The sequence below is a fragment of the Panicum virgatum genome, chromosome 2N, assembly GCF_016808335.1.
Source record: "Panicum virgatum strain AP13 chromosome 2N, P.virgatum_v5, whole genome shotgun sequence".
NCBI classification, from domain to species: Eukaryota; Viridiplantae; Streptophyta; class Magnoliopsida; order Poales; family Poaceae; genus Panicum; species Panicum virgatum.
The window spans coordinates 8,090,389-8,220,529 of NC_053146.1; the positions used below are offsets into that span (position 1 = coordinate 8,090,389).

Genomic DNA, 130,141 nt, shown 5'->3' on the forward strand with positions numbered 1-130,141 from the left:
AATTCATGATTCTATCAGATAGAGCATGAAATTACGAAGCTAATGCAACTGGTTTTACCTTTTTAGCATTTTTCTAGAATTTCTACGAATTTATGAAATATCAGCCGAAATAACAATTTCTAGAAATAAATAAAAAAACAAAATAACAAAAAGAAGGGGGTTGACAGCCGAGCCCCACATGTAAGTGGGAGCCCAACTCCCAGTCACACCTTCCCCTGCTCTGCCCCGCGCGACGGCCGGCGCACGGCCAGGCCGACCCGCGGCGGCGCTGCTGGGGGTGCAGGGCCGGCCGGTGGCTCGCGGGGAGGCGCCGGGGGAAGCTCGTGCAGCGGCTCGCGGCAGCGCAAGCCGGAGCTCGCGGCCGCGCAAGGCGGAGCTCGCGGCAGCTCGCGGTGTTCCGGCCCGGCCGTGGCCGACCGGCGGCGGAGGCGGGATGCGTCGCGGCCAGGGGGCCCAGGCGGACCTGGGGCGCGCGGCGGCGCTCCGCGAGCGCGCATAGGGTGGCTCCGCGGCATGCGCGCGGCGGTGGCGCGCGCGGCCATGGCGGCGCGGAGGCGCTCCGGCGGCTACGGCGCCGGATTCGGGCGGGAGAGAGGTCGGGAAGGAAGACGGGGTCGCATGGAAGCTCACCGAGGGCTCGATTCAGGCAGAGGAGGGCCGGGAGAGGGGGCTCGACGGAGAGGGGCGGGGCTCCGGTGGCGGCAATGGCGGACGCGGCGGCGCAAGCCGATTCGGCCGGGGAGCGGCTCAATCGGGCACGGGATGGGGCGGAGAAGGTGGAGAGCAAGGCAAGGGAGCTCGGGGCGCGAAGGATTCAAGCGGGGCGGCGAGGAACGGCCGGAGGGCGAGCGACGGCGCTGCTCGGGCTGCTCTGCTCGCTTGCTCGGTGTGAGCTCGAGGGAGAAGACGAAGGGGAGGGGACGAGAAGCCTCTAGGGCACGCGAATGGATAAGCCACATGCACAGAGGGCGAGGATCGTCGGCGTGTGCGACGCATGGAGTCGCCGGCGATCGGTCGCGGCGAGCACAGTAGAGGTATAGGGAGGAACAGTGAGCTCATTTGACTAAAATTGATTCGAGTTTGACCAGTTGAAACTCCAAATTTCATATAACAACTTGAAATTTGGTCAAAATAGCAATTATAGAGGAAAAGAAGATCTACAACTTTTGTTTTGGGCGAAAGTTGATTTGAGATTCGGATCATCCAGAAAAACAGTGTCAAACACGGCCAAAACAAGGTTTACTATGCGAACACGATTAACGCTAATGACGCGTTCAAGCCATGATTAGCGGTTAAACACGTGATTGGCAAACACGATTAACACAGGGGTGTTACAACCCTTCCCCCTTAAAAGAATCTCGTCCCGAGATTCAGGCACGAAAGAATATAAAAAGGCGAGAAGGTTCGAAGATGAAGTACCTGGATGAGTGTTTAAAAAGTCCGGATACTTGGATCTCAGAAATTCCTCTTTCTCCCAAGTAGCTTCTTCTTCAGAGTGATTGCTCCATTGAACTTTGTAGAATCGGTTGGTGGTGCGACGAGTAACTCGATCCTTGCGATCAATAATCTTGATAGGATGCTCAGGATAAGTGAGATCAGACTCTAATTGAATCGAGTCACTTTCAATAACTTCAGTCGGAACTCTAAGGCACTTTCTGAGTTGTGATACATGGAAAATGTTATGAACTGCAGAAAGATTTGCTGGAAGATTCAATCGGTAAGCCACAGGACCGCATTTTTCCACAATTGGATATGGACCAATGTAGTGGGGAGCTAACTTTCCTTTTATTCCAAACCTTTGCACGCCATTCCATGGTGATACTTTTAAATAGACATGGTCACTGACTTCAAAGGAGAGTGGACTACTCCTTTTATCCGCGTAGCTCTTATGTCGAGACTGGGCGATCTTCAAGTTCTCTTGGATAAGACGGACTTGTTCTTCGGCTTCTTGAACTATGTCGGGTCCAAAGACAGTTCTTTCACCCGCTTTAGACCAATTCAGAGGTGTTCGACATCGACGACCATATAGTGCTTCAAATGGTGCCATTTTAATGCTTTCTTGATAGCTATTGTTATAAGAGAATTCAGCTAATGACAAGCATTCATCCCATTTCTGCGGGTAAGCTAAGACACATGCACAGAGCATATCTTCTACAATCTAATTTACTCTCTCCATTTGGCCATCTGTTTGAGGATGATAGGCTGAACTGCGAATAAGATGGGTCCCCAAACAAGCATGCAGTTGCTCCCAAAAGCGAGCAACAAACTGGGTCCCTCGATCTGATATGATGGTCTTTGGCACACCATGTAAACACAGTATGCGATCCATGTATAACTCAGCATACTTCTTTGCTCGATAGATAGTTTTAGTTGGAAGAAAATGTGCTGATTTGGTAAGGCGATCTACAATGACCCAGATCGAATCATAACCCTTTTGAGTTCGAGGTAAACCGACTATGAAATCCATGCTGATATCTTCCCATTTCCATTCAGGTATACTTAAAGGCTGTAGAGTTCCAGCCGGCCTGAGATGACTAGCTTTGACTCTCCGGCATATGTCGCATTCTGATACATATTTGGCTATTTCCCTTTTCATCCGGGTCCACCAAAATTGTTGTTTCAGGTCTTGATACATTTTGTTGCTACCAGGATGGATGGATAGTCGTGAGGTATGAGCTTCATCAAGAATATGCTTTCTGAGCTCAAAATCTTTAGGCACCACTAATCGGCTATTAAACCATAGTACATTCTCACTATCTTGGTGGAAACAATTTACTTTCGGATCTCCTTCTGAGATCCTTCTCTGAATTTCCTTTACTCCTTTATCTTTCTTTTGTGCCGCGATGATGAGATCACGAAGAGTAGGAGTAAGCTCTAGATGAGCCAATGTGCCATGGGGTACAATACTCAAGTTCAACTTTTCCATTTCAAAGCAGAGAGACTCACTTAATGGTATAGCCGAAAGACAATGACAGTGAGCCTTGCGACTTAGTGCATCCGCAACTACATTTGCCTTGCCAGGATGATAATGTACTTCGAGCTCATAATCTTTAATCAACTCGAGCCATCGTCTTTGACGCATGTTCAGATCTGCTTGAGTGAAAAGATATTTGAGGCTCTTGTGATCTGTATAGATATTGCAGAGTGTACCGATAAGATAATGTCGCCAGATCTTCAGAGCATGGACTACAGCTGCTAATTCAAGATCATGTGTAGGATAATTTTTTTCATGACACTTGAGTGATCTAGAAGCATAAGCAATCACCCGATTTTCATGCATCAGAACACAACCAAGTCCTGTGCCTGAGGCATCACAGTAGACATCAAATGGCTTTGCAGTATCAGGTTGGGCCAAGATTGGAGCCGAAGTGAGAAGTGTTTTCAATTTCTGGAAAGCTTCCTCACATTGATTACTCCAATTGAACTTGACACCCTTTTTCAGAAGCTATGTCATAGGTTTAGCTATTCTGGAGAATTCCGGAATAAACCGACGATAATAACCAGCTAAACCCAGGAAACTGCGGATTTGAGGAACTGAAGTTGGAGCTTCCCAATCCAGTACATCTTGTACTTTGCTGGGATCAACAGAAATACCTTCAGCAGATATGACATGACCTAGAAATGGAACTTCTTTCAGCCAAAAGTCACACTTGCTGAATTTGGCATATAGCTGATGCTCTCTGAGACGCTGAAGTACAATATGAAGGTGTTGAGCATGTTCTTCCTCATTCTTGGAGTAGATTAAGATATCATCAATGAAGACCACGACGAACTTATCTAACTCCGGCATGAATACTGAATTCATAAGGTACATGAAGTAAGCGGGAGCATTGGTTAATCCGAAAGACATCACCAAATACTCGTAGAGACCATAACGAGTAGAGAAAGCTGTTTTTGGTATATCAGCCGGTCTGATTTTGATTTGATGATAGCCAGACTAGAGATCTATTTTTTGAGAATACTTTAGCTCCGGCTAACTGATCAAAAAAAAGGTCAATACGAGGGAGTGGGTATTTGTTCTTGATGGTGACCGCATTCAGGGGTCGATAATCTACACATAACCTTAACCCTTGGTCTTTCTTCGTGACGAATAGAGCTGGGCATCCCCAAGGTGACGTACTCGGTCGAATGAAACCTTTATCTAATAAATCTTGTAACTGAAGCTTTAATTCAGCTAACTCACTCGGAGTCATTCTGTAGGGCCTTCGAGATATTGGTGCTGTACCAGGTTGTAATTCAATAACGAACTCAACATCTCGATCTGGAGGCATGCCTGGCAATTCCTCCGGAAACACATCGGAGTATTCACAAATCACAGGAATTTCTTTTAACAGTTTCCCTTCCAATTGATAGACTGTACTTTCTGGGATCTCGTGACGAGAAAGATGAACATCCATAGGACCATATGTAGAAGAGTTTAACTGAATGACGCGAGAAGTGGTATTAATAATAGCACCGTGCTTTTTCATCCAACTCATTCCAAGTATGACATCTATCCCTTGACTTGGAAGGACAATGGGAGTGATCGGGAAATTTTTCCCACCCAAGTTAAGAGTCACATTCCGAACTACCCTGCCGGTAGTTAACCGTGTGCCCGGCGTCTGAATAATGTAGGGTCTTTCTAAGTATGTTACTCATAATTGATGTCGAGCAACACATGCTTCACTGATAAAGGTATGGGATGCTCCAGAATCAAATAACACAGTAGCAGGGTAGTGATCAATGGAAAACATACCAGCCATCACTTGAGTACCCTCAAGAACATCCTCCAGTGTGGTATAGTTCACACGTCCGGTTTTAGCAGATACGATCTTTTTCTTCTGATCTTGCTGACTGGAACCTTGACCCAATGCGGGAGTCTTGTAGTTATTATGCCTAGGTGGCATAGGGCAGTCACGTGTGAAGTGCTCCAGAATACCACAGTTGTAACAGCGATAGTTGTTGGGGCGTGTAACTTGTGGCACTAGAGGCCGCTACCCCAGCTGCGGCGGTAGAAGACGTGGTGCCCACTGCTGCTGTTGCTGTGGTGGCCTAACGACCCAATGACCTTGCTGCGGAGGGCGGTTTGGAGCCTGCTGAATCCCTGTCGGAACCAGCTTGTACCTCTGGGGTGCATTGCTAGAGAACCCCACAGGTGTCTTTCTTTTCTTGTCAGCCTTGTGTGCTAGCGTGGCATCTTCCTGAATGATGGCCTTATTAACTAGCTCAGTAAAATTGTCACAAGTAGTGAGAGCTAGCTTATCCTGAAACTTTGTATTGAGTCCCCTCCTGAAGCAATCTTGCTTCTTTTCATCAGTATCCACATGATAACCACCATATTAAGCTAACTGATTGAAAGTTTGGGCGTATTGAAGAACAGTTTGACTTCCCTGCTTCAGTGCTAGGAATTCTGCCATCTTTCTTCTCACCAAGCTAGTAAGGATATGGTGGGCTTTAAAAGCTGCCACGAACTCATTCCGGGTGAAACGCGTACCAGCGGGAAGTAGAGCTTGGTGATTAACCCACCATATTTTCGCTGGACCTCTCAGTTGTTGCGCTGCAAAGGCGGCCTTGTCTACTTCTGTGCAATTGAGAATACTGAACTTGTCCTCAATGGTACGAATCCAGGCATCGGCTTCAAGGGGATCATCTGCCTTATGGAATAGAGGTGGTTGGGTGGCTAGAAAACCGACGTAGTCAGTTTCTGCTAGTGGTGCTTGTCGGCCTCTGTTAGCATTGCTTTGCACCAGTCGCCTCAACAATTCGGTCTGCTCATTGCGATCGGTGATAAGGGCCGCAATAGCCTGAGCCAAGGAGGGAGGTGGCGGTGGCTGTGCTCCTTGACACCCATTTCCACGGTTAGCGGCGTTGTTATTGCCCATCTGCAAAAGCACCATCTCTTGGTTAGCCATTCCGCTATCGGGACTAATCCATGCAAATAAAGAATGTGCATAATTAATATGAACACACAGCATGAATCTTTCCCTTCGCGATATGGTTCACCAAGAGAACAAAATGGTTGGCTTCAGTTGGAAACCGTATCTATTCAGATTTGAATAGCAGGTTGGTAACGCGGCTAGCCACAAAGTTATAGTCCTAAGGTTGCACAAACATTAACTACGAAGCGACCAACCAACCCGAATATGTAAGATGCATGCACGTTCTATCGTTCCTCACCCAAACAAGTACCAAAATATGGTATACGAGGACAACCGGTGGCACAATTACGTACTCTCCCTATACAAATACTAGTCATTCTTACGATCAAGGATTTCATAACGCGCTTGATGTGGTTAGTTTACCTGCAGCAGAACACAAAAGACAGATATAAAACCACTTCTGGACCCTTCGTGCCAGCACTCACGAACGGCCCCCATATGTCCTACACCACACGGGTAACACATATGCAGTTTCCCACATATTCACACATACATTACCATCCACTATAGAGATGGCACCCAAACGTTCGGCGCTGAATGGGCAGCGCTTCATACGTCATAACAACGTATTCACTTCCCGTACACTTGCCTTACGGGACATCCAAGGGTAGACGTGTCCCAAGGGTCACGGTCATGGACAACCGTATGACAGGTTTACATCTTGTAACATTGCCTTACGGGATGGCCGTGATCACAATCACACGGTAGGAAATCCGCACTACATATCAGGCGGCAGATAGCGACAGGCTCGTTTGAATTGAGTCTTATCACCTCTTCGTATGCTCATCATACGGGACCCGCGCACGTATGAAACACGTGGGCTATTCTAAGGACTACCAGAATGCTTACCTTGCTTACCTCAGCGTAGGTGCGTCGTTACAGAATAGTAATTGTGCACAAAAGTAAGGTTTAACGGAAAGTAAATGCTGGAAGTGCTGGAATAAAATATATACTTAGATGCCACCTAACTTATAACATATAATTAGGGCATACGAACTATCTATCCTCTTCCTTAGCGCATCTAGCGTCAACTTTTCGAAAAACCCGAAAGTTTTGCAAAACAAGAGTTGCTTAACTTAATTAAGCACGCAAGTAATCACCCCTAGTGCAATTTAGCTTTGATGCCAGCTGTAGCAGCACCGCCCAAATTAAACCGGCTTAAGTGCACTAACCATCATCTTAACACTTAATCAAGTTACAAGACAAAATAGACCATATCCAAGACAAGCACCAACGCACATGTGGATCCGAGAGCTCTTGTCATTTTTGAGGATGCATCAAAGCTTGTTGGCTTGGAAGGGCCAAAACAAGAGTTAATTGAGCTTTTGACAAAGACGGATGGTTCATCAGTTTCATTGCTCTCTATTGTTGGATCTGGAGGTTTGGGGAAGACCACTTTGGCAAAACAAGTATATGAAGAGCTCAAGGGGGAATTCAAGTCGCATGCCTTCGTGTCAGTTTCACGAAATCCTGACATGCTTAATGTTCTGCGGAATATTCTATGCCGTGTAAGCAATGAAGTTCATCCTAACATGCAAGAATGGGACATACAACTACTTATCAGCAGAATCCATGACTCTCTCTGGGATAAAAGGTATGTATATCCTCCTTACATTGTTTCAGCTCTCAGTATGTTTTATTTTTCATTTGTATTGCCTCTGTGACATCGTTCTCACATGAATTGTGCATGCTCATGTCACTTTGTGATTTATGGTGTTATTGCAATATATAGGTAATTTTGCTAGTTCATGCTTCATACATAAAACAAACTGCTTCTCTGTCCAGAGGAACAAGGTTATAGAACATAGAACTAGTCATCAATTGACCTTTCCAGCTTGTATTCATTTCTAAACATATAATTTTGAAGCCAGAAAGAAATCAAAATCGTCGGAACTAGTCCGTGCTTCATGAGACATTCTAAGATGCATTGTCACAAGGGTTAATTGTATCAAGCTTTGCCTTTTTCCAGAATCAGATAACTCACAGCTAGAAAAACTCATACTAGTACCGGTCGGCCAGAGACTTTAGTACCGGTTGTGGCGCCTGGTACTAAATGCACTAGCACTTAGAAAAAAATGCGTCCGGATAAATGCGCACGCTGTAGGGTTCTAACCCGTGACCTGTGACCTCGCATGTAGTCTTCTCTACCATCCCACCCACACAGTATATGTGAATACATATGAGATGCTATCCTTTTGAAGTAACCGAGACGGACCATTTAGTACCGGGCCATGACCATTTAATACCGGGTCATGACACCACCCAGTACTAAATGCCACCATTTAGTACCGGGTGGTGTTATGACCCCCAGTACTAAATGGCCCCCAGCTGTTTAGTACCGGGTCATAACACCAGCCGATACTAAATGGTGGCATTTAGTACCGAGTGATGTTAAAAACCTGTATTAAATGGTTCCAGGGGTACTATGCTATAGAACCGGTACTAAATTGGCATTAGTACCGGGTTTAAAGCAACCGGTACTAACCGGAGGTGGACGAATGCCTCTTTTTCTAGTAGTGACTCGAATCCATTCTTCTCACCTGTCCATTCTCTTTTCCACTTCTTTTTCTCATTCTGATTGAAGCTGCTCAGCCGAAGTGTCTGTAACTACAAAGGGAAATCTTTCACATGTTTATATAATAGAAAATGAATTCCGGCTTCTTGCATACATCAAGAGTACATTATTCATGACTTCCAGTATTTCAAATAAAAAAAGAGCGCATTATTATTTACATGTGCAGTAACAACAGGAGTGCCCATATCTATGGAAGAAAGAGGGTGGAGGCTGCAGAATTCTGCTAATTAGTGTATATCTTTGAAGATTCAGTAGCAAATATATTTCAAAACTATGTTACATTTATGAAAAAGTATGAAACATGACTTAGCTTACAATTATTTGTAACAATACGATATGGTCCATATTCCATTTGTTTTTATATTTAGAAGTCATCCATTCAAGTACACACTCTCACAATAAAATTAAAATTATAGCATTCAAACATTTCAGATAATAATAATTACTATGTCTTTGCAAATTGTTGGGTATGGTCCGGAAACTAGTACACTTTAATAAATGTCAAATGGTCTAGCTAGTCCCAAAACAAGGGACATTCAGAACATAAAGGCCATGCATATCAACATTTTGACAGAATAAAATAAACTAAGATACTTTGCTCAGGCGTTTACCTAATGGTATGAAAAGATTTTGACTAAAAGGTGGAAATATGGTACACCCCTTTCCCTAATTGTGAATTTCCACTACATAAGGTAACTTGGAATAGTTGTTGGTAATTAGGGACGAAAATGAAAATGGTAGTATTCGATTTTCCAAGATCGTTTTCGAGATTTTATCAACTTCTAAGGCTAAACGAAAATGAAAACAATTATCAAGAAAACAAAATGAAAATGGTAAAAAATATGAAAGTGAAAACGGAAACGATTTGAGTGTCTTCCAATAGTTTTTGAGAAATATCGTATTTTTGAGGTATTCTACCATATTTTACCGATTGCACTGTTCGCCTAAATGGCTGGTTTACACGGCGTGTAAATTGTACTTGATGGGTAGCTGTGTAGGCTGATTAGCCGTATAAAGCTATGCAAAACCGTTTCAAATGTTTAAAAGACCGTTTAAATGGCCGTGTATACAGACTTTTTACTAAACGATGGGTGACCGACCGTTCCCACCATGCTATCTATATTTTTAGAATGTCATATCTATATTTTTAGAGAGTCATGACTCATTTATCCTAATCCTAAATTACAACCTAGCAATATGAATTCATGGGTTTAATGGATGGAGAGATTAATATCTAAATTTTTAGGACTATGAAATGACGTACATGTCATGGATGAATGGATACTTAGATTAATATCTTACCCAACAGTACTTGTGTATGAAATATGTCAAGTCATATGATTAGTGTTGTGCTCTATGGTTTTGACATATTTATTATTTTTAAAATATCGTTTCGATGGATTTCAATCATTATCGATGTGCTCTCGATAGTATATTTTCGTTTCCAAAATTACCGTAATACTGATGCTGTTTTCATTTCCGATAATATTAGATCATTTTCGTTTTCGATGAAAAAAATGTGAAAGTGAAAGTGATGGAGCATTTCGCCGATCGTTTCTGACGGTTTTCATCCCTATCAGTAATCATAGATGGTTCCGGAAAAATTATAGATGGTAATCATGGGCTGTAAGTTCATAATGGTCTCTCATAGTTTGAACGAATAAAGAAGAACCGCCTAGTTGGATAAAACGGCACCAAATCATGCCATGCATTGTCATTGCATTTGTCTTCAAATTCTTTCTCCTATATTTAAATTTTAGCGACCCTTGTTGATATGAAGTTAGGATAATCCTCAGTTAGGTTCCTCTGCCTCCTAATTTCAAGTGACAGTTAATGCTTTTGTATGATACTTGTTAATTCTTATTACAGGTACCTTATTGTCATTGATGATATATGGAGCAAAGATGCATGGAAAACAGTTAACTGTGCATTGTGCAAGAATAATAAAGACGGTAAAATAATCACTACAACACGTAAGCATGATGTAGCTAAAACATGCTGCTCTTCAGATGCTGATTTTGTTTACAGAATGAAGCCACTTAGTTTTGCGGACTCAAAAAAGTTGTTCTTCCAAAGATTATATGGCTCAATTGATAAGTGCCCTGATTACCTCAAAGACATTTCTTATAAGATCTTGGAAAAATGTGACGGTTTACCTTTGGCTATCGTTTCCATATCTGGCTTACTTGCCAATAAACCACAGACAGAGGATGAATGGGATCGAGTGCAGAACTCTATTGGTCGTGGGTTAGGAAAAGATGTTGAAAGCATGATGCAAATATTATCACTTAGTTACTTTGATCTTCCTCATTATCTGAAAACTTGTTTATTGTATTTAAGTGTATTTCCAGAGGATTTTGTTATTGATAAGAAGCTTTTGGTAAGGAGATGGATTGCAGAGGGATTCATCCAAAAAGAACAAGGTGAAACCAGTTTCAAATTAGGGGAGTGGTGTTTCAATGAGCTCATCAATAGAAGCCTGATCCAAGCACGGAAGATAAATATGTACGGAGATGTGACAGCTTGCCAGGTCCATGACACAATTCTTGATTTTATTGTATCAAAATCTGAAGAAGAGAATTTCATTACTGTATTCGGTGATGGTTATCAAATACATGGTCAACATAGCAAGTTCCGTCGACTATCTATCAATGCTAGCAGTAAAGAGAAAGTTTCAACACTGACACAGCTGGATTTGTCTCATGTCCGGTCAGTTGCAGTGTTTCATTATTCAGAGGAACTACCTATGTGGTCAAAATTCAGTTTCTTGCGTGTTTTGGACTTGCGTGGCTGCAGGCAGGTGGAAGGTGATCATCTTACAGGTATCGGGAATTTATTTCAGCTAAAGTACCTGAGCCTCCGTGGAACTGGAGTTCGTGAACTCCCAGAACAGATTAGCAAACTAACATGTCTGGAGACACTGGATCTAAAGATGTCAAAGGTGACAAAATTACACGCCGGTACTGCTAAGCTCCAAGGATTAATCTACTTGGCTGTTGACAAGGGGGTTCAGCTTCCTGATGGAACAAAAAGAATGACAGCATTAGAGGATTTAGATTGTGTGGATATCTTCAAGCAGTCAATTAACTTCCACAAGAGTTTGGGCAGCTGAAGAATCTTAGGAATGTCCAGTTATTTGTGAGCTCTGATAATTGCCGTGATGCTGCAGAAGCAAGTCACTACAAGAAGTATATGGACGATATAGTCTCTTCACTCTGTAAACTTGGCCACCTTCATTCTTTGTCTATTGACGGTAAAGCTAAAAGTAAATTAGACTTCTCCATGGATTCAGGTGGTGATGCTCCAACTGGCCTCCAGAAATTCGAAATCACGAACCATTTCATCTCCAAGGTTCCAAACTGGGTGCGCTCCCTTTTCAATCTCCAATTTTTAACCCTCCGTGTTAAGGAATTCGAGGTGGACGACTTCATGGCGCTTGGGCGCCTGCCAGCTCTGGTGTTTCTCAGGCTGGAAGCACACAAATGTTTCCACGGAAGAAGGATATCAATTAGTGGCGCTGATGGGTTTCAGAGCCTGCGTCATTTTGATTATTGCTGTGCCATACCGGTCACATTTAAGGCTGGAGCGATGCCAAAGATTAATAAGCTTACCCTCATGTTCAGTATATTCAAAACATCCCAGCTAGCAACAAATGAAGAGTTCCGTTTTCCTTTTGGTGTCCAACACCTGACCTGTCTTCACAGCGTTTGCTATCTGCTTTATGACCACAACTTTAAAAAAGAATTTGACGAATGGATTACTGAGAAGAGGACCCAAATAATGGCCCATATGAGCTGTGAGCAGCTCATGTCGACTATTTGTGAGATGGAGGCCATGGATCAAATGTATATGGGAGAACATCGTATGGAAGCAGCAGCTCGCACCCATCTCAAGTCACCCAAACTTACAGTCAGAAGAACAAAAGAATGGGGCATATCGATCTCCAGGACAAGAGGGCCTATACAAGGATTCATAAAATATTTAAGCTTAAATCGTGAACTAACTGCAGTGAAATTGAAGTTAAAGCGCATCACTGAGGGAGTTATTACAGAGCTCTCAAGGAATAATTGCCCACTCAAGGTATTTGCAGCGTGTTGTGACATTTACCATTATTATTTCATAAGTCTTGTGTGACTTCCCATCTCTCCCTCTTTCCCGTGTATGTAAACACTACTATTTTCTCCTTGCAGGGTCAAGGTAATTGCCAATGTCAAGGCCTTCTTGAGGCAAAGGCGCGATTGAACACCTTGTCATTCAACAATGCTACAAGTACTTCTCAGTAGGAGACACGGGCTCCAGGTGGCTCCGGCTCCCTCTCACGCAAAACAGTAGTAGCTTTATTGTAGCACGAATTCTTTTTACAGACAGAGACATGATTAAACTAGGAGATCAATTGGGGAAGCCGGTGAAGCTGGAAATTTTTTTCTTCACCGGCCCTGGTTTCTCGGATGCTACAGTAGCACAACAGTGGTGGTAGAGACGGAGCCGGCCAAGGCTGTGTCAACGGCGACCTAACTCTAGATGCAGGGAGGCGCCCTCGATGTGTCCATGATAATTGTGCGATTGTTTATGTATCAAGTGAGGTTGAAATTCTAGGAAAAGTTATTTTCCCTTGAATTCATCAAGGTTATTTTGAATGAAAATATAAGATGACTTCTATTTTTGGGAACATATCTAGTGCAAACCAAGGACCTCGTGCAAATCCGTGCAAACCTACTAAACAAAGTTTCAAAAAATTCTGAAAAAAATCATGAATGTTCTTCTCAGATTACATCATCTATATATAAAATTTCATGGTCAAATTCGTCTTACTCTAGAAGTTACAAAAAAGACAAATTTGAGATGCATTTGAACCATTATTGTTGTCAGAAAATTTGTCTTTTTTGTAACTTCTAGAGTAAGACGAATTTGACCATGAAATTTTATATATAGATGAGGTAAGCTGAGAAGCACATTCATGATTTTTTTCAGAATTTTTTGAAACTTTGTTTAGTAGGTTTGCACGGGTTTGCACGAGACCTTTGGTTTGCACTAGATACGTTGCCTCTATTTTTAGGCCTGTTTGGCATGGATCCAGCTCTAAGATCCATGCTAGAGCTGAAGTTTGTAAAACTAATTAAAATATTTTATATTTTAACTCTGAAATAAAAGTGTAATGACTCAATAAAAGACCCTTGATATATTTACACCTTTGGCTCCAAGAATTTCTAGAGCTGGCTATGTCCAAGAACTCCACGAATTTTCTGGAGTTGGTCCCAATACAAACTCGTACAAGCAAAGATCATATCCACGCTTGCAGAGATCATGTGTGTTTTGCGCCATCTATCGTAGAACACAGGCCTTAGCTGTGTTTCCTGAGTTCTGAAATCCTCAATGCGCTTGCAGAGGAAATCCACGTGATAATGGCAGCATGACGCTCGCGGGAACATAACATCGGTGCACTCTTCAGGAGATAACAGAGATAGCAGGGTTGAAAGTTTCAAGAGAAAACATAACATCGGTGCGCCATGATTTTTGAGTCGTTTCACAGTCCAATTGTCAGCTATGGAACCATGGTTGCACTCTTCAGCAGCAGGGTTGGAACCGTGGGCCTGATAACGAACCGAGAATTAGTAATCATGGATTTTTATTTTTATTTCCCCACAAAAAGAAAATATCTAGATTTTCTCTCTCTTTTTTTTCATTTTAGGATTTTGGACTAAGCAAGAGCAGCGGTAGCAGTTGGTGACACATCGGCATCGCAATCCCAGTCTCACTGCATCACTGGCCCCACCTGGCAGCGTCTCATCCGTCTCTCTCCCATTCCCAGTCTCGCTTCTTTTCAGTTTCCCCCGACCAAACCCTCGCTCCCGCCGCGCGCCACCGGCTGAATCCGACCAATCGCCATGGCTGAGGCGGCGCGGGCCCCTGCTCTGATGGAAGAGCTCGTCGAGGAGATCCTTCTCCGCCTCCCGCCGACCGAGCCCGCCAGCCTCGTCCGCGCCGCCCTCGTCTGCAAGCCCTGGTGCCGCCTCATCTCCGGGCCCCGCTTCCGCCGCCGGTTCCGCGAGCTCCACCGCACGCCCCCCCATGCTTGGCTTCTTTTGCAATCACATCTGCGTGGCCCGCTTCGTCCCCACCTGCGCCTACCGCCCTCCCAACGACGACCACCGCGGCTGGAGCGCGCTCGACGCTCGCCATGGCCGCGTCCTCTTCCGCAGCACGGGCTTGGGGTCTCGTAGCCTCCTCATCTGGAACCCTGAAACGGGCGAGCGGCTCCAGCTGCCCATGGTGGGGTCTCTGCTTGCGCGCGACTGGAACGCGACTGTGCTCTGTGCGGCCGGCGGCGCGTGCGACCACCTCGACTGCCACCATGGACCCTTCCTCGTCGTCTTCGTGGCCACAGGCGACGACCACATTACTCTCCGGGTCTACTCATCGGAAGCTGTCGCCTGGAGTGAGCCGACCTATGTCGCGGAGTTCCCCAATTACAAAGTCGATATGCTGCCCTCTGCCATTGTTGGGAATGCGCTTCACTTCGTGGTTGACTCAAGCAGGAGAATTCTCAAATACGATTTGGCCACGCGGGAAACCTATGTGTTTCTCCAGCCTCTTGTGTCCTATGGGTACTATACCACAATCATGACAATGGAGGATGGTGGGCTGGGAGTCGCAAGAATGGATGATGAGCTCAGTCTCTCCCTGTGGTCATGGGTGCCAAAATCCGATGGAGGCATGGGATGGGCAAAAATCAGAGCCATTGACCTCGTGAAGCTCCTCTCTGTCGATGCCCACTCCATTGGTTCTGATTTTGTTGTCTTTGCATCTGGTGTCAGAATCTTTTTTGTGGGCACAGATGTTGGGCTATTCAGTTTTGATTTAAATTCTGACCAGGTGAGGAAGATATGTGAGGTGGAATTCCATTACGATGGCATCCGTGGTCTTGTTCCCTATATGAGCTTCTACACTCCAGGTAAAGCTTAGCTTACTTTATATTTTCTCAAGTTTTAGGACTTCTACTTTTCCTGTTGGTAAATGGTAACATGAATTTTAACGGTATTGTGATTATATATGTGTTCAGCTAGATTTTTATATTTCTCGAGTTTTGAGTGTATCCCCTCTTAATGATTTTTTGCAAGTGCCTGTTAACTGGTGTGCATGGGGATAATAAGTTACTGTGTTTAGTTATCTATTAGCAACATGTTGGCGCTTGTGTTTAGTGAGTAACAAATTTTTGATGGGGGCCAAGCAATTCCTTGATAAAAAATGCTATCTTGAATGTTTAAATTTATGAAAGTGGAATGTCACTGTTACATGTACAACCGTGGTACTCCTTTGCGACAAGCTTTGTTATGAACCATTCATGAAATTGGTTAGATATGTGTACCGGTGTAGGACCTTTCTTTTTCCATCTTCTGCACCAGCCTTGAAGATCTAAATTTTGCTGTGCCTGGAAGGTACCAAGCAGGTAAAAACTAAAAAAGCCCATTAACACTATGTATACTTTGGGCATGATCTGTAAATGTCACTTAACAGACATTTATATGATTGAATTGAATCAGTGTTCAACAAACATAGTTTTTTTCCCCTCGAGTTATGAATCAAATGCTTGTATGATTAGCCAGCAACTCAGTTTGTTTTGTGGCAAATGTTAATTGAGGTCCAATTGGTTATCAGTGAGCTCATGTTATTTCCAAACACTCCGTTCGGATGGGCTGAAAGCCAGCCGGTTGGCTGTTTCGGGCTGGGCTCATCGGCAGCAGCCGTTCGGCTGGTGGGCAGCAGCCGTTCGGATGGTACGAATCTGGCGTTGGCCTTCCTTCTTTACTCCCCTCGTTCGTTCCGTTGCCCGGCTGCAATCAGCAGCAGAGCTGCTGCACTGCTGCCTCTGGCTGGAAGAGCTCCAGCCGAGACCAGCCGAGAGCAGACTAAAATGTACCAGCCGAACGGAGCCAAAATCTGTTTACTTCTGCAGCATTGGAAGCATAGCCTACAAGCAAGGGAGCAAGAATTGGTGCTTTAGGTGCATTTAAAAACTTAAAATGCAGATCCACTCATCCACAGGCTTCTCAGACGTGTGGAGATAGGTCATGGTAATTGTTGATGGTAGAAGCTTTATGATGGGCCAGCTTTATAGCATAAGTGATGTTAGTCATGGCCTTAGTTTGTTAACCTTTAAGGGTTCTGTTTTTTGTTTTAGGGACAGTATCTCCCAATTTTTTTGTTTGTTCATTGGCCTTGTCTGTAAACTGGTTACCCTACTCAGCATCAGCCTACTCCATGTATATTCCAAGGCTTTAGGTTGCACCAAGCCTGAAATGGATTTGCTTATGAGAATGAGAATTTGCAATTTAAACAGTGCATCTGTGGAAGACTAAGTCATACTGATATCTTGAGTAACAACCTGGTGACATGTGGTGGGCTAGAGCAAATGATGGTGGTCAGGTCTGAAAAGGCTTCAACTTTATCACCATTTTAAGTGCATGTTCGATATGGAATCACCGTAATCTCTGCATGTTTGATGGAATTCTTCCTAACCTAAACAGAGTGCTGTTACTAGTTAGTAAGGGTGCAAATTAGTAACCATTAGATGTACCTCCAACTCTCTTTAGTTCAAAATTTTGTACTAATTTTCCAAAATGACCGTCCAATGCTGAACTCAACGCGTACAGAACAGTTGAAATCTGGCATTCTGGTCGATGACTTGTAGGGTCAAGTTGTTTCGCAGACCCACCCGCAGGCCGCCGCTCCACAGCCTAGTTGAGCCGCCCACCCGCGCGGCCGCGCCGCACTGGATGCCCGCCTCGCCCCGACCAAACCCTAGCTCCGCCCCCCGCCCGCGGGCACCGACGAAGCGAGCGATATGGCGCTGATGGAGGATCTCGTCGAGGAGGTCCTGCTCCGTTTCCCGCCGGCCGAGCCCGCGAGCCTCGTCCGCGCGGCGCTCGTCTGCAAGTCCTAGTGTCACCTCATCTCCGGCCGCCGCTTCCACCGCCGCTTCCGGGAGTTCCACCGCTCACCCCCGGTGGTCGGCTTCCTCTGCAATCTCCTAGGCAAAGACAATGCCAGCTATGCCTCCCGCTTTGTCCCCATGTCACCCGCCTGCCCGCCCCCACGCCGACTTCGAGCGCTGGTGCCTGCTTGCCCTCAATGCCCGCCACGGCCGCGTCCTCCTCCGCGCCGCGGATCGAAGTCCGCACCTCAACGTCTGGGACCCCGTCACGGGGGAGCGGTGGGAGCCGCCGCCGCCGTCGGGCGTTTGGAAGTCAAGCTGGAACACGGCAGTGCTCTGCGCGGCCAGCGGCGGCGCCTGCGACCACCTTCACTGCCGCGGTGCACCCTTCCTCGCAGTGGCGGAGCTGGCCAAAAATTTTAGCTGGGGCAGGATTTACATCAACTTTGAATGGTGCAAATGCTAAATACACCTTTGCTCGCTGGCCATAACAGTCATGTTGTTGCCGCTTTGGTCATAAAGAAATATAATTTACATCAATTTTGAATGGTGCAAATGCTAAATCCACCTTGTCTAGTTCCTATGACAATTGCGGCTTTGCTCGCTAGCTATAGCAGTCATGTTGTTGCCGCTTTGGTCATAGAGAAACATAAATGAGATTGTTTCATCTTTAATTCAACCAATTGTCATACAAGGTAAACTAGTTCAGTGGCCCATTTACATTCGTGATGAGCACCATCGATGCATCACAAAGATCATGGAAACACATGAATAATCCCATAACCATAAATGCATGTATTATAGTTCCATTAGTTTGCTAGGATATAAGACGTTGACCGGCTCCAGTGAATGTCTTGTGCCATATCTGAATGCTACAAGCAAAGCATGCATTTCTGTGATGCCTCAACATGCACAGCTACACAAACGCATATAAAAGAGCTAGCCTGTTTGGGCATACCCACGTTCTTTAGGTGCTTTAAAACTGAAGCGTCATCTTGGGCCACACCACCCACCTAATGTCGACTCACCAAATGGGCTATTATCGACTTATCTACTCCCGGCCCATATCTATTCATCGTCTTCTTCAATTAACCACAAGATGATGTCTGACGTCCAGTCATCCAGACGCTGCCACAAACTTTGATTTGAGAGCCACTAGATCGTAGGGAAGAGAGGGGAGGGGGGTTTCGTGCCGCAGAGTAGCTGGGGCAGCTGCCCCACCGTGCGGTATGGGCAGCTCTGCCTATGCTTCCTCGTCGTCTTTGTGGGCGCCGATGCCGAGCAGATTTCCTTGTGCACCTACTCGTCGGAGGCTGGTTCATGGAGTGAGCCGATCTTTGCCGCTCCGGCCAGTGAGTACATTGTCTATTCGGGGCCCACAGCCCTAGTGGGGAACTCACTCTACTTCATGATTCATATGGGACTTAGCATGCTCAGGTACGATTTGATCACACGGAAAACATCTGTTATTGATCACACACCTGCAAAGTCTATGTCGTCTATTCATGATCCTACTGATCCAATGACGATGGAGGACGGTGGGATATTAGTCGGAGTCGATTATTGTGAAAGGCTCTTCCTCTGGTCAATGGAGGAAAGTCCCAACGGAGACATAGTATGGGCAAAAATCAGAGTAATTGAGCTCAGGAAGTTGCTCCCTTCCGATGCCTTCCGCACCATCTACCTTCGTAGTTTTGCCTTCGTCCGTGGCGTTGGAATCCTCGTGGGCACAAAAAAACGGGTTATTCATCATTGATCTAAAGTCTGACAAGGTGGAAATGGTATGCGAGGGCAAGATCATGCACGGCGTGGTTCCCTACACGAGCTTCTACATTCCAGGTACCACTTTGCTTGGTTTGTGATTTCCCAAATTTTAGAACTTGGAAATTAGCAGTTAGTGACATGAAAATCTGGGCAGTATCGCCGGAGTGTATATGTTCACCGAGTCCATGAAAGTATGACAGATGTATAACTCTGCTACTTTTGCCTTTTATTTTGGATACGAACCGTACCATTCTTGACACTAGCTACACTTGCCTAGGAATTTATTCATCGATTATACATCCTATGGTAGACATGATGGTGTCTTCACCAATTTAGGGTGAAAATACCTAGTAAAGTGAAGTTAGTTAATTTGCCCTCCAGATGCCTGCTTGTGCCTGTGCTTATTGCTGTACATTTATTACCTTTGATCAGTAATCAGTTACATTACTTAAAATATGGAAGACACGGATGATGATACATGTGTTAATAAACAAAGAGAGATTTTCCTCAGGAGGTTTGAGTCTTATCTTTCTCCAAAGGATTTGTGCAAGTTTAGCTGTTAACAGGTGGAGCGGTTGGTAATTAATGGTGCTTAATTAGTTACCTGTTTAGTAGAGACTTCTAGGAACATGTGTTTGGTTGGTGAGTAACAAAATGTTCGCTGATGGCATATCAGTTCCATGTTGGGGACGCCACCTTCGCCCGACGGCGAAGCCCGTCGTCCAAGGCGTTCGGCTCCGAGCAAGGAAGCGGACGAGCGGTGAAGTGTACCGCGAAGGCGAAGAGGATGTACCTGAGGGGCTTGGAGCGAAGACTACCAAACGAAGGCCCGAGGTGCCCGAAGCCGCCCGAAGAGGAGCGAAGAGGCGGCGCCCGCAGCATGGGACGACGCGTGTGCCGAAGAGGCAGACGGCGAGGCGATTCTAACGGCCCCGTTGTGCGGAGTAGCGAAGACCCTCGGTCGTGAAGGGACGCGAAGTGGAGCGGCCCCACTGTCAGAATTCTGTACGGGATGTACAACTGTAATTCCACTAAGTTGTGTCGAGTGTTGTAACATTACATTTTTGCCCAGGGAATATTCCAAGATGCTGGCGGTTAGGGGGCAGTAAAGGAATTTTGGCCGGAGAGTAGTTGAGTTTCTAGGCTATAAATACCCCCCTTGTAACTGTTGAAGAGATATGGAATACCGAGCTAAAATGCTGTTGCTTTGATTTCCGTGTCATTATTACATCCGCTGCCATTTCCTCCAGCTGTTGTGACCTCTTCGCCCTGAAGAGCGTCTTACACCAACAGTTTTGGCGCCCACCCGCGGTTCGTCTTTGACACGACCACATGGCAGCGAAGAAGAAACCAAACCATGCGGCTTCAGATGCTAATGCCTCAACCGAAGCCTTGCCTTCGAACAACAACATCATCGTCGCGACAAACGGCGACAACAGCGAAGACCACGGCGAAGACCTTGAGGTCGAAGACCTCGCTGACGGAGGCCTTGAGGTCGACCTCCACGACCTCGGCATCTCCGTCGAAGACATCCGGGCCATAAAGAGAATCGACGCATGCCTCGCAGAGCGGCAACATCAAGCACAGCAAGCACAAGCCGGCACATCAAATGCGCCAGCACCTGCAGGAGCAAAGGGAAAAGGGCACCAGATCACTCCCGAAGAGATAGAGGATCAACTCAACAAGTTAAAGGAACAAGAGCTTCGCTGCAAAGCGATGTATCAAGCCATTCGAGATCGTTTGGTGATGATGCAGCCCCTTCGTCAAGACCCCAAGCCAGTGCAACAGGCGCCTCAGTCACAAAGGCTTCACAGACAACCCGTCCTCATCGAAGATCAGTACTCGGACGAAGAAGAAGAAGGCGAGTACGTGATACCAATCCAGCTTCGCCAGCAACAGCTTTATCTGCAACAAAACCCCACCACACCCCTCTCCGTAGAATTCGAAGAGCTACCCTGGCCTCCACGTTTCAACCCAACCATTCTCCCACAGTTCGATGGGGACTCCGATCCAAAAGATTTCCTCCTCAAGTACGAAGCGGCCATCAAAGCATCAGGTGGCGGAGTGGCTTGCAAAGTAAAAGCATTTGTCCTTTCGCTGAAGGGCCTCGCTCAACACTGGTACTCCAACCTCCCAGTTGGACACATCCACACATGGGATTAGCTATGAAGAGAGCTAATCGCTGCCTTCAGAGGACCAAAGCTTGAAGAAGTCAATTCATGTGCCTTTCACAACCTAAAGCAAGTAGGATCCACATTGCAAGAATATCTGCACAGTCTCGTCAGACTTCGAGCAAGAGCACCAAACGTAGATGAGAAGACCATCATCGATGCCGCGATTGCAGGCCTGAGTCTCGGCCCGTGCGGAGAATACCTCGAGCGCCGCAGGCCGAAGACCTTAAATAGGCTCTTCGAGATCATGCAAGAGTATTGCGTTTCAGACAAAGGAAAGCGCTAAAGAATCAAAGAGATGAATGAGTAGAGGTCGCGCAATCGCGACCGACCGAAGCCACATCAGGCTGAGCAAGTGAAGATCCCGAAGGCCGTGAACATGGTCTCCAGTGACGAAGCCCGCGACTTCCGGCCTCAAAACAATAGAGGAGTGAGGAGCGAACGAAGCAACTCCAATCGTGGTCGAAGGGAAAACTCCGACCGAAAACAAAAAGTACCATACTGTTGCATTCATGGCAAAGATACAGGTCATTGGACCAATGAGTGCCCCCTCACCAAGGATAAAAAAGAAGAGTTGGAGCGAACCACAAATACCGAGCAGCCGCCAAAGCCCGTCAATTGTACCCACACAAACCAGCCGCAAGGCCTGCCATCGCAAATTCAGTGGCAGCCTTCGCATCAGCCACATTAGACTTCGGCATATCCAACCCTTTCACCATCCTTCCCAACTTTCCACTATAACCCCACTTACACTCCTCTAGCCTTACCAGCACCTTCGGCCCCCCAATTCCCGCAAATCCAAAACCCTTCGGTGCCACATCAAGGGTGGCGCCCACAACCCCAGCCACAAGCATCCAATTACCTTCCTCCACCTCCGAAGCTAGAACCCGGCACAATCCCAGAGAGAGCTAATGATCCGGTCGGAGGCACGGTGAATATCATTAACGCCATCTCCGGTGGATCAAATGAACTAGTGCATGAGACGAAGCGTCAGAGGAAATAATACCTCCACACAGTGTCACATGTTTGCGAAGGCAAATATTTCCGCGCCCCTTGGTCCCACGTCTCAATTACCTTCTCCGAAGCTGGCCTTAGACTTCAATACTACCCGCACAATGATCCCCTCGTCATTCAAGCAAACATCAGAAAAAATTCCATGCACTTCGCAGGAAACGATGTTGGTCGGATCCTCGTCGACAATGGCAGCTCCGCAGACATCCTCACCTGGCAATGCTTTTTGAAGATGGGTTTCAATGAAAAGAACCTACACAAGTCTCAGTACCCACTTATTGACTTCGGGGGTAAAAGAATCGAGGCCCTCAATAAAATAGAGCTGAATGTGACCTTTGGTGAAGGCAACACCCAGAGAACAAAACCCATAACCTTCGACGTGGTAGACATCGCCTACCCATATAATGCCATCTTCGGTCGCAACAGCATCATCAAGTTCGCGGTGGTCATCAACCAAACCTACTATGCATGAAAATCCCAACAGCTAGGGGAGTCATCACGGTCCTCGGTAACCAAGAAGAAGCAAGGAGATGCGAAGACAATGCAGCGTGCGCCATGTAAAATGTGCATGCCATCGAAGCCAGCAACAATGATGCCGAAGAAGAGGAAACAAAGCCACTTAGTTTCGAACGTACAGAAAAAGAAGGAGTCACGCCGGCTGAACACACCAAAAAAGTTCTGCTCTGTGAAGATATACCAGATCGCACAGTAACAATTGGCAAAGGCCTAGAAGAAGCCGAAGAGTCTAGATTGATACAGTTTTTGAGGAACAACCAAGATGTCTTCGCATGGTCATCTTCGGACCTATGAGGAGTCAGTCGGGAAGTTATGGAGCACGAGCTAAAAGTAGATCCAAAGGTTAAGCCGCGCAAACAGCGTCTTCGCACAATGTCCGAAGATCGCAAAAAAGCCGCGCAAAGCGAAGTTCAGAAGTTACTTGATGCGGGTGTAATCCGCGAAGTGCAATACCCAGAATGGTTGGCGAATGTAGTTATGGTCCAAAAGAAAAATGGAAATTGGAGAATGTGCATCGATTTCACCACACTGAACAAGTTCTGCCCGAAGGACGAGTTTCTGTTGCCCCGCATCGATACCTTGGTGGATGCGGCGGCAGGGTCGGAGATGCTAAGCATGCTAGATTGTTTTTCCGGCTATCATCAAATCTTCATGAAGAAGTCAGACGAGGAGAAAACCAGTTTTACCACTCCCTTCGGCACCTACTGTTATGTGAGAATGCCTGAGTGGCTTCGCAATGCAGGGTGCACATTCAACAAAACCATCGCAGCAGTACTGGACACCCAGCTGGACAGGAATATCTCCGCGTACGTCGACGATGTCGTCGTGCGAAGTAAAAAATGCGAAGACCATATCGCCAACCTTCGTGAAACCTTTGCCAATCTTCACAAGCATGGGCTTAAACTGAATCCAGAGAAGTGTGTCTTCGGGGTCAGAAGAGGAAATCTTCTGGGATGTATGATCACAGAGAGGGGCATAGAGGCAAACCCAGTAAAGATCGAAGCTATCAGAAGAATGCGACCCCCTTCGACCAAGAAGGAGGTGCTGAAGTTAATCGGCCTCCTAGCTTCGCTGAACAGATTCATTTCGCTGTCTGCAGAAAAATCACTCCCTTTCTTCAAGGTGTTGAAGGGTACAGAAAATTTTCACTGGGGTCCTAAGCAAGACAAGGCCTTCGAAGATCTAAAGAAGTACTTGGAAAACTTGGCGGTTATGACAAGCCCTTCGCCCGGAGCAGAGCTCTTATTATACATTGCAATTTCAAGTTCCGCGGTGAGTGCGGCACTAGTCGAAGAGAGAACGGTCGAAGGCACTTTGAAGCAGTTACCAATCTACTTCGTATCCGAAGCCTTAAACAGATCGAAGTTGCTTTATTCTGAAATGGAGAAGATGACCTATGCAGTGGTAATGGCAGACAGGAAGCTTCGCCATTATTTCCACAGTTTCAAGATCAAAGTCCCAACATCTTTCACACTTCGGGACATGTTTGAAAACAGAGAGGCCTCAGGAAGAATCGAAAAATGGGCAACGTTGTTGGCATCACACAGCATCGATTTCATCCCGCGAAGCGCAGTCAAATCTCAGGTATTGGCAGATTTCGTCACTGACTGGACACCGTCAGCAACTTGGCAAAACCCTCCTATCATTGAATCCATCTGGCAGTTAGAATGTGATGGAGCCTATTGCAAGAATGGTTCAGGCGCTTCAGCAATTCTCATAGCACCTTCGGGAACTCAACTAAAGTACGCAGCCAGGTTAGATTTTCCAGGGTGTACAAACAATGTCGCAGAATACGAAGGTCTGCTTCTAGGCCATCGCAAGGCAAGGGCACTCGGTGCGAGGAGGTTGTCCATCAAGTCTGACTCTGAACTGATCACAAACCACATTGGCAAGACATACAGAGCACTCAATACAGAATTAGTGAAGTATCTGGCAGCTATCCGCAGCATGGAAAAATATTTTTTGGGTTTTAGTGTGCGAAGCTTCCCTAGAACACAGAACAAGCATGCAGATGTCCTGGCGAAGGCAGCAGCTGAGAACGATGCGTTGCCTCCGGATGTGATTTTTGAAACAATCAAGAGTGGTTCGGTAAATTGTGCCGAAGAACCAGCAAAATTCGTTAGTGCTATTTTAAGCGAAGACTGAAGATCAAAGATTATGGCTTACCTTCGAGGAAACTTTGTTCCAGAGGATGAGAAAGAGGAAAAACAACTAGCCCTTCGGGCGCGAAGCTACTCAATAATCAATGACACATTGTATCATGGGGGTGTTTGTGCACCATTGTTGAAATGCATCTCACAAGTCGAAGGCAGACAACTAATGCAAGAAATACACACGGGAATGTGCTCTTCGCACATCGGAACGAGGGCTCTAGTGGGAAAAGCTTTCTGCGAGGGGTTCTATTGGCCTTCGGCCGTGGCGGACGCCCATGAAATCGTGCGCACTTGCCCAAACTGCCAGAAGCATGCCCATTACAGCAAATTTCCACCCGAAGAAGTCCATCTCATACCCCTAGTTTGGCCCCTCGCACGACGGGGCATAGATATTGTGGGACCCTTGCCAACAGCTCCAGGCAATTTCAAGTATATAGCAGTCGCTGTAGAATACTTTTCAAAGTGGATCGAAGCCAAGGCTCTTCACAACATCACAGCAGCAACATTGCAGAAATTCTTCTGGCTGAACATTGTATGCCACTTCGGCATACCCAAGGAAGTCACTATAGACAATGGCGAACAGTTTGATTGCACAACATTCAGAGAGTTCTGTCAGCATTTGGGCACCAAGATGTGCTTCGTCTCAGTGTAGCACCAAGATGTGCTCCGCAGTCGAATGGAGCAGTTGAAAGGGCAAATGGAATCATCTTCACTAGGATCAAAAAGAACATCACAGAGCAGCCGAAGGGCAAATGGGTTGATGAGCTGCCAAAAGTAATCTGGTCTCACAACACAACGGAATGGAGGGCCACAAAATTCACACCCTTTAAGCTCCTCTATGGCGAAGAAGCCATGACTCTAGAAGAACTTCGCCACGGGTCGTATAGGACCGAATCAATGGACGAAGATATAAAGCCAACAATCAATACGATCGAAGCTATCAAGACCCAAGCGGCAATCAACCTCGGCAAATACCAAGACGAAATCCGAAGGTGGCGCAACAAAAAAGTGAGGCCTCGGGAAATCAAGGAAGGCGATCTCATCCTACGACGCATCCCGAAGAGCAAGCAACAAGGGAAAATGCACAGCAAATAGGAAGGACAATTCTTGGTCGCTTCGATGGCAAGACTCGAAGCCTGCAGGCTTCGCACGCTCAAAGGAGTCGAAGAACCATGCTCCTGGAACAAAGACATGCTCCAATGCTATTATGTCTAGTTCCACGTCGACTTCATTTTTGTAATAATTTGTAATATTATTCCAGTTTATTTGGACAATATATTCAAGGGCCCGTACTCTTTTCCTCACAGGGGAAGCCTTCGCGCAATCATTGTGTCGCCGAAGGTGTGAGGTTTTTAACAAGGCGGCAACCCAGTGTAACCCCTTGTGAAATATAAACAAGGTCCCCATAAAAAGCTAGCCTGTGAAAAAGCACCAAAGCGTCTTTCCCCCTTCATCGCATCGAAGGGGGGAGTCATTGGTGTGATGTGCGTGGTTAACACTTCTAGAAATGATCCCAGGGCTCGCGAAGCTTAACGGCCCGCAACATCCTTGGGCCTCAGTTCTTACTTTTTCTCATTTGGAAAAGACCTTTCGCGTAGAGTGCCGAAGGCAACGGAAAGCCCCTCCGCGCCGAAGCACCGAGGGCATAGAAAAGACCTTCCGCGAAGAAGCGCCAAAGGCATAGGAAAGTCCCTCCGCGCCAAAGCGCCAAGGGCATACAAAAGACCTATCGCGCGAAAGCTGAAGGCACTGGCTAGCCTACACGTGCTAAAGAGCCAAAGGCCCCCAACAAAGTCCCTCCGTGCCAAAGCACCGAGGGCACGAAAAGCACTATCGTGCAAAAGCCGAAGACTAGGGTCTCCTAAGCGACCAAAATTGCTAGAGATCACCCTTATAAAAGACCCTTCGGAAAATAATCCCCGAAGCACCTACTACAAGAGTTTACTTCACTCCTCCGAGAACGCAAAAGGGGGGTGGCGCTTCGCAAACACACGAGTTGCGTCCTCTCAGTCGTGTGCTGCCTAAATAAACAAAAGGGGGTGGCGCTTCACAAAAACATATACGTTTGTACTACCAAATGCCCTTCTCAACAAAAAAAGGAGGGGGCGGCGCTTCGAAAAAGAGGTAAGTCTTTGAAGAGACAACCTCAAAACGGGCAGCGTTTCGCAAAATAATAAAAATAAAAAAGGGGGTGGAATCTTCGCGCAGCCGAAGACCCCACGTACACATTGGAAAGCATCACCCTCGAAGCACAATGAAGGGGGGGTGGCGCTTCGCTTATAAAGTCAACATTGTCCTCGAAGGGACTCACTTTCCATTCAAACAACAAAATTTTACATTTACAGTTACAATTACAAAAGGGGCTTCGCCCATCAATTCAATTACACAGTCATATTCGACGTCTCCTCCTCAAAAATACAGCGTTCTACATCTTCGATGACCACACGGACCGCACGGACAATTATTTCTTCGGCCGTCTTCTGCAAATATGCTTCGAACCCAAGGCCTGAAAATGAGCGAAGCTCCGTGTAAGTCTCACTCGGACACAATGTCCCCTCCAAGACGGTATGCAAAGCTCCCAACATCAGAAACTTCGTCGACAGGCTCTGGGTTAGGTTCAAGAAGACCCCTCGCGGGTGCGTAGGGGCGATTCGTATCTAAAATACGCTTCATCTCTCGACGAAGGGTCCTATCGGCAAGAATCTTTGCTTGTTTTTCCAGATCACTCGAAAACTCAGCCCAAAATTTTTTGGACTCTGCGTTATCCCTATCATATCTTCGTTCCAAACGTTCCAACAACTCCGCGAAAGAACCCCAGGGATGCTCATAATGATACTTGGCCCATGCTTGACCAGTGACATGAAATGAACCAAACCGCATCCATAAAGGCAGAGTACCTTCGGTGACCCACGCAGGTTTCAGCACGGGGTCCTGTGCAGACACCGAAGGCATTAGTTTCTTACAAAAATATTTGTCCCTTAATAAAAATTACATCCACAAATCAATCTTCGACGGCATTTACATCGTCTCTGGGGTGATCATCGCGTCCACCTTCGCCTTCGGCAGCCGCCCCAACGCCACTTGTCGAAGCCCCGCGAAGATTCCCAGCCTTGGCAGGGCCCAAAAAGGCTCGCGCAAAGGCTTCTGCGTTGTCTTGAAGCTGAGGAAAAATCCTAAGTTAGCGCCAGTTCAAAGCAAAGCAGCACTTCATGAAAAGGTTGCAATCTTACCTGTCTTCGAAGTCGTTCGGCTTCGCCCCAGACAAGATCCCTCCCATGAGTCTTGAAAAAGCTTGCAGTGAAGTTTTTCGCAATATTCTTGGGAAGGGCAGGCAAAGCCTCGGGACGAACTTCTTCTGGCGAAGGCCACACAAAGGTTGAATCCCTCATTGTGTGCAACTGGGTCTTCGTCAGAGAAGCTTCGGCGCCGCTGCCTTCGGTGAGCATTTTGCAGACCGCAGCGCTAAGAGACCGAACCGCCACCATGGCGCTCAAGTCACCCATCGCGCGGTTACCGTAGGTGGCCATGGAAACACAGGCGCGAAGCCACCGGAACAGCTCAGAAATCGAAATGGAATTGGTTGTCGGAGAAAGATGGGGGGGGGGTAAAAGACTCAGGGTCTCGAGGAAGGCGACAATGTCGCGTTGAAGGGGCTCCGCACCAGTACGAACGGCTTCGCGATAAGCGTTGACCGCCTGCGTAGCGGCGTGCGCCCGACACTCCGCATCCTTTAGCTCGGTGGCCTTCGTTTCCAGCGACCGGCGGAGCTCAGCAGCCTCAGCTTTGGCATTTTCGACTTCGAGGCGGGCTACCTGCAGCTCCGCCTCCGCATTGGCATGAGCAGTTGCCAGTTCAGCTTCCAGCGAAGCCTTCTCCTCCTCCAGGCCACGGGCTTTCTGTTCCAGACTGGCAATGCGAAGAGGTTGATCACGCTCCGCATCCAGCAAATAGCTGGCGCATCTTGCCGCAACATAGGATTTTAGGGCAAGGTCCTCGGCACACTGCAGAGCGTTCCTGGCACCAGACAGCATGAGCCTTCGCTCCATGAGTGGGAAGCAAAACGAGCCACCAGCTTCGGAAAGATAGTCCCGCTCGTGCTACCCGCTCTCGAAGCAAATTTTCCCAACAACTTGACCACCGATCAACTTCGCGTGCCTCATCCCGAGGGCTTCCGCAATCTCGGAAGGGACAGATTGACTAATCAAGTATGTGCTGCTGTCTGAGGAATCAGAATCATCCGAGTTGCCCTCGGCTACAACCTGCTTCCCCTTCGCGGTCACGTTAGAATCCACGACATTAACTGCTTCCTCCTCCTCTCCCCCACCCGAAGATGACGACGTCGTCTTCTCGGCATGTTTCTCTGCCTCCGTTGCCGAACCGGCAGCAACATGGGTCCTCGGGGCACTTTCCTCGTCGCTCTCAGTCTCCGGCTCACTGAATTGTATAGAGAAGGCGGGCATCGCCCGTTCTGGAGCAATATCAATCGGAGCAACAGGGCTTCGCGGCAGCGTCGCGCTGTCACCGCTCGACCCCTCACCCTTGTCCTCGGAATCCCCCTTGATGTGAAGAAGGGATGGTGCCGGCACCGGAGCGATGACAACATCGATAAGGCGGGAACGTTTTTTGGAAATCGTCCCCCCACCTTCGGTTTTCTGTTTTTCCTTCTCCAGGGCCCCGGTGCTGCCGCCGCCCTTGGATGCCTTCTTACGCTTGCCTCCGGCAACACCCGAAGGCTCCACCTTCTCCTTTTTCTTCTCCTCAGCCTCAGCAAGCCGAGCGTCGGCCACGCGCTGGGGGGCCTCGATTTCAAAAAACGCGAACACCCAGTTGTTCCAAGTGCCCCCCAGTCGGAACTCAAGGAGAGTCCGCTCCTTCACAGCTTCTGCCCCAATGGCTTCGTCAGCACGAGCCTCAATGGCAACGGGATCAACACCTGCACAAAACATGCGAAGGTTTCAAAAAAAATCCAAGGTCAGGGCCTTACCGTCTTTTGTGATCCCAAAAGACGTGGAGAAGTTGGGCATCGGAAGACCACCAGCACGCTTCTCTCTTCCCGCCCACGAGGTTATAGACCAACCTTCGCGAACGGGAAAGCAATTGCAAGCAGCATATTCTTCTACAATATCTCGTGTCGAAAACAACTTCGACACCTCACGGAGCATCGCGACATGAGCCTTCGCCTCCTCCGGAAGAAACCAATCTCCTTCACCACTAGAGGATGAGTCCCCGATGATCCTTCGAGGGGAACTTTGTGGTAGAACCACATCGTCTGCCACGCGCCCCATCTGTTGCGGTAAGCAACGACAGGGCTCGGAAGTTGGGTGTGGAAAGCAAAGGTGTAAACACCGAATTGGGGGTCCGCTTCCGTAGCCTCAGCATCTTCGCTCGGCTTCACAAACACCGTCTTCGGCTGATAGTGGCACCTGAAGAGATGCGCGAAGCCGGTGGCAGAAGGCTTCAGTTTGTAGGTCTTCGACAGCCACATGTACAGATTCAGACGAACGAAGCTTGTCGGCGTCATCTGGTGGGTGTACACGTCGAAGAGCTTGAATATCTCCACCACCACGGGATCCAGCGGGAAGCGAAGACCCGCGATAAAAAAAGTCGTGAAAGACAACGACCTCGTCAAGCTGAGGCTTCGCTTCAATCTCGCCTTCTGGAGGAGGCCGCGCCATGCCAACTCCGAGTACACCTCGCCTCTCAAGGTCTTCGATCATGTCCCGGGTCATGTAGCTCTTGCCGATAATCTTCGTCGGAGGGAGACGAGTTCTGTCACGGGACGCCATTTCTTCTGAAGAATCCGTCGCGCTCGAAGAATATGAACGAAACAAATCAGCCAGCCTGAGCCTCGCGAAGGTCTCGTAGAGCAAGAGCAAAGGAAAGGCCAGGGGCTGGGGGCTGAAAAGCGGGGGAGGTGAGCTCTCGCCCCTCCCCGGGGGGGTCGACTTATATAGTGCCGGACCCCAGCCGTGGCGCATGGGAGAGCGCGCTGCAAGCGAGAAATGATGAGTTTGCCGCCGCGCAAAACAAATAGAATCCGAAGGGCCGCAGGACAGCGGCGTCTTTTGCATACAAACTTATCCATACCATTCTGTCCAATTAAAATATCTTATCGAATATTCTGGGAAATACATAAACAATACATGACTTCGACAACATGTGTTCTTTTTGCCTCTTCTATTGACTCCACAGGTTTAGGACGTCCGCGCACGCTCGCACGCCTGAAGGGTCCCGCTTGAGGACGCGTTCTGCGTGCCGGATGGTCGAGCCTTCGGTTGCCCCGAGGAGCAGTCGAAGCCTCGAGGGGCTACTGTTGGGGACGCCACCTTCGCCCGACGGCGAAGCCCGTCGTCGAAGGCGTTCAGCTCCGAGCAAGGAAGCGGACGAGCGGCGAAGTGTACCGCGGAGGCGAAGAGGATGTACCCGAGGGGCTTGGAGCGAAGACTACCAAATGAAGGCCCGAGTTGCCCGAAGCCGCCCGAAGAGGAGCGAAGAGGCGGTGCCCGCAGCATGGGACGGCGCGCGTGCCGAAGAGGCAGACGGCGAGGCGATTCCAACGGCCCCGTCGTGCAGAGTAGCGAAGACCCTCGGTCGCGAAGGGACGCGAAGTGGAGCGGCCCCACTGTCAGAATTATGTACGGGATGTACAGCTGTAATTCCACTAAGTTGTGTCGAGTGTTGTAACATTACGTTTTTGCCCAGGGAATATTCCAAGATGCTGGCGGTTAGGGGGCAGTAAAGGAATTTTGGCCGGGGAGTAGTTGAGTTTCTAGACTATAAATACCCCCCTGTAACTGTTGAAGAGATATGGAATACCGAGCTAAAATGTTGTTGCTTTGATTTCCATGTCATTATTACGTCCGCTGCCATTTCCTCCATCTGTTGTGACCTCTTCGCCCCGAAGAGCGTCTTACACCAACATTCCACAATCAGCAGATCTTATTGCCAATGTTTATGCTTTTCTGCAGCACTAGGATCGGTTGCTGCAGTTGAGGGGCCAGGAACCGGAATTGCTTCAATTGCATGAAATAAAAAACCAGAGCTGCGGGGAAATTGGGCAATGGGGGCAAATCCTTCAAAATCAGGAATCAAGTGTGGCTACAAGCTGGGTGAAAATGGGAATTCATGCTTAGTGATAAGGGTGCAGGAAATTTCCGTACCGTCAGGAGCCATCTTCATATTTATGATATTGTTTCTGACCGTTTCCGGTTTTTTTAAAAAAAACATATAACTTTTCAATTGTTTTGCAATCAAATTGTAAGTTGTAACTGCCAGATATGGGAAAATTACATACTGTCTGGAGTATTTTTGTATCTGCACGCTTGCTTGGTTTTAGTGAAATGTAATTTGGAAAGTCCTGAAATTTCTATAGTCCTAGTTGTCTACATGTTGGAAAGAATGGTTCAGGGCTTGAGGCCAGAGTCTTCAGCTGTTTCTGTTTGCTAGGTTTCTCACTTGTGAACAACTCTGCCATGTAGAAGCGCCAGGACGGATTGAGTCCCTGCAGTAAGAACATCAGCTTGAACGAAATGCTGAATGCTGATTTGCAGAGTCGCACATCACCAGTGGGCCATTGGGAACACTCTTGTCAACGTGTGGTCAAACGAAATCTTCTAATGCGAAATCTTCAAACTCAAGTTCACCTATGAGGATGTGGAGTTTCGGCCCATTCAGTTGCTGCAATCGAAATCTTCAGGCTGAGCCGCTGAGACAGTAGCAGAGAAGAAGAGTTGGTAATGCTGGTCCTACAATATCCTACGGCGACGCACGGCTCATTGGAAAATTGTCTGTTCTACAGCTGATCATGTAACATATTTCGACTTGTCCCAGCACTAACTTTTGCCACTCAACCATCAGGATCAGCTCAATGACTTGTATATTCCCTGTGACCATCTGTAATTAATACCGCCATACCACGATGAATTTGTGAAATCTAGTTCCTTACAAAGAGCGTACGCAACCAGCGAGTCTTGAATGGAGGGATTCTGTTAAGTGTCATCTTAGGCCTGTTTGGTTCATGGGACTTAAGCATAAGTCTCTGCACTTTAGTTCCTAAAAAAACAATTCAGCCCATAGTTGAGCATGTATCCCAACAAAACTTGAGGTAGGCGGCTGCCATACCTTGCCCTACCGAGCGCTCCGCCACTATACAAAATCACACAACAATATAAATTAACTAACCACGAAGCCAAGCTGAAGTGCTAATGGAAAAATGGATTTGCATGCAAAATGTTGTAAAATGTTAGGCAGACACTTGTTACACAGAAAATGCAAATTACTTGCCCTATGTGTGCTAAACACATAGAAGACAAAAATAACTTGACATGTGTACTACACACAAAAAACAACACAATTTGTTACTGCTCCACTTTTTTCATAGAATTCCACATTTAAACATAATTTTCCATATCATCATAATTTTCCATACCAACATGCACTTAGATTCTTTTTCACAAATTTTGGAATTGAAGGATGCACATACCATAATGACCAGAAACATCTGGAAAAAATCACCATAAGCAGTTGGAGATTAGGAGCCCTCATGTGAATATTCCTTAGAGCAGCTTCTATGTGGTTGCGACAAGCTGACTGAACTTCTGTCACTTGCCTTGGATTGAAAACCTGAAACATCATTGACCCCAAATTTAATTTTTGTGGTTGGTGTTTTGTGGGTTAGTCAACTACTTGTGTTCAGAAGCACATGCACGAATTTACCATGCCAATGGAATTGCACATACGAGCCAAGTCATCGCATATTCTGTCTACCACATGAGGTGGCATCCGCGAAAAGTTCAAACAAGTCCAACTGTGAACGGTTCCACCATTGAGCATTTTTCTGCAAACATAAAGTGAACTTCAGTAGGAAGACTATTCCAAATATGACAATATGCAACTCTAGGAACCAGAGCTTGCAAGAAAAACATCAGGTCAGGAAATCTAATTCGCCAACATCTAGAATCGCCTTGTTAATCATGTTCCACTGCCCATCACTTGGTGCAACAATTTTCTCCATACCAGATTCATGGTATTTAAGCTGAAACAAGATTAAATAAAAGTCATTCATGGAACTAATTAAGAAAATGAAAAGACAACAATCAAACTCAAAATGTTGTGTAACAGATACCATAAGTGGAGGCAACACACACACTTGCACTTGGCCATCTGATTGGCGACAGTGATGCCAAACACCTGTGCCAGTCTATCAGCTGCATAGTTGTTGTGGCCAACCATCTAAACAAGGTAAACAAAAATTTTATAGGTCATAACACATAATTTGCTGTTCCAAAACATCAGAAAAGACATTAGATCAAGAAAATTAAAAGGAGTTAATTTAAGAAATAAAAACTACACTATACACATTTGAATGTGTGGTACACTTGCTTACAGCTAAACATGTACTCCATGACTTACACCTGCTTCAGTTTACTATTTTTGGATACATATGTGAGGAAACTGTATTGCTTTTTGAAATTTATGAAACAGATTGGAGAGTTTTTAACTTCATATGTTTCAAAAGGAATTCTAGAAATTTGACCTGTAATAAAAGCAAAGAATGAAACCCCAGACTAGAAATCAAATTGGTCAGGCTATTGGTTCGCTAGTTTACCGGTTGAACCAGTGGCTCACAGGTCAAACTAGTAGTTCATTATATTATTAATATAATATAAATTTCTCATGATTTGTATACAGAAAATATGCAAGTTTCTCTCATATATGTAATAAAATTTACCCAAACGTAGCGCATATGGCATAATATATTAGATGACAAGGTAATACCGCAATAGTATATTGTCCAAAGTTCAAAAATAGTGTCAAAACATCGAATTAATCACTGGTTCACTAGAAAACCGATTCACTGGTTCACCACTTCAATGGGAAACCGGCTGGTTCCACCTATTCGCACTGGTTCGATTGCATGACCGATCTCTTCATTAAATAGAACCGGTTGTGTCACCGGTTTAGGGTTTTTCCCAGTCTAACTAGTGAACCGGTACAGTTTTTTGTTTTATGAGTAAAAGCCGTGACAAAGCCAAGTGGGATGGACACATACCTGAATGATGCTATTCTACATGTATATCTCCTGGGGATGTTTACAGGTTGACTTCAATATGCTGGCTACCTGTATATCACCGAGCTTCCTAGTATACTTCTGCCCTTCAATAATTTGGCACACCTGCAAACATATTATAAATATACTTAGCATGGTGCATCAGGTGTTGCGCAGCACAAATTATGCTATTGTTGCCTCCATCGTTAAATATATCGGCTTAGAATTATTGCCAGACTGCAGTACTGAATATTATTCAGCTGAGGGCCATCGTTCCAAGAGAAGCTGAAGATAAGAAATGGCAACAAGTTTGTATTGGAAGAAAATACTGTACCGACTAGGCATCAAGAGAAGAGATATGACAAATAGGGTACCTCAACTGTGCCAGTGGGACATAAGTAATCCTAGCTATCATGTAGATGCTCCTTTTGGCTGCTGGTGTGTAGTCTCCACACGAACTCCGTGCAGGGCTTTCTTAATCTGAAAAAAAAAGAAATATATCAGCTAGTGATTGTAAACTATATGTAACAACCTTTGTTGACAAATAATACGTTCAAAAGATCCCTGTCCGAGAAAGGCTGCAAATTAAGGGTTTGTCATCTGCAGAAACTCCGAAACAAATTGTATCACAGGCACAGATTTATAAAATGATGTTGAGCGAATGTCTATGCACAAGAACATTCCTATGAACATAAAAATGAAGACCCATGTGTGACCTACTCAAGTGTTGTAGGGGGGGGGGGGGGGGGGGGGGCTCGATTTTTGAACTAATGCAAATGTACGCCACACACGAGCTGTTGTTTTGATCGTGTGCCACAACTATGTTTGTATGCCGCCTGAACTTGACACATAAATTCCAATAGCATACACATAATTGTGGAACCAAGGATGGAGCACCAATAAGACAACAACTTGTGTGTGGCTTACACACACAATTCCCAAGTTGAAACTATATAGGGAGTTGCTTAGCTCAGCCTTTCAATATCAACTGGTGTAGTTTTCAACAAACTGATTTTTTTTTTTTGGAAAAGATCAGTACCAATGTTTAATGAGAGGCCCAATTGAGTGGGGCGCAAGCTCTGGTAATAGCCTCTCCAGCACTCCGATCCATCCCATCACCAATGTCCTCAGTACCGAAACGCTTGGAGAAAAAAGATCTAAAAATACTGACATAACTGCAACACATAAGCAAATGAGTAACCACATGGTCTCATCTGGTCCAACAAAACAAGATATTTAGCAAAGAAATGGTGAAGAAATATCACTGATATCATACTTGAGAGAAGGAGACTCCCACATGACAACATCAAGTGCTTGGATTGTGTCATGTGGCGAGTCCCTTTGCAGCCCCTTGAGGAACTGCTGCAGGTGGTGCAGATTTGCCCGTGCCGCATATCAAATCACCACCTTATACTCACTGAATTTCATCAATTAAGATAACAGGAGACGAAGTGCGTGCATGCACTAGTTAGCAGCTGCGGAAGTAAAATCAACCCTTGTTCATACATGCGCTTTTCTGGTACGAAATGGGCCACTTCAAATAGGTTCATTGCTCTGGCCCATAATACAATTAATCCGGCATGGGCTACATGAGCTCCAAGTAGGTTACCGGACAAATTGATAAGTCTGGCATTCCCAGCCCACCAAGCAAAGCCGGTGGTTTCTTGGTCACGACCAGCTAAAACAAAACTTTCATTAAAGAGTGTTTCCACGTGGTAGAACCTCCTCATGGAATATAAGATTTCATGAGGCTAATCTTAAGCTGCCACCCACGCACGAATACCCTTGTTTTAAAGAATATTTTTGGTGTAGAAAGTCTCAAATTCATTTCTTGGCAGATTGTGCAAAAGACACATAGAAGTCTCAAATTCATTTCTTGGCAGATTGTGAAAAAGACACATAGAACACAGGTGTGGTGCTTACATTTCTTGGCGTCCCAACTTAACAACAAAATCCATTGATTTGAATGGTACCTCGTCTGCAGTGTACAGGCTCCTACTTCCATCATAGGCAGGCATCTTGTGGGCGAGAGATGTTGCACCGTGCAGCTTGACAAGCTCCGAAAGCAGCACCCTGTTGGTTCTTCTAGACTTCAGTTCAGGACTGATATTTGAAACCCTACAGGTGAAATGTGCAAGGAGCAAAACAACAGCCTTCCAATCAAACACTAAAAGATAATGATAAAATGTTTCATGAATAATACATAAGCAACATAAATCAAAGAAATTTTGGTAAACAAACAAAACTAAATCTATCAGCTACACTCCAAACGCACAAGTGCAGTGCTACTGATTAGATATGCAGTTCTGGAACACATTCAAATTATCTCGCAAACAAAGTCAAAATTGCTACCTATAATTTTTCATCTATCTCTTTTTTTAAAAAAAAGAAAGAGCTGTTCAAAATTCAAATTCATCCTAGCCCCAAGGCTTCACCGGCATCAACATCACCCACATATGCGGATATGCCTTACCGCACAGGAGACCCCCAACCTCCCTCTAAAACGGCCATGACCAGAAAATCCTAGCCCAGTAACCCTCCTCCCAATTCTAGCCATAACCAATTGGCCAAAGAAGATAATGGTGCATCCTCAGGAATCTACAAGTTCATCTCTGACAGCATGAGATTGAACTACTGATTTCTCGAAATGACAGCTAGAAAATTACAGATAATGCACTATAGCACGAGGTGCAAAATAAAAGCTCAAAAGGGGAATCGCTACCAAAGAAAGAACCAGAACCCTGCCGAGCAACAACCAAACAAAAATTCTAAAGAGCATATCCACCGTGCAGCCACTAATTTGCAAGAGGACCCAAGACCTTGCCTTAAAACCATTGATCACTGGCAAAGCAGTATTGAAGTGACCATCGATGCCATGTCATATCTGGAAATGGTGAATGCAACAAAGCTGTGCTTGACGCACGGAACCTGAGGCGTCATTGCCAACCCATCCTTTACACAAACATGGAAGCAAGTACATTACATGTAGACTTTGCTCGGAATGGAAATTGAAGAATTACCACTTATGGACCTAAAAAATAAGATGACATTTGACTGCCAATATTTCCTTTGTGAAAAGAAAAAAAATACTGCTTCCACTACTACATCCAACAAAAAAGAACTCGACCTGCAGGGGCTAAGACAGCCTCCGAGCATTTTGCATAGTCACGCAAGTCGAGAAAACCCTCGAACCCTACCCCACCTTACATAGAGGCATTTTAGCATGTGTGAGACAACCAATGATTTGGACCAGACCTTAGACCTATGCTTTAGTTTGGGATAGATGAGGATATTGTTTTTAATCCTAAAATTCGCTCCCATAGACCTATGCTTTAGTTTGGGATAGATGAGGATATTGGTTTTAATCCTAAAATTCACTCCCAGGAACAGAGGAGAGCCACCTAACCAATTCAACTGGAGCCCCGTTGGCCACTACATCCAACAGAACAAGTCCATAATGGTGACAATCCACATGAGAATTGCATGCCATAAGAAGTGCATATGATGATGAAAACTACTAATTAGTGGCTAAACCATTGAAACAAAAAGGATAAAAATAGTGAGGAAACTCCATTAAATACTAGCAAAGGATGTTAACCTCCATAAATATTGCTTCACTTAGACAACAAGCATGCCTAAACATGAAAGTAACCCTTACTCAGATCTATGGGATACTACATATGCAAGAGTAGATGGAGAGGAGTGGGGAACTCACATAGTAATGGCAGATGTCGTTGTTCCCCACTTCTACTAAGAAGTGGTTTGTGCGGACGATGACTCTTCTCACTAACATACCAAACGCCGGGCGCACTGGGTGGGCGATCCCCTTTCTCAACACAAGTGGTGGCTCAAACAACATGTACCCGGGAGCCTGTGTCAGAGATCTAGCTGAAGGTGCAAGAGGAGCAAGGTCCGCAATGCCTAGACTCTCCATGCCTCTCGCCAGAGTAACCACAGCTTTAATGGTGGGGCTCGGAGGGAATGGATCTGAACTCAACGCAGATCTTGGGGCATATGAGCGTGCGAGAGTCGAGATTGCCGCTGGGACTACGGGTAATTCAATACATGGTGCGATGGGATCGATGGGCACCTCCACACCACCACATCCCAGGCCTCCACTCTCTCTTCGCTTGAGTGGTTGTTGATAATACCCGCCGGCACCTTGCCATCCACCATCACCGCACCCATAGGGCTGCTGGTGCCTTCCCCTACCTCCACGTCCGTATGGCAGCTGGTTCCCTTCCCCACCGCTGATGTCGCTGCTAATCCCGCGCCCTTCACCCTTGTCATCCTACCTAGTGAGGACTTTCCCTTTCCCTTGGCCATTGTCCGCACCTCGGAAAGCCATTGCAAAGAGAATGTGGTGTGATAGAAGGTGCAGTGGTGAGAAAAGAAAATGACAAATGAGCACGCAACCTAGGGAATCCCGGGGCACGTTTATAGCCCAAGGTGTATAGGCACATGACAACTAGGGAGGCTGTAGGTTTGGATGCACATGGATGGGTTACCAACATTCGTCGAATGTGGGGTCAGAAGACGAAGGTCCCACTTGTTAGTGAAGTTTATGGGATTCTTCTATGTGCGATTAGTCTAGTGTACATTTGGAAACAAATCCAGTCAAAAATGGTAGAGCATGACTTTATGTTCCCATGTATAAAATCATGTAATTTTGCACCTTTCGATGCAAATCTAACGATTGATATTCAAAGCAAACCCTAATCTTCCAAACTTATCTTCTCCACACGCCTCCCCACTAAACGTGCGCCGCCACTCTTACACCTCGGTTATATCGCCCAAGGTATATTCCTCATTTGTATCGCCCTAAAGTATACCTTGATATAGCCTTTGAACGGTCAAAAAACTTAGAAACTTACTTTTAGCAATGCCGATGACTGACAAACAAAAAAATTACACGTTAGCATGAGATGCATCATTCTAAATTCTGCTGCTAAATTCTAGTAATTTTCTTATCAAAAAATTCTAGTAATTTCTTTCTTCCTCTCTGTTGCTCAAGCTATTTAAGTCGGCCATGTGTAATGTCCCATGAATTTATCACCAGTGTCCACATCGTCGGATTTATAGCGTGCGGCCAGGATCCCCATAGCAAAGCAACCAGATGGCTACTCTCACTGCACCCGTGGTCCCACCTGGTAGAACCACACCGCAAGCCCAAGCCTCTCCCTAGTCTCGTGCAATTCCCATACCTCCCCAATCAAACCCTTGCTCCGCTGCTGCGCCGGAGTTCGATCATGGCCATGGGTCCGCTGCCGCCGGTGGTGGCTCTCGTGGGTGAGCTCGTCAAGGAGGTCATCCTGTGCCTCCCGCCAGAAGTCTCCGCGAGCCTCGTCCGCACTACCCTCATCTGCAAGCCCTCGTGCTGTCTCGCTCATCGCCGGCACCAGCTTTCGCCGCAGGTTCCGTGAGCTCCACCCCATGCTCACCTTCTTCCACTGGGGCCCGCGCGACACCGACTTCGTGCCGGCCTCCTCCTTCCGAGTTCCGCCCGGTCTTGCCTTATGTGTGTGCCATTGCAGATGGTGTCGGTGTCATTTTCGTGTGGACTGATGATGGGCTATTCACTATTCATTCAGTTCTACATACCCAATCGAGTAGAACAAGGTGTACATGCTTTATATACTAGTAGAGGCGATTTACAGTTACAGAGAACAAGAGGCAGCTGGAAACTTAGAGGCGTCGATAGAACACCGCATCCTGTCCTGTGCATGACGGAGATAATCATTAATGGCCAAGGACTGGAATTTTTTCGTGCTCTGATTTTTTTATTTGACTCGGTCACGAGTCACGATCAGATGAGTATGAATGCACGTGGATGACTTTCTTTAATTTATGATGCATGGCCGGCTATCGTCTTTAGTTTCTTTAATTTAGGTTCCTTTCTAGCCATATAATATATACCTTCACCTTTTTTGTTTAATTTCTTTGGGGCAATAATTAACAATTTCCCTTTCCTTGCTACATCATCTTTCCTGCTTTCTAGAGGCGAGTGATAGCATGATCCGCCCCTACAAATAAATTTTCAGGGAATGGATATGTTACCCAGTACTCACCCCTCCAAACAATATTCTTAGCTGCGAAAAGTAGGGACTGGTGTGGTACTCGTTTTTAAAATTAAGTTTCTACCCACCCCTAGCCTACAATCGTAGCCATATTTCCAATATGGCAAGAACATAGTCTTATTGTATAGTATACCATATGGTATACGGAGTAGGTACAGAGATCCAGCTACATACATACATATACATGCGTGACATGCATGCGTGCACGCTTGGACTTGCATATACATATTATTCTTCCTGCAAGCAAATCAAGTACTCTCCGATACATGCATTACAGCCGCCTCATCACGGGCAGGTGACCTGGTAGTTGCTGTTGCTGCCACAGGCATGGGTCTTCATGTCGTTGGGGTTGTGGTACGCGTCAGGGCACCAAGGGGAGTGGCAGCAGCAGTAGTTGTGGCGGAGGTGGTGGCAGCGGCAGCAGCCGCAAGCAGCAGCAGCCCGGTCATGGCTCCCGGGCAGGGCGCACCCTTGAGTCCAGCCCGCCGACCATGGGTCTGCTTCAACCCATTGGCCTGGGGCCCATAGCAGCAGTAGTGCCCTCCCATGGCGCTTGTCCCTCAGGCACACACTGCCTTCGCGCCGCCATAGATCTCGTCCCCTGCGCTGATGCACACCAGCTATCCTACGCCAGGAGGCTGGGACAAGACGGGTCTCATCGCCGCCCTAAACCCGATGGCTCTTCAGGGCGCCAACCCATGGGTACTAGACACCGGAGCGACATTGCACATGACCTCCAATGACGGAATCCTCCTCTCCCGCCTTCCCCATTCGCTGTCTTTAATTGCTGCCGGCAATGGTTCTTCCATACCAATTAGTAGTCGTGGCACTTCTACCCTGTCTATAGCTGATCATATTTTTAACTCAATAACATTCTTGTCGAGCCCCATCTTGTTCATAACCTGCTATCTGTTCGACAGCTTACCCACGATAATAACTATTCTATTGAGTTTGACGCTTTTGGCTTTTCTGTCAAGGATCTGAAGACCAGCACCGTGATTCTTCGCTGCAATAACGATGGGGATCTCTACACCATCCCCTCCGCACCGTCCCTTACCGCCTGTCATCTCACCACTATCTCCGTCTCCCTGTGGCACTCACGTCTTGGTGATCCTATGCTCGCCACCATAGCTTCACTTAATAAGAGCTTAGCTATTTCATGTAAACATACTATTTGTGGTCATTGTCATGCTTGCCGGCTTGGCAAACACTTTCGATTGCCGTTTACTAGTTCATCGTCTAGCACTTCAGCTCCCTTTGAACTCGTTCATTGTGATGTTTGGACATCTCCAGTGCTTAGTATTTCTGGTTTTAAATATTCTCTTGTGATAGTCGATGATTTCAGCCACTATTGCTGGATGTTCCCTCTCAGGCAAAAATCAGAGGTTCATACTCATATTGTTAATTTTTTTTTTGCCTATGCTCACACTTAGTTTAGCTTGCCCATTCATTGCTTTCAGGCAAATAATGGCATTGAGTTTGTTAACAATGTCACTACTATGTTCCTCGCTGCACATGGCGTCCTACATCACACCTCGTGCCCTTACACCTCCGCTCAGAATGGCAAGGTTGAACAGATGCTGCGCACCTTGAACAATACAATTCACACCCTCCTGATCCATGCCTCCATGCCCTCCACCTATTGGGAGGAAGCCTTGTCCACCGCAGTTTTTCTCCTTAACCGGCATCCTTCTACGTCCATCAACAATGGCATCCCCTATCATTGGCTCTATCACAAGATGACATATTACTCCATGCTTCGAGTCTTCGGCAATCTGTGCTATCCTAATCTTATTAGTGTCACGTCATCTCACAAATTGGCTCCTCGCTCCTCAGCCTGCGTATTAATCGGTTACACATCTTCCTAGAAGGGTTACCGTTTTCCTGATCCTCCACTCATAGGGTGATCATCTTTAGGCACGTCATGTTTGATGAAGCTAATTTTCCGTTTGCGGCTGCTAAGTCGCCTCCGAGATCACTCGACTTCCTTGTGCATGGTCGTCCTCCCGTGCTAGCTCCATCCTTGGATGTCGAGCGAACGCAGTCAGCTGCCACCAACCAGCCAGACCTGGCAGACCTGGGCCATGCCATTATTTGGCATGGTCCAGTTTGTCACACACTACTGGTGCCAGCCGGCCCTACACTAGTGACCTCCGAACATGCGCAGGCCCCTGGTGGACCTTAGCCGGCGCCCACCGATCCCCCGTCAGCACCGGCCAGCACTCAGCGTTCTAGGACTGGCCATCTGCTGGCTGTTGCAGGTGCGTAGCGACCGCCCGCTGGTGCGCACCAGCCTCTCCACATCTACATTCGGCATCCTCCGGCGCCCATCCATACCTCGATGCCGCCAAATCTGCTCTGGCTCATGGCATCTCCGGCTCAGTTGCCAATTCCCCACGCCCAGGCCTCCACAGGGCCGCCACGGATCACGGTCCCGTGCGTGCCTACGATGTCCCGCACGGTGACTCAGTCCTAGATGGGCTCATTTCCACCGCCATCGAACCGTTGGGGTTTCTCGGTGAACTTAGTGACTCACGCTTCACCCCTCCCGGCTAACTATCACAGCGTCCTCGCCGATCCAAATTGGCACACTGCGATGGTTAACGAGCATAGGGCGCTCATTGACAATGGCGCCTCACGGCTTGTTCCTTGATTGCCTCATGCTAATGTCATCCCCGACAAGTGGATCTTCAAGCACAAGTATCACTCTGATGGCTCCCTTGCTCGCCACAAGGCCCGGTGGGTTGTTCCTGGGTTCTCGCAGCAGCACAGCATCGACTACAATGAAACCTTCAGTCCGGTTATCAAACCGGCAATGATACGGGCCGTCCTCAGCCTCGGCATCTCACATTCCTGGTCGATCCATCAGCTCGACGTAAAGAATGCTTTTCTTCATGGCCACTTGGAGGAGACGGTGTATGTGACATCCCAGAGTTTTAAAATTCTAAGTAAGAAATATTAAATATGATTTCATGCTTAATAAACAAAGAAAACTCAAATTATGTATTTCTTTTGGAAAATAATATATGTGTATGTATGAATATGCATGTGTATGTATGTGTGTTTATGTGTATATGAGATTTTGCACATAAAATGACAGGTCAAATGAACCATAGTATTTGAGGTTTTAAATAATCTTTCAAATTTTAAACAAATATGCTTTGAAAATAATTTCTAAAATATAGCTCAAATGAATTTTTGTCCAAAACCAATGTTATAGGTTTTCAAATGACGAACAACTTTCGTGTTCAAAGTTTTTCGAGTTATCACACAAAAATGGGAGAAAAATTTGAATTTCGAAGCATATAGTACCTTTTCAAATGTACTCAAGTTTCAAATTTTATTTTTCAAACGAAGCCTCAAGTGAAAAAGTGACTAAAACGAAAGTTGTAGATCTCGAAATTTTGAGCAAGTTTGGTATTCAAAAGTTTTTCATTTGACCTTTGGAATAGGAAGAAAATTTGAGTTTACAAAATGAAATTTTGAACTTTGCTTTAATTACGAAGTTGCCATCACCTCCATCTCTCTCTTCTTCCTCTGTTTTCTCCCTCCCTCACGCCGTTCACCGTCGGTGTGCCGGCGTCGGCCACCTGGCCGGCCACGCACCGCGCCTCGGCCAACTCCGCCTTGCGCGCCCACAGTATAGCCCAAAAACCGCTCGCCCTGGCACTTCGCGCGACGCGCGTCCCCGACGCCTGGTGACGCGCCACGCCGCCCGCGCCGTCGTCGACGGCCGTCGCTCTCCTTGGCCGCATATCCCTTCCCCAGGCAGCACACCCGTGCCCAACTCGTCCTCCTCCTCATGCCCAGCGATACACAAGGGGCCGCGACCCCCTCTCTCTGCTTGCCCCGGAGCTCACCGTGAGCCATGGCCGCCGCCGCCCACGGCCACCACGGCGCCCCGTGCCACCACCCTCTCCTTCCCCAAACCAAGTACCCCAGCACAACCACCATCTCCCAGTGACCCTCCCAAACCCGACCGCCGCTCTCAATCATCACCGGCAAGCCGCCGCCGCGGCACAAAGCCCCGCCGGCCGCCCGCTCCGCGTCGATCCCCCACCTCTGCCCTCTCCCCGACCAAGACAACCCGCCCACGGGCTCCCTCTCGCGCTGGTGAAGCTCCCCGGCCCGAGCTCGCCCCAAATCGGCCGCCGGAGCGCCACCTCCGCCGCTCACCGCCGCCGCCGCAACCCCTGCGCCGCCGACTCGCCACCTCCGGCCGCCCCAGACGCCAATAGACCCACCTGCATGTAGCACTCGCCGCCCCCTACCACCTCCACACCTTCCTCGCCGCCGGTGAGCCTCGCCCTCGCCAGAAACCGGCCGGCCGCCACCCTCTGTCGCCTCCTCTGTTCCTTGAACCGGCCTAGGGCCAAAACGCGAGTTCCCAATTCTTTTTAGTGGTCCTTCTGCAAAACACAGGGGCCTAAACATAATATTAGATTTGTTTTTAAATTTTTGTAGTGAATTTGTAAAGTCAATGGAAATTCGTAGAAAAATCCTAAAATAGCAAATAAATACTTTTTGGAATCCTTATCAAAATCTCTACAAACTAGAACCATAATATGACCTATTTTAGTTAGAAACTTTTGCTGCAAAAATGGATTTATGTTTAATAGTGCATAAAGACTAATTGTTTTTATTTTTGTTAATAACCAATGTTTGGAGCAATAACATGCTATGAAATTTTTATGGTATTATGTACATGTGATTCTAGTGTTATTATAAAAATTTCATCGTCAGTTTTCATGTCTAGATATAGATGCTATTAAATCTTGATTTATGAATAAGTGTGGTAGTTTTAATTTTTCACCACGTTATGCTTTTATACTGAGTTTGAAATTCCTACAGTAGGATCAACCCAATGAATATATTCCGTGGTAAAATTTGTAAGCACTCTACTACTATTTAACATGCCCAAATAATTTATCTAGGTTCAAATTCACTAGATTATCATAAATAATTTCTTTTTTTAGAAAATTGTTATATTTTAACCAGTGAGTAGTTTTGAGTACATTATCATGTTGGAAACATTTGAGACCCAGAAACTGAGTCTAACTATCTGTGTAAATAAATCTTGATTAATATAGTTTTAGCTTGACTTATTTTCTATACTTTGTAACTTGCAAAATAAAATAGGAAACCAGTAGGTTTAGTCGTGTTATGACCTGTAGTACCCAGTAACATATTTCCTTGCTGTTTCTCAAGGTTTTGTAAGGCAGTGCTTTAATCGGATCGTCAACACTCAGCTAAAATTTCATTACCAGTGCTTGCATGATTTGACCTGTACAATTTAATCTTGTGATGTGGTTTTGCATGACTTAGCAAAATTTTGAAAACCACCCATTCCTCGTACGAACTAAATCAGGTTAAGTTACTACTCTATAAATGACTGCCCAACTGGATGAAAAAAAAGTAGTGGCACCCTCCAACTTGAGTTTGGTTGATCTCCATCTATGTCAAAAAAATAAATGCATTATATTCGTCTCATACATATGCATTCATATAGAGCCGACGAACCTACCAGACGGAACGTACAAGTTGGTGTCTGAAGCCGAAGCAGGTCCCGGAGAAGCTCAAGTGAACTTCGCAGACGCCGTTGAGAATCCGAACCCGACTCCAGAAGCCTCTAACTAACACTGACCTAGTGTTAATTCCAAGCAAGCCCCGGAGCATGTCCTATCTATTTTAAATTTATACAACTTATTATTGTTTCTATCTACTTGCGCATTTAAGTTTACAGGAGTTGCTTGGAACCTTAGCTGCATAATCCTAGGTACCTATGCTTGAACACTAGTATGTGTAGGTCGTTAGTAGCTAGGCTAATGGTTCGGTAGAAGTCGAGTGATTTCCTATCACTCGCGAGAATTATAGGAATTGAATGTTTACTACATGCTGCAACTATAAGGCTCACGGGCGGAGTTGTGGTACTTGTGATACCCCGTCTGTTTAGTGAAAATGGATAAGGCCGCAGTGTGTGGTAGTGGTGGTTAAGCTTTTGAATGTACTAACCACATGCCGAGAAATATGGTAATCGGTAAGCTTAAGTACTGGATTGAACCGCAGCCGGAACATACCTTCCCACCGTCTTTGAACGTTGTTTCTCATGCGGCCACATGCGGGTGCAAGAAGGCTTACGACCCGGCGTCGTACCGTGGCGTGGATTCTTGTAGTCGAGGGTGGTGGGCCTGTTCCGTGCAGCGGGAATTGAAGGGAAAAGTCGCGTGGGCGAAGTGAGACGTCGATCCCCATGCGTGTGTGTTAGGTCTGCCTGGCCAGGTTAACAAATTCGATTCGAATCGTCCGCTTCTCACGGTTTGGGACTGCTTAACCCTTCTGCTGCATAGAGTAAGAAGTGAAAGATGATGATGATGAATATGGTTGGTTAGATGATGAAAGATAATTGTTTCCAGCATGCATGCTATTGGATAGATGCTCACTTAGAATGGTTAATTGAACTAGAACCTGAAACCTAAAATATGAAATTAAGGATCTACTCTTTACTGCTTTTCGGCAAACAAACCCCTCAAGCCAAAAGCCTTGCATGTCTAGATAAAGGGCTAAGTATACCCTTAGTCGGGTAAGCCTTGCTGAGTATTAGTATACTCAGCCTTGCTTGTGGCTTTGTTTTTCAGGTGGTACATCTGAGGATGTGATTGATGTCATGTACGGGCTTCATCATGACGTCTTGTTTCGTCGCTAGACTATCGTTCGTTTTCCGTCACTCTTGAACTCTGTTATACTTTTATAAATTCAAACTTGGTTTGAAATAATAATTCAATTTCATACTCTGTGCTGTAAAATTTGTGGAATGTTGCATTCTCTGGACTGCTTTGTCGATCCTGTTTCAAGTGGTTTAATCGGGATTTTACCCGATAGCACTGCCGGATTACTCCATTTTAAGTGCGTGTTAACCCTAGTTACTATTTCGGTGATGGTTAGCGCACTTAAGCCGGATTAATTTAGGTGGGGCTGCCACAGCTAGTATCAGAGCTGCAAAGCATACTTCCGAGAGTGTGACAAACCTTAAAAACCTATTTTTCTTAAAACTTGATCACAAAAATCGCAATTGCAAATACGTTGATCCGTTATGGATTGTGCATAGTTCGTAAAGCCCTAGGGGAATTATGAGAGTATTGTTAGGTGGCTACCTACTTATGGTTTAGTTATATCTGACTTCGAGCACTTTATTTTTTTGTCAAACCTTACTTTTGTGCACAATCAATCCTTAAATTCTGTAACTACGCACCTACGCTAAGGTAAGAAGGTAAGGATCCTCAGTCAGCTGAGAGAGTCTGACCTTCCCATCGGTGATGCGAGCCGAACGCTGCCCTCAAGCAGTGGCTTACTTGGGGTACTGCCAATATACCAACTATCGGTTGACTATATTGGGAGTAAAGTATACTCAGTCAGCTGATGGAGTCTGACCTTCCTGTCGGTGATACGAACCGAATGCTGTGCTCAAGCAGTGGCCTACTTGAGCTGCTGCCAATATACCGACCATCAGTCGATTATATTGGGAGTAAAGGAACTCGTGAATATGCTATCTCGGTGGTGTATGTTAACGTTGGCCATACGGCGGAAAATTGTATGGCTGCCGTTTCTATAGCGAACGGTAATGTTTGGGTGAATATGTGGGCAACTGCATATGCGTTACCCATGTGGCGTAGGACACATGGAGGCCATTCGTGAGTGCTGGCACGAAGGGTCCAGACATGAATATTATATATATATATATTTATGCTGTCAATTCTCTGCAGGTACGCTAACCACGATTGCGATAGGTTAAGAACGAATAGAATTCGGTTAAATATATATAGGGAGAGACGTAATTTGTGCCAAGCCACCGGTGCTAACCCCGTAAGTCCAAAGTTATTGAACATTCGGCCTCCGGATATTGGCAGAATCAACCTCACCAGGTTTAGGAATACCGGTCATGGCAACCGATTTATTTTTTCTTTTCCCCAGCGGAGTCGCCAAAAAGTATGTTGACGCCTTTCAGGATCAACACACGAATGCACTCGAACGTGCGGCGCGAAGAGGCAACTTGCTGCAGCACCACCTACGTAGACCGGTCAGACCGGTTCCTTGGAGCGGTTAGACCGGTCGCCGCCGCCAGAACGGTGACGAAGCCTACGAACGTTAGCCCGGGAAGACCCGTCGGGCCAGGCGCACGTAGGGTTGTTCTAGGGTCGGCAGGCCACCTAGAACACCCTCAATCGACGTAGAGACGACGGAGGAATAGTAAATAGTAGATGGGAAAAGCTAGGGCAAGAGAAAAGTAAAAAGATAAAAGTTGTATTGATTTGATCGATTGGATACCCTAATCGGCCGTGACCCTTTATATTTATAGGGTGGGGTGGACTTATCCCACAAGAAATCCTATTACAGATCTAAATCTACAAAGAGTTCTAGTTGTACTCGGATTCCAGGTAGACCGGTCTAACCGGTCAGACCCACCGGTCGGAGTTGCCAGACCGGCTACATGGTCCAGACCGGTCAGACCGCTCTCAAGCACCGGTCAGACCGGTCTGTTCGACCAGTGCCAATTTTGGTCGTCAACAATATAAAAACTTGAGAAATTTTGGATATCTTGTATTACATCATGTTAACCAGGACTAAGGGAGGCACTACCTTGCCCATGCGCGTTTCTTGGGCATGTTTTAGGCGACCATTGGATCAAAATCCAACTATACCAGGAACTCACCAACCCCCAAGGGCCCCCTAGCAACCGACCGACCCACCCACCATCACTCACACATTTTTTGTGCTTTCTCAGGCCACCGCGCTGTTCAAAGTAGCGCATGCGACTCCATTCATACATATTCATACAGAGCGGTGCCTTGTTTATAGGATGTGTGCAGGACTAAATATAATATTACAATGATTGTTGCCATTGTTGAGTTCAATCCTGATCAGTTCTTGCTGTCATCCGTGGTGGATATGCATTTCTTTTGGTTGCGTGATCGAATTAACTATAGAGTAATCAGCACCATCTTCTATAGCTAAAGCACCGGCTGTGTTAGACAAATCATCAGTTGGTTCATTATTGACAGTTGAGATCTGACAGATGCTACGATCGAGTATATTGACCTCCCACTGATGGTGAAGCATGCCAACGGAAAAATCACAGCCACTTGGATGCATGACAGCCCACACACTGGCTTCACAGTTGTCCCGATCCGGTTTAAGAGTTGAGTACGAAATTTGAATTGTTTAATTCTTGCTTGTCATCAGAAGTGACGGGAGGCTGGCTGGCCGTGGGAGTTAGACCTGCCAATAGCACATGGATGCATGCCTGACAGCTCACGGATACATGTTAATAAATAATCTTACAATTATCTTAAATGGATCGAGTATTAAATTTAGACAAAATAAAAATGAATTACATATTTTTTTTAAAATTGAGAGACGAATCTAATGAGCCTAATTAGACTATGATTAAATACTAAATTGCTACATTATGCATGCGATGGACTAATTAGGCTTGTTAGATTCGTCTCGTAGATTACAGACGAATTATGTAATTAGTTTTGTAATTAATTTATGTTTAATATTTTTAATGTGTAAAAATTCTATTTCAAAAATTTTAGGGACCCAACTAAACGAGGCCATAGTGTCCATGCAGTTCTGAGAGTCTGTTCGCATAATTAAATGCTTGGGGCAGCTTTTTTTTTTTTGACTCGAATGCTTGGGGCAGCTTGAGAGAACATGGGAAGGAGGGCGACAGCCCATTGATAACCCACGAGCGACCTGCCCATCAATTTGAATAGCGTCTCGTGATTTTAATTTGTACCAGCTATTAAATTGTTTAGTTGTGCCAGTCGTAATGGACAGACGACTTCGATATGGCTGACCCGGCCGGGGAGCAGCAATCCACACTACCCTCACTGTTACTGCATCGACGCCGCCGGCGGACGCACGTTCGCTGCCAGCTAACGGTGGGTCCCACCACCTCTTTCCTTCCTTTCCCTTTCCTTCCTTTTTTCCACATTCTTGGCCATGTTTGGTTGGAGGGTGGAAAAGTTTTGATGAGAGAGAAACGATGCTTTGACTACTAATTAGGGGTATTAAATAAAGTCTAATTACAAAATTACCTCCACAACTGTGGTACTGTAGCAGTTGCTCTAGCTAATGAGGTCTTTGACCGCATGATTAGAGGATGATCGAGCGCGGTTACTGTAGCATCACTGTAGCCAATAATGATGAAACTTGGCTCATTAGATTCGTCTCGAAAAGTTACACTCATTCATAAAAAGATTTTGCAAATAAACTTCGTTTAGTACTTCATGCATGCATTCGTCTTTTTGTGCAAAAGTTTTCGTGGATTCTTCCACCGCCGTTCTTCTTCCTCCCAGTGCACCCCCACCGCCAACGCCCAACGACCCGCCTCCCCAATCCAAAGCACCAACAAACTAACACAAACAAGCTGTTGGAGGACGGAGGTATGGCAGGGTTTGTTGTGAGCGCAGCGACAGGAGCCTTGAAGCCTCTACTAGGGAAGATCGCTGTTGAGCTGTTCGAAGAGTACAAGCGAGTCAACGCGGTGCCGGACAAGATCAGCTCTCTCACCAAAGAGCTGGAAGCCATGCAGGCATATCTTCTGAAGATGTCGGAGGTGGAGAATCCTGATGAGCAAGATCGAGTTTGCACGAAGGAGGTGCGGGAGCTATCCTACGACATGGAGGATTGCCTCGACGAGTTCCTGCGCCGTGTTGGTGACAAATCGAATACTCCAGAAGGGGTCTTCGCCAAGTTGAAGAACATCATGATCACCAAGCCCAAGGCTCGCCATCAGATTGCCAAGGCGATTGGAGAACTCGAGATTCAAGTCAAGGAAATGGGGAAAAGGAATGCAAGGTACAAGACAAAAGAGACCATATCCAAGACAAGCACCAACGCACATGTGGATCCGAGAGCTCTTGTCATTTTTGAGGATGCATCAAAGCTTGTTGGCTTGGAAGGGCCAAAACAAGAGTTAATTGAGCTTTTGACAAAGACGGATGGTTCATCAGTTTCATTGCTCTCTATTGTTGGATCTGGAGGTTTGGGGAAGACCACTTTGGCAAAACAAGTATATGAAGAGCTCAAGGGGGAATTCAAGTCGCATGCCTTCGTGTCAGTTTCAGACACGAAATCCTGACATGCTTAATGTTCTGCGGAATATTCTATGCCGTGTAAGCAATGAAGTTCATCAAAACATGCAAGAATGGGACATACAACTACTTATCAGCAGAATCCATGACTCTCTCAGGGATAAAAGGTATGTATATCCTCCTTACATTGTTTCAACTCTCAGTATGTCTTATTTTTCATTTGTATTGCCTCTGTGACATCGTTCTCACATGAATTGTGCATGCTCATGTCACTTTGTGATTTATGGTGTTATTGCAATATATAGGTAATTTTGCTAGTTCATGCTTCATACATAAAACAAACTGCTTCTCTGTCCAGAGGAACAAGGTTATAGAACATAGAACTAGTCATCAATTGACCTTTCCAGCTTGTATTCATTTCTAAACATAGAATTTTGAAGCCAGAAAGAAATCAAAATTGTCGGAACTAGTCCGTGCTTCATGAGACATTCTAAGATGCATTGTCACAAGGGTTAATTGTATCAAGCTTTGCCTTTTTCCAGAATCAGATAACTCACAGCTAGAAAAACTCATACTAGTACCGGTCGGCCAGAGGCTTTAGTACCGGCCGGCCGGTACTAAATAGACCTCTATTTAGTACCGGTTGTGGCGCCTGGTACTAAATGCACTAGCACTTAGAAAAAAATGCGTCCGGATAAATGTGCACGCTGTAGGGTTCTAATCCGTGACCTGTGGCCTCGCACATAGTCTTCTCTACCATCCCACCCACACAGTACATGTGAATACATATGAGATGCTATCCTTTTGAAGTAACCGAGACGGACCATTTAGTACCGGGCCATGACCATTTAATACCGGGTCATGACACTACCCGGTCCATTCTCTTTTCCACTTCTTTTTCTCATTCTGATTGAAGCTGCTCAGCCGAAGTGTCAGTAACTACAAAGGGAAATCTTTCACATGTTTATATAATAGAAAATGAATTCCGGCTTCTTGCATACATCAAGAGTACATTATTCATGACTTCCAGTATTTCAAATAAAAAAGAGCGCATTATTATTTACATGTGCAGTACCAACAGGAGTGCCCATATGTATGGAAGAAAGAGGGTGGAGGCTGCAGAATTCTGCTAATTAGTGTATATCTTTGAAGATTCAGTAGCAAATATATTTCAAAACTATGTTACATTTATGAAAAAGTATGAAACATGACTTAGCTTACAATTATTTGTAACAATACGATATGGTCCATATTACATTTGTTTTTATATTTAGAAGTCATCCATTCAAGTACACACTCTCACAATAAAATTAAAATTATAGCATTCAAACAATTCAGATAATAATAATTACTGTCTTTGCAAATTGTTGGGTATGGTCCGGAAACTAGTACACTTTAATAAATGTCAAACGGTCTAGCTAGTCCCAAAACAAGGGACATTCAGAACATAAAGGCCATGCATAACAACATTTTGACAGAATAAAATAAACTAAGATACTTTGTTTCAGTTCTTAGTTATGTCGACTTGTTGGTGCAATGGTGCCTAGGGACTGTGTTCAGGCGTTTACCTAATGGTATGAAAAGATTTTGACTAAAAGGTGGAAATATGGTACACCCCTTTCCCTAATTGTGAATTTCCACTACATAAGGTAACTTGGAATAGTTGTTGGTAATTAGGGACGAAAATGAAAATGGTAGTATTCGATTTTCCATGATCGTTTTCGAGATTTTATCAACTTCTAAGGCTAAACGAAAATGAAAACAATTATCAAGAAAACAAAATGAAAATGGTAAAAAATATGAAAGTGAAAACGGAAACGATTTGAGTGTCTTCCAATCGTTTTCGAGAAATATCGTATTTTTGAGGTATTCTACCATATTTTACCGATTGCACTGTTTGCCTAAATGGTTGGTTTACACGGCGTGTAAATGGTACTTGATGGGTAGCTGTGTAAGCTGATTAGCCGTATAAAGCTACGCAAAACCGTTTTAAATGTTTAAAAGGCCGTTTAAATGGCCGTGTATACCAACTTTTTACTAAACGATGGGTGACCGACCGTTCCCCGTTTAACGTTTAGGCTAACATTGACCTATAAAAATACCATATTCACTTACAATGCCAGTGCACCATGCTATCTATATTTTTAGAATGTCATATCTATATTTTTAGAGAGTCATGACTCACTACAAGAAACCATTTATTCCATGACAGAACAATTTCGTCATAGATCGTTGAAAATTCGTCATAAAATTTTGTTCATGACGTTTTCAGGCAGCGTCATGTATTGAGCGTCACAGATTAAATCGGATGACGTTTTTTTCAAAATCGTCACAGATCAGTGCAATCTATGACGTTTTTTACCGTCATAAAACATTCTTAGGCCCATACATCCAAGCCCAGACCCATCATCCGTGACGAAATTAAACGTCATAAAATTCGTCACAAACGTCACAATGACAGCCGATTGTTAGCAGGCCAATTTTTGAACTAGGCCAGTCAATTGGGCCATTTTTTTACCCACTATCAAATCAGAGCCCACAAAACAGGCCCATTAAAAATTGAGCTCATCAATTCAATCCAATTTCTCATACCATACACCATAATTCAATCCAACTAGAAAACCATGCGCAGCATTGCTGCGCAGCCAAGTTATTGTTCCAGTATTGTTCGTTAAAATGCATATGAGGTTTAACGAATTTGATATGAAAAAATTGATACAACATATCGCCTCCTCGCCATGGTCTTCGGGGAGGGTAGCGCAGCCGGTCTCCTGAGCTCCTCTTCCTCATTGTGGAACTTTCTGCTACACCTGAGATGAGCTGTTTCTTTTCAGCTAGCTGAATAAGTTACCTGCATATCATCATTCAGACCATGGATAGTTCGTTAAGGAATAGAACAAAAGCATAAGATGTACTACAGACAGTAATGTTTCAATACAAGTAAAATGGAACACCTATATTAAAAAGTTAAAATGAACCACAAGTTCCAAAATGGAGAATATACTGGGGAACAAGCAGAATTGTTCAACGGATGAAGAAATTTATTTGTTTAGGACAACAAAACTTCAAGTATCAGGTGTTTACAGTAGATTTGATAGAAATCCTAAATGTTAAATCAGAACTAATATAACTGAAAACCTATGAACACCTATGCTATGTGGAAAATCAAATTGTAGAGTTAAAATAGATTCAGATGGCAGGTACACTAAACAAACAAATTTGCAACTCATACTTATGAATGACTATACTAGATAGAATTCGAAAGACAGTCATAACATAATTGCCCTCACAAATCAGAAAAATACTCCCGAGTTCTGAGTCCCATGCATGGTTTGAAATTCTCTAGGCGAAACCCATCTATGATTTATATTAGTACAAATATTTAGCATTTTTGAAACGTTGATCAGCATGGATGTTAGGAGTAACATGAAAGCTTTGAGAATGTGTTCTGTTTTTCCATAGTTAACAAAAGGCAATACTCATGTTACAAGTATAGATCCAAAATATATCAATGTTCAAGAACACTATCTGACAGTAATCTCACTCACCGAAGATAAAGCATGTGCATTTGATAGTGGCAATAAAAACACAAGGTCTAAAACAATCTATAATTATCTGTAAATAACTGCTATCAGGTAAATGGAATCACTTAACCAGAGAACATATACTAGTTCGTGGAGCAATGTTTTGCGATAGACCAGATGCAGTAGATAGAAATTCAGGTTCTATTGTTCAAAACAAATGCTCAGATTGTTCAAAATGCATCTATAGAAGTGGAGAAATTATTTACTTCAAAAGCCATCTATAGAAATGCTACAAAAGTGAAAACTGAAAAGTAACATAGGCTCAGTTTGTTCACACGGCATCAGTGGCATCCAAAATACGTAGTAAAAAGAGAACAAAATCACCAATCAGATATACACACTATGAAATCGAAAGGAACATGCATACAGGGATTTAAGGAAAGGTTTTTCTTCATTTCTTTACCACAGCAGCACAAATGAATCCTACTGGGTGACATTTTACTCTCCGGGTCTAAATGAAAATGAACTAGTATGCAAGAAAAAATAGATCTGAGCACTAGGAACTTGCCTTTGCACCTCTGACCAAGAAAAGACCATAGATCCCAGTCGTGTACTGCACATTTGAGAAGAAATCATGAGGGATTTTGCTTCCAGTAGAGGTGCAAGTGAAGTAAAATGACTTGAATTGAATGGGGAACAAAAAAATCCGAGGGATCCACTTGCCTGGACTGCACCCGAGCAGGCGAGTAGGCCTCAGGCTTGCGTGGAAGGGGCGACAGGCCCATGTGCTCACGAACAGGCAGGCGAGCGGCTCAGGTGCTCCCTGCAGCGTCGCCTTGCAGTACGAAGCCGAGGAGGCTGTCGGACCTAGGCCTGCCATGGATGGATCCTGTTCCGGCCAGGCCCCCATGGTTTGATGCCGGGCGGGGATGGCGAGGAGGAGGGCGAGTGAGGTGAGGAGATGGCGAGGCTATGGAGGAGAAATCCAGCGTGCGAGCAGGAAGGCAACCATGGCCCCCAGCCCCAACACGCGCTCGTAGGGAGGGACCGACGAGGATGCGGCCGCACCCACACCTTTGGTCAATGAGGAGCGGCGGTGACGAGCGAATCGGCAAGGGCGTGGGAGTAGAGGGGGACGGCGGGCGCGGCGCTTGGATCTGGAGAAGCGGCAGCAGCGGAGGTGGGAGGCGGCGGCGGCGGCGGATGCGGAGGGGCGGCGGGATCTGAGGAGGGATGCGAGGGAGGGAGGGAAAGGGGATGGGAGAGAGAGAGAGAGGGGCTGGTCCTAGGGTTTGCTGGCCTATTTATATATCTATGGATCGATCTGAGTCGTTGGATCGGAGATGGACGGTCGGGAGAAGTTGGGCTCTGATAGAAAACGACCCTAGGTAGTGTTTCGGCCCATTTAATATTTTTCTTTTTCTTTTCCCATTTTATTGCACCATTGTGAAATAACATATAAAAATAATTATCTTATATACACTAATATATTTTCTAAATATAATAGACTACATATAATAGACTATTTTTTTATCTTTATTTTTTTTGGTGAGCGGCTGTTTGGCTTTTTTTATCATCAATTTACTCTCCTAATCACAGATTGGTTTTTTATCCTCTCCTAATCCCTGTGCGAGGCCTTTTTTTCTTTTTGTATTTTTGATTTCTCACCTTGTGATGCCTTTTTTTCTTTTTCCTTTTGTATATTTGTGTTCTCACCTTGTGCCATGATAGTAATCCTAAATTTATTAATTGCGACGGATTTGCTAAAACGTCACAGGTTTTGGGCTCATTCATGACGAAATCAATAAACCGTCACTGTGTTATGGGCCTTATAGCCATAGTTGCAGATCCGTGACGATATCTGAAAACATTACGAAAATTTCGTCAGAAATCGTCACAGATTAAATGGTTTCTTGTAGTGACTCATTTATCCTAATCCTAATCCTAAATTACAACCTAGCAATATGAATTCATGGGTTTAATGGATGGAGAGATTAATATCTAAATTTTTAGGACTATGAAATGACGTACATGTCATGGATGAATGGATACTTGGATTAATATCTTACCCAACAGTACTTGTGTATGAAATATGTCAAGTCATATGATTAGTGTTGTGCTCTATGGTTTTGACATATTTATCATTTTTAAAATATCGTTTCGATGGATTTCAATCATTATCGATGTGCTCTCGATAGTATATTTTCGTTTCCAAAATTACCGTAATACTGATGCTGTTTTCATTTCCGATAATATTAGATCATTTTCGTTTCCGATGAAAAAAATGTGAAAGTGAAAGTGATGGAGCATTTCGCCGATCGTTTCTGACGGTTTTCATCCCTATCAGTAATCATAGATACAACAACAACAACAACATAGCCTTTTTTCCCAAGCAAGTTGGGGTAGGCTAGAGATGAAACCCAAAAGAAATAAGTTCAAGGTTCAGGCACATTGATAGCTAGTCTCCAAGCGCTCCTATCCAAAGCAATCTCTTTAGAAATATTCCAATCCTTAAGGTCTCTCTTAACCGACTCATCCCACGTCAGTTTAGGTCTACCTCTACCCCTCTTTACATTATCGACCCGCTCAAGAACCCCATTACGCACCGGTGCCTCAGGAGGCCTTCGTTGGACATGTCCAAACCATCTCAGCCGATGCTGGGTAAGTTTCTCCTCAATTGGTGCCACCCCGACCCTATCTCGAATAACTTCATTCCGGACTCTATCCCTCCTTGTGTGCCCGCAAAACCACCGCAACATCCGCATCTCTGCTACACTCAGTTGCTGGACATGTCGCCTTTTTGTAGGCCAACATTCAGCACCGTATAACATCGCTGGACGAATTGCTGTCCTATAGAATTTGCCTTTTAGCTTTTGTGGCACCCTCTTGTCACAAAGGATGCCAGAAGCTTGCCGCCATCTCAACTAGCCAGCTGAAATTCTATGCCTAACATCTTCATCAATGTCGCCATCCTTTTGTAGCACCGATCCTAAATACCGAAAACTATCCTTCTGGACCACCACTTGCCCATCTAGACTAACGTCTTTCCTCTCATGCCTAGTCGCGCTGAAATCGCACATCATGTACTCGGTCTTGGTCCTACTAAGTTTGAACCCTTTCGACTCTAACGTGCGTCTCCACAGCTCTAACTTCCTATTAACCCCTGCCCTACTCTCGTCAACTAGCACCACATCATCAGCAAAGAGCATACACCAAGGGATCTCACCTTGTATATCCCTTGTGACCTCATCCATCACTAAAGCAAATAAATAAGGGCTCAATGCTGACCCCTGGTGTAGGCCTATGTTAATAGGAAAGTCAGTGGTGTTGCCATCACATGTCCGGACAAACGTCGTCGCATCCTTGTACATATCCTTAATGAGGGTAATGTACTTAGTTGGGACAAACGTCGTCGCATCCTTAATTAGTAATCATAGATGGTTCCGGAAAAATTATAGATGGTAATCATGGGCTGTAAGTTCATAATGGTCTCTCATAGTTTGAACGAATAAAGAAGGACCACCTAGTTGGATAAAACGGCACCAAATCATGCCATGCATTGTCATTGCATTTGTCTTCAAATTCTTTCTCCTATATTTAAATTTTAGCGACCCTTGTTGATCTGAAGTTAGGATACTAATCCTCAGTTAGGTTCCTCTGCCTCCTAATTTCAAGTGACAGTTAATGCTTTTGTATGATACTTGTTAATTCTTATTACAGGTACCTTATTGTCATTGATGATATATGGAGCAAAGATGCATGGAAAACAGTTAACTGTGCATTGTGCAAGAATAATAAAGACAGTAAAATAATCACTACAACACGTAAGCATGATGTAGCTAAAACATGCTGCTCTTCAGATGCTGATTTTGTTTACAGAATGAAGCCACTTAGTTTTGCGGACTCAAAAAAGTTGTTCTTCCAAAGATTATATGGCTCAATTGATAAGTGCCCTGATTACCTCAAAGACATTTCTTATAAGATCTTGGAAAAATGTGACGGTTTACCTTTGGCTATCGTTTCCATATCTGGCTTACTTGCCAATAAACCACAGACAGAGGATGAATGGGATCGAGTGCAGAACTCTATTGGTCGTGGGTTAGGAAAAGATGTTGAAAGCATGATGCAAATATTATCACTTAGTTACTTTGATCTTCCTCATTATCTAAAAACTTGTTTATTGTATTTAAGTGTATTTCCAGAGGATTTTGTTATTGATAAGAAGCTTTTGGTAAGGAGATGGATTGCAGAGGGATTCATCCAAAAAGAACAAGGTGAAACCAGTTTCAAATTAGGGGAGTGGTGTTTCAATGAGCTCATCAATAGAAGCCTGATCCAAGCACGGAAGATAAATATGTACGGAGATGTGACAGCTTGCCAGGTCCATGACACAATTCTTGATTTTATTGTATCAAAATCTGAAGAAGAGAATTTCATTACTGTATTCGGTGATGGTTATCAAATGCATGGTCAACATAGCAAGGTCCGTCGACTATCTATCAATGCTAGCAGTAAAGAGAAAGTTTCAACACTGACACAGCTGGATTTGTCTCATGTCCGGTCAGTTGCAGTGTTTCATTATTCAGAGGAACTACCTATGTGGTCAAAATTCAGTTTCTTGCGTGTTTTGGACTTGTGTGGCTGCAGGCAGGTGGAAGGTGATCATCTTACAGGTATCGGGAATTTATTTCAGCTAAAGTACCTGAGCCTCCGTGGAACTGGAGTTCGTGAACTCCCAGAACAGATTAGCAAACTAACATGTCTGGAGACACTGGATCTAAAGATGTCAAAGGTGACAAAATTACACGCCGGTACTGCTAAGCTCCAAGGATTAATCTACTTGGCTGTTGACAAGGGGGTTCAGCTTCCTGATGGAACAGAAAGAATGACAGCATTGGAGGATTTAGATTGTGTGGATATCTTCAAGCAGTCAATTAACTTCCAAGAATTTGGGCAGCTGAAGAATCTTAGGAACGTCCAGTTATTTGTGAGCTCTGATAATTGCCGCGATGCTGCAGAAGCAAGTCACTACAAGAAGTATATGGACGATATAGTCTCTTCACTCTGTAAACTTGGCCACCTTCATTCTTTGTCTATTGACGGTAAAGCTGAAAGTAAATTAGACTTCTCCATGGATTCAGGTGGTGATGCTCCAACTGGCCTCCAGAAATTCGAAATCACGAACCATTTCATCTCCAAGGTTCCAAACTGGGTGCGCTCCCTTTTCAATCTCCAATTTTTAACCCTCCGTGTTAAGGAATTCGAGGTGGACGACTTCATGGCGCTTGGGCGCCTGCCAGCTCTGGTGTTTCTCAGGCTGGAAGCACACAAATGTTTCCACGGAAGAAGGATATCAATTAGTGGCGCTGATGGGTTTCAGAGCCTGCGTCATTTTGATTATTGCTGTGCCATACCGGTCACATTTAAGGCTGGAGCGATGCCAAAGATTAATAAGCTTACCCTCATGTTCAGTGTATTCAAAACATCCCAGCTAGCAACAAATGAAGAGTTCCGTTTTCCTTTTGGTGTCAAACACCTGACCTGTCTTCACAGCGTTTGCTATCTGCTTTCTTACCACAACTTTAACAAAGAATTTAACAAATGGATTACTGAGAAGATGACCCAAATAATGGCCCGTATGAGCTGTGAGCAGCTCATGTTGACTATTTGTGAGATGGAGGCCATGGATCAAATGTATATGGGAGAACATCGTATGGAAGCAGCAGCTCGCACCCATCTCAAGTCACCCAAACTTACAGTCAGAAGAACCAAAGAATGGGGCATATCGATCTCCAGGACAAGAGGGGCTATACAAGAATGGGGCATAAAGCGTGAACTAACTGCAGTGAAATTGAAGTTAAAGCGCATCACTGAGGGAGTTATTACAGAGCTCTCAAGGAATAATTGCCCACTCAAGGTATTTGCAGCGTGTTGTGACATTTACCATTATTATTTCATAAGTCTTGTGTGACTTCCCATCTCTCCCTCTTTCCCGTGTATGTAAACACTACTATTTTCTCCTTGCAGGGTCAAGGTAATTGCCAATGTCAAGGCCTTCTTGAGGCAAAGGCGCGATTGAACACCTTGTCATTCAACAATGCTACAAGTACTTCGCAGTAGGAGACACGGGCTCCAGGTGGCTCCGGCTCCCTCTCATGCAAAACAGTAGTAGCTTTATTGTAGCACGAATTCTTTTTACAGACAGAGACATGATTAAACTAGGAGATCAATTGGGGAAGCCGGTGAAGCTGGAAATTTTTTTCTTCACCGGCCCTGGTTTCTCGGATGCTACAGTAGCACACAAGGGCGGAGCTTCATGCGGGCCAAAGGAGTCCATGGCCCCCCTGGCTGTGCAATTTTTACACGTAATGAACAGCGATTTTGACACTGTTCATTACTGTAGCAAAAGGGTGGCCTCCCCCTCATTTTTCTGAAATCGGAGATCAAGCTCCGCCACTGGTAGCACAACAGTGGTGGTAGAGACGGAGCCGGCCAAGGCTGTGTCAACGGCGACCTAACTCTAGATGCAGGGAGGCGCCCTCGATGTGTCCATGATAATTGTGCAATTGTTTATGTATCAAGTGAGGTTGGAATTCTAGGAAAAGTTATTTTCCCTTGAATTCATCAAGGCTATTTTGAATGAAAATATAAGATGACTTTTATTTTTAGGCCTGTTTGGCATGGATCCAGCTCTAAGATCCATGCTAGAGCTGAAGTTTGTAAAACTAATTAAAATATTTTATATTTTAACTCTGAAATAAAAGTGTAATGACTCAACAAAAGACCCTTGATATATTTACACCTTTGGCTCCAAGAATTTCTAGAGCTGGCTATGTCCAAGAACTCCACGAATTTTCTGGAGTTGGTCCCAATACAAACTAGTACAAGCAAAGATCATATCCACGCTTGCAGAGATCATGTGTGTTTTGCGCCATCTATCGTAGAAACAGGCCTTAGCTGTGTTTCCTGAGTTCTGAAATCCTGAATGCGCTTGCAGAGGAAATCCACGTGATAATGGCAGCATGACGCTCGCGGGAACATAACATCGGTGCACTCTTCAGGAGATAACAGAGATAGCAGGGTTGAAAGTTTCAAGAGAAAACATAACATCGGTGCGCCATGATTTTTGAGTCGTTTCACAGTCCAATTGTCAGCTATGGAACCATGGTTGCACTCTTCAGCAGCTGGGTTGGAACCGTGGGCCTGATAACGAACCGAGAATTGGTAATCTTGGATTTTTATTATTTTTCCTCACAAAAAGAAAATATCTAGATTTTCTTTTTTTTTTCATTTTAGGATTTTGGACTAAGCAAGAGCAGCGGTATCAGTTGGTGACACATCGGCATCGCAATCCCAGTCTCACTGCATCACTGGCCCCACCTGGCAGCGTCTCATCCGTCTCTCTCCCATTCCCAGTCTCGCTTCTTTTCACTTTCCCCTTTCCCCCGACCAAACCCTCGCTCCCGCCGCGCGCCACCGGCTGAATCCGACCAATCGCCATGGCTGAGGCGGCGCGGGCCCCTGCTCTGATGGTAGAGCTCGTCGAGGAGATCCTTCTCCGCCTCCCGCCGACCGAGCCCGCCAGCCTCGTCCGCGCCGCCCTCGTCTGCAAGCCCTGGTGCCGCCTCATCTCCGGGCCCCGCTTCCGCCGCCGGTTCCGCGAGCTCCACCGCACGCCCCCCATGCTTGGCTTCTTTTGCAATCACATCTGCGTGGCCCGCTTCGTCCCCACCTGCGCCTACCGCCCTCCCAACGCCGACCACCGCGGCTGGAGCGCGCTCGACGCTCGCCATGGCCGCGTCCTCTTCCGCAGCACGGGCTTGGGGTCTCGTAGCCTCCTCATCTGGAACCCTGAAACGGGCGAGCGGCTCCAGCTGCCCATGGTGGGGTCTCTGCTTGCGCGCGACTGGAACGCGACTGTGCTCTGTGCGGCCGGCGGCGCGTGCGACCACCTCGACTGCCACCATGGACCCTTCCCAAGGAAAAATTTCTCGGCGAGAATTTTCCGAGAAAACTGAAAATCCTGTTTCTCGGCGGGGTCCGGTTTTTTTTACTTATCGCCCGAAATTTTCGGCCCTTTTGAATATCCGCCAAAACCAAATTGGTGCAGCCAAATATCAGGCCACCCCCGCTGCCTCCTAACACTAAATCTTATTCATATTCCATTCCCCATCTCTCTCGGTCCCTCCACGACATCATAGGAAGCCGCCATATAGCGGTGGCCATATTAAACAGACTGTTTGTTGTGGCAAGAAAGTCATATTTATATGCATTGTTGTATCTTGTTTATACTATTAGATTGTTTGGAAATAATCTAGGTTACTTCCTGCATAAATTGAGAATTTTTTTCTAAATTTCATCCGAAATCAAAATGGCAAATCTGATAATTTTCCGAGAAATCCGATAAACACGTTTCTCGCTGACCTCCGGTTTTTTTTCCTTACCGGTAAGGAAAACCCTGACCCTTCCTCGTCGTCTTCGTGGCCACAGGCGACGAGCACATTACTCTCCGGGTCTACTCATCGGAAGCTGTCGCCTGGAGTGAGCCGACCTATGTCGCGGAGTTCCCCAATTACAAAGTCGATATGCTGCCCTCTGCCATTGTTGGGAATGCGCTTCACTTCGTGGTTGACTCAAGCAGGAGAATTCTCAAGTACGATTTGGCCACGCGGCAAACCTATGTGTTTCTCCAGCCTCTTGTGTCCTATGGGTACTATACCACAATCATGACAATGGAGGATGGTGGGCTGGGAGTCGCAAGAATGGATGATGAGCTCAGTCTCTCCCTGTGGTCATGGGTGCCAAAATCCGATGGAGGCATGGGATGGGCAAAAATCAGAGCCATTGACCTCGTGAAGCTCCTCTCTGTCGATGCCCACTCCATTGGTTCTGATTTTGTTGTCTTTGCATATGGTGTCAGAATCTTTTTTGTGGGCACAGATGTTGGGCTATTCAGTTTTGATTTAAATTCTGACCAGGTGAGGAAGATATGTGAGGTGGAATTCCATTACGATGGCATCCGTGGTCTTGTTCCCTATATGAGCTTCTACACTCCAGGTAAAGCTTAGCTTACTCTATATTTTCTCAAGTTTTAGGACTTCTACTTTTCCTGTTGGTAAATGGTAACATGAATTTTAACGGTATTGTGATTATATATGTGTTCAGCTAGATTTTTATATTTCTCGAGTTTTGAGTGTATCCCCTCTTAATGATTTTTTGCAAGTGCCTGTTAACTGGTGTGCATGGGGATAATAAGTTACTGTGTTTAGTTATCTATTAGCAACATGTTGGCGCTTGTGTTTAGTGAGTAACAAATTTTTGATGGGGGCCAAGCAATTCCTTGATAAAAAATGCTATCTTGAATGTTTAAATTTATGAAAGTGGAATGTCACTGTTACATGTACAACCGTGGTACTCCTTTGCGACAAGCTTTGTTATGAACCATTCATGAAATTGGTTAGATATGTGTACCGGTGTAGGACCTTTCTTTTTCCATCTTCTGCACCAGCCTTGAAGATCTAAATTTTGCTGTGCCTGGAAGGTACCAAGCAGGTAAAAACTAAAAAAGCCCATTAACACTGTGTATACTTTGGGCATGATCTGTAAATGTCACTTAACAGACATTTATATGATTGAATTGAATCAGTGTTCAACAAACATAGTTTTTTTTCCCCTCGAGTTATGAATCAAATGCTTGTATGATTAGCCAGCAACTCAGTTTGTTTTGTGGCAAATGTTAATTGAGGTCCAATTGGTTATCAGTGAGCTCATGTTATTTCCAAACACTCCGTTCGGATGGGCTGAAAGCCAGCCGGTTGGCTGTTTCGGGCTGGGCTCATCGGCAGCAGCCGTTCGGCTGGTGGGCAGCAGCCGTTCGGATGGTACGAATCTGGCGTTGGCCTTCCTTCTTTACTCCCCTCGTTCGTTCCGTTGCCCGGCTGCAATCAGCAGCAGAGCTGCTGCACTGCTGCCTCTGGCTGGAAGAGCTCCAGCCGAGACCAGCCGAGAGCAGACTAAAATGTACCAGCCGAACGGAGCCAAAATCTGTTTACTTCTGCAGCATTGGAAGCATAGCCTACAGGCAAGGGAGCAAGAATTGGTGCTTTAGGTGCATTTAAAAACTTAAAATGCAGATCCACTCATCCACAGGCTTCTCAGACGTGTGGAGATAGGTCATGGTAATTGTTGATGGTAGAAGCTTTATGATGGGCCAGCTTTATAGCATAAGTGATGTTAGTCATGGCCTTAGTTTGTTAACCTTTAAGGGTTCTGTTTTTTGTTTTAGGGACAGTATCTCCCAATTTTTTTGTTTGTTCATTGGCCTTGTCTGTAAACTGGTTACCCTACTCAGCATCAGCCTACTCCATGTATATTCCAAGGCTTTAGGTTGCACCAAGCCTGAAATGGATTTGCTTATGAGAATGAGAATTTGCAATTTAAACAGTGCATCTGTGGAAGACTAAGTCATACTGATATCTTGAGTAACAACCTGGTGACATGTGGTGGGCTAGAGCAAATGATGGTGGTCAGGTCTGAAAAGGCTTCAACTTTATCACCATTTTAAGTGCATGTTCGATATGGAATCACCGTAATCTCTGCATGTTTGATGGAATTCTTCCTAACCTAAACGGAGTGCTGTTACTCGTTAGTAAGGGTGCAAATTAGTAACCATTAGATGTACCTCCAACTCTCTTTAGTTCAAAATTTTGTACTAATTTTCCAAAATGACCGTCCAATGCTGAACTCAACGCGTACAGAACAGTTGAAATCTGGCATTCTGGTCGATGACTTGTAGGGTCAAGTTGTTTCGCAGACCCACCCGCAGGCCGCCGCTCCATAGCCTAGTTGAGCCGCCCACCCGCGCGGCCGCGCCGCACTGGATGCCCGCCTCGCCCCGACCAAACCCTAGCTCCGCCCCCCGCCCGCGGGCACCGACGAAGCGAGCGATATGGCGCTGATGGAGGATCTCATCGAGGAGGTCCTGCTCCGTTTCCCGCCGGCCGAGCCCGCGAGCCTCGTCCGTGCGGCGCTCGTCTGCAAGTCCTAGTGTCGCCTCATCTCCGGCCGCCGCTTCCACCGCCGCTTCCGGGAGTTCCACCGCTCACCCCCGGTGGTCGGCTTCCTCTGCAATCTCCTAGGCAAAGACAATGCCAGCTATGCCTCCCGCTTCGTCCCCATGTCACCCGCCTGCCCGCCCCCACGCCGACTTCGAGCGCTGGTGCCTGCTTGCGCTCAATGCCCGCCACGGCCGCGTCCTCCTCCGCGCCGCGGATCGAAGTCCGCACCTCAACGTCTGGGACCCCGTCACGGGGGAGCGGTGGGAGCCGCCGCCGCCGTCGGGCGTTTGGAAGTCAGGCTGGAACGCGGCAGTGCTCTGCGCGGCCAGCGGCGGCGCCTGCGACCACCTTCACTGCCGCGGCGCACCCTTCCTCGCAGTGGCGGAGCTGGCCAAAAATTTTAGCTGGGGCAGGATTTACATCAACTTTGAATGGTGCAAATGCTAAATACACCTTTGCTCGCTGGCCATAACAGTCATGTTGTTGCCGCTTTGGTCATAAAGAAATATAATTTACATCAATTTTGAATGGTGCAAATGCTAAATCCACCTTGTCTAGTTCCTACGACAATTGCGGCTTTGCTCGCTAGCTATAGCAGTCATGTTGTTGCCGCTTTGGTCATAGAGAAACATAAATGAGATTGTTTCATCTTTAATTCAACCAATTGTCATACAAGGTAAACTAGTTCAGTGGCCCATTTACATTCGTGATGAGCACCATCGATGCATCACAAAGATCATGGAAACACATGAATAATCCCATAACCATAAATGCATGTATTATAGTTCCATTAGTTTGCTAGGATATAAGACGTTGACCGGCTCCAGTGAATGTCTTGTGCCATATCTGAATGCTACAAGCAAAGCATGCATTTCTGTGATGCCTCAACATGCACAGCTGCACAAACGCATATAAAAGAGCTAGCCTGTTTGGGCATACCCACGTTCTTTAGGTGCTTTAAAACTGAAGCGTCATCTTGGGCCACACCACCCACCTAATGTCAACCCACCAAATGGGCTATTATCGACTTATCAACTCCCGGCCCATATCTATTCATCGTCTTCTTCAATTAACCACAAGATGATGTCTGACGTCCAGTCATCCAGACGCTGCCGCAAACTTTGATTTGAGAGCCACTAGATCGTAGGGAAGAGAGGGGAGGGGGGTTTCGTGCCGCAGAGTAGCTGGGGCAGCTGCCCCACCGTGCGGTATGGGCAGCTCTGCCTATGCTTCCTCGTCGTCTTTGTGGGCGCCGATGCCGAGCAGATTTCCTTGTGCACCTACTCGTCGGAGGCTGGTTCATGGAGTGAGCCGATCTTTGCCGCTCCGGCCAGTGAGTACATTGTCTATTCGGGGCCCACAGCCCTAGTGGGGAACTCACTCTACTTCATGATTCATATGGGACTTAGCATGCTCAGGTACGATTTGATCACACGGAAAACATCTGTTATTGATCACACACCTGCAAAGTCTATGTCGTCTATTCATGATCCTACTGATCCAATGACGATGGAGGACGGTGGGATATTAGTCGGAGTCAATTATTGTGAAAGGCTCTTCCTCTGGTCAATGGAGGAAAGTCCCAACGGAGACATAGTATGGGCAAAAATCAGAGTAATTGAGCTCAGGAAGTTGCTCCCTTCCGATGCCTTCCGCACCATCTACCTTCGTAGTTTTGCCTTCGTCCGTGGAGTTGGAATCCTCGTGGGCACAAAAAAACGGGTTATTCATCATTGGTCTAAAGTCTGACAAGGTGGAAATGGTATGCGAGGGCAAGATCATGCACGGCGTGGTTCCCTACACGAGCTTCTACATTCCAGGTACCACTTTGCTTGGTTTGTGATTTCCCAAATTTTAGAACTTGGAAATTAGCAGTTAGTGACATGAAAATCTGGGCAGTATCGCCGGAGTGTATATGTTCACCGAGTCTATGAAAGTATGACAGATGTATAACTCTGCTACTTTTGCCTTTTATTTTGGATACGAACCGTACCATTCTTGACACTAGCTACACTTGCCTAGGAATTTATTCATCGATTATACATCCTATGGTAGACATGATGGTGTCTTCACCAATTTAGGGTGAAAATACCTAGTAAGGTGAAGTTAGTTAATTTGCCCTCCAGATGCCTGCTTGTGCCTGTGCTTATTGCTGTACATTTATTACCTTTGATCAGTAATCAGTTACATTACTTAAAATATGGAAGACACGGATGATGATACATGTGTTAATAAACAAAGAGAGATTTTCCTCAGGAGGTTTGAGTCTTATCTTTCTCCAAAGGATTTGTGCAAGTTTAGCTGTTAACAGGTGGAGCAGTTTGTAATTAATGGTGCTTAATTAGTTACCTGTTTAGTAGAGACTTGTAGGAACATGTGTTTGGTTGGTGAGTAACAAAATGTTCGCTGATGGCATATCAGTTCCATGTTGGGGACGCCACCTTCGCCCGACGGCGAAGCCCGTCGTCGAAGGCGTTCGGCTCCGAGCAAGGAAGTGGACGAGCAGTGAAGTGTACCGCGAAGGCGAAGAGGATGTACTCGAGGGGCTTGGAGCGAAGACTACCAAACGAAGGCCCGAGTTGCCCGAAGTCGCCCGAAGAGGAGCGAAGAGGCGGCGCCCGCAGCATGGGACGGTGCGCGTGCCGAAGAGGTAGACGGCGAGGCGATTCCAACGGCCCCGTCGTGCGAAGTAGCGAAGACCCTCGGTTGCGAAGGGACGCAAAGTGGAGCGGCCCCACTGTCAGAATTCTGTACGGGATGTACAGCTGTAATTCCACTAAGTTGTGTCAAGTGTTGTAACATTACGTTTTTGCCCAGGGAATATTCCAAGATGCTGGCGGTTAGGGGGCAGTAAAGGAATTTTGGTCGGGGAGTAGTTGAGTTTCTAGGCTATAAATACCCCCCTGTAACTGTTGAAGAGAGATGGAATACCGAGCTAAAATGTTGTTGCTTTGATTTCCGTGTCATTATTACATCTGCTGCCATTTCCTCCAGCTGTTGTGACCTCTTTACCCCGAAGAGCGTCTTACACCAACAGTTTTGGCTCCCACCCGCGGTTCGTCCTTGACACGACCACATGGCAGCGAAGAAGAAACCAAACCTTGCCTTCGAACAACAACATCATCGTCACGACAAACGGCGACAACAACGAAGAGCACAACAAAGACCTTGAGGTCGAAGACCTCGCTGACGGAGGCCTTGAGGTCGACCTCCACGACCTCGGCATCTCCGTCGAAGACATCCGGGCCATAAAGAGAATCGACGCATGCCTCGCAGAGCGGCAACATCAAGCACAGCAAGCACAAGCCGGCACATCAAATGTGCCAGCACCTGCAGGAGCAAAGGGAAAAGGGCACCAGCTCACTCCCGAAGAGATAGAGGATCAACTCAACAAGTTAAAGGAACAAGAGCTTCGCTGCAAAGCGATGCGTCAAGCCATTCGAGATCGTTTGTTGATGATGCAACCCCTTTGTCAAGACCCCAGGCCAGTGCAACAGGCGCCTCAGTCACAAAGGCTTCACAGACAACCCGTCCTCGTCGAAGATCAGTACTCAGACGAAGAAGAAGAAGGCGAGTACATGATACCAAACCAGCTTCGCCAGCAACAGCTTTATCTGCAAGAAAACCCCACCACACCCCTCTCCGTAGAATTCGAAGAGCTACCCTGGCCTCCACGTTTCAACCCAACCATTCTCCCACAGTTCGATGGGGACTCCGATCCAAAAGATTTCCTCCTCAAGTACGAAGCGGCCATCAAAGCATCAGGTGGCGGAGCGGCTTGCAAAGTAAAAGCATTTGTCCTTTCACTGAAGGGCCTCGCTCAACACTGGTACTCCAACCTCCCAGTTGGACACATCCACACGTGGGATTAGCTACGAAGAGAGCTAATCGCTGCCTTCAGAGCACCAAAGCTTGAAGAAGTCAATTCATGTGCCTTTCACAACCTGAAGCAAGGAGGATCCACATTGCAAGAATATCTGCACAGTCTCGTCAGACTTCGAGCAAGAGCACCAAACGTCGATGAGAAGACCATCATCGATGCCACGATTGCAGGCCTGAGTCTCGGCCTGTGCGGAGAATACCTCGAGCGCCGCAGGCCGAAGACCTTAAATAGGCTCTTCGAGATCATGCAAGAGTATTGCGTTTCAGATAAACGAAAGCGCCGAAGAATCGAAGAGATGAATGAGTAGAGGTCGTGCAATCACGACCGACCGAAGCCACATCAGGCTGAGCAAGTGAAGATCCCGATGTCCGTGAACACAGTCTCCGGTGACGAAGCCCGCGACTTCCGGCCTCAGAACAATAGAGGAGTGAGGAGCGAACGAAGCAACTCCAATCGTGGTCGAAGGGAAAACTCCGGCCGAAAACAAAAAGTACCATACTGCTGCATTCATGGCAGAGATAAAGGTCATTGGACCAATGAGTGCCCCCTCATCAAGGAGAAAAAAGAAGAGTTGGAGCGAACCACAAATACCGAGCAGCTGCCGAAGCCCGTCAATTGTACCCACACAAACCAGCCGCAAGGCCTGCCATCGCAAATTCAGTGGCAGCCTTCGCATCAGCCACATTAGACGTCGGCATATCCAACCCTTTCACCATCCTTCCCAACTTTCCACTATAACCCCACTTACACTCCTCCAGCCTTACTAGCGCCTTCGGCCCCCCAATTCCCGTAAATCCAAAACCATTCGGCGCCACATCAAGGGTGGCGCCCACAACCCCAGCCACAAGCATCCAATTACCTTCCTCCACCGCCGAAGCTAGAACCCGGCACAATCCTAGAGAGAGCTAATGATCCGGTCGGAGGCACGGTGAATATCATTAACGCCATCTCCGGCGGATCAAATGAACCAGTGCATGAGACGAAGCGTCAGAGGAAAGAATACCTCCACACAGTGTCGCATATTTGCGAAGGCAAATATTTCCGCACCCCTTGGTCCCACGTCCCAATTACCTTCTCCGAAGCCGACCTTAGACTTCAACACTACCCGCACAATGATCCCCTCGTCATTCGAGCAAACATCGGAAAAAATTCCGTGCACTTCGCAGGAAATGATGTTGGTCGGATCCTCGTCGACAACGGCAGCTCCGCAGACGTCCTCACCTGGCAATGCTTTTTGAAGATGGGTTTCAATGAAAAGAACCTACACAAGTCTCAGTACCCACTTATTGGCTTCGGGGGTAAAAGAATCGAGGCCCTCAGCAAAATAGAGCTGAATGTGACCTTTGGTGAAGGCAACACCCAGAGAACAGAACCCATAACCTTCGACGTGGTAGACATCGCCTACCCGTATAATGCCATCTTCGGCCGCAACAGCATCATCAAGTTCGCGGCAGTCATCAACCAAACCTACTATGCATGAAAATCCCAACAGCTGGGGGAGTCATCACGGTCCTCGGTAACCAAGAAGAAGCAAGGAGATGCGAAGACAATGCAGCGTGTGCCATGTAAAATGTGCATGCCATCGAAGCCAGCAACAATGATGCCGAAGAAGAGGAAACAAAGCCACTCAGTTTCGAACGTATAGAAAAAAAGGAGTCACGCCGGCTAAACACACCAAAAAAGTTCTGCTATGTGAAGATATACCAGATCGCACAGTAACAATTGGCAAAGGCCTATAAGAAGCCGAAGAGTCTAGATTGATACTGTTTTTGAGGAACAACCAAGATGTCTTCGCATGGTCATCTTCGGACCTGTGAGGAGTCAGTCGGGAAGTTATGGAGCACAAGCTAAAAGTAGATCCAAAGGTTAAGCCGCGCAAATAGCGTCTTCGCACAATGTCCGAAGATCGCAAAAAAACCGCGCAAAGCGAAGTTCAGAAGTTACTTGATGCGGGTGTAATCCGCGAAGTGCAATACCCAGAATGGTTGGCGAATGTAGTTATGGTCCCAAAGAAGAATGGAAATTGGAGAATGTGCATCGATTTCACCACACTGAACAAGTTCTGCCCGAAGGACGAGTTTCCGTTGCCCCGCATCGATACCTTGGTGGATGCGGCGGTAGGGTCGGAGATGCTAAGCATGCTAGATTGTTTTTCCGGCTATCATCAAATCTTCATGAAGAAGTCAGACGAGGAGAAAACCAGTTTTACCACTCCCTTTGGCACCTACTGTTATGTGAGAATGCCTGAGGGGCTTCGCAACGCAGGGTGCACATTCAACAGAACCATCACAGCAGTACTGGACACCCAGCTGGACAGGAATATCTCCGCGTACGTCGACGATGTCGTCGTGCGAAGTAAAAAATGCGAAGACCATATCGCCAACCTTCGTGAAACCTTTACCAATCTTCACAAGCATGGGCTTAAACTGAATCCAGAGAAGTGTGTCATCGGGGGGGGGGGTCAGAAGAGGAAAACTTCTGGGATGTATGATCACAGAGAGGGGCATAGAGGCAAACCCAGTAAAGATCAAAGCTATCAGAAGAATGCGACCCCCTTCGACCAAGAAGGAGGTGCTGAAGTTAATCGACCGCCTAGCTTCGCTGAACAGATTCATTTCGCTGTCTGCAGAAAAATCACTCCCTTTCTTCAAGGTGTTGAAGGGTACGGAAAATTTTCACTGGGGTCCTAAGCAAGACAAGGCCTTCGAAGATCTAAAGAAGTACTTGGAAAACTTGGCGGTTATGACAAGCCCTTCGCCTGGAGCAGAGCTCTTATTATACATTGCAATTTCAAGTTCCGCGGTGAGTGCGGTACTAGTCGAAGAGAGAACGGTCGAAGGCACTTTGAGGCAGTTACCAATCTACTTCGTATCCGAAGCCTTAAACGGATTGAAGTTGCTTTATTCTGAAATGGAGAAGATGGCCTATGCAGTGGTAATGGCAGCCAGGAAGCTTCGCCATTATTTCTAGAGTTTCAAGATCAAAGTCCCAACATCTTTCCCACTTCGGGACAAGTTTGAAAACAGAGAGGCCTCAGGAAGAATCAGAAAATGGGCAACGTTGTTGGCATCACACAGCATCGATTTCATCCCGCGAAGCGCAATCAAATCTCAGGTATTGGCAGATTTCGTTGCTGACTAGACACCGTCAGCAACTTCGCAAAACTCTCCTGTCATTGAATCCATCTGGCAGTTAGAATGTGACGGAGCCTATTGCAAGAATGGTTCAGGTGCTTCAGCAATTCTCATAGCACCTTCGGGAACTCAACTAAAGTACGCAGCTAGGTTGAATTTTCCAGGGTGTACAAACAATGTCGTAGAATACGAAGGTCTGCTTCTAGGCCTTCGTAAGGCAAGGGCACTCGGTGCGAGGAGGTTGTCCATCAAGTCTGACTCTGAACTGATCACAAACCACATTGGCAAGACATACAGAGCACTCAATACAGAATTAGCGAAGTATCTGGCAGCTGTCCGCAGCATGGAAAAATATTTTTTGGGTTTTAGTGTGCGAAGCTTCCCTAGAACACAGAACAAGCATGCAGATGTCCTGGCGAAGGCAGCAGCTGAGAACGATCCGTTGCCTCCGGATGTGTTTTTTGAAACAATCAAGAGTGGTTCGGTAAATTGTGCCGAAGAACCAGCAAAATTCGTCAGTGCTATTTCAAGCGAAGACTGGAGATCAAAGATTATGGCTTACCTTCGAGGACACTTTGTTCCAGAGGATGAGAAAGAGGAAAAACAACTAGCCCTTCAGGCACGAAGCTACTCAATAATCAATGACACATTGTATCGTGGGGGTGTTTGTGCACCATTGTTGAAATGCATCTCACAAGTCGAAGGCAGACAACTACTGCAAGAAATACACACGGGAATGTGCTCTTCGCACATCGGAACGAGGGCTCTAGTGGGAAAAGCTTTCCACGAGGGGTTCTATTGGCCTTCGGCTGTGGCGGACGCCCATGAAATCGTGCGCACTTGCCCAAACTGCCAGAAGCATGCCCATTACAGCAAATTTCCACCCGAAGAAGTCCATCTCATACCCCCAGTTTGGCCCCTCGCATGATGGGGCATAGATATTGTGGGACCCTTGCCAACAGCTCCAGGCAATTTCAAGTATACAGCAGTCGCTGTAGAATACTTTTCAAAGTGGATCGAAGCCAAGGCTCTTCGCGACATCACAGCAGCAACATTGCAGAAATTCTTCTGGCAGAACATTGTATGCCGCTTCGGCGTACCCAAGGAAGTCACTGTAGACAATGGCGAACAGTTTGATTGCACAACATTCAGAGAGTTCTGTCAGCATTTGGGCACCAAGCTGTGCTTCGTCTCAGTGTACCACCCGCAGTCGAATGGAGCAGTTGAAAGGGCAAATGGAATCATCTTCACTGGGATCAAAAAGAACATCACAGAGCAGCCGAAGGGCAAATGGGTTGATGACCTGCCAAAAGTAATCAGGTCTCACAACACAACGGAATCGAGGGCCACAAAATTCACACCCTTTAAGCTCCTCTATGGCAAAGAAGCCATGACTCTAGAAGAACTTCGCCACGGGTCGTACAGGACCGAATCAACCGACAAAGATATAAAGCCAACAATCAATACGATCGAAGCCATCAAGACCCAAGCGGCAATCAACCTCGGCAAATACCAAGACGAAATCCGAAGGTGGCGCAACAAAAAAGTGAGGCCTCGGGAAATCAAGGAAGGCAATCTCATCCTTCGACGCATCCCGAAGAGAAAGCAACAAGGGAAAATGCACAGCAAATAGGAAGGACAATTCTTGGTCGCTTCGATGGCAAGACCCGAAGCCTGCAGGCTTCGCACGCTCAAAGGAGTCGAAGAACCATACTCCTGGAACAAAGACATGCTCCAATGCTATTATGTCTAGTTCCACGTCGACTTCATTTTTGTAATAATTTGTAATATTATTCCAGTTTATTTGAACAATATATTCAAGGGCCCGTACTCTTTTCCTCACAGGGGAAGGCTTCGCGCAATCGTTGTGATCGCCGAAGGTTTGAGGTTTTTAACGAGGCGGCAACCCAGTGTAACCCCTTGTGAAATATAAACAAGGTCCCCATAAAAAGCTAGCCTTTGAAAAAGCACCGAAGCGTCTTTCCCCCTTCGTCGCATCAAAGGGGGGAGTCATTGGTGTGATGTGCATGGTTAACACTTCTAGAAATGATCCCAGGGCTCGCGAAGCTTAACGGCCCGCAACACCCTTGGGCCTCAGTTCTTACTTTTTCTCATTTGGAAAAGACCTTTCGCGCAGAGTGCCGAAGGCAACGGAAAGCCCCTCCGCGCCGAAGCGCCGAGGGCATAGAAAAGATCTTCTGCGAAGAAGCGCCGAAGGCATCGGAAAGTCCCTCCGCGCCAAAGCGCCAAGGGCATACAAAAGACCTATCGCGCAAAAGCTGAAGGCACTGGCTAGCCTACACGTGCTAAAGAGCCGAAGGCCCCCAACAAAGTCCCTCCGTGCCAAAGCACCGAGGGCATGAAAAGCACTATCGTGCAAAAGCCGAAGACTAGGGTCTCCTAAGCGACCAAAATTGCTAGAGATCACCCTTATAAAAGACCCTTCGGAAAATAATCCCCGAAGCACCTACTACAAGAGTTTGCTTCACTCCTCCGAGAACGCAAAAGGGGGGTGGCGCTTCGCAAACAAACGAGTTGCGTCCTCGCAGTCGTGTGCCGCCTAAATAAACAAAAGGGGGGTGGCGCTTCATGAAAACATATACATCTGTACTACCAAATGCCCTTCTCAACGAAAAAAGGAGGGGGCGGCGCTTCGAAAAAGAGGTAAGTCTTTGAAGAGACAACCTCAAACGGGCAGCGTTTCGCAAAATAATAAAAATAAAAAAGGGGGTGGAATCTTCGCGCAGCCGAAGACCCCACGTACTCATTGGAAAGCATCACCCTCGAAGCACAACGAAGGGGGGGTGGCGCTTCACTTATAAAGTCAACATTGTCCTCGAAGGGACTCACTTTCCAATCAAACAACAAAATTTTACATTTACAGTTACAATTACAAAAGGGGCTTCGCCCATCAATTCAATTACATAGTCATATTCGACGTCTCCTCCTCAAAAATACAGCGTTCTACATCTTCGATGACCACGCGGACCGCACGGTCAATTATTTCTTCAGCCGTCTTCTGCAAATATGCTTCGAACCCAAGGCCTGAAAATGAGCGAAGCTCCGTGTAAGTCTCACTCGGACACAATGTCCCCTCCAAGACGGTATGCAAAGCTCCCAACGTAGAAACTTCGTTGACAGGCTCTGGTTTAGGTTCAAGAAGACCCCTCGCGGGCGTGTAGGGGCGATCCGTATCTAAAATACGCTTCGTCTCTCGACGAAGGGTCCTATCGGCAAGAATCTTCGCTTGTTTTTCCGGATCACTCGAAAACTCAGCCCAAAATTTTTTGGACTCCGCGTTATCCCTATCATATCTTCGTTCCAAATGTTCCAACCACTCCGCGAAAGAACCCCAGGAATGCTCATAATGATACTTGGCCCATGCTTGACCAGCGACATGAAATGAACCAAACCGCATCCATAAAGGCAGAGTACCTTTGGTGACCCACGCAGGTTCCAGCACAGGGTCCTGCGCAGACACCGAAGGCATTAGTTTCTTACAAAAATATTTGTCCCTTAATAAAAATTACATCCACAAATCAATCTTCGACGGCATTTACATCGTCTCTGGGGTGATCATCGCGTCCACCTTCGCCCTCGGCAGCCGCCCCAGCGCCACTTGTCGAAGCCCTGCGAAGATTCCCAGCGTTGGCAGGGCCCAAAAAGGCTCGCGCGAAGGCTTCTGCGTTGTCTTGAAGCTGAGGAAAAATCCTAAGTTAGTGCCAGTTCAAAGCAAAGCAGCACTTCATGAAAAGGTTGCAATCTTACCTGTCTTCGAAGTCGTTCGGCTTCGCCTCAGACAAGATCCCTCCCATGAGTCTTGAAAAAGCTTGCAGTGAAGTTTTTTGCAATATTCTTGGGAAGGGCAGGCAAAGCCTCGGGACGAACTTCTTCTGGCAAAGGCCACACAAAGGTTGAATCCCTCATTGTGTGCAACTGGGTCTTCGTCAGAGAAGCTTCGGCGCCGCTGCCTTCGGTGAGCATTTTTCAGACCGCAGCGCTAAGAGACTGAACCGCCACCGTAGCGCTCAAGTCACCCATCGCGCGGTTACCGCAGGTGGCCATGGAAACACAGGCGCGAAGCCACCGGAACAGCTCAGAAATCGAAATGGAATTGGCTATCGTAGAAAGATCGGGGGGTGAAAGACTCAGGGTCTCGAGGAAGGCGACAATGTCGCGTTGAAGGGGCTCCGCACCAGCACGAACGGCTTCGCGATAAGTGTTGACCGCTTGCGTAGCGGCGTGCTCCCGACACTCCGCATCCTTTAGCTCGGTGGCCTTCGTTTCCAGCGACCGGCGGAGCTCAGCAGCCTCAGCTTTGGCATTCTTGACTTCGAGGCGGGCTGCCTGCAGCTCCGCCTCCGCATTGGTGTGAGCAGTTGCCAGTTCAGCTTCCAGTGAAGCCTTCTCCTCCTCCAGGCCACGGGCTTTCTGTTCCAGACTAGCAATGCGAAGAGGTTGATCACGGTCCGCATCCAGCAAATAGCTGGCGCATCTTGCCGCAACATAGGATTTTAGGGCAAGGTCCTCGGCACACTGCAGAGCGTTCTTGGCACCAGACAGCATGAGCCTTCGCTCCATGAGCGGGAAGCAAAACGAGCCACCAGCTTCGGAAAGATAGTCCCGCTCGTGCTGCCCGCTCTCGAAGAAAATTTTCCCAACAACTTGACCACCGATCAACTTCGCGTGCCTCATCCCGATGGCTTCCGCAATCTCAGAAGGGACAGATTGACTAATCAAGTATGTGCTGCTGTCTGAGGAATCAGAATCGTCCGAGTTGCCCTCGGCCACAACCTGCTTCCCCTTCGCAGTCGCGTTAGAATCCACGACATTAATAGCTTCCTCCTCCTCTCCCCCACCCGAAGATGACAACGCCGTCTTCTCGGCATGTTTCTCTGCCTCCGTTGCCGAACTGGCAGCAGCATGGGTCTTCGGGGCACTTTCCTCGTCGCTCTCAGTCTCCGGCTCACTGAATTGTATAGAGAAGGCGGGCATCACCCGTTCCAGAGAAATATCAACCGGAGCAACAGGGCTTCGCGGCAGCGTCGCACTGTCACCGCTCGACCCCTCACCCTTGTCCTCGGAATCCCCCTTGCTGCAAAGAAGGGACGGTGCCGGCACCGGAGCGAGGACAACAACGATAAGGCTGGAACGTTTTTTGGAAATCGTCCCCAAACCTTCGGTTTTCCGTTTTTCCTTCTCCAGGGCCCCGGTGCTGCCGCTGCCCTTGGATGCCTTCTTACGCTTGCCTCCGGCAGCACCCGAAGGCTCCACCTTCTCCTTTTTCTTCTCCTCAGCCTCAGCAAGCCGAGCGTCGGCCACGCGCTAGGGGGCCTCGATTTCAAAAAACGCGAACACTTGGTTGTTCCGAGTGCCCCCCAGTCGGGACTCAAGGAGAGTCCGCTCCTTCGCAGCTTCCGCCCCAATGGCTTCGTCAGCACGAGCCTCAATGGCAACGGGATCAACACCTGCACAAAACATGCGAAGGTTTCAAAAAAAAAATCCAAGGTCAGGGCCTTACCGTCTTTTGTGATCCCAAAAGACGTGGAGAAGTTGGGCATCGGAAGACCACCAACACGCTTCTCTCTTCCCGCCCACGAGGTTATAGACCAACCTTCACGAACGGGAAATCAATTGCAAGCAACATATTCTTCTACAATATCTCGTGTCGAAAACAACTTCGACACCTCGCGGAGCATCGCGACATGAGCCTTCGCCTCCCCCGTTCTTCGTCGACCTCCACGGACGGAGGCTGCTCCGGAAGAAATCCAATCTCCTTCACCACTAGAGGATGAGTCCCCGATGATCCTTCGAGGGGAACTTTGTGGTAGAACCACATCGTCTGCCACGCGCCCCATCTGTTGCGCTAAGCAACGACAGGGCTAGGAAGTTGGGTGTGGGAAGCGAAGGTGTAAACACCGAATTGGGGGTCCTCTTCCGTAGCCTCAGCATCTTCGCTCGGCTTCACAAACACCGTCTTCGGCTGATAGTGGCACCTGAAGAGGCGCGCGAAGCCGGTGGCAGAAGGCTTCAGTTTGTAGGTCTTCAACAGCCACATGTACAGATTCAGACGAACGAAGCTTGTCGGCGTCATCTGGTGGGTGTACACGTCGAAGAGCTTGAATATCTCCACCACCACGGGATCCAGCGGGAAGCGAAAACCCGCGATAAAAAAGTCGCGAAAGACAACGACCTCGTCAGGCTAAGGCTTCGCTTCAATCTCGCCTTCTGGAGGAGGCCGCGCCATGCCAACTCCGAGTACACCTCGCCTCTCAAGGTCTTCGATCATGTCCCGGGTCATGTAGCTCTTGCCGATAATCTTCGTCAGAGGGAGACGAGTTCTGTCGCGGGACGCCATTTCTTCTGAAGAATTTGTCGCACTCGAAGAATATGAACGAAACAAATCAGCCAGCCTGAGCCTCACGAAGGTCTCGTAGAGCAAGAGCAAAGGAAAGGCCAGGGGCTGGGGGCTGAAAAGCGGGGGAGGTGAGCTCTCGCCCCCCCCCGGGGGGTCGACTTATATAGTGCTGGACCCCCCAGCCGTGGCGCATGGGAGAGCGCGATGCAAGCGAGAAATGATGAGTTTGCCCCCGCGCAAAACAAATAGAATCCGAAGGGCCGCAGGACAACGGCATCTTTTCCATACAAACTTATCCATACCATTCTGTCCAATTAAAATATCTTATCGAATATTCTGGGAAATGCATAAACAATACATGACTTCGACAACATGTGTTCTTTTTGCCTCTTCTGTTGACTCCACAGGTTTAGGACGTCCGCGCACGCTCGCACGCCCGAAGGGTGGCGCTTGAGGACGCGTTCCGCGCGCCGGATGGTTGAGCCTTCGGTTGCCCCGAGGAGCAGCCGAAGCCTCGAGGGGCTACTGTTGGGGACGCCACCTTCGCCCGGCGGCGAAGCCCGTCGTCGAAGGCGTTCGGCTCCGAGCATGGAAGCGGACGAGCGGCGAAGTGTACCGCGAAGGCGAAGAGGATGTACCCGAGGGGCTTGGAGCGAAGACTACCAAACGAAGGCCCGAGTTGCCCGAAGCCGCCCGAAGAGGAGCGAAGAGGCGGCGCCCGCAGCATTGGACGGCACGCGTGCCGAAGAGGCAGACGGCGAGGCGATTCCAACGGCCCCGTCGTGCGGAGTAGCGAAGACCCTCGGTCGCGAAGGGACGCAAAGTGGAGCGGCCCCACTGTCAGAATTATGTACGCTATTAATGTTGTGTCGAGTGTTGTAACATTACGTTTTTGCCCAGGGAATATTCCAAGATGCTGGCGGTTAGGGGGCAGTAAAGGAATTTTGGCCGGGGAGTAGTCGAGTTTCTAGGCTATAAATACCCCGCTGTAACTGTTGAAGAGATATGGAATACCGAGCTAAAATGTTGTTGCTTTGATTTTCGTGTCATTATTACGTCCGCTGCCATTTCCTCCATCTGTTGTGACCTCTTCGCCCCGAAGAGCGTCTTACACCAACATTCCACAATCAGCAGATCTTATTGCCAATGTTTATGCTTTTCTGCAGCACTAGGATCGGTTGCTGCAGTTGAGGGGCCAGGAACCGGAATTGCTTCAATTGCATGAAATAAAAAACCAGAGCTGCAGGGAAATTGGGCAATGGGGGCAAATCCTTCAAAATCAAGAATCAAGTGTGGCTACAAGCTGGGTGAAAATGGGAATTCATGCTGAGTGATAAGGGTGCAGGAAATTTCCGTACCGTCAGGAGCCATCTTCATATTTATGATATTGTTTCTGACCGTTTCCGGTTTTTTTTAAAAAACATATAACTTTTCAATTGTTTTGCAATCAAATTGTAAGTTGTAACTGCCAGATATGGGAAAATTACATACTGTCTGGAGTATTTTTTGTATCTGCACGCTTGCTTGGTTTTAGTGAAATGTAATTTGGAAAGTCCTGAAATTTCTATAGTCCTAGTTGTCTACATGTTGGAAAGAATGGTTCAGGGCTTGAGGCCAGAGTCTTCAGCTGTTTCTGTTTGCTAGGTTTCTCACTTGTGAACAACTCTGCCATGTAGAAGCGCCAGTACGGATTGAGTCCCTGCAGTAAGAACATCAGCTTGAACGAAATGCTGAATGCTGATTTGCAGAGTCGCACATCACCAGTGGGCCATTGGGAACACTCTTGTCAACGTGTGGTCAAACGAAATCTTCTAATGCGAAATCTTCAAACTCCAGTTCACCTATGAGGATGTGGAGTTTCGGCCCATTCAGTTGCTGCAATCGAAATCTTCTGGCTGAGCCGCTGAGACAGTAGCAGAGAAGAAGAGTTGGTAATGCTGGTCCTACAATATCCTACGGCGACGCACGGCTCATTGGAAAATTGTCTGTTCTACAGCTGATCATGTAACATATTTCGACTTGTCCCAGCACTAACTTTTACCACTCAACCATCAGGATCAGCTCAATGACTTGTATATTCCCTGTGACCATCTGTAATTAATACCGCCATCGACCACGATGAATTTGTGAAATCTAGTTCCTTACAAAGAGCGTACGCAACCAGCGAGTCTTGAATGGAGGGATTCTGTTAAGTGTCATCTTAGGCCTGTTTGGTTCATAGGACTTACGCATAAGTCTCTGCACTTTAGTTCCTAAAAAAACAATTCAGCCCATAGTTGAGCATGTATCCCAACAAAACTTGAGGTAGGCGGCTGCCATACCTTGCCCTACCGAGCGCTCCACCACTATACAAAATCACACAACAATATAAATTAACTAACCACGAAGCCAAGCTGAAGTGCTAATGGAAAAATGGATTTGCGTGCAAAATGTTGTAAAATGTTAGGCAGACACTTGTTACACAGAAAATGCAAATTACTTGCCCTATGTGTGCTAAACACATAGAAGACAAAAATAACTTGACATGTGTACTACACACAAAAAACAACACAATTTGTTACTGCTCCACTTTTTTCATAGAATTCCACATTTAAACATAATTTTCCATATCATCATAATTTTCCATACCAACATGCACTTAGATTCTTTTTCACAAATTTTGGAATTGAAGGATGCACATACCATAATGACCAGAAACATCTGGAAAAAATCACCATAAGCAGTTGGAGATTAGGAGCCCTCATGTGAATATTCCTTAGAGCAGCTTCTATGTGGTTGCGACAAGCTGACTGAACTTCTGTCACTTGCCTTGGATTGAAAACCTGAAACATCATTGACCCCAAATTTAATTTTTGTGGTTGGTGTTTTGTGGGTTAGTCAACTACTTGTGTTCAGAAGCACATGCACGAATTTACCATGCCAATGGAATTGCACATACGAGCCAAGTCATCGCATATTCTGTCTACCACATGAGGTGGCATCCGCGAAAAGTTCAAACAAGTCCAACTGTGAACGGTTCCACCATTGAGCATTTTTCTGCAAACATAAAGTGAACTTCAGTAGGAAGACTATTCCAAATATGACAATATGCAACTCTAGGAACCAGAGCTTGCAAGAAAAACATCAGGTCAGGAAATCTAATTCGCCAACATCTAGAATCGCCTTGTTAATCATGTTCCACTGCCCATCACTTGGTGCAACAATTTTCTCCATACCAGATTCATGGTATTTAAGCTGAAACAAGATTAAATAAAAGTCATTCATGGAACTAATTAAGAAAATGAAAAGACAACAATCAAACTCAAAATGTTGTGTAACAGATACCATAAGTGGAGGCAACACACACACTTGCACTTGGCCATCTGATTGACGACAGTGATGCCAAACACCTGTGCCAGTCTATCAGCTGCATAGTTGTGGCCAACCATCTAAACAAGGTAAACAAAAATTTTATAGGTCATAACACATAATTTGCTGTTCCAAAACATCAGAAAAGACATTAGATCAAGAAAATGAAAAGGAGTTAGTTTAAGAAATAAAAACTACACTATACACATTTGAATGTGTGGTACACTTGCTTACAGCTAAACATGTACTCCATGACTTACACCTGCTTCAGTTTACTATTTTTGGATACATATGTGAGGAAACTGTATTGCTTTTTGAAATTTATGAAACAGATTGGAGAGTTTTTAACTTCATATGTTTCAAAAGGAATTCTAGAAATTTGACCTGTAATAAAAGCAAAGAATGAAACCCCAGACCAGAAATCAAATTGGTCAGGCTATTGGTTCGCTAGTTTACCGGTCGAACCAGTGACTCACAGGTCAAACTAGTAGTTCATTATATTATTAATATAATATAAATTTCTCATGATTTGTATACAGAAAATATGCAAGTTTCTCTCATATATGTAATAAAATTTACCCAAACATAGCGCATATGGCATAATATATTAGATGACAAGGTAATACCGCAATAGTATATTGTCCAATGTTCAAAAATAGTGTCAAAACATCGAATTAATCACCGGTTCACTAGAAAACCGATTCACTGGTTCACCACTTCAATGGGAAACCGGCTGGTTCCACCTATTCGCACCGGTTCGATTGCACGACCGATCTCTTCATTAAATAGAACCGGTTGTCACCGGTTTATGGTTTTTCCCGGTCTAACCAGTGAACCGGTTCAGTTTTTTGTTTTATGAGTAAAAGCCATGACAAAGCCAAGTGGGATGGACACATACCTGAATGATGCTATTCTACATGTATATCTCCTGGGGATGTTTACAGGTTGACTTCAATATGCTGGCTACCTGTATATCACCGAGCTTCCTAGTATACTTCTGCCCTTCAATAATTTGGCACACCTGCAAACATATTATAAATATACTTAGCATGGTGCATCGGTAACCTCTCCTTCCTCTCCGTCCTCAACCTCACCAACGCCAGCCTCACGGGGCCGATCCCGCCGGCCCTCGGCCGCCTGCGCCGCCTCCAGTACCTCGTTCTCAACCAGAACAGCCTGTCAGGTTCCATTCCGGGCGCCATCGGCAACCTCACGAGCCTTCAGATCCTTGATCTGTATCACAACAAGCTAACCGGTGAAATCCCTCTGGAGCTGCAAAACTTGCGCAACCTCATGTACATCCGCCTTGACACAAACCAATTGAGCGGGCCGATACCTGCTAGCATGTTCAACAACACGCCATTGCTGAGCTCGCTCAACCTGGGGAACAACAGCCTCTCGGGTCCCATACCGGCGAGTGTCGGCTCTTTGTCTGGGCTCAAAATCCTGGCCCTGCAAGACAACCAGCTGTCTGGTCCTGTGCCGCCGGCCATCTTCAACAACTCCGTGCTTCGGGTGATGGCCCTAGTAAAGAACAACAATCTCACGGGGCCAATCCCTGGCAATGAAAGCTTCAATCTACCCATGTTGCAAGTATTGACCCTTTCCCGAAATGACTTCGGGGGAAGAATCCCGTCTGGTCTCGCGGCATGCCGATTCCTCCGGATACTTTCATTGTCCTATAACGTCTTTGATGATGTCATCCCAGCATGGTTGCCAACACTGTCCCAACTTACTTATGTTTCTTTGGGTGGGAATAACCTTGCTGGGTCAATCCCCACTGGGCTGCACAATCTTACTCAACTTAGTCAACGAGAGCTACGCAATGGTGAAGTCTAATTTGCATTTTGGCAAAGTCACCTTGACCGGTCAGACCGGTTTGTGCATACCGGTCTGACCGGTCTGCACAGTCTGCCAATTTTAGTCGTCAACAGTTTGTAGTAGGGGTTACAACGGTTGAGAGAGGGAGCCGGGTCCTAAGTCTCTTGTGTGAAGTGAAATCGTTCGCTAAGGGTCCGTGGATGGTGTGTTCTTGCTCTCGATTCCTCTCCCCGCGTCAGGGGCCTTAATGCATATAAATCAACATATTGCTGCTAGTTTGACAAAGCAAAAGCCCTCGTGGGTGATTGATGTAGGAATACATGCATCTATATACAGTAACTTAATGCTAGTTTGACAAAGCAAAAGCCTTGTAGTTTATATGCTTGCAATGACAGTTGGTGGTAAAACAGCTCTTGTAATGTCACCGAATTGGTAGTAAAAAACAGAGCAAAGTCGATAGGGTATTCTTTCATCCACCTTGATGTCCTTCGATCTCCAATGCGCTTACTCCTCGATCGGGCTGGGAGATGTAACCCTTCCTAATCTTCTTCAGCCTGTTCACCACTTCGTTCATTGGGATCCTTCTGTCAGGTGACTCGTCGGAGCACAACAAGCCCACCTCCACTGCTGACGCCAGGCAGCTGCCCAATGTGTTAGGGGCGCCAGCAGTGGAACATGTGCCAACATCACCGAAGCCGTCCTCTTTCCCCTCTTGCAGCATGACAGGGTCGATAACGTCAACAAGCCGAGACGGGAACGCATCGTTAACCCACTGCCTTAGGCTCAGCTCTCCGCTGAATGCCGGGTCCGTAGGCCTCTTCCCTGTGAAGGCCTCGAGTAGCATGATTCCGTAACTGAAGACATCACTCTTTCGAGATGCTTTTCCTATAGACCCATACTCTGAGTACAAGAGAAAAAGAAAAGTGATGATTTGTATTAGTCAGATGTTGTACACCAATCGTACATATGAAAGTATGCATTGCTACAATAATGTACCTGGAGCCATGTAGCCGATTGTCCCAGGCATGCTAGCTGATATGACAAAGGAGGTACCATCCCCTAGCAACAGCTTTGCAATGCCAAAATCCGCGAGATGCGCGGTGTACTCCTCGTCAAGTAGGACATTACTTGGTTTCAAGTCGCAGTGTAGAATAACATCAGAGTGATGGTAATGTAGGTATTCCAATGCCATTGCCACATCCAACATTATGTCTAACCTCTTGATAAACCCCAAATGCAGCCTGCCTTCTGAATGTAGAAGAGACTCCAGGCTCCCCTTATGCATGTACTCAAGCACCAGGGCTTTGAAGTCCAGATTGGAGCAGGTGCTCAATATCCGTACCAAGTTGCGGTGTCGAGCCATGCGCAATGCTTGGCACTCGATGTCGAAGCTCTTGGACGCTTGCTCAGATTCCATGTTAAGGACTTTAATTGCAACAATTAAGCCATCACTCAATTGGGCCTTGAAAACCTTCCCAAAGCTCCCAACACCAATGAGATTGTCATCGCTGAAATTTCTAGTAGCTCGAATGATCTCATGGTACGATACAAACATGTGGTCAATAATATCAGCTCTTGGGGGCTGAATGGATCCCGTCTTTGCTGCCTTAAATTTTTCTCTGAAGATTAGTGACAAGATAATGATGGCAATAACCAACGCCGCGATACTAGGAAGAATATATTTCAAACTATGGAGTTTTGCTGAGTGAGAGCTTCTCGCGCATGGTGGGAACCCTAGGCGCGGTAGACCACAAAGAGGTTCATTTCCCACTAAAGAGTAAGGAGGAATGTTTGAGAAAATTCCGCCCGTCGGTATCTGACCTTCGAGATTATTGAAAGAAAGGTTCAAGTTCGTAAGGTACATGAGACTGGCCAAGGAATTTGGAATAGTTCCAGAAAGCGAATTGTTAGACAAATCTAATGTAACTATGCTAGTTAACTTGCCAAGTGAGTCTGGTATGGAATCCTGAAACATGTTATGAGAAAGGTTAATGAAGGTTACTGCTTGGAGTTGACCTAGAGACAAAGGAATGGGCCCTGACAGATGATTTGTTGATAGATCCATCTGGACTAATGCTCGCACGCTCCCGATGTTGGGCGGTAGCATGCCACTCAGGGAGTTATGTGACAAGTTAAGCTCGATAAGGTTTTCAAGGTGCCACAAGCTATTGGGTATGAAAGAAGATAGGTTGTTTTGGTATAAGGTCAAGCTTTGTAGATTGCTGAGATTGCCAACTGCGTCAGGTACCTGTCCGATGAATTTGTTAGCTCCCAAATGCAATTCAACCAGACTTGTCATCATGCCAACTTCAATCGGGATCGGCCCTACCATTAGATTATTATAGAGGTTGAGGATCTGGAGATTCGCCATCAGCATGATTTGTGGGGGAATAGTTTGGCTTAGTTGGTTGCTGTAGAGAGAAATTGCAATGAGGCCACTTAAATTTGCCATCACAGGTGGCAAGCTACCGGAGATTTGATTCTCATGCGCGTAGAAAGCTTGCAAATTGTTTGAAAAATTCCCAACGTTGTCGGGGATACTACCTGTGAAAGAGTTCATTGATATGTACAGATTTCGAAGAGCCCTACAGCTAGAAAGAGCGTCTAAGAAATCAAGCTCTCCTCCAAGGTTGTTTCCTTCAACATTGAGAAACCCAAGAACTCCGAGTTGACCGAATGTTGAAGGCACGGTGCCATCCAATTGGTTGTGAGCCAAATCCAACTGAGCGACCATGGTCAAGTTGCCAAGTGAAGCGGGAATGGAACCGGTTAGTCGGTTCGCTGCAAGATTTAGCCATGAGAGCTGCTTTAGCTGTCCTAGATCTGTTGGGATCTCTCCAACTAAATTCGATTCGACGAGATCGAGTTGACTAAGTTGAGTAAGATTGTGCAGCCCAGTGGGGATTGACCCAGCAAGGTTATTCCCACCCAAAGAAACATAAGTAAGTTGGGACAGTGTTGGCAACCATGCTGGGATGACATCATCAAAGACGTTATAGGACAATGAAAGTATCCGGAGGAATCGGCATGCCGCGAGACCAGACGGGATTCTTCCCCCGAAGTCATTTCGGGAAAGGGTCAATACTTGCAACATGGGTAGATTGAAGCTTTCATTGCCAGGGATTGGCCCCGTGAGATTGTTGTTCTTTACTAGGGCCATCACCCGAAGCACGGAGTTGTTGAAGATGGCCGGCGGCACAGGACCAGACAGCTGGTTGTCTTGCAGGGCCAGGATTTTGAGCCCAGACAAAGAGCCGACACTCGCCGGTATGGGACCCGAGAGGCTGTTGTTCCCCAGGTTGAGCGAGCTCAGCAATGGCGTGTTGTTGAACATGCTAGCAGGTATCGGCCCGCTCAATTGGTTTGTGTCAAGGCGGATGTACATGAGGTTGCGCAAGTTTTGCAGCTCCAGAGGGATTTCACCGGTTAGCTTGTTGTGATACAGATCAAGGATCTGAAGGCTCGTGAGGTTGCCGATGGCGCCCGGAATGGAACCTGACAGGCTGTTCTGGTTGAGAACGAGGTACTGGAGGCGGCGCAGGCGGCCGAGGGCCGGCGGGATCGGCCCCGTGAGGCTGGCGTTGGTGAGGTTGAGGACGGAGAGGAAGGAGAGGTTACCGATGCTGGGCGCAACCTGCCCCTGGAGAGGTTGCGCAGCACAAATTATGCTATTGTTGCCTCCATCGTTAAATATATCGGCTTAGAATTATTGCCAGACTGCAGTACTGAATATTATTCAGCTGAGGGCCATCGTTCCAAGAGAAGCTGAAGATAAGAAATGGCAACAAGTTTGTATTGGAAGAAAATACTGTACCGAATAGGCATCAAGAGAAGAGATATGACAAATAGGGTACCTCAACTGTGCCAGTGGGACATAAGTAATCCTAGCTATCATGTAGATGCTCCTTTTCGCTGCTGGTGTGTAGTCTCCACACGAACTCCGTGCAGGGCTTTCTTAATCTGAAAAAAAAAGAAATATATCAGCTAGTGATTGTAAACTATATGTAACAACCTTTGTTGACAAATAATACGTTCAAAAGATCCCTGTCCGAGAAAGGCTGCAAATTAAGGGTTTGTCATCTGCAGAAACTCCGAAACAAATTGTATCACAGGCACAGATTTATAAAATGATGTTGAGCGAATGTCTATGCACAAGAACATTCCTATGAACATAAAAATGAAGACCCATGTGTAACCTACTCAAGTGTTGTAGGGGGGGGGGGGGGCTCGATTTTTGAACTAATGCAAATGTACGCCACACACGAGCTGTTGTTTTGATCGTGTGCCACAACTATGTTTGTATGCCGCCTGAACTTGACACATAAATTCCAATAGCATACACATAATTGTGGAACCAAGGATGGAGCACCAATAAGACAACAACTTGTGTGTGGCTTACACACACAATTCCCAAGTTGAAACTATATAGGGAGTTGCTTAGCTCAGCCTTTCAATATCAACTGGTGTAGTTTTCAACAAACTGATTTTTTTTTTTTTGGAAAAGATCAGTACCAATGTTTAATGAGAGGCCCAATTGAGTGGGGCGCAAGCTCTGGTAATAGCCTCTCCAGCACTCCGATCCATCCCATCACCAATGTCCTCAGTACCGAAACGCTTGGAGAAAAAAGATCTAAAAATACTGACATAACTGCAACACATAAGCAAATGAGTAACCACATGGTCTCATCTGGTCCAACAAAACAAGATATTTAGCAAAGAAATGGTGAAGAAATATCACTGATATCATACTTGAGAGAAGGAGACTCCCACATGACAACATCAAGTGCTTGGATTGTGTCATGTGGCGAGTCCCTTTGCAGCCCCTTGAGGAACTGCTGCAGGTGGTGCAGATTTGCCCGTGCCGCATATCAAATCACCACCTTATACTCACTGAATTTCATCAATTAAGATAACAGGAGACGAAGTGCGTGCATGCACTAGTTAGCAGCTGCGGAAGTAAAATCAACCCTTGTTCATACATGCGCTTTTCTGGTACGAAATGGGCCACTTCAAATAGGTTCATTGCTCTGGCCCATAATACAATTAATCCGGCATGGGCTACATGAGCTCCAAGTAGGTTACCGGACAAATTGATAAGTCTGGCATTCCCAGCCCACCAAGCAAAGCCGGTGGTTTCTTGGTCAGGACCAGCTAAAACAAAACTTTCATTAAAGAGTGTTTCCACGTGGTAGAACCTCCTCATGGAATATAAGATTTCATGAGGCTAATCTTAAGCTGCCACCCACGCACGAATACCCTTGTTTTAAAGAATATTTTTGGTGTAGAAAGTCTCAAATTCATTTCTTGGCAGATTGTGCAAAAGACACATAGAAGTCTCAAATTCATTTCTTGGCAGATTGTGAAAAAGACACATAGAACACAGGTGTGGTGCTTACATTTCTTGGCGTCCCAACTTAACAACAAAATCCATTGATTTGAATGGTACCTCGTCTGCAGTGTACAGGCTCCTACTTCCATCATAGGCAGGCATCTTGTGGGCGAGAGATGTTGCACCGTGCAGCTTGACAAGCTCCGAAAGCAGCACCCTGTTGGTTCTTCTAGACTTCAGTTCAGGACTGATATTTGAAACCCTACAGGTGAAATGTGCAAGGAGCAAAACAACAGCCTTCCAATCAAACACTAAAAGATAATGATAAAATGTTTCATGAATAATACATAAGCAACATAAATCAAAGAAATTTTGGTAAACAAACAAAACTAAATCTATCAGCTACACTCCAAACGCACAAGTGCAGTGCTACTGATTAGATATGCAGTTCTGGAACACATTCAAATTATCTCGCAAACAAAGTCAAAATTGCTACCTATAATTTTTCATCTATCTCTTTTTTTTAAAAAAGAAAGAGCTGTTCAAAATTCAAATTCATCCTAGCCCCAAGGCTTCACCGGCATCAACATCACCCACATATGCGGATATGCCTTACCGCACAGGAGACCCCCAACCTCCCTCTAAAACGGCCATGACCAGAAAATCCTAGCCCAGTAACCCTCCTCCCAATTCTAGCCATAACCAATTGGCCAAAGAAGATAATGGTGCATCCTCAGGAATCTACAAGTTCATCTCTGACAGCATGAGATTGAACTACTGATTTCTCGAAATGACAGCTAGAAAATTACAGATAATGCACTATAGCACGAGGTGCAAAATAAAAGCTCAAAAGGGGAATCGCTACCAAAGAAAGAACCAGAACCCTGCCGAGCAACAACCAAACAAAAATTCTAAAGAGCATATCCACCGTGCAGCCACTAATTTGCAAGAGGACCCAAGACCTTGCCTTAAAACCTTTGATCACTAGAAAAGCAGTATTGAAGTGACCATCGATGCCATGTCATATCTGGAAATGGTGAATGCAACAAAGCTGTGCTTGACGCACGGAACCTGAGGTGTCATTGCCAACCCATCCTTTACACAAACATGGAAGCAAGTACATTACATGTAGACTTTGCTCGGAATGGAAATTGAAGAATTACCACTTATGGACCTAAAAAATAAGATGACATTTGACTGCCAATATTTCCTCTGTGAAAAGAAAAAAAATACTGCTTCACTACTACATCCAACAAAAAAGAACTCGACCTGCAGGGGCTAAGACAGCCTCCGAGCATTTTGCATAGTCACGCAAGTCGAGAAAACCCTCGAACCCTACCCCACCTTACATAGAGGCATTTTAGCCTGTGTGAGACAACCAATGATTTGGACCAGACCTTAGACCTATGCTTTAGTTTGGGATAGATGAGGATATTGTTTTTAATCCTAAAATTCGCTCCCATAGACCTATGCTTTAGTTTGGGATAGATGAGGATATTGGTTTTAATCCTAAAATTCACTCCCAGGAACAGAGGAGAGCCACCTAACCAATTCAACTGGAGCCCCGTTGGCCACTACATCCAACAGAACAAGCCCACAATGGTGACAATCCACATGAGAATTGAATGCCATAAGAAATGCATATGGTGATGAAAACTACTAATTAGTGGCTAAACCATTGAAACGAAAAGGATAAAAATAGTGAGGAAACTCAATTAAATACTAGCGAAGGATGTTAACCTCCATAAATATTGCTTCACTTAGACAACAAGCATGCCTAAACATGAAAGTAACCCTTACTCAGATCTATGGGATACTACATATGCATGAGTAGATGGAGAGGAGTGGGGAACTCACATAGTAATGGCAGATGTCGTTGTTCCCCACTTCAACTAGGAAGTGGTTTGTGCGGACGATGACTCTTCTCCCTAACATACCAAACGCCGGGCGCACTGGGTGGGCGATCCCCTTTCTCAACACAAGTGGTGGCTCAAACAACATGTACCCGGGAGCCTGTGTCAGAGATCTAGCTAAAGGTGCAAGAGGAGCAAGGTCCGCAATGCCTAGACTCTCCATGCCTCTCGCCAGAGTAACCACAGCTTTAATGGTGGGGCTCGGAGGGAATGGATCTGAACTCAACGCAGATCTTGGGGCATATGAGCGTGCGAGAGTCGAGATTGCCGCTGGGACTACGGGTAATTCAATACATGGTGCGATGGGATCGATGGGCACCTCCACACCACCACATCCCAGGCCTCCACTCTCTCTTCGCTTGAGTGGTTGTTGATAATACCTACCGGCACCTTGCCATCCACCATCACCGCACCCATAGGGCTGCTGGTGCCTTCCCCTACCTCCACGTCTGTAGGGCAGCTGGTTCCCTTCCCCACCGCTGATGTCGCTACTAATCCCGCGCCCTTCACCCTTGTCATCCTACCTAGTGAGGACTTTCCCTTTCCCTTGGCCATTGTCCGCACCTCGGAAAGCCATTGCAAAGAGAATGTGGTGTGATAGAAGGTGCAGTGGTGAGAAAAGAAAATGACAAATGAGCACGCAACCTAGGGAATCCCGGGGCACGTTTATAGCCCAAGGTGTATAGGCACATGACAACTAGGGAGGCTGTAGGTTTGGATGCACATGGATGGGTTGTACCAACATTCGTCGAATGTGGGGTCAGAAGACGAAGGTCCCGCTTGTTAGTGAAGTTTATGGGATTCTTCTATGTGCGATTAGTCTAGTGTACATTTGGAAACAAATCCAGTCAAAAATGGTAGAGCATGACTTTATGTTCCCATGTATAAAATCATGTAATTTTGCACCTTTCGATGCAAATCTAACGATTGATATTCAAAGCAAACCCTAATCTTCCAAACTTATCTTTTCCACACGCCTCCCCACTAAACGTGCGCCGCCACTCTTACACCTCGGTTATATCGCCCAAGGTATATTCCTCATTTGTATCGCCCTAAAGTATACCTTGATATAGCCTTTGAACGGTCAAAAAACTTAGAAACTTACTTTTAGCAATGCCGATGACTGACAAACAAAAAAATTACACGTTAGCATGAGATGCATCATTCTAAATTCTGCTGCTAAATTCTAGTAATTTTCTTATCAAAAAAATTCTAGTAATTTCTTTCTTCCTCTCTGCTGCTCAAGCTACTAAATTCTGCCGCAGGTTCCATGAGCTCCACCCCACGCCCCCAATGCTCGCCTTCTTCCATCGGGGCCGAGCAGCACCGACTTCGTGCCGGCCTCGTCCTCCCAAGTTCCGCCCGGTCTTGCCTTATGTGTGTGCCATTGCGGATGGCGTCGGTGTCATTTTCGTGTGGACTTATGATGGGCTATTCATATATTCATCTAAAGTAACACGTCGAAGGTGATGAATAATATAAGGAATACTAGTACAGAACATTGCAGATCCCTCAAATTTTCAGAGAACTTTATCATCCATCAAAATCATTCAGTTCTACATACCCAATCGAGTAGAACAAGGTGTACATGCTTTATATACTAGTAGAGGCGATTTACAGTTACAGAGAACAAGAGGCAGCTGGAAACTTAGAGGCGTCGATAGAACACCGCATCCTGTCCTGTGCATGACGGAGATAATCATTAATGGCCAAGGACTGGAATTTTTTCGTGCTCTGATTTTTTTATTTGACTCGGTCACGAGTCACGATCAGATGAGTATGAATGCACGTGGATGACTTTCTTTAATTTATGATGCATGGCCGGCTATCGTCTTTGGTTTCTTTAATTTAGGTTCCTTTCTAGCCATATAATATATACCTTCACCTTTTTTGTTTAATCTCTTTGTGGCAATAATTAACAATTTCCCTTTCCTTGCTACATCATCTTTCCTGCTTTCTAGAGGCGAGTGATAGCATGATCCGCCCCTACAAATAAATTTTCAGGGAATGGATATGTTCCCAGTACCCACCCCTCCAAACAGTATTCTTAGCTGCGAAAAGTAGGGACAGGTGTGGTACTCGTTTTTAAAATTAAGTTTCTACCCACCCCTAGCCTACAATCGTAGCCATATTTCCAATATGGCAAGAACATAGTCTTATTGTATAGTATACCATATGGTATACGGAGTAGGTACAGAGATCCAGCTACATACATACATATACATGCGTGCACGCTTGGACTTGCATATACATATTATTCTTCCTGCAAGCAAATCAAGTACTCTCCGATACATGCATTACAGCCGCCTCATCACGGGCAGAAGGTGACCTGGTAGTTGCTGTTGCCGCCACAGGCATGGGTCTTCATGTCGTTGGGGTTGTGGTACGCGTCAGGGCACCCCGAGTCCCTGCACACCAGCCCGACGCCGGTGCTGCACGAGAAGGCCATGCCGATGTTGAAGCCGTCGATGACCGAGATGTCGTAGAAGTCCTGGCTGCCGCCGATGGTGAACTCGGCCAGCGTCAGCGGCGGCTGGCCGGACAGCGTGCAGGCGAGCGCGCCGCCGCAGTCGCCCGTCTGGCAGCTCCCGCGGTTGCCGCTGAAGGAGCAGCCCGTGCGTCCCCAGACGCGGCCGGAGCTGGTGCCCGCGGGCACGTTGATGGTCCACGTCGCGCCGGAGTTCAGCTGCGTGCCCCCGCCCACCGGCGTCGCCGCCGGCCACACCGTGAACCCGCACTTGTTGGTGATGGTGAAGGTCGCGGCGCTGGCGCTGGCTGCCAGGGAGGCGGCCAGGAGCAGCAGCAGGGGGATCGAGGCGGCCATTGATGCTAGCTTCTTCTTTCTTGTGGTGCCGTACTCAATGCTAGATAGGCTAGCTAGCTGCTTGGGATGTTTGGGAGGGAGCAGGCGTGTATTTATAGTTGTTGGCTGGCCGCCCGGGAACGACGAGGGTTAGAGCATCTTCCAAGATTTTTCTAAAATCTACTCTCTAAATAATCATTTATTTAGGAATCATTTGAGTAAAAATCATTTCTATATCTTTGTACAGTTCCAACATGTTTTCTATATTTTGTGCATAGTCTAGTGAGCACTCTCCATCTTTGGCTAGCGAGAAATCTGGAATAGAGAATGTCTATATTTAGTTATGCATTAAAGAAGTTGTTGGAGGATAGTTTTTTAACCAAAATATCTATTTCAAAGATGATACAAAGAGTCTTTTGAAGATGCTCTTAGAAAAGTATAATTGCAAAACTGCCCTTGATTGTTGTCCGAGAAGGATAGACTGACTGTGATGTGCAAAATTGCCGATTGCAAAGTGTAAAATGGATGCATGCATATGATGGGGATTTTGTTGTGGCTAAGGCCTTGTTTGGATGCACTCAAAATTCTAAAACTTTACAAGATTCCCCATCACATCGAATTTTTGAACGCATGCATGAAGTATTAAATGTAGCTAAACAAAATAACTAATTGCACAGTTTGACTATAATTTGTGAGACGAATCTTTTGAGCCTAACTAACCCATTCCGGGACAATAATTACTAAATACAAACAAAAAGTGATACAGTACTTTACACCCAAAATTTTTCGCATCTAAACAAGGCCTAACTCTATCGATGAGCCACTTCACAACCTGTACGAGTACGAACGCGCAGCTACCTAAAATTAAATAGTAGTTTTTTTCCAAATCTGAACTTATTTTTGTTTCTAAATCAAAACCATCTTAAGTTTCACACGCAGATTTGCATCTTGGATGTATATATAACGCTAACAACGCCCCCATCAACCACTGTTCACCTAGCTACACACGTGCGTGTGTCTCGATGACTAGATCATCTATATGATGTCTAGACGAAACCATAATGTCCAGTCTAGTGTACATCTTGGTAGCGATTGGCCAAGGTTTACAAGTCATAGGATAAGGTTGCCAGCAATTGTGGTTACCTGAGCCTATTTTCTTTGACTTGATTAGAGAAATTTGTTGCATTGATTGCCGTGTTACGTTTGTTAGAAGTTCATGCACATCTAGAGGTGCAGAAAAATTAACCCACTTTGACGAAAGACACAACACATTAGTCATACAAGATATTGCTTGCTCAATGGATATAACTTGGTCCTGAAGGCCTTGCTTGAAAACATGTAAAGGTTGATGGATAATTTTCTCCGAAAATTTCTAAAGGTTACATAAAATTTAATATACGTACATACAACAGGTTGATGATGATTGTGTATGTTTGTACATACATACATACATACATACATACATACCGTGCTGATCAAAATATCCTTCAATTTGTGGCCTGTACGCCAAATTGTGTCCTTGTGCGTCCTTATCATGACAGATTAAATCTGCACATATATTCTATCTGCCTCCAGGACAAGTCCACGAGTCAGCGGTCCACCCTATGCAGACCTAATGGAACCAGCTGGTCACCGCTCATGTATGCATCAAAGATAGTTATCCTGTTCGGCAGGCTGTTCCTCACACATAACTGTAGCATGGAACTAGGAGCACCAAATTAACAGAGCGGCTGAGTCAAGCTATGCTAAAGGAGCCACAGATCCTGATGGTCTTCATGTTTTGTTTTATCAAAAGTTCTGGAGTTTAGTGCATGAAAGATGACATTAGTTCCCTCTTTGAGAATATTTTATAAAGGGTATTTGATTTATGTCGTCTGAACGTTGCCTTGGTTACTCTCATCCCTAAATAGCAGCGGAGTCAGCGTGGGGGTTCGGGGGGTTGAAGCCTCCCTACCCCCAAGAACTTCATGGAAATTAGAGGGAGAAAGGAGGGAGAGGAAGAGAAAAAAAGAGAGATGAAGAGGCACTACTACAATAAATATTTTTCGAGGCGGTCAAAAACTATTAATTGAGGCAGGCAATCCAACCGTCTTGGAGCAGAGATCACGGAAATGACTTATTTTTCGAGACGGTTTTGGTGCCTACCTCGGTTAATCAAATAAAAAAGAAAAAAAGAAAAAGCCCGCCGAGCCGATCACGGGCCCGCTGAGTCCATCACGAGCCATCCGCCGCCCCCGTCGGATCCCGCCGCTACCACTGGATCCGGCCCCGCCGCCCCACATCGCCGCCAGATCATTCGGCCCCGCGGCGCCGCCGAGCCCGCGCAGTCGCCGGATCCTACCCACAGCACTGCCGTGCTTGCGCAGCCGCCGCACGAGGTCCGCTGGCGTGCCACCGTGCGGTGGAGAGGGAGAGGGAGAGGGACGCTGTCGTGCGGTTGAGAAGGAGAGGGAGAAGGGAGAGAGGGGCAGCGGTGGTGGGAGTAGAGAGGGAGAGAGAGGGTGAGTGGAGAGAGACGCTGTCAGGAGGGAGGGAGAGGGAAGGGAGGGTCGGGTGGAGGGAGCAAACCCTAACTCTATATATATATAGGGAACCCCAGTAATGGGTCATCTCAGCTTCTTTGGGTCTCAGTATTTTGGGAGGCGGGCCTTATATTGCGACCGCCTCCGTAAAAGCATTAACAACCTCGGTTGATAAAAAGTGATCGCCTTTGTAATTGCTGCCTGCCCCCAAGGCCATTTTTAAGTGTCGCGGTTAATGTTTTTTTTTTCCGTAGTAAGAAAGGCGGAGCTGGAGGAAGGAGAAGGGAGATGAGCCCCCTACCTCCAATTGCTGGATCCGCCCATGTTCCTAAAGTTGGGGTGGCAACTAACGTGAAGCAGTTGAGACCTATACTAAATTGTAGTTTCAAAATTTTGTCAAAGTTACAAACCTATAGGTGGCCGGTGGCTGTCCACCCGGAGACGATGAGAGAGGTTTGAAAAGTATTACGACCAGTGGAATGACAAAACTGTCCTTGATTGTTGGCCGAGAAGGATAGTCACTGAGATCCGGCCAAATTGCCAATTGGAGAGAGTGATGTTGTTTCGTGGCTAACTCTGTCGATGAGCCATGTACAAGTCTAAATGCACATGCAACCTGAAATCTAGATATCAGGACAAGGGACAGGGTTTAGGGTTTAGAGTATGTAGTATACTTGGTACAGAAATCTATTGCATTGATTGCCGTGTGTTAGGCTTGTTAGAAGTTGTGTCAGATCACTACTACAAAACAGGCCTTTGTTCCTGGCCATTTGTCGCGGCAGCCTTTGGGCCCGGGACAATAGGTGGCTTTTGTCCCGGGTCCAATGGCTAGCCGGGCCAGCGGGGGGGACGGGGGCCTTTTGTCCCGGTTGGAGACACCAACCGGGACAAAATGGGAGCCTTTTGTCCCGGTTGGTGGTTCCAACCGGGACAAAAGGCCCGCGTAGCCTTTTGTCCCGGTTGGAACCACCAACCGGGACAAAAGTCCCCCCTTTTGTCCCGGTTCGTGCCTCCAACCGGGACAAAAGGCCTTGCGCCCCTTATCCCCTTCCCTCTCCCCCCGCCCGAGCCATTCAGCTCACTTGTTTTCTTGCTGTTCTTGGCTCGGGATAGAGGAGTTCTTGCTCATTTCTTCACCACATTTGTGAAGATCTTTGATTCCCCGTCCATCCATCTGCTCTAAAGGTTTGGGGCTTGTTTTTCTCTTCTTCCTTGGCTTGTATAGCTCATTTCATACTTTAGAAATAGAGAAAATGTGTAGCTAGCTCATTTCTTGGACATTTAGCTAGCTAGATTGCATATGTAGGTGTAATTTTCTTTTAAATTTAGATGAGTATATGGATAGTAGAAATTTTTAGAATGAGTGTAGATACTTCATGTGATGTACTTGTATATATGACCATATTGTGGATAGTTGATTTTTTTATTCGTGAATGAATTAATGAAATGAGTATATTATAGAATTTTTTGTATTATGAATGGATTATTTTGACACTCTAGTGATGTATTTAATCAGGCTCACATTGAAACCATCTAGAAGCTAAAAAAATCTTTATTTCGAAACAAGTATACGTCGTTAATCTCCATCCAACGGTGATGGCACTACTTTTCAGGGATACACGATGCGCTATAAGGACGTCGCAAATCGGTTGGTCGCATCACCAGCACTTCCGATTGATAAGAAGACAGCATTTGACGCAGTCAGCATGCCGTTGTTGTACTGAGAGCATATGAACGAGCATGCTGCCTGTGCCAAGTGCTGTGCCTATTAATCGTAAATGTTGGTGCTGCGACTAGACGATTGGTGACATCCTTGTACCGCACCGTGTCCCCCCGAAAGGCAGTGTCATCACCGCAGGGTTGAGGTTACTGACATATACATTTTCAGAAATAAAGGTTTATTTTTCTTCTAGAGGGTTTCTGGATATTGAAAAGAGTGTACTCCTGGAACTGAAGGGTGTCAAAGTAATTAGAAGTTATAGAGATTTCTTTCAATTAATTAGAGATTTTTTGAGGATTAATGATACATTTCGTCTTTTTTTATATAATTTCATTGTTATTTGCAAGAGTTATTAATCTGATCATTGTAATTGTAATAGTAAATAATTTTTGCTTTGTAATGGTAAGAATTTATAATTTTGTGGAAAATAAAGGTATTTTTCAGTAAAATATGGCTTCAGCAGCTGGAGGGAGTGGCGCCGGTGGGGGTGATCGTTGTCCTTCTGGAGAGAAGGGCACAACTCGAGTAGGTCGTCGGTCCAAAAAACCTAGTGCTTTTCATAGGGCAGCGCTCCATTATTTGGAAAAAGAATATAGAGAATGCATGGCAAGGGGCGAGAAACCTCCGTTTGATCTTGAGGATTTATTGCGGCGTTACGGTTCGTCACCACCAAACTCGGAGGTTTCAGCTCCGCCATCTTATTCTGCGCCAGCAAGAAATCCGTTAGAACATTCTGCGTTCCAACGCAAGGACGGTTGAAAACCTATGTGTTGTTGACCGAATTTTTAAATTTCATGTATAGTACTCCTTTGTTAAGTTCTGTAATGGATTAAGTACCCCTTTTAATTAATCAAGATGTATGATAGATATTGCATATCTTTTAATTATTCATGTTATGTTACATTTAGTTTAATTTAGGTTTGATATATTTTATTTATTCGATACGTGTAAAGAATTCAAATCGATTTATTTAAAATGCAGATGGACCGGCAATGGATGTACAATGCTGACCGACGTTCGAAAGAATTCATTGATGGCCTGCATTATTTTTTGTCTGTGGCTGAGGCAAACAAGCAGAATGATTTTATGTGCTGCCCGTGTGTTCATTGCAACAATAACAAGGATTACTCATCTTCAAGAATCCTACACAGCCACATTTTCGCAAATGGTTTCATGAAAAAGTATGTTTGTTGGACGAAGCACAGAGAACAGGGGGTTACCATGGAAGACAATGAAGAAGAAGATTTTGACGACCACTTTCCCGGGAATGCTGGAATCGGTGCATTCGATGACGATATTCCCATGGAAGAGCCCGAAGTAGATGTAGTAGAAAATGATCCCAGCGACGATCTGGGGCAAGCATTGCACAATGTGCAGGCAGACTGTGAGAGTGAAACGGAGAGGTTGAAGTTCCAGAAGTTGTTAGAGGACCACCATAAGTTGTTGTACCCAGATTGTCAAAATGGATTTAAGAAACTTGGCACCACCTTGGAGTTGCTACAATGGAAGGCGACAAATGGTGTATCCGACAAGGGATTTGGTGAATTACTCAAACTTGTTAAAAAAATGCTTCCTAAGGACAATGAATTGTCTGCCACAACGTATGAAGCCAAACAACTTGTTTGCCCTTTGGGACTGGAAGTGCAAAAGATACATGCATGCCCCAACGACTGCATCCTCTACCGAGGCGAGTACGAGAATTTGGATGCATGTCCCGTATGCAGTGCATTGCGTTACAAGATTAGAAAAGATGATCCTGGAGATGTCGAGGGGGAGCCTCCCCGGAAGAGAGTTCCTGCGAAGATCATGTGGTATTTGCCTATAATACCATGTTTGAAGCGTCTGTTTAGAAATAAAGATAATGCTAAGTTGATGCGATGGCACAAAGAGGAACGCAAGAAAGACTCGATGTTGAGACACCCCGCTGATGGGTCGCAGTGGAGAAAAATAGATAGAACGTACCCTAAATTTGATTTGGATGCGAGAAACATAAGGTTCGGTTTGAGTATGGATGGCATGAATCCTTTTGGTGAGATGAGCAGTGGTCACAGCACTTGGCCTGTGACTCTTTGTCTGTACAATCTTCCACCATGGCTCTGCATGAAACGAAAGTTCATCATGATGCCAGTGCTTATCCCGGGTCCAAAGCAGCCCGGAAATGACATTGATGTGTACCTAAGACCATTGGTCGAAGAACTCTTATTGCTCTGGGGCGATGAAGGTGTACGGATGTGGGATGAATACAAACAGGAAAACTTCAACCTACGAGCATTGCTGTTCGTAACGATCAATGACTGGCCTGCTCTTAGTAACTTGTCAGGACATTCGAACAAGGGATACAAAGCATGCACACACTGTTTAGATGATACCGATAATATATGGTTGACTCACTGTAAGAAGGTTGTATACATGGGTCATCGTCGGTTTCTTCCCATCAGGCATGCGGTACGAAAGAAGGGCAAGCATTTCAAAGGCCAAGCGGACCACCGAACAAAACCGATGCACCGTAGTGGTAAAGACGTCTTCAACATGGTAAAAGATCTAGAAGTTGTTTTTGGAAAGGGATCTGGTAGCCAACCTGTTCCGAACGAAAACGGAATGGCGCCCATGTGGAAGAAGAAATCTATATTTTGGGAGCTACCATATTGGGAAGTCTTAGATGTTCGTCATGCAATTGATGTGATGCACCTCACGAAGAATTTTTGCGTCAACCTGATAGCATTCTTGGGAGTGTACGGAAAGACAAAAGATACAGTAGAAGCACGTCAAGAATTGCAACGTATGGAAGAACGAGATGCCTTACATCCACAACAGCGAGATAATGGATGACAATACTTAAGTCCTGCCAGCTATACTCTTAGCAAGGAAGAGAAAGAAACCATGTTTGACTGCTTGAGCAGTATAAAGGTTCCATCTGGATACTCATCCAATATAAAAGGAATCTTAAATTTGGCAGAGAAGAAATTTACAAATCTCAAGTCCCATGACTGCCATGTGCTTATGACCGAACTTCTTCCGGTTGTGCTGCGGGGGATTCTGCCTGATAACGTCCGGTTAACCATCGTGAAGATATGTGCCTTCCTCAACGCAGTTTCTCAGAAGATAATTGACCCGGAGAATTTGATAAAGCTGCAAAACGATGTGGTGCAATGTCTTGTTGGCTTTGAGCTGATATTTCCACCATCTTTCTTCAACATCATGACACATCTTCTAGTGCACCTTGTCAAAGAGATTGATATTCTCGGACCAGTATTTCTACACAACATGTTCCCATTCGAAAGGTTCATGGGGGTACTCAAGAAATGTGTTCGTAATAGAGCTCGTCCAGAAGGAAGCATCGCCAGTGCCTACGGAACTGAGGAGGTCATTGACTTTTGTGTTGACTTTATTGATGACCTTAAACTGATTGGAGTCCCTGAATCGCGATATGAGGGGAGACTAACTGGAAAGGGTACATTAGGAAAGAAATCTTATGTCTGCACAGATGATTTCTCATTCAAGAAAGCGCATTATACGGTTCTTCAACAATCATCCTTGGTTGACCCATATATCGAGGAACACAAGAAAATTCTGCTCTCCAATTTCCCGGAAAAGTCTGAGGCATGGATTACATGTGAGCACATGAACACTTTCTGTAGCTGGTTGCGGAAGCATCTAATGCATAACATGGATATAAGTGAACAACTGTTCTTATTGGCTAGGGGACCATCTTGGAATATCTTAACATACCAAGGGTACGAGATAAATGGAAACACATTTTATACGATAGCCCAAGATAAAAAGAGTACCAACCAAAACAGCGGTGTTCGTATGGATGCCACGGACAATAATGGAAAAAAAGACACATATTACGGCTACATTGAAGAGATATGGGAGCTGGATTACGGTCCCAATTTCAAGGTGCCTCTATTTCGTTGCCAATGGGTTAAGCTATCTGGAGAAGGGGTAACAAAAGATGAGTATGGGATGACAATAGTTGATCTCAACAATCTTGGGTATAGAGACGAGCCATTTGTCCTAGCCCAGGATGTCGCTCAGGTTTTCTACATTAAGGACATGTCCAGCAAGCCAAAGAAGGGGATCAACAAGCAAAAGGATGAGCCTAAGCGACACATAGTTCTATCAGGAAAGAGAAACATCGTTGGAGTGGAGGACAAGACAGACTTTTCAGAAGAATATAATAATTTTGTTGCCATTCCACCTTTCGAAGTAAATGCTAATCCATGCATCCTGCTAGCCAATGATGATGCTCCATACTTGCGCCGTGATCATAATCAAGGGACATTTGTGAAGAGAAAGTCTGTTACCGCTAATCCTTCATGTACTTGAATCATTTTATATTATTGTATAAAAACATAATCGCAATTCGAATACTTTTATTATATATGTACTGTACAATTATATTTTATGTGTTATTTATATTATTTTATATATTTTTCACTTAATTACTAGACTCAATTATAATTTTCATTCAATAATGGATTACTCAACTAATTTTATTTATTTCATGAAATTACATTCACATTAACACACTATACTCTCTCACTAACACACACAATCTCACTAACACACACTATCTCTCAAACTCACACACTACTCATTATAAATATCATGAAATTGCTTAATTTTATCTAAAATTCACTTTTTAAACGTTAATATCGTGATAGAATCCACTTTCTATCGAAAAGCAACAGTTTGAAAAAAAAATTCACCTAATATATTTTTGCATGGTCAAAATAACAAATATGATTTCAAAAAAGTTAGATATTTCATTGACCCAATCACTTGAATGAAAATTAATTATTTTTGTTGCGTGTATCAAGTTTATATAGAGATAAGAAATTTTGTTCCATAATTTTTGGAATCATAATTTTATTAACTGAATTAACAAATGAAAGCCAATTTTAAAAGAGAAGTTAAAATAAACAAAAACAAACATAACATTAGGCGGGAACGAGGGAAAACGGGCCCCTTTTGTCCCGGGTGGTAGATCCACCCGGGACTAAAGGTGGGCCCCGGACTGGGAATTTTCCCGGCCCGCCCAAAAACCCCTTTTGTTCCGGGTGAATCCACCACCCGGGACAAAAGGTCCTTTTGTCCCGGGTGGTGGTTTCACCCGGGACAAAAGGGGGGGCCTTTTGTCCCGGGTGAAGCCTTTTGTCCCGGGTGGTGGCTTCACCCGGGACAAAAGCCCCCCCCCCCCATATATTTCCTAGCTTCCTCCCTCCTTCGCCCTTCCTCCCTCCCGCCGTCCGTTCCCCTGCTCCCCCCACCGCTCGAGCTCCCCGAGCACCGCCGCCGTCGACGTCGCCGCCCAGAGCCCCGCCGCGCGAGCCCACGTCACCGAGCGCCATCGTCCCTGCGAGCGCCGCCGCCGTTGACGTCCGCCGCCCTCGTCTTCGCCGCCCCCGGCCTCCACTCCGCGCGCGCATTGGTATACTAGCAAGCTGTTGTAAAAAAAATTCGTCTTTCATCGTATTATTGGTATTGCGCACCGCATTGGACATGGAGGATCTGATAGTGTTAGAATCGATTGATGAATGACTATATATGATCAGGAGCTAATTATTGTTTTCAGCGTCTTGAGCTTTGAAGTAATTTATTTAAAGGTTGAGCAGTAACATGCTACCAGAAGAAATTAAGGTACTACTAATAGATGGATCACTGATCTAGCATTGTGGAACAATAACTATGTAGATAATTTTTACCAGAATTCTGGCAATTGTCGAATGTAGTAAATGTTAGCAAGGCATTAGGTATTGTTAGAAACAGAACTACCGGAAATAGGTAGCATCATATACCTGTGAATTGTAAGTAAACCCCATCATGAGTTATTAATTCTTATTAGTCCATATTTGTACATATCCCGCTCATGAATTTTTTTATGAAAGGCACAGTTTTGAAAGCAGAAAAAGTAAAACACTACTCTTCTTTTCTATGTGCATGAATAGTATGCTCATCTTTTGATGGATCACGTCAAATATTGTACATGAATCTGTATTTGCAACGACCTTCTTTTTTTGATAGTTATTTGCAACCTTCTTGGTTAACTAGACAAAGGTGCTTTTATGTAGTCTGGGTCTGGCTGGCATGCTGTTAGCTGCAGAGGTTCAGCGAAGTTCAGGGTCAATGTCCGAAAACCAGAAGAGGGTAGTGCAGGATGTTACGGGATCCCATTGTTGACAATGAACCATTGTGGCTTCAAACCGATGCTTTTGTGTACAAAGGTCCTTCCTAGTATTAAGAAAATTTGGCATGATGTGACTGAAAAAGTTTATTTCCACTACGCAGCATGTCGTGAAGGAGCAAATAGTTGATCAAATTCAGTTGAGGGATAATTATTTTAGCATATCTAATACTTCTTGGTATAATTAGTATTGCTTTAATTAGATGAATCTCATTACAAGCTAAAACTACATTCTTTGTGGGACAAAATTTGGATGCAAAAAACTATACTTATTTTGACATGGAGAGAGTATCATATACAACTTATGGACCCAATTCAATAAAGCCTAGCAAGGAAGCCCCAAATGCAAAAGAATCATTCTCTCCGTCTCTGCTCATAGCTCGCCCTGAGCCCACGTCCCCCCCGGCTCCGCGTTCGCCCCAGTGCGCCTCCGGCCCTCGGCTTTGAGCCCTTCGCCTTCGGCCCTCGGCCCTCCGCCTATCCCTAGCCGCAAATTTCTGGAGTGGATTATTTAGATAATTTTTAAGGGTTTTATTTGTATTCATATTTTAGTTACGATGGACCCGCGACACACAGACGCGGAAGACGAACAGTTCCTGTTGAATATGATTGGCGAAGGTCAAGGAGATGTCGCTGAACAAGCTGATGATGGCAGCAATACCGACATATATTTGAATATGTCCAGTGATGGAATTGAGGCACCATCTATTCAGGATGACGCTGCTGCTGAACAAAGTGCTAATGTACATATCAAAACTATACTTATTTGTAGTGACAATCATATTTTCATCTGAATCTATATGAATACTATGAATGTTTTTTTATAGCCGTCTGGATCATCGTCGCAGCAGAAAAAGACGAAGCGAGGCCCAACAAAAAAACTGGAAGGGCGGTTCATTATAACGGAAGTTGGTCCAGATGGCGAACCGATCGCTCCAGAAGCTGCCGCCAAAAAATTCATAAGACAATCCGGATGTATTGTCAGGGACCACATCCCGATCAGCTTTAGGCTCTGGAAAGCTTCCAATCCAAGCGAGGAACGGGATGCGGTACCCGAAAGAGAAAAAGAATGGTGCTGGCGGGAGCTTAAGAAAAACTTCACGGTTCCAGCTGAATCCGAAGAGATATGCAAGCGCTGGACCCTGAGTAAGATGGCCGAACAACTGCGATCATTCAAGAAAATTTTGACAAAGAAATATATCAAGACCGGGACCACACCCGTATTTACCGGCGAGCTCGAAAAGCTCAGGGGTCACTGGGATGCATTTGTGGAATACAAGTCTTCAGAGCTTGGGCTTCAGAAGGTGCAGAAGGCCAAAGACAACGCCTCGAAGAAAGTGTACCATCACACTCTAGGCCAAGGAGGCTACAAGCTTGCAGTACCCAAATGGGAGAAGATGGAGCAGGATCTGCTTGACAGAGGCATCCGACCTGCGACCATGAACTGGCCTGAAAGGTCAAGGACCTGGTTTTATGGTCACGGGGGAAGCTTGGACCCATTGACTGGTGACTGCATCTATGGGCCAAACATCCAGCGAGCAGCCCAGAGACTACAGGAGGCCATACAAGCAGCGGCCGAGGGAACATTCCAGCCGGATAGAGAGAGGGACGAGCTGACTTACGCCCTTGGGAATCCAGAGCATCCGGGCCGCACAAGAGGCAAAGGCATGGTTCCGTGGAAGTATGGGTTCAGGGATTACATTGATTCATATAGAAGCCGGCAAAGAAGAAAGAATGATGAGCGGGAGCACCTGCGAAGGCTAGAGGAACGGCTCATGTCACACGATCAAAGACTGGAGGAAGAGGTTCAACGCCAAGTGGCCGTAGCAATGAGCCAGCAACAGCAAGCGCAAACGTTGCCTCCAGAGCCTAGTGTCGCAGCCGATCACCTGTCTCAGCGGAAAAGCAGCTGCGCTTCCACAGACGTCGCCGCTGCCGAGCCCACGGGGATCCAGGCCGCAGTTGAAGCGTCGGCCCCGCAGCGATTTCCAGTGGATGAGATCACCCACCGGACACCTTGTGACCTGCAGACTGCCGTTAAGAACTTAATGTTCACTGTTGCGTACGGTACCGCCATGCCAACCGAACCAGGCGACGTGTACCACGGGCAGCAAATTCCGCCTAGATACACAAGAGTTGGCATGGAGCAGGTGTGCCAGGGTTGGGAGACGCTCGAGCTTGATATTCCTGGAGGCGATGGGGAGAGGACACTAGCAGAAGCCATTCCTGGCTACATCCTATGGGATAAGCGCTACATTGTCCTAAAGTCGGATGATCAAACACCAAGACCGGCATCTCAGCATGCCTCTCCAAGACCGGCATCTCCGCAAAACTCCCCAAGGGCAGCACTGTCTCGGCAAGGTTCACCGGCACATTCTCCATCACCATCATCTCATGCGCCGATGAACACTCAAGCGTCACCGTCGCCTCCATGGTCACCCCCTCCGCCGCCGGCAAAGAAGCAGAAACGGCCGCCGGCAAAGAAGGTAGCTGCACCGGCTAGGGAGCCTCCAAAGAAGAAGGAAAAGAAGAAGAAAACCAAGGAGCCTCCTATTAAACCCTGGGACATGAGCCTTGAAGAATGTGATCGGATAACTCAAGAAAGAGTTAAAGAGCACTTCAAGCCGAAGCCGGAGCCGGAGCCCGAGAAAGTGATAAATCCGATAGATTTGAAATTTTTTAAGGGAATGTGCGAAGCAAATAAGAGAAAATTCATTCCGAGAGACCCCCCTTCAGACTACGAACGCACAATTATCAAAACTACTGAGAAAAAGAAGAGACAATCAAAGTCGTCGTCGTCCGACGTTCCACAGCTCGGAGCCCAAAAGAAACAATCAATAGAGCCTCTCGTAGTGGGACAGACGACGCAAGAACAAGACTTTGTTACATTTCTGAAAGAATCAAACCTGACGGCCGCTCAGATTGCAGGGGGAGAAGATATTCCAAAGGCCGATGTGGTCGTCAAATGGACGTTTGAGATCGGCAAAACTCTTGTACCCCCCGAAGTAGTGTCTGTGCTTCCAACGCAAATGTATAAGCTGCACCAGCACTACATGCGTGCGATGGCCGATTGCATCTTCATGCAGGGCGCAAAGATTAAAGATGACGATTTCTTACGGGGGGAGGCCATTATATGGATAAACTGGGAAGAAATTTACCAACTATTCCATCAGGAGGCCCTCGACATCTCTATGGTCGGCTTGTGGGTTCTGTAAGTATTTTACTCTCCTTACGTATTGTTTTGCATGATCTCAACATACTGATCTCTTGATTTATTCGGTATCATGTAGAATGGAGATACATACTTGCAGAAGAAAGGGATACTCTCACCTCGGCTTCATCGACCCAATTACTTGTAATTGGAGGCTTCTACGGGACAATCCCGATGACATATTCCAAAACTTGTTCAAGTACATAAGCGTTCATCACAACAAGCAAATGATATTGTTTCCTTACAACTTTGCGTGAGTGATTCCTTCCGTCTAACTCTTTCTATTCTATAATCGAATTGTTTAAACCTTAACTACCAAGAACTACCTCCGTATAATCTTGCAGTGAACACTTTATCCTAATTGTCATAATTCCCGAGAAGAGCCTACTCGTGGTTATGGACTCATTGAGGAGACCTCCAGAACAATACGAAAATCTTCTTAACATGATGAAAAAGTAATTCTACCACTACTCCGTCCATGACCGATAATTTGAATCACTTTGTTACTTGACTATAATTGTTCTAATCATGCACAGGGTTTGGAAAGAATTCGCTAAAAATCATCCAGGCAAATTTGACAAGGAATTGAAGATCAAGACAGATTTTCCGGTACGCGCTTGGATGATTCGTTGGACGATTCATTAGTTTTATTATATATTCATGTAAATACCTGATAATTTCTTCTCTCTTAAAGTGTATGAGGCAGAAACCAGGCACTGTATTGTGCGCATACTATGTATGCGAGAACATCCATGGTCTGGTAGGTCCTCCAAAGGGCTGGACAGATTGGGAGGAGGAAGTAAGTAAAAAAACTTGTTAATATTTGAACTCGTATTTTAATTAGTCGAAATTAATTATCCCCTTTTTCCATAGGTCGGGGAGATGCGCGATAAACTCATACCGGAGGAAAAGGTTATAGCGATTCAAGAACAATTCTCCGGATTTATTGTTGAGCAAGTCCTCGATCCAAAAGGCGAATTCTACTATGATGGAATATCTAATATTGACAATCACAGTAAATATGACAATATACGCGTATATATGTAATTAAGAACGAATATAACTATGTAAATATATATGTGTGTCTATGTATTAAATTTCTATTTATGAGTATGTATGTATGTATTAAATTTCCAAAAGGCGAATTCTACTATGTAATTAAGAACGAATATACCTATGCAAATATGATGGAGTATGTATGTATTATATATATAAGCACTCCAATAATATATATGTGTATATATATATTTATATAATATTGGTCCTAGACATTTTCATATGTAAAGGAATTCACATGTATAGATATGTGTATATATATATATATATAAGTGAATTAATTTATATATGAAAACTATCTAGGACAAATATTATATAAGTAACTATATATATATGTATATATTAGTGGAGATCATACACACTGAATTCCAATACATAAGTTTAATTGAAATGCAAAAGTATAATTGAAATAGAAAAAGAATTGAGAAAAGAAAAACATGAAAAAAAAAGAGACCTTTTGTCCCGGTTGGTAACACCAACCGGGACAAAAGGGTGCGCCAGCCACGTGGGCGCTGGCTGCACCTTTTGTCCCGGTTGGTGTTACCAACCGGGACAAAAGGTCCTCTTTTGTCCCGGTTGCCACACCCGGGACAAAAGGGCACCCCCTTTTGTCCCGGACAGGCGTTCCCGGTTGGGAAACCGGGACAACAGCGGTTTCCCAACCGGGACAAATCAACGTTTTTGTAGTAGTGGATAGTTCATGCATCTAGATGTTCTGAAAAAAAAATCCAAGTTGACAAGGACAGCACATTGGTCATCCAATATATATTGCTTGTTGAGCAGGTATAATTAACTTCATCTTTTTTATGAAAATAATTAACTTCGTCTTGAAGACGTGTAGTAGGCCGGCCGCGGCACAAGCAGCGCATATGCCCTTGCTGACCGAACATTAGAAAATATTGTATTTTCCTTTGAAAATTTGTAAAGGTCATCGCAAATTATATACATACGCACATACAACATGCTGATGATTGTGCTATGTTTGTCTAGAATCTAGATATGCTTATACGTATCCAAAATAGCCTTCAATTTCCACACATTGCAAATCTGTGGACGCTGGAGGACGAGCAAGTCCACGAGTCAGCAGTCCACCCTATGCAGACCTAAAGGTACACATGTACACATCAAAGATAGTATTTTCCTCTCTTTTTCCACGTACGTACACATTTGCAAACATTAATTTTTCCATAGGATATCTAGAAGCATACTTCATGCGCTGCTGCGGGAATCGCAAATAAACTTTAGTAGACTCATGGATGAAATAGGACAAATATTTGCAGGCTTCGGTGGTAATGTTTCCAAGTTTTTCTCTACATGCTAGCTTCTACGAGGACCATGAGATCAAGGAACAAATAAAGCAGCTAGTACAAGGCTACTAAGTTTAGTAGGTTTAGGATAGACTCCTACTGTACACGGCACTACTAAATAAATTTTTTCAGATGCGGTTGAAATTGATTTTCAGAGGCGGGCAGAGCCAACCGCCTCTGAGCAAACATCACCGTTAATGACGCATTTTCAGAGACGGTTTTTCTGCCCGTCTCTGTTAATAGAGTAGAAAAAACAAAAAAACCAGCCCGCCGAGCCTATCGGGCGCTGCGGCTGCCGCCGCCGCCACGCCCGCGCCACCCACCCGTGTCCGCGCCACCCACCCGCTTCCGCGCCACCACCGTTGCCCGCCTGTGTCCGCGGCTGCCGATGCCGACGCCGATCCGCGTCCTTCGCCCGCCACCGCTCCATGGCCGCTCCACGGCCGGATCTCACGCGCGGCGACCGGATCCCACGCGCGGCCGCTCCACGCCCGCGCGCCGCCTTCCGCGCGCCGACGGATGCCATCGCCGGCACAGCGGAGGAGAGGGAGGGGCGGAGAGGAGATGGAGGGGGTGGTGCAAGATGGGAAGCTCGGCCGCCGCCCCAGTTGGAAGAGGGGGAGGGGGAGGAGAGTGAGAATAGAGAGAGAGAGGTGAGAGGGAAAAATAAAACCTAACTGTGCAGATATATACTTGGAGCCCTCTATCGGGCTGAGTCAACCTTGAGCGGGCTGGGCTTTTTAACTGGGGCGGGCTCATTACAAATAATCGCGTCTGAAAAAAGGAGTATTAATAGAGGCGGTCACATTAACATTGACCGCCTCTGTTAATCGATTTTGAGAGGTGGTTTCTTATTCGCCTCTGTTAATAAAAGATGTCTGCCTCTGTTAATGGTAGACATTAACTGGGGTGGTTATTTTCTATGTCCGCCTCAAAGGGGTTTTCAAAAGGCCTTGTTAATGATTTTTTTTTAGTAGTGCGGCAAGGGCCGCTAATCCGTGTATGTGTATATATACGAGTTCACGGGTCACTGTAAATATATCTCTCAATCAATCAATACAATTACCTTTTTTCAGCTTAACATTAACACTTAAAAGTAGAAGTAATTTAGTTTCTCGACGAGTGCTTACTCATCAAGAATTAATATAAAATTTTGAATTAAAGAGGGTTGGAGGGGCCCCTAAGGGTCACCAATTGACACCCCTGGTCCATCAGACTATCACAAGTTGGAGCATGGTCATGAAAGGATAACAACATTATTGAACTCACCTATAGCCGAGGGTTTACAAAGCCGATACTTATTAAAAATTTCTTGCTACCAAGTACACTCTGTCTACCATGTAACCAATACATATCTTCTGAACAATAGAGGTTTTGACAGAAAAAAAACATAGTATAGAGCCATAGATGCATATATTTTCATGGTATGTGATGAACTGGTAGCTTGTTGGTTCTAGTTCGGATAGCAGCCCTGGGATCTGGGCGTTTTCAGCCTTGCATTTTTGTGTATGTTTTCAGGTCAACCCTTGATGTCATTTTATCAGAAGAACCTTGCTTCTTGTTTTATATGTATACAGCATGACAGCATACTTCCGTTGAATTCATCTTCATAGTCTGCAGCATATTTAATTTGATTTGTTCTGAATGTACAAGTCAACATTTTTAGCATTTGTGAGATTGTTGCTGGTCTTTTGCTTGTTGGCCTTTAGTGTCGTACCCCTGTTTTGTTTAAGGGATAGTTTCTCTCCTCCATTTGTTAGCTTGTTCATTCGTGTCAAGTCCATTGTGGGTTGCCTTTAAGCTGTTAGCACTCCGTTGTCTAGCTTGATCAGTAACCATGTGTAATCCGATACATCTGCTTACCTCTGTGTAAGCATCTAGGCCCTCAAGGTATGTTTCGGTGATTAATGACAACTATTATTGTGACTAATGAGTTTGTGCAGCTTAATAGATCATTATCGCTCATTTGGTCATATGTCAAAAGAGGCCCCTCAATTTCATTATTCAAAAAGGCGATCTCGGTATTCAACTCAAGATTATAACAAGACTAAGGATCTTTCTAGTCCTAAGTGTCGTAAGGTTGAGAAGGACACTTAGGTTAGTATATGTTTTATAGTTTTGTAGTGATCGCACTATTAAGAGGGGTTAAGGCCAAGTAACTTGAGCATGGACATGGTCAATCAAAAATGGATGCACACCATGGTCACTCAGGTTTCTAGAAGTTCAAATAAGTGGTTTTCAACTTATATCTCAAGAATATTTGGATTTCATTCAATACTCAAATCAGAAAAGGCAAAATCAGGAAAAAATCTATACACCGGTTTAACCGACGCTTTCATTTTTCTATACATCGGTTAAACGAAGTCAGCAGAGTTTGAACAAGTCAATACACCGGTTAAACCGACGTGTTTGAATTTAACGTCGGTGCATTAGTCCAGAGTTGGTTTTTCCAGGGTGTTTCAAGGTTCTATACACCGGTTAAACCGACGCTGTTTGAATCAAGACGTCGGTGCAATTGACCAGTGAGATGGTTTTTCCAAGGATTTCAGAAGATGTACTCACTGGTTAAACCGACGATAGGTTTGAGTTAACATCGGTGCAGTTGTCCAGAGACTTGGTTTTTCAGTTGATCAGTGGACAACTACACTCACCGGGTTTAATAGAGGCGGTCACATTAACGTTGACCGTTTCTGTTAATCGATTTTGAGAGGTGGTTTCTTTAATCGCCTCTGTTAATAAAAGATGTCTGCCTCTGTTAATGGTAGGCATTAACTGGGGTGGTTATTTTCTATGTCCGCCTCAAAGGGGTTTTCAAAAGGCCTTGTTAATGATTTTTTTTTAGTAGTGCGGCAAGGGCCGCTAATCCGTGTATGTGTATATATACGAGTTCACGGGTCACTGTAAATATATCTCTCAATCAATCAATACAATTACCTTTTTTCAGCTCAACATTAACACTTAAAAGTAGAAGTAATTTAGTTTCTCGACGAGTGCTTACTCATCAAGAAGCTACATTATTCCTACTTCTAAGGGTTGTGTACAACCTCCGGTTTGTTTGTGAGTACCGCCACGACTTGTATTATTTCTTGTTCGGTTGTATCATCTTTTGGTCCCTACTACGAGATTTGATATAAGTTAGTTATTGATTTGTATATAGATGAAGTAAAACAGTATCATTATGACATCACTGCTTAATTCAGAACAAATCACCTGTTATCAAATCTATTAGAGATTAGTAAGGCCTCCTTGCTGTTTTTAGTAGATTTACCGGTTATCGATCTTGTTGTCATGGGTAATTATAGCAATATCACCAATCTACTTGATCAAGATCGAGATTAGACCGGCATCATCTACTACTACTACTTAAAAGAACGAAGTCCGTTAGTCTCTCCTGTGGATCTGCCTCTGCCGTGGTTCTGTCCCCGCTCCATTAATCGTAGGCATTAACCGAGACAATTTAAAGCGCCTCTGAGGGCTTTTTTTTGACGAAAACACTGGTGGGGACGATGAGTACCCACTTGAAATTGATTTCCATAGATGTCGGATTAACCGGTGATGGATGTTTTGCATGGAGCCGTTACAGAGGGCAGTACATGACTGCAAACAGGAGGTAGCACAAGCTAAGAGGGGGAGAGTTTATATGACAAAGCTCTGAGGGCTTTTTTAAAGGTAATGATTTTTTTTAGTAATGCGGATCAAGAGCTCAATAAACCGTTGGGCCTATTAGGGAAGAGATCCACCTAGCTTAATTTTACCATCAATGGATGTTGATAGTACGTAGCGCTCAGTTGCATGCACAGCCAAAGATGTGACCCGTATGAGTGTGCGGATCCAGACCCGAATTCAGAAATACCAAACAGGGGTACTAACTAACCGGCCAGCGGCCAGCGCCCAGCGGCAGCGAAGTCCGGCAAGATGACTGTGTCGGCCGGTCGGGGAGGCGCACTACGGCCGGCGGTTGAACCCATGGAGACGGCAAGTCGTGCTGAGCTGGGGCGTCGGCGACGCTGTCCTCGTCTGCGGCGACGGCGGAGCAAGAACGCCCGCGGTGGCTGCGGCCCCGTCCGCACGAGGCACGCCCGTCGGATGTTTCAGGCGGGAGGGTGGGCCGTCACTGGGCCTGTGCGTTTTCATAGTTGGGCTTCGTTTTTTATTCATCGAAGCCCAGCTTTGGCCCTCGGCGGCCCACAAGTCAACTGGTCGCTTCGCTTCCTCGTCAGTCACTTCCCCTATCGGCAACCGAATTGTTTCCCGGCAGTCTAACATTATTCTATCCGGCAAATACCATATTAGAAAACATGATTTTGATATGAAAAACGTAAAAAATCTAATTATAAGCTAATCTCCCAATCATCTCCACTATCTGACGCGCGCTAAAAAAGATGATCCATGCGCATAATTGGTTTCTGAACCAGTGGAGCCAAACTTGCATGCGGCAGCCTTTTGTTTGGTTCTTGTTTGCATCCAGCTAGGTTCATCAGTGATTCTGTTTGGTTGCTTGCTCAGCACCATTCAATTTACTCTTGGTCTCACTGTGCACACCCATGCGCACCGTGCGAACCTGGCCGTGGAGAAATGCTCGAATTTGCTGCATCTGGCGAGCCTCGCTGGAAGAGACCTTTTACACCGCACGAGCCAGGCTTAGAAGCTAGTTCAGCTAATCAATCATACCAATGTTGCATCCCACGGGCTAGGCAGGGCGGTATGCAGGAAACCAATCAGATCCAAAGTTGGGGATCAACATTTACAACACCAAATTAGTTTTATTGAATCCATTTGATAGGTTATTATATCTAGTATTGTAGATGACATTATAGTTTTTCTATAAAATTTGGTACAGCATGGATATGGCGGCAGATTTTTACTTGGTTTCAGATTCAGAGGACCCAAGGTATCAGTCAGTCATCTCTGGCTGCCCAGGTTTAGATTTTGTTGAATCGGTCGTTCTGTGCTAACTGTTCTGGTACTACCATGACGCGATAAGACTTGTGCCACTAGCTGGTTGGGCAACTCTTGACTTGGTCAGTGACTTTGTGCGTCAGAGTATGCATGCTGGACTACTGGTCACAACAAGTCAGATACGGCAAGCTGTGCACCTGCGCGCCAGTGCTATTGCCAAAGAGGGTCAGGACTCAGGAGTCCATTCGTTTGCCTCTGAATTCTAGTGACAGATTCCTGTCAATTTCAAAATTAAGTAACACCTGAACAGGCCATGAGACCTCTATATAAACGTGCCTCCATTTCCTCAAGTTTCATCACAACAAACTCAGCCCATTAGCAATTTGGCACACTCCAGAGTACCAGACAGCCTGATTCCCAGGTTAGAACCACTTGGTAGCAAAGCTCCAATGGCGTCCCAAATCGAGAGCCACCGCTCCGGCGCAGAGGTTGTCACCGGAGACGCCATCTGCAGGAAGAAGTCCATCAAGCTGCTGGAAGAGCTCGGCCTCCCCAAGGGCCTCCTGCCGATGGAGGACATCCTGGAGTTTGGGTACAACCGTGCCACGGGGTTCATGTGGCTGGTGCAGGGGAAGAAGAAGGTGGAGCACACCTTCAAGAAGATCAAGCAGACTGTGTCCTACGCAGCTGAGGTGACAGCATTCGCTGAGAAGGGGAAGCTGCGGAAGATCACCGGCGTCAAAACCAAGGAGCTGATGCTGTGGCTCAGCGTTGTTGAGGTCTATGTTGCCGAGGCCTCGCCGGAGAAGGTCACCTTCAAGACGGGCACTGGCCTCTCCGATAGCTTTGACGCCACTGCCTTTGCGCTTGGGGAGTAAACATCGAGTCAGTTGGATCAACCAGAAATGATGCTATATCTATATCTTTCTTTCTTTTGTGTTGCATAGATGCTGAGATGCATGTATAAGTATGTACCTACAGTTGCCCGTGTGAGTTGTATCTTGAAGTTTCTTGTAACATGAATTTAGCTCGTATGAATGCTGTTGTCTCTTATTACAGATGTCTCTCAAATCTGGCCTATGTGGGAGTCGCATTTTATCAGTTTAACCCTTATGAGTGTTGGCGCAAAATTAGGGCCAACACACACGAATGCGCACAATCGTGCAGCAAGCGACGGCACAGATGCGGCGCCGATGCTCAAGGCGGTCAGACCGGTCAGAATGACCGGTCAGACCGGTTCGCCGGCGAAGAACGGCGAAGTCCTACGAACGCTCGCCCGGGAGGGACCCCGTCAGGGCAGGCGCACGTAGGGTTGTTCTAGGATCGGCAGGCCACCTAGAACGCCTTCATGGCTATTGGCTTTGTTGGCTTGACTTCCACTTCTTGCCCCATCGTTTCTTGTTTGCGTAAACGTTGCAATCTTCGCTTTTGGGTACGAGACAAGCCTGAGGGACACCACCTCGGTTGTAAATATTTTGAATCTTGTCTCACGTCTTCTTTGCTGCAATTAAAGTCTCTTTTGACCAGATCATTGCTAGCAACAATCGGTTTTTGTGGTGAAGCATAATTTGGATACATAGGAGGAAATTGAATATAATATGATTGCATATGCATCCTACTATAATCCATACAACAACAACAACATAGCTTTTTTCCCAAGCAAGTTGGGGTAGGCTAGAGATGAAACCCGAAAGAAATAAGTTCAAGGTTCAGGCACATTGATAGCTAGTCTCCAAGCGCTCCTATCCAAAGCAATCTCTTTAGAAATATTCCAATCCTTAAGGTCTCTCTTAACCGACTCATCCCACGTCAGTTTAGGTCTACCTCTACCCCTCTTTACATTATCGACCCGCTCAAGAACCCCATTACGCACCGGCGTCTCAGGAGGCCTTCGTTGGACATGTCCAAACCATCTCAGCCGATGCTGGGTAAGTTTCTCCTCAATTGGTGCCACCCCGACCCTATCCCGAATAACTTCGTTCCGGACTCTATCCCTCCTTTTGTGCCCGCAAAACCACCGCAACATCCGCATCTCTGCTACACTCAATTGCTGGACATGTCGCTTTTTTGTAGGCCAACATTCAGCACCGTATAACATCGCCGGACGAATTGCTGTCCTATAGAATTTGTCTTTTAGTTTTTGTGGCACCCTCTTGTCACAAAGGATGCCAGAAGCTTGCCACCATTTCAACCAGCTGTAAGGATCACCGGGGTGTCCGACCCTAGAGGGGGAGGGGGTGAATAGGGTCGCTAATCGCTTTTTAACCTAGTGCTCAAACTACTTGCATAAGATAAACCTAACACGTCCTATACATGCTAGTTATGACTAAGGTTTATCTTTACTATTCTCTACTTTCCCCAAAATACTTGCAACCTATAGCCAATCCTAAACAAACTATCTAGGAAAGTAAAGGTACGCAAGATAAAGTAAATGCGGAAACATAATATGGTAAGTAAAGAGATAAGTGCAAGATGCAAACTCCCGAGTAGACACGGTCATGTAACGTGGTTCGGCACAAACGCCTACGTCCACGGGACACCGAGGCTCTTCCGATCACGTCTTGCACTACGCCACCAAGGCGATGCCGGCAAGCAAAGGCAAGTGCCCATAAGACACTAAGTCTCGTGCACCGCCACCGTCTCTCTCGGTCACCCGGCCGAAATCCACTACAGAGCTTCTCCACCAAGGAGGGGGCCTCCTCTTCCCCCGCACAAAGTGTCGTTGCCACTCCACACCAAGACGGAGGGTCACACGACGGATCACAAGTTGCTTGCCGCAGCAAGGCTTCTCTCAAGGGAGCTCTCGCAAGAACTAATCCCTATTACAAGCACTAAGCACTCTCACAAGTGTGCTTAAGCCTATATGATGTACAATGAAGCTCTAGGATGGTTGGAGATGATCTTTTACTCTTGTATGCTTGTACGGTCTCCAGCAACCTCAAATGAGCCGTGTGGTGGCATATATATAGCCCAACCCTCCAAACTAGCCGTTGGGAAAAAGGCTGACAAAAACTGCTATCATCGGTTAAACCGATGCTCCCATTTTAGTCATCACCGGTTTAACCGGTGAGTGCATTTCCCAACTAGCCATTATACTTCAACGGCTACCTCAATCGACCGACGCAATCAACCGATGCAGCGTCGGTTTAACCGGTGAGTGTAGTTACTGAAAAACCAACTCTCTGGACAACTGCATCGACGTTCACCAATATGTAATCGTCGGTTTAATCGGTGTATAGAGTTTCCTCTGTCTTCATCTGTCAATGCACCGACGTATGCAATTTCTTTAGCGTCGGTTAATCCGGTGTAAAAACCTAGCCCGCAGACCTTCTCTGTGATTGCACCGGTGAGTTCATTTTGCCATACATCGGTTTAACCGATGATAGCAAAATGCCTCAATTCTTGTCATCACTTGAACCTAAAAGCCTGAGAATGGTTTTCTTAACAATCATATTAGTCCAAGTGTTGTGTTGTCTATATCAATCACCAAAACATTATATTGAAATATGGCATGAGAGGCCATTTTCGCTACACCAGCCAGCTGAAATTCTATGGCTAACATCTTCATCAATGTCGCCATCCTTTTGTAGCACCGATCCTAAATACCGAAAAGTATCCTTCTGGACCACCACTTGCCCATCTAGACTAACGTCTCCCCCCTCATGCCTAGTCACGCTGAAATTGCACATCATGTACTCGGTCTTGGTCCTACTAAGTCTGAACCCTTTCGACTCTAACGTGCGTCTCCACAGCTCTAACTTCCTATTAACCCCTGCCCTACTCTTCTCAACTAGCACCATATCATCAGCAAAGAGCATACACCAAGGGATCTCACCTTGTATATCCCTTGTGACCTCATCCATCACTAAAGCAAATAAATAAGGGCTCAATGCTGACCCCTGGTGTAGGCCTATGTTAATAGGAAAGTCAGTGGTGTTGCCATCACATGTCCGGACAAACGTCGTCGCATTCTTATACATATCCTTAATGAGGGTAATGTACTTAGTTGGGACTTTGTGCTTCTCCAAGGCCCACCACATGACATTTCGCGGTACTTTGTCATATGCCTTCTCAAGGTCAATGAAGACCATGTGCAAGTCCTTCTTCTACATCCTATATCTCTCCATCAATTGTCGTATTAAGAAAATCGCCTCCATGGTTGACCTTCCAGGCATGAACCCAAATTGGTTTTGGGTCACACTTGTCACTCTTCTTAGGCGATGCTCGATAACCCTCTCCCAAAGCTTCATCGTATGGCTCATCAGTTTAATCCCACGGTAGTTAGTACAACTTTGAACATCGCCCTTGTTTTTGAAGATAGGTACTAATATACTTCTCCTCCATTCTTCCGGCATCTTGTTTGACCGAAAAATGAGATTAAAAAGCTTAGTTAACCATTCTATTGCTCTATCTCCTAGGCATCTCCACACCTCAATGGGGATACCATCAGGGCCCATCGCTTTACCTCCCTTCATCCTCTTCAAAGCCTCTCCGATCTCTACCTCCTGAATTCACCTCACAAAATGTCTGTTGGTGTCGTCAAAAGAGTCATCTAACTCAAGGGTAGGGCCCTCACTCTCCCTATTAAACAACTTGTCGAAGTACTCTCTCCATCTATCCATGATCTCCTCATCCTTCACTAACAGTCAATCTGTCCCATCCTTAATGCATTTAATTTAGTTGATGTCCCTTGTCTTCCGCTCGCCGATCCTAGCCATTATAAATGTCCTTCTCCCCTTCTTTCGTGCCTAGCCGCTGATACAGGTCATCATACGCCTTACCCTTCGCTACACTCACAGCTCGCTTTGCAACCCTCTTCGCTAATTTATAGCCCTCGATGTTGGCTGCACTCTTGTCAAGGTGGAGGCACTTGAAACACTCCTTCTTCTCCTTAATAGCCCTTTGCACCTCGTCGTTCCACCACCAGGTGTCTTTCCCCTCCTGTTTGCCTCCCCTACTCACGCCAAACACCTCTGAGGCCACCTTCCGAACACATGTTGCCATCTTTAGCCACATGTCATCTGCGTCTTCTCCTTCTTCCCAAGGCCCCTCACCTAGAATCCTTTCCTTAAACGCTTGTGCCGCTTCCCCTCTGAGCTTCCACCACTTTGTTCTCGCAATCTTGGCACGTTTGTCCCGGTGGACACGTACCCGAAGACGAAAGTCCGCCACCACAAGCTTGTGTTGAGGGACAACACACTCCCCAGGTATCACCTTACAATCTAAGCAATCACGTCTATCCTCCCTTCTAGCAAGGATAAAGTCGATCTGGCTCGAGTGTTGTCCACTACGAAATGTCACAAGATGGGATTCCCTCTTCTTAAACATGGTATTCGCTATCAACAAGTCGTAGGCTAATGCGAAGTTCAACACATCATCCCCCTCTTGACTCCCGCTACCATACCCAAAACCCCCGTGCACTCGCTCGAACCCTACATTAGTCGCACCCACAGGGCCGTTGAGATCTCCTCCTATGAAGAGTTTCTCACTGGTAGGCACGGTACTAACCATGCTATCTAGATCTTCCCAGAACTACATCTTGGTGCTCTCACTAAGGCCTACCTGAGGGGCATAGGCACTTATCACATTCAAAACCAAATCTCCAACTACCAACCGGATTAGGATAATCCGGTCGCCTTGCCTTCTAACCTCTACGACTCCATCCTTAAGGCTCCTATCAATCAAGATGCCTACACCATTCCTACCCAGAGTTGCTCCCGTGTACCAATGCTTGAAGCCAGTATCCTCAACCTCCTTCGCCTTCTGGCCCTTCCATTTAGTCTCCTGAACCCATAGAATATTTACATGCCTCCTAATTGCTGCATCAACTAGCTCTCGCAACTTACCCGTTAGGGACCCTACGTTCCAGCTACCTATACGAATCCTAATTGGCTCGGCTAGCTTCCTTACCCTTCGCACCCGTCGAGGGAAGTGCGAAGACCCTTGCTCATTTTTCACTACACCCGGGCGTAGATGTAGCGTGCCATTCAGGTGACGACCCGACCATTGCTCACTTATCATCGTACCCAGGTCACGATACGACGCGCCCTTGGGGGGATGGCGACCCGGCCCTTGCCTATTTATCACCACACCCGGGTTCCGATGTAGCGCGTTGCTAAGAGGGTTACGCCCCAACAAGTTTCTTGTGGGTTTCAAATCCATTAGAGTGGTTATTTTTTATGCTGGTTTGCCAAAATCTAACGCAACCCTCCTCCTTTACCCGGGCTTGGGACCGGCTATGCTGAGACAACTCAGGAGAGAGAGTCTTCCAGTCAGCATAGGCGGAGTTATCCTACTATAATCCATAGGCGTATAAAAATAAGGATGAAACCAGGGAGTAAACGGCCCATAACAATTATTTTGATGTGAACAACAAACCATTGCTCTTGAAGTTTTAACGATAAGCTCACATCCTTAGCTTCATCTGATCGCTTCTCCTTCTTCTGAATAACTTCTTGCTTCTCATACTTAGCCAAGAGTTCTTTAAAACTCGGCCTTGTATTGTTTCTGGAGAAACTCCCAGATTCTCTGCATGCACCGGTCAGACCGGACTTCGTACCGGTCGTACCGGTCAGACCGCCTCTGGAACCGGTCAGACCGGTAGACTTGTTGTCGGTCTTCCTTTTGTCTTGCCCTCCGAGCATTGAAGGATCTCGAGAGGTTTTGTTCTGCTGCATCTTCTTCTCAGGTCTCTCTCTTCAATGATCACGTTTTTTCCCTTTGTTGATTCGGCTTGATTCGGCCGAATTAAAGCTTTGGAATTTTTCAACTCAAGCACATGTGTATGCATTGGAAAAGGATTTTGATCGACTTGCATTCTAGAAATAACTAATTGTCCTTCATCTATGGCCGATTGTATTTGTCTACGAAGAACATTGCAATCATTTGTAGCATGAGAGAAGGTATTATGCAATTTACAATAAGCACGCCTCTTCAACTCATCTACCGATGGAATAGTGTGAGAGAACTTAATCTTTCCAAGCCTTGCTAATTCATCAAAGATTCTATCACACTTAGACACATCGAAAGTGTATTTAACTTCATCATGCCGATTTTTTGGAATCGGCTTTAAAGAAGTACAAGTGCTAGGTTTATCGCTAGGTGACCACACAAATTTAGCAGCATAAACCTCACTATTCTCATCGTCTGAAGAATCACCATGAATCATATGCATACCAAGACGATCAGATTTACACTTAGACTCTTTGCTTCGGCTTTCTTGAGCCAAAGCCCTCTGCAACACTTGATTAACAGTTAGAAACTCATATCCTTCTAATTTTTCTTTAATATGAGATCTCAAACCATTAAGAGCTAATTCAGCCATATCTTTTTCAGAAATAACCAAGCTATAACATCGGTTTTTTGTATCTCTAAATCTTCTAATAAATTCAGCAACAGACTCATCATGCTTTTGCTTAACCGATGTTAAATGACATAGCCTCAACTCATTTTCACCATTATAAAAATGATCATGAAATTTACGCTCTAATTGAGACCAAGTTTGCACAGAATTTGGTGCTAATGCCGAAAACCATGAAAAAGCAGTGCCAGATAAAGACAAAGGGAACATTCTAATTTTCAAATGATCAAGACTCCCATAAATTCCCATTTGTGCATTAAACTGACTAACATGCTCCCATGTAGTTCTACTATCCTCTCCAGTGAATTTAATAAATTCTGGTACTCTAAAATTCTGAGGATATGGAATAGAATCAAAACTCTCAGGATAAGGCTTTTGACATACTAGAGTTTTGTCCTTCAATTCTACGCCGAAAGTTTCTTTAAACATAATAGCCAAATCTTTCTTATGCTTCTCAAGTATTTGATTAAAATAAGAATTATTTGGCCTTTGAACATTGGTATTAGAGCTATTCGGCACATGCGGTATATGATTCGGTTGTGTATATGGTATTTGCTGCAAATGTCCATTATTTGGCATTGTACCATATGAATAACCTGAACCCTGAGGAGGCATAGTGTATGAATTATTCATTCGGCTAAAACCAGCCGAAACATAAGGTACACTAGTAATTGGTTCAGGAGACGATGGATATACAACTAAAGCTCCAGAACCGGTCAGACCAGTTGGAACCGGTCCTCCATGACCGGTCTGACCGGTCTGCGAGACCAGTCCGACCGCTCCATGCGCGTGATACTGCTCTGGAGTTCTCTGACCATAAAAATTCATCGGCATGCCGTATTGGGGTGCATGTGCTGCCGATGATTCAAGATGCATAGTATTATGATAAAAAGTGCCACAATATTAGGTCTAGGAGTACCACTATCATCAATCAAAGGTTGCTTGCCTAATGATTTATCAATCATATTTTGAACAGTAGCAAGAATCTTTTCTTGACCACTAACCACCAATTGACTAATTTGCTCCAAAGTAATGGGCGATGTTGCAGCACTTACATTGGTGTTAGATTTGGCCTGCTCCTCCTCATCTGAAAGAATGACCACCTCCTTGTCTTTGGAGACATCACCCTTCCGATTCTTGGAGAAGTGAGACAAGAACCACCGACGCTTTTCTTCGATTTCTTTTTCTTTGCGCCGTGTGTTCTCCTCTCCACACTCCTTGATGAAGGCTTCATAAACTTGACGATCCTCGGGCGGCAACTCATCAACAGACGGCCTGCTGATATTATTGACGTTGATCTCACTGGGATCCAACAGCTTCACCATGGTAGTATATGGAGTAGATTAGATCGGTTTTACAACCAAGATCTTTCTACCCTAGTGGAGTCGCCAAAATTGTGTTGGCGCAAAATTAGGGCCAACACACACGAATGCGCACGATCATGCAGCGAGCGATGGCACAGATGCGGCGCCGATGCTCAAGGCGGTCAGACCGGTCAGGATGACCGGTCAGACCGGTTCGCCGGCGAAGAACGGCGAAGTCCGACGAACGCTCGCCCGGGAGGGACCCCGTCAGGGCAGGCGCACGTAGGGTTGTTCTAGGATCGGCAGGCTACCTAAAACGCCTTCAGACGTCGCGGAGACGAAGGAAGAACAGCAGAAAAGGGTTGGAAGGAACTAGGGTTTGGAGATAAAAATAGAAACAATAAACATAAAAAAAGTAATGTATTGATGTGTTTTTTGATCGATTGGATGTCTCAATCGGCCGTGGCCCTTTATATTTATAGGGTGGGTGGACTTGTCCCGCAAAAAATCCTATTACAAAATTTAAATCTATGAAAATCTCTAGTTGTACTCGGACTCTGCTTGGACCGGTCAGACTGGTCGGCTCCTGCCGGATCGGCTACATCGTCACAGACTAGTCAGACCGCCTGGGGCGACCGGTCAGACCGGTTGGTCTAGTCTGCTGCCAATTTTGGTCGTCAACAATGAGGATTATGTGCATGAGATAATATTTTCATAATTTTTTATGGTCGGTCATTGGGGTGCAAATCGGTGACCCTTAGTTGCACCTCCAACACTCTTTAGTTTACAATTTTGTATTAATTCTCGAAATTGAGAGAATTAATACAAAATTTTGAACTAAAGAAGGTTGGAGGGGCCCCTAACGGTCACCAATTGACACCCCTAGTCTATCAGACTATCACAAGTTGGAGCATGGTCATGAAAGGATAACAACATTATTGAACTCACCTATAGCCGAGGGTTTACAAAGCCGATACTTATTAAAAATTTCTTGCTACCAAGTACACTCTGTCTACCATGTAACCAATACATATCCTCTGAACAATAGAGGTTTTGACAGAAAAAAAACATAGTATAGAGCCATAGATGCATATATTTTCATGGTATGTGATGAACTGGTAGCTTGTTGGTTCTAGTTCGGATAGCAGCCCTAGGATCTGGGCGTTTTCAGCCTTGCATTTTTGTGTATGTTTTCAGGTCAACCCTTGATGTCATTTTATCAGAAGAACCTTGCTTCTTGTTTTATATGTATACAGCATGACAGCATACTTCCGTTGAATTCATCTTCATAGTCTGCAGCATATTTAATTTGATTTGTTCTGAATGTCAACCATGGAGGCGATTTTCTTAATACGACAATTGATGGAGAGATATAGGGAACAGAAGAAGGACTTGCACATGGTCTTCATTGACCTTGAGAAGGCATATGACAAAGTACCGAGAAATGTCATGTGGTGGGCCTTGGAGAAGCACAAAGTCCCAACTAAGTACATTACCCTCATTAAGGATATGTACAAGGATGCAACGACGTTTGTCCGGACATGTGATGGCAACACCACTGACTTTCCTATTAACATAGGCCTACACCAGGGGTCAGCATTGAGCCCTTATTTATTTGCTTTAGTGATGGATGAGGTCACAAGGGATATACAAGGTGAGATACCTTGGTGTATGCTCTTTGCTGATGATGTGGTGCTAGTTGACGAGAGTAGGGCAGGGGTTAATAGGAAGTTAGAGCTGTGGAGACGCACGTTAGAGTCGAAAGGGTTCAGACTTAGTAGGACCAAGACCGAGTACATGATGTGCGATTTCAGCGTGACTAGGCATGAGGGGGGAGACGTTAGTCTAGATGGACAAGTGGTGGTTCAGAAGGATACTTTTCGGTATTTAGGATCGGTGCTACAAAAGGATGGCGACATTGATGAAGATGTTAGGCATAGAATTTCAGCTGGCTGGTTGAAATGGCGGCAAGCTTCTGGCATCCTTTGTGACAAGAGGGTGCCACAAAAGGTAAAAGGCAAATTCTATACGACAGCAATTCGTCCAGCGATGCTATACGGTGCTGAATGTTGGCCTACAAAAAGGCGACATGTCCAGCAACTGATTGTAGCAGAGATGCGGATGTTGCGGTGGTTTTGCGGGCACACAAGGAGGGATAGAGTCCGGAACGAAGTTATTCGGGATAGGGTCGAAGTGACACCAATTGAGGAGAAACTTACCCAGCATCGGCTGAGATGGTTTGGACATGTCCAACGAAGGCCTCCTGAGGCGCCGGTGCGTAATGGGGTTCTTGAGCGGGTCGATAATGTAAAGAGGGGTAGAGGTAGACCTAAACTGACATGGGATGAGTTGGTTAAGAGAGACCTTAAGGATTGGAATATCTCTAAAGAGATAGCTTTGGATAGGAGCGCTTGGAGACTAGCTATCAATGTGCCTGAACCTTGAACTTATTTCTTTCGGGTTTCATCTCTAGCCTACCCCAACTTGCTTGGGAAAAAAGGCTATGTTGTTGTTGTTGTTGTTCTGAATGTACAAGTCAACATTTTTGGCATTTGTGAGATTGTTGCTGGTCTTTTGCTTGTTGGCCTTTAGTGTCGTACCCCTGTTTTGTTTAAGGGATAGTTTCTCTCTTCCATTTGTTAGCTTGTTCATTCGTGTCAAGTCCATTGTGGGTTGCCTTTAAGCTGTTAGCACTCCGTTGTCTAGCTTGATCAGTAACCATGTGTAATCCAATACATCTGCTTACCTCTGCCCTCCTCGCGTCGCCCCCGCTAGGCGACCGAGGGGGCCCCTCCACACCGCCACACCCATCCCCCGCCGCCACCACCCCCCTCCCTCGACGTCGCGCGAGTAGGCCCAGGGAAGTCCGGCGGCCGGAGAGGAAGGCGACGGCGGGGCGAAATGGCCGGTGGAGGCCTCCAGCACCGGGGCGGGGCAGTGCTTCGGAGCCATGGTCGGGTGGTGGGCAGCAGCATCCGCGACGTGCTTTCGGCCGGCCTCGGGTGGATCCGGCGCTCTCATCTCCGGATCTGCTGCTGCAGCTCCTCCCCCTCATGCGACGGGCAGTGTGGAGCGGCGCATCGGACCGACATCCCAGCTGTGGTCCGGCCGATCTGGAGGCTTGGGGGTGGTGGTTCTGGTCCTCCAGTGAGCGGACCGGTCCTCCAGGTAGGGGGATGCGGCGGCGCGACCCTAGGCGGCGCGGATGCATGAAGCTGCTCTGGCGGTGGCGCGATTGTACCAGGCTACTCGCAACTTCAGAGATGATGCAGCTGCTGCGTGACCTCGCCGGCGCTCCAGAGCCTCGCCTAGAGACTCCGCTCTAGTTGCCGTCACCGCGGTAACCTTCTACTTGGCAGAGGGGCGGGAGGATTTTTGGCGAAAGCCTAGCTTGGCATTGTGCCGGTGCTGATGATGACCACGCCTGTGGACATCGTTTCCTTCTTGGAGGCGTCATCGATTTGCCTCCCGCCTCTTCGTCAATCGGGACTCCTGGTGAAAACCGTGTTCAATTTTCTGAACTGGCGACGATGGCGCCTTGGGCGTCGCTTCCTCATTGGAGACGTCACGGAGATCCCAAAGGTGGAGGTTTACCTGAACAAACATAACAAGCACACATGATCCGGGAATCAAGTTTCTAAGAAGACATATATGTGATGGATGTTGTGTGAAGATGTTGCAAGGTCGAAGCGGGAACGAAGAAGAAGATTGAAGCTTAGACTTCTAGCTTTCTTTCCTTGTTCCTTAGTTTCCATTGTCTTCATGAAATCGCTCGTTTGAGGTTTAGAGTCTAAGAACTCTTGTAACTCGAGGGTCCAATCCCTCTTTTGGCTGTAGACGCTCTCTTTTGAGAGTGTTCAAGTCCGAAATTTTCCTTTATCTAAAAATAATTCTGCTTTCAATGAAAACAATTTCTTCCATTTAAAAAAGAGGAAAGCTAAACCTCACTTGAGTGATTTGGAGGCTCTCCTCACTCAAATTTTCTCTCCTCACTCGAATTTTCTTCTTCCCCATCTACATCTCGTTCTCCAACTCTAACGATCAGCTCCGATGATGTTAGGGTTCGGAGTTGCTGGGAGGGGAGGGAGAGGGCCGGCTGCTCACCACCGGCCTTAGAAGGAGGGCAGGCGGCGGCAGGCCAGCCCAGTTGTGGTGGTGGGTGCAGGGGCGGCGAGGTCATCGGCGGTGGCGCCGCCGACCCAGGCGGTGGAGGAAGGCGGTCGGGCGGGGCTAGGGCGGGGGGCAACGGCGGCGAAAGGCCACGAAGAAACCTAAGAAATTAAATCTTGGCAGGGCACCGTGCAGCACTGTAGAGGTCGATGCACCGGCGAAGTGATTTGTGGAATGGATACATGAAGTTAGACGGGAAAGAACAGAAATGCTACGACATATCGTGTCCCCATGCTTCCTCTCGGCAGAGGCACCAGCAACCTAGCTTGGGGCAAGTTTCAAATTTCAAATTTGAACTTCAGTGTTGCCTGTTGGGGCTTCTCTATTTTTTGTCAGTGTGTTTGCCTTACGGAGACTTGTACGTCCCTTTCCTCCCTGTTTGGTTTGCTCCCCTTTGTAGCCTGATCAATGTCCGCCTGTAATATTGGTTTGATGAAGAAACCAAATGTTCCCTGATATTACTGAGCCCTCATTGCTTTATAAAAAAAAGTTATTGTCTACATTCTCCATTTTATCCCTACATAAGTTTAGTGTGGGTCAACATCTTGTTTCATAAAATTTGTTGAACTATTACTAATTGGAGGCTCTTTTAAAGCCTCCACGTGAAGCCACCTAGTATTCTAGATGGGTATTCTAAAAAAATACAGAAATTCGAGAAATTCTCACAAAAATCAGAATCATCTGACCATCATTCGACAACTCTAATCACAATAGTCATTGAATCTGTTATCTTTCCTAATAAATGTTCCACCTTTACTATTATAAAAATAGACTGCCGCCCCCTAAACATATATCTAAACTACACACCTCAGCCACTATAAAAAACTAAAGCCACATCGGCCCGAGTGTTGCCGCCCCTGTGCTGTTCCACCAGTCTTGCAACCCAACCACCATTGACACCCCTCCACCAACCACGCCGGCCCCTGCAGTTGGGGAGGCAGTAGCGGCGGCTGCTGGAGAGCTGGGCCATGCCG

The 130,141-nt window shown here is 46.0% G+C and overlaps 6 protein-coding genes and 2 pseudogenes across 9 annotated transcripts; 4 read left to right on the top strand and 4 right to left on the bottom strand.

Moving 5' to 3' along the window:
* The first annotated feature begins 704 nt into the window (after positions 1-704).
* LOC120662348 (disease resistance protein RGA5-like) lies at positions 705-12,177 on the top strand. The gene is made up of 3 exons (XM_039941516.1): positions 705-788; positions 7,130-7,512; positions 10,363-12,177. Exons 1-3 carry the CDS (start codon positions 705-707, stop codon positions 11,603-11,605), a joined length of 1,710 nt encoding a protein of 569 aa, XP_039797450.1. The 3' UTR covers positions 11,606-12,177.
* Positions 12,178-33,393: 21,216 nt separating this feature from the next.
* Positions 33,394-39,022, bottom strand: LOC120662349 (annotated as a pseudogene).
* A 12,505-nt stretch (positions 39,023-51,527) lies between these two features.
* On the top strand, positions 51,528-62,078 carry LOC120659638 (disease resistance protein RGA5-like). Of its 4 annotated transcripts, none has more exons than XM_039937843.1 (3): positions 51,530-52,428; positions 59,977-61,702; positions 61,813-62,078. In XM_039937843.1, the coding sequence occupies exons 1-3, from the start codon at positions 52,169-52,171 to the stop codon at positions 61,903-61,905; spliced, it is 2,079 nt and encodes a 692-aa protein (XP_039793777.1). In that variant the 5' UTR covers positions 51,530-52,168; the 3' UTR covers positions 61,906-62,078. The 4 variants fall into 4 exon arrangements, 2 of the variants coding, with proteins under 2 accessions (XP_039793777.1, XP_039793778.1); XM_039937844.1 differs by having other exon boundaries at positions 59,988-61,702; XR_005669123.1 differs by lacking the exon at positions 61,813-62,078 and having other exon boundaries at positions 51,528-52,428; positions 59,977-60,104.
* Positions 62,079-63,196: 1,118 nt separating this feature from the next.
* LOC120659639 lies at positions 63,197-66,233 on the top strand. Its single transcript, XM_039937845.1, has 2 exons — positions 63,197-63,756; positions 64,249-66,233. Exons 1-2 carry the CDS (start codon positions 63,285-63,287, stop codon positions 64,851-64,853), a joined length of 1,077 nt encoding a protein of 358 aa, XP_039793779.1. The 5' UTR covers positions 63,197-63,284; the 3' UTR covers positions 64,854-66,233.
* A 16,537-nt stretch (positions 66,234-82,770) lies between these two features.
* LOC120662350 lies at positions 82,771-92,791 on the bottom strand (annotated as a pseudogene).
* LOC120659640 (probable LRR receptor-like serine/threonine-protein kinase At3g47570) lies at positions 85,692-86,810 on the bottom strand. Its single transcript, XM_039937846.1, has 3 exons — positions 86,729-86,810; positions 86,383-86,634; positions 85,692-86,286 (listed from the first exon to the last, which is right to left on the bottom strand). The coding sequence occupies exons 2-3, from the start codon at positions 86,591-86,593 to the stop codon at positions 85,856-85,858; spliced, it is 642 nt and encodes a 213-aa protein (XP_039793780.1). The 5' UTR covers positions 86,594-86,634; positions 86,729-86,810; the 3' UTR covers positions 85,692-85,855.
* Positions 92,792-94,693: 1,902 nt separating the features above from the next.
* Positions 94,694-95,516, bottom strand: LOC120659641 (thaumatin-like pathogenesis-related protein 3). Its single transcript, XM_039937847.1, has 2 exons — positions 94,877-95,516; positions 94,694-94,844 (listed from the first exon to the last, which is right to left on the bottom strand). Exon 1 carries the CDS (start codon positions 95,450-95,452, stop codon positions 94,940-94,942), a length of 513 nt encoding a protein of 170 aa, XP_039793781.1. The 5' UTR covers positions 95,453-95,516; the 3' UTR covers positions 94,694-94,844; positions 94,877-94,939.
* A 21,122-nt stretch (positions 95,517-116,638) lies between these two features.
* LOC120658702 lies at positions 116,639-117,389 on the top strand. The gene has a single exon (XM_039936937.1). It carries the CDS (start codon positions 116,783-116,785, stop codon positions 117,209-117,211), a length of 429 nt encoding a protein of 142 aa, XP_039792871.1. The 5' UTR covers positions 116,639-116,782; the 3' UTR covers positions 117,212-117,389.
* Positions 117,390-130,141: the final 12,752 nt, after the last annotated feature.

Excerpts from the sequence above, each read along its gene's own strand:
- LOC120659641 (XM_039937847.1), bottom strand. The coding sequence starts at position 95,452 with ATGGCCGCCTCGATCCCCCTGCTGCTGCTCCTGGCCGCCTCCCTGGCA.
- LOC120662348 (XM_039941516.1), top strand. The coding sequence starts at position 705 with ATGGCGGACGCGGCGGCGCAAGCCGATTCGGCCGGGGAGCGGCTCAAT. Across the intron at positions 789-7,129 it reads CGGAGAAGGTGGAGAGCAAG|ACCATATCCAAGACAAGCAC; the intron begins GCAAGGGAGCTC and ends AAGACAAAATAG. Across the intron at positions 7,513-10,362 it reads GACTCTCTCTGGGATAAAAG|GTACCTTATTGTCATTGATG; the intron begins GTATGTATATCC and ends TTCTTATTACAG.
- LOC120659638 (XM_039937843.1), top strand. The coding sequence starts at position 52,169 with ATGGTTCATCAGTTTCATTGCTCTCTATTGTTGGATCTGGAGGTTTGG. Across the intron at positions 52,429-59,976 it reads GACTCTCTCAGGGATAAAAG|TGTATTTCCAGAGGATTTTG; the intron begins GTATGTATATCC and ends ATTGTATTTAAG. Across the intron at positions 61,703-61,812 it reads GGAATAATTGCCCACTCAAG|GGTCAAGGTAATTGCCAATG; the intron begins GTATTTGCAGCG and ends TTCTCCTTGCAG.
- LOC120659639 (XM_039937845.1), top strand. The coding sequence starts at position 63,285 with ATGGCTGAGGCGGCGCGGGCCCCTGCTCTGATGGTAGAGCTCGTCGAG. Across the intron at positions 63,757-64,248 it reads CCTCGACTGCCACCATGGAC|CCTTCCTCGTCGTCTTCGTG; the intron begins CCTTCCCAAGGA and ends GAAAACCCTGAC.
- LOC120659640 (XM_039937846.1), bottom strand. The coding sequence starts at position 86,593 with ATGTTGGATGTGGCAATGGCATTGGAATACCTACATTACCATCACTCT. Across the intron at positions 86,287-86,382 it reads AATCGGCTACATGGCTCCAG|AGTATGGGTCTATAGGAAAA; the intron begins GTACATTATTGT and ends TCTTGTACTCAG.
- LOC120658702 (XM_039936937.1), top strand. The coding sequence starts at position 116,783 with ATGGCGTCCCAAATCGAGAGCCACCGCTCCGGCGCAGAGGTTGTCACC.